We start from the raw sequence: 144,179 nt of genomic DNA, 5'->3' as shown, positions 1-144,179 counted from the left end.
TGTGATTACATTTTTACGCAATTTGGGTGCGTAGATCCTGATAAATCAATACTCAGAACAACCACCTCTGGCCGTAATAACGGCCTTCATACGCCTGGGCATTGAGTCAAAAAGAACTTGGATGGCGTGTACAGGTACAGCTGCCCATGCAGTTTCAACACGATACCACAGTTCATCAAGAGAAGTGACTGGCGTATTGTAACGAGCCAGTCGCTCGGCCACCATTGACCAGACGTTTTCAGTTGGTGAGAGATCTGGAGAATGTGCTGGCCAGGGCAGCAGTCGAACATTTACTGTATCCAGAAAGGAACGTACAGGACCTGCAACATGCGGTCGTGCATTATCCTGCTGAAATGTAGGGTTTCGCAGGGATAGTAGGAAGGGTAGAGCCACGGGTCGTAACACATCTGAAATGTAGCGTCCACTGTTCAAAGTGCCGTCAATGAGAACAAAAGGTGACCGAGACGTGTAACCAATGGCACCCCATACCATCACGCCGGGTGATACGCTATGACGAATACACGCTTCCAACGTGCGTTCACCGCGATGTCGCCAAACACGGATGCGACCATCATGATGCTGTGAACAGAACCTAGATTCATCCGAAAAAATAACGCTTTGCCATTCGTGCACCCAGGTTCGTCGTTGAGTACACCACCGCAGCCGCTCCTGTCTGTAATGCAGCGTCAAGGGTAACCGCAGCCATGGTCTCCGAGCTGACAGTCCATGCTACTGCAAAGGTCGTCGAACTGTTCGCGCAGATGGTTGTAGTCTTACAAACGTCCCCATGTGTTGACTCAGGGATCGAGACGTGGCTGCACGATCCGTTACAGCCATGCGGATAAGATGACTGTCATCTCGGCTGCTAGTGATACGAGGCCTTTGGGATCCAGTACGGCGTTGCGTATTACCCTCCTGAACCCACCGATTCCATATTCTGCTAACAGTTATTAGATCTCGACCAACGCGAGCAGCAATGTCGCGATACGATAAACCGCAATCGCGATAGGCTACAATCCGACCTTTATCAATGTCGGAAACGTGATGGTACGCATTTCTCCTCCTTACACGAGGCATCACAACAACGTTTCACCAGGCAACGCCGGTCAACTGCTGTTCGTGTACGAGAAATCGGTTGGAAACTTTCTTCATGTCAGCACGTTGTAGGTGTTGCCACCGGTGCCAACCTTGTGTGAATGGTCTGAAAAGCTAATCATTTGCATATCACAGCATCTTCTTTGTGTCGGTTAAATTTCGCGTCTGTAGCACGTCATCTTCATGGTGTAGCAATTTTAATGGCTAGTAGTGTATACGCCGTGTTCGTGGGAAGACCGTACGACGCAGAGAAAAAACAACCAACCCACTGATGTCAGTACATATTAAGGACCACATATAAAAATATCAGCACTTATACCCGTTACATCTGTATATCCAGCACAGTTGCAGCGTATGGGTAATCATTTAGGCCCATTTTCAATGACGTTTTGTTTCCATTTTCCTGGATTGTAGTGTGTAGAGAGGACCCTAGGACGGTGCCTTGAGGGACAGCGCAGCGCGCACAGTGGCTGCTGCGGCCCCACTCGCCAGCTGGCCGCTTCCCACGGCAGAGCAGAAACGAATCCCGCCGGCGCGGCGCGCACCGCGTCCACTCGCGCCCTAAGACGCTTACTGCAGCTCGCTCCGGGCGGGCGCTGATCATTTATTTATTGTGGCGTCGCGACGCCGGCTCCAGGGACGGAGCGCCGTCTCATGCCGCGTCTTCTGCGCACACTGCGCGAGCAGCTCTCGTGTCACATTTCCTTCTTTTGAAGGCTTCCACTGAATATTTATTCCATAGACCGCCGCGCATGGCTGACACGTTTCTACAGAGCGGTCCCTCACAGCGAAGCGAACTCAGATCGCTACTGAGGACAATGACGGAGAAAAACCACAGTGTGCCCGTTTCATAGTGCTCTAACTTTATTGTTGCCCAAAACAGTAACAGGACCCGATATATCTAAATCTACGAATATACTCCGCAAGCCACCCAGAACCCAACACAGAAAGCTGCTCACTTCATTCTACCGTCTACAGGGTTTACAGGATGGGATATCAGATCAGCTGGGAATTTGCGGCAAGAAGGCACCAGCCAAGGAGTCCAGTCCCTTACTACAGTGGCGAAATGTAAAACACCATACGTCTACATTCATGTCTGTACCCCAAAACCCAGCGTTTGCTGTGTGACGAAGGGTACTTTTGTATACTACGTTCAGTTTCTCGTTACCCGTTTCAGTATCGGCTAGTACGTGGCACAAACGGTTGCTGGTGATCATCCGCGTGAACTCGAATCTTTCCAATTTTACCTTTTCGTGAGATATACACGGTGGTCCATTGATCGTGACCGGGCCAAATATCTCACGAAATAAGCGTCAAACGAGAAAACTACAAAGAACGAAACTTGTATACCTTGAAGGGGGAAACCAGATGGTGCTAGGGTTGGCACACTAGATGACGCTGCCATAGGTCAAACGGATATGAGCTGCGTTTTTTAAAATAGGAACCCCCATTTATTATTACATTTTCGTGTAGTACGTAAAGAAATATGAATGTTTTAGTTGGACCACTTTTTTCGCCTTGTGACAGATGGCGCGGTAATAGTCACAAACGTTTAAGAACATGGTATCTTGTAACATTCCGCCAGTACGGACGGTATTTGCTTCGGCATACATTACCCGTGTTAAAATGGACCGTTTACCAATTGCGGAAAAGGTCGATATCGTGTTGATGTATGGGTATTGTGATCAAAATGCCAAACGGGCGTGTGCTATGTTTGCTACTCGGTATCCTGGACTACATCGTCCAAGTGTCCGGACCGTTCGCAGGATAGGTACGTTATTTAAGGAAACAGTAAGTGTTCAGCCACATGTGAAAGGTCAACCACGACCTGCAACAAATGATGATGCCCAAGTAGGTGTTTTAGATGCTGTCGCCGCTAATCCGCACATCAGTAGCAGACAAATTGCGCGAGAATCGGGAATCTCAAAAACGTCGGTGTTGCGAATGCTACACCAACATCGATTGCACCCGTACCATATTTCTATGCACCAGGAATTGCATGGCGACGTCTTTGAACGTCGCGTACAGTTCTGCCACTGGGCACAAGAGAAATTACGGGACGATGACGATGCACGCGTTCTGTTTAGCGACGAAGCGTCATTCACCAACAGCGGTAACGTAAACCGGCATAATATGCACTGTTGGGCAACGGAAAATCCACGATGGCTGCGACAAGTGGAACATCAGCGACCTTGGCGGGTTAATGTATGGTGTAGCATTATCGGAAGAAGGATAATTGGCCCCCATTTTATCGATGGCAATCTAAGTGGTGCAATGTATGCTGGTTTCCTACGTAATGTTCTACCGATATTACTATAAGATGTTTCACTGCATGACAGAATGGCGATGTACTTCCAACATGATGGATGTCCGGCACATAGCTCGCGTGCGGTTGAAGCGGTATTGAATAGCATATTTCATGACAGGTGGATTGGTCGTCGAAGCACGTTCACCGGATCTGACTTCCCCGGATTTCTTTCTGTGGGGAAAGTTGAAGGATATCTGCTATCGTGATCTACCGACAACGCCTGACAACATGCGTCAGCGCATTGTCAATGCATGTGCATACATTAAGGAAGGTGAACTACTCGCTGTTGAGAGGAATGTCGTTACACGTATTGCTAAACGCATTGTGATTGACGGACTTCATTTTGAGCATTTATTGCATTAATGTGGTATTGAGAGGTAATGATGCTGTAACAGCATGCGTTCTCAGAAATGATAAGTTCACAAAGGTACATGTATCACGTTGGAACAACCGAAACAAAATATTCAAACGAACCTACGTTCTGTATTTTAATTTAGAAAACCTACCTGTTACCAACTGTTCGTCTATAATTGTGAGCCATATGTTTGTGACTATTACAGCGCCATCTATCACAAAGCGAAAAAAGTGGTCCAACTAAAACATTCATATTTCTTTAAGTACTACACGAATATGTAATAAAAAATGAGGGTTCCTATTTAAAAAAAACGCAGTTGATATCCGTTTGACCTATGGCAGCGCCATCTAGCAGGTCAACCATAGCGCCATCTGGTTTCCCCCTTCAAGCTAGACAAGATTCGTTCTTTGTAGTTTTTCCGTTTGACCTATGGCAGCGCCATCTAACAGGTCAACCATAGTGCCATCTGGTTTCCCCCTTCAAGCTAGACAAGATTCCTTTGACGCTTATTTCGTGAGATATTTGTCCCGGTCACGATCAATGGACCACCCTGTATAAGGTATGCTCAACTGAAGAGGAGACCTTGGCTGTGGCAGCGTCGTATGTACTCACTAGTGGGTGAATGTTTTTACCGAGAAATCGTGTGGTAGTATTCCCAGCTGAACAAGCGGAATTAACGTTCATCAAAATTACGCTTATTTATGCTGTGGGGAAAACGGCCAATTTGTTCAACGGCCACTGATCATTTACAAGTCTCCTGCCACTCCCCTGCGCATTACTACGCTACCTCAGCAGCCCCATTACAATACCGTCAGGTGCGCCGTACGCTTATGGCGGATCGCTTCCAAAATATGAAATGGAAAAGCTTTCAATTTAATCAAATGTTCTTCAATGTACTCAGTCTTCGAGCGCCAAAATCAGTAATAATTATGCTCGGGTGGACCACATCTGTAAAGGGATTACATTAAAACAATCTTGGAATGCAAAATTTAGGTTACCAATATAAAAATATTAACTGGGGTCGTAGAATTCTCTTGTGATTGCCTTCAATAATATTCCGCCGCTTCGGTTGCCTCTAACAACCATAGACTGTCAAATGACATTACAGAGATTAAATAATCGCCTCAGCTTTACGAACACTATGCAAATTGATTTAGGATAAGATAATCTCACTTTCACTTCAGTTCATCTTGCAAAGAAAATGACTGACTGCTCACAGCGAAACAAAATGTATTTTCCTGATAAAACTGTAAGCACTGCGCCTCGTGTTAATAACTTCCTATCAGATTTTAAAAGGAATCATAAGTTCAATAGCTTTGGCGCAAATATACAGTGGGATTCTGTGACGATGTTACTAACCTTCAGGAATGATGAAGAATCTGAGGTAAGGGACCCTACTACGGAAACGACAGAGTCGAAATATGTAAGCGAAGAACTATCCAGCTTCCACCTTAGCCTCGTGAAGCATTTAAAGTAAGGTCACAGCTTCCGGACTCTGACCATGACATACCAAATTCCCGCTGAACACTTCCCAATACTCTCAGTAAATTTCCCTTGTTGGTGGACTAGTAACCTGACATCAGAGACAGCGAAAATCCTAAGTCTATGGTACAGTAATAATCTATTCCATTTGCCCGCCCTAGTTTCTAAACCTGCTACATTAGCAATAGCTGTCCAAAATAGCATCCTCCAGCATCAGTGAGGGCATGGCAACGTTGCGCAAAGTTCTCTCGTACCCGTTATAGTACCCTAAACAGTGTCACAGGCAGCGAATTCTTCCTAGGAAATCCTCTTGAGCATTGACAAATGTCTCGTGTACAAGACTTTTTACGTGGCTTCACAAAAAGAAATCAAGTGGGGCGAGATAAGGGGAACGTGCTGGCCATTAAGGGGAGTTAGAACGAAAATATTTTTGTCATATTTTCGAATTTTTATCTCATTATAAAATTTGCAATTTTCCGAATAAAGTGATATATATATATATATATATATATATATATATATATATATATATATATATATATATATATCACTTATAAACTCACAGGGGAAGTAATTTATTTTATTTTTTAAATATAATCTACATAGGTTGAAAATGTTAAAATTTTTACGTGCATTACTTCAAGATCTAAAAAATTGGTATTTTTTTTATATAGAAGGCTGTGGATTGCTGTGCTATAAAGGTTAAATTACGTGTTTGTATTGGTCATGTCCAGAAGAGGATGGGCATCAAGTTAAGGAAGTTGAAACAAACTTTGAGAGGCAAGAAACTTTCTGATGGTAAAACCATAAGAGGCAGGCTGACAGACAAAATGATTGATGAACTACAGCAGCATTATTGGATGGTCATTAGAAATAATACTGAGGATTTGTTGAAAATGAAGCAGTCAGTATGGGCCACCTTCTTCCACAGATTGTCAACTGCTGAAAAACCAGTACACCACCTTTGCCCTTCTGGACCTGATTCATGGTGCAATTACCGCAATGCCCAGTACTCAAACAGTTCATACAGCCATCCACATTCCATCCTACGAGCAGTCATGGATATCATAAAACCTATTAACAGAGATCTGGCAAATCGTGAAATACTGAAGAAGTGTCTGCATGGTCAGACTCACAATCCCAATGAGTCGTTCAATAATCTTATACGGACTCGCTTACCAAAAAATGTTTTTGTTGGAATGAAAACACTAAAGTGGGGGTCATTGGTGCTTTTACTGCTTTTAATGATGGCAACACTGGTAGGGTGAAAGTGCTACGGCATGTGGGGAATTAATTCTGGAGTAAACTGCATCAGAGAAGTTGAACGGATGGACAAGGTTCACATTGATAAAGCAGAGTATACAGCCCAGTTGGTCACTAAGGAGTCCAGAAATAAGAAAAGAAGAACAAAACTTGGAAAAGATCGAGAGGATGATATACAGTATGATGCAGGGTGTTTCTGAGTGACTAAAAATAAAAAATTAGGCATATATTAAGTGAGTTACAGTCTTTTGAAACTTTAGAAGCCGTTCCTGAAAATTTACATTTTCTGTTGCATTTTTCACTAAGTCTCAGAAATCACTTCGAGTAGAGTATTCAAATTTTCAGGGAGTAATAACATACATATCGTAAGTCAACTGAACTAAAAGAAGAACATAATGTTTTGTATAATTAAAATTATTTAGGGTAATTTAGAAAAAAGTACATAAAATTTTAACCATGTAATTAAAAAAATGTATTTCCGAAAGCAGTGGCTGAAATGCAATTATTGTAGTTCAGTAGAGTCAGAACGTACAGTTTAATGTCCTGTAAAAGTTTCATGTGAATGGCTACAGTGGTTCCTGAAATACAGGGAAGCCAAGTCACTAAATTTAACATTGTCGGGATAGGGCGTTCCAACTCCCCTTAAAAAGGACCTCATCTGCTTATCCACTTTCCAGGGAATGCCTGATCCAGGTGTTACCGAACCCTCAGTTCAAACTGAGGTAGGACTCCATCATGTTGTAACCATATTCGTTAAGGAATAAAAAGTGGGATATGTTCCAGGGATCTGGGTACTATGCCTCGAATAAACAATGTGTACGCTGGTGCATTTAAGCGGGATGAAGAAAAAAATGGCCTAGTACGTAATCATTGTCTAACCCCGCCCTCTCGTTAACAGATACTCTGTGTTGATGGCTCTTCACAACTGAGGCGTGGGGATTTTCATCGGCCCATACAAGCCTATTGCGACTAGTTAGCACTCCGTCTCTGGTCAAACAGGCGTCATCCGTAAAATGTACATGCTCGGGAAAGTGAGGATCTACTGTAAGGCGTTATAACAACCACTGCCTGAGGACGAGGTCAACAGGTCAAAGTATGCACTCCCTGTGAATGGTAGGGATTTAGCTTCATTTCCCGTAATAATCGCCACCCAGTACTCTGCGAAACATACATTTCACATGCAACTGATCACGTGCTGATTGCAGGCGCGTCATACAATCGAACAAGCAGTGCATCTTTTAAGTCGGGAGTGCGTGTAGTTCGTCATTCTCCTCGGTCGTTGTGCTGTGGTACCAATTGCCTGTTCCACCAGTCTTGTAAACATGGTGTGAACAGGATGTCTTCTACGTAGATATCTGCTGCTGTAAAACCTTATGTTTTCCCGTTGCTTCCGTTTGATTTCCCATACACGAAAATCATGCCTGCAAATTTCGTCACCGGGGACAATTCCACTTGTTCAGGGATGATATGCGTTAGTACTTCAGTTTGCAAACAAAGACTATGGTCTACTACAGTAAAGAAATTGCACAGCAAGACTGCTCTTGTCAGTACACAGAACACCATCTACATTGGTCAGCTGAGTTCTTGTCCCGAACTCTACATCTAAGTTCTCGTCGGGATTGACTTCCCTACAGTCTTAGCAACAACAGCATCGGTAGATGTATTTCACTGTCAGAGGTATCAGAATGATTTTCGCTTGTAGCTTTCGACTCTGTCGTTTCCGGACCAGGGTCCTTTATCTCAGAGATTAACATGTACCCTTCTCCATCATCCCTCAAAGTTGGTAACATCCCCACGAAATCACTTTGTATATTGGTCAGTCCAGAACAAGTACAAAATAATGGCTAACTAATACAGTGCCTCAATTTTCTTGCCTCTGCGAGACAATACGGATTCAATACGGATTCAGAAAATATTGTTCTTGTGCAACACAGCTACCTATTTATTCCCATGAAGTAATGAGTGCTGTTGACAAGGGATCTCAGATCGATTCCATATTCCTAGATTTCCATTTTGATACCGTTCCTCATAAGCGACTATTAATCAAATTGCGTGCATATGGAGTATCGTCTCAGTTGTGTTACTGGATTCGTGATTTCCTCTCAGAGATGTCACAGTTCGTAGTGATAGACGGTAAATCATCGAGTAGAACAGAAGTGATATCTGGCGTTCCGCAAGGTAGTGTCATAGGCTCTCTGCTTTTCCTGATTTACATAAATGATCTAGGGGATAATCTGAGCAGCCCCCTTAGGTTGTTTGCAAATGACGCTGTAATTTACCGTCTAGTAAAATCTTCAGACGATCAATTCCAATTACAAAATCGCACAAATCTAAGGGCTGTCAATTCGACTAAATACCTAGGAATTACAATTACGAGCTACTTAAATTGGAAATACCACATAGATAATATTTTGGGGAAGGCGAAACAAAGACTGTTGGCAGAAAACTTAGAAGATGCTACAAACCCACTAAAGAGACAGCCTGCATTACACTTGTCCGTCCTCTGCTGGAATATTACTGCGCGGTGAGGGATCCTTACCAGGTAGGATTGACAGAGGACATCGAAAAAGTGCAAAGAAGGGCAGCTCGTCTCGTGTTATCACGCAAATGGGGTGAGAGTGTCACTGATATGATACGCGAGTTGCGGTGGCAGTCACTGAAACAAAGGCAGTTTTCTTTGCGGCGAGATCTATTTACGAAATTGTAATCACCAAATTTCTCGTCCGAATTCGAAAATATTTTGTTGACACCCACCTACCTAGGGAGAAATGATCATCATAATAAAATAAGAGAAATTAGAGCTCGGACGGAAAGATTTAGGTGTTCCTTTTTCCCACGCGCCATTCGAGAGTGGAATGGTAGAGAAGTGGTATGAAAATGGTTCGATGAACCCTCTGCCAGGCACCTAAGTGTGAATTACAGAGTAACCATGTAGATGTAGATGTAGTTGTAGATGTAGAATTCCATGGAACTCGAACCTAGGTGGCGACTCAAAGGTTCTTAGACCTGATAATGGAACAAACTTGTTCCAAAATTATTAATAAAATATTTTCACCTTTTTTCGCCCGTCTCCCAATCATTCAGCAACAGTATGAAATAACTACTTTCCTAGCTTTTTATTTGAGATTAATATTTTAGCGTTCAATTGAAAAAAGCTGTATGTATCTCCACAGTTACACGCTACAGACTCTTTTGACGACATTTGTTCCCCGAAAGAAAACAGCTGCGCACTGGTTGAAGCGGAGTTACCCCCACCAAGTTCAAAATCTCATGGACGTGAATCCCACAGATCGAATACAAGCACGCCCACTCCTTTGGCAAGGCCCCAAAGAGAGGACAAACTTCTTCTCAAACCTCGAACAAAGGCTCAGATTAGAAAAAATGACCCTCGCAGAAGGATTACCCATTTTATGACAGGCCACGGTTCGTATGCCACGTACTTACACCGGATCAGAAAGAGGGAAACAAACAAGTGTGGCTGCAGAGAAGAAGGCACTCAAGAGCTCACCGCTCGGGAATGCCCTCTGTACGGCTGCTGCAATTCAGCGTGGAGTACCGTAAGCGAAGGAGATTATACTTGATGAGACCACATGGCTGATCGTTTAGAGCATCACTGACGCATTGCGCAAAAAGATATGCGAGGCACATCAGCATCTGGGAACAACAGCGTCGCTGAAGTACAGCTCTAAACACCCAGGGAGTCTGAGGTTGTCAAGCATCGAAGATCGAAATTGAACCTGTCAATGTACCCTAGCACCAGAGAGTTTTTTTCCTGGAACGACAAGGTACAGAAGAAAAGCATGTAGAGAAAGACTGCATTATAAACTTGAGACGGAGGAGGATTTCGGATTCTTTCACAGCGTCCTCTGTAATGCCCACGAAGCCAACAGAAAATTTGCGGGTGGCCTGCAATTGAGAGACTGTGAGGAATTTATGAAGCAAAAATTGTTAAACAGATGCACTGTCTTCTGTTGTTACATATCAAAACAACACCAGAGGTAATAATGTTGCATGTATGTGAAGTAGTATTAAAATTGATGATGGTGGTGGTGGTGGTGCAGGATTTGTGTGGGGGTGGAGTTTGGGTGAATGTTGTTCAAGCGAAAGCTTTTAGTTGGTCTTTGTTTTATTAAACAACTTACAATACCAGAGCGCATACGAATACAGAAAACCCTTGCTCTCAACCTCTTGCAGTAATTAACTTCAAATAATAAATGTAATAAGAAAAAAAAAACATAATGATTATTCGGTCAACACTAATACGATAATCTGATCTCCAAAGTGAGCAGCAATAATGTACAGTAAAAATATGTCACAAGATACAGGCATACGTGATATAGATAAGACAATATTGCTTCTGACTGCATAAGGCTTTATAAGACAGCAGCAAAATGAAAAAGCAACAAGCAGAATGGATCACTAGAACGATCTACCGCGGGCTAGTACCAACATATTTACCATATCCCAGAGCAACCACAGACAGGACAGCCGCATCAATAGGTAGGATCGTTAATTTGCAATGGTCTTACAACGGGCTCAGTGTATTTTCATATTCAAAAAAATAATGGTACCACCAACATGCTATTAAAATACGCTTAAATACAGTCACGGCCCACTGAAATTCGTCAGGGCCTCGCCATGCTTCTTCAAAACAATCAACAGTACCAGGCAGGTTTCACTGATCCCGGCGCATACCGCTACACTGTATTTTTGTCAGTCAAAACCCTGACAATTACTAATGTCCCCCAACAGCAATTATAGCACACGCAGAGCACACTTACTTTCTGCTCCGCACTGTATTACCGTAACTGATATTCTCTGCTATCCTTCCTCCCTGTCTATGAGCTACCGACTTCGGTTCTAGGCGCGCAGTCCGGAACCGCGCGACTGCTACGGTCGCAGGTTCGAATCCTGCCTCGGGCATGGATGTGTGTGATGTCCTTAGGTTAGTTAGGTTTAAGTAGTTCTAAGTTCTAGGGGAATGATGACCACAGATGTTAAGTCCCATAGTGCTCAGAGGCATTTCAGCTACCGACTTCCTCTGAACGCCAGAGAAAAGACTGGTACACAGATCGACGATGTCTACGTTAAGCCGTCGGCACACGGACCATGCATCCGGACGTTGAGCGTTGATCGTGCTGAGTATATGACGTCATAGTGTGGAATAGCACGTTGGGACGTCTTTCCGAACGTGCAGAGAAATATCTAGCATGTCAGATATTCTGAGCGTGCGTCTTAGCGTTGACCAATCAGATGGCACAACGCCACCTACGCCACATGCATGCCATCTCCCTTCAGCACAGAGTTGTGAGGCGCCATATTGACATTCAGTTCAAGTCTGTAGGTATATATGCCGTTTCTGAGCACCAGAAAATTGAGAATCACTCGAAAACGCGGGTTGTAACTGTATGATTCTTTGCAATAAAATAATGAGAAACATCTTATTATTGGCAAAATAATTATTGTAACTTGCGTATTACGAGAGATGCCATTTGAAGGAAGCAACACACTGAGGATACACCAAAAATGCATTGTTCTAGGTACAATTTGTTATAATTAAATTTCAATTAGTAACATAGCTACGATTAAAACGTTTAGTAAGCGCCAACATATTATGATTGGGCAGTAATGATCTTTTGTCTGTTTAGCGTAGTGAGTAGCGTCACTGATTCACAAGAAGATGCATGATATAGTGGTGGTTGGCGTCCTGCGACGTCTGAATACTTTTTTTCCTACTATTCGCGTTTTTAATAGGTTCTGATGCTTTATTATTACTTTAATGTAAATATATACTACAATATTTGATGTTATGCGAATATAATTTCACCTTTCTTTGAGGAGTGAGCTTCTTCGATTTGCTTAATCTACAGGACGGCTTGCGCTACTTGTATAAAGATATTTTGTTCCTTTTCTTTTAAGTTTCGTTATTCATATGTTGTACTGGGTAGGAACAGTGACCAAGTAAGAATAACCTTAGGGTTTTACTAAAATGTGACAATGATAAAATTATGTTTATCTTATGTGGAGAACTGTTGCAAATTTGTGTTGCACTGTTTGTAATGGAACTTTTGTAAGCTTGTGTCCTTATTGATTGGACATGGTACTTTCCTTTTTGTCTTAAAACATGTACATGGATATTGAAGTTTTTATTAGTGTATATTACATATAGAACAACGTCACTAGCATATGGACAGTGGAGGAGAAAATATGCGTTTTAAAAGAGCTAACGTGGAAGTTTTAAGCGATCCTGTTGAGTAAATAGTGTGAGTTACGAATAGCCCACAATCGCGTATACCACGTTGGGGCCCACGTACCGTGTGCACAAGTCGCATCGTTTCTGAGTGTTCAGCAGCACGTTGAACTCGGCACGCTCAACGTTGACGATCGGCAGCACGGTCCGTGTGCCGACGGCTTTACAGCCGGCTCGGCGCCACGTTGACCGTTGCTGTCTACTATTGCTGTTCTCGATTCTGCGGCACTCTGCTTCCCTAAGATCTGTTTCCCTGGATTGCCAGCCTGCTCTGCCGTGCTTCCTTACCCTGACCAGACCAGGTCTTGTGATGGTTTCCACACCCTGCTAGCGACCTCTTGTGTAGCGCGCCACTACAACATAACTCGAAAACGTGCCCCCAGCGACTAGACGTGCAAAGCAATAATACAGTCTGCTATATGTCTGATTGCAGAGTCGTTATTTTCAGACTCCCACAGGGCACAGAGGCTCCACGCCGTGCGGCAGAGTAATTTGGATTGCCTGCTGAGCAGGCATTATGCGGGGAGACGACGTACGGCAAAACCCGTAGTCCCAATCTGCCTGCAGAAGACACCTTCGCCGCCCTACTTCGCGTCACCTGTTACGTGGGCGGAAATACAACATTGCTCGATATCATTCTACAGGCCCGGTATTTATATGGGTTACACAGCTCGACAAATACGGCAGACTGCAGAGCCAATCGGAAAGTCTGCTTCCATAGCCAACACGTTGCGTTCTATTTATGATGAGCACCTGTGGACAACAACATGTAACCAGTTTGCGGTGACCGCTGCTCACACGAATTTATTTCGAGTATCTACCAACCGAGTTCGGACGTATATTCAGAGCGATCTTGTCCCGTCCAATGAGAGTTAAGTATTGTATGTGCATTTTCAACTTCTCGCGGCGTAATGAATCATCTGGGGATAGCCGGACTATACGCGGCTGAAATATCAGTGGAAGAAATTTTGTTTGCGGGGCTGCATTCCCGAAATTTAATGGACTAAATATGTATGTAATTTCCCCAAAATAAATAGTGACAATGTGTGTCATCACGTGGCTGTATCTCTTCTCGATTACACATAAAAAAGCACACCGTCTTCAGGCTACGTGTGGCCTACCGGGACCATCCGACTGCCGTGTCATCCTCAGTGGAGGATGCGGATAGGAGGGGCGTGGGGTCAGCACACCGCTCTCCCGGTCGCTATGATGGTATTCTTGATCGAAGCCGCTACTATTCGGTCTAGTAGCTCCTCAATTGGCATCACGAGCGCATGGCGGCCTGGATGGTCACCTACCCAAGTGCCGACCACGCCCGACAGCGCTTAACTTCGGTGATCTCAAGGGAACCGGTGTATCCACTGCGGCAAGGCCGTTGCCTCACTTCTCGATTACACAGCGTTTTAAAGAATCCTAGGGGATGACATAAACAGTCGAAAATATCTGTGTCAATATAAAGTTTTCAGTAGCTTTCTGGTGGCATACATGAAAATGTCTTTTATAAAAGCTATGAAGCACAATTTAAAGAACATTTTGGAAAAAAATATGTTAAAAGATCTACGCTACACACACACACACACACACACACACACACACACACACACACACACACACACACACACACACACAAAAAATGGTTCAAATGGCTCTGAGCACTATGGGACTCAACTGCTGAGGTCATAAGTCCCCTAGAACTTAGAACTAGTTAAACCTAACTAACCTAAGGACATCACAAACATCCATGCCCGAGGCAGGATTCGAACCTGCGACCGTAGCGGTCTCGCGGTTCCAGACTGCAGCGCCTTTAACCGCACGGCCACTTCGGCCGGCTCACACACACACATACACCAACTCGCGCATGCACTCATACGCTGCCCAGTCGCATTAATGTGACCATCTATCAAAAGCTTGAACAATTGCCTTTCGCAGTTCGGAACGCTGTGAGACGTGGAGGATGAGAGTCAGTGCGGTTCTGGAAGATATCGACAGGGACGTGGAGCCATGCCAGAGGAGTACAGTAAAATCATTGTAGGGCTCTTCGAGCCACGCACTTACACTGCGAACTATGTGGCATGTTGCTTTGTCCTTCTACACTCATGCTCATAAATTAAGGATAATGCTGATACATGGTGAAACAACGCTCTAGTTGGCGGTTTGTGGGTTTAAGTCACCTCGGGGCATGACCATGAGGTGCATTTGACCTGCGGTCGTCGCACGGTGGTGCTCGCAACAGTCCACATACGCAGAGGTGTGTTGGTGCATGTCAGAGTACGGTGCAGCGAGTAAGTGTGGAGAGGTTTTCAGGCGTACTAATGGTGACTGTGTGTTGAAAATGGCTCAAAGAACACATATTGAAGACGTTATGTGGGGTAGAATACTACGGCGACTGGAGGCTGGTAAAACACAGCAGGTCGTAGCAGGGGCCCTCCGTGTGCCACAGAGTGTGATCTCACGATTATGGCAACGATTCCAGCAGACAGGAAACGTGTCCAGGTGCTACAGTACAGGACGTCCACATTGTACAACACCACACGAAGACCGATATCTCACCATCGGTGCCCGCAGACGGCCACGGAGTACTGCAGGTAGCCTTGCTCGGGACCTTATCACAACAACTGGAACAGTTGTTTCCAGACACACAGTCTACAGACGACTGAACAGACACGGTTTATTGGCCTGGAGACCAGCAATGTGCATTCCACTAACCCCTGGTCAAAGTAGAGCCCGTAAGGCCTGGTGTCAAGAACACAGTACATGGTCATTGGAACAGTGGTCCCAGGTTACGTTCACGGCCGAGTCCAGGTATAATCTGAACAGTGATTCTCGCCGGTTTTTCATCTGGCGTTCAACAGGAACCAGATACCAACCCCTTAATGTCCTTGAAGGGGACTTGTATGGAGGTCATGGTTTGGCTCTGAGCACTATGGGACGCAACAGCTGAGGTCATTAGTCCCCTAGAACTTAGAACTAGTTAAACCTAACTAACCTAAGGACATCACAAACATCCATGCCCGAGGCAGGATTCGAACCTGCGACCGTATCGGTCTTGCGGTTCCAGACTGCAGCGCCTTTAACCGCACGGCCACTTCGGCCGGCAGGTCATGGTTTGATGATGTGGGGTGGGACTATGGTTGCTGCACGTACACCTCTGCATGTCTTTGACAGAGGAACTGTAACAGACCTGGTGTATCGGGACGTCATTTTTTCACCAGTATGTCAGCCTTTTCAGGGGTGCAGTGGGTCCCACCTTCCTCCAGATGGATGATAACACACGGCCCCACCGAGCTGCCATCGTGGAGGAGTACCTTGAAACAGAAGATATCAGGTGAATGGAGTGGCCTGCCTGTTCTCCAGACCTAAACCCCATCGAGCACGTCTGGGATGCTCTCGGTCGACGTATCGCTGTACGCATTCAAACCCCTACGACACTTCAGGATCTCCGACAGGCACTGGTGCAAGAATGGGAGGCTATACCACCTGATCCAGAGTATGCCCACCCGTTGAGCGGTCTGTGTATGTGTGCATGGTGATCATATCGCATATTGATGTCGGGGTACATACGCAGGAAACAGTGGCGTTTTGTACCACATGAGTTTCGGGACGGTTTTCTCAACTTATCACCAATACCGTGGACTTACATTTCTGTGTCGTGTGTGATCCCTATGTGCCTATGCTATTAGCGGCAGTTTTCTGCAATTATCCTTAATATATGAGCATGAGTGTAGTAGATGCCATCATGCCGAGGAAAAAGAAACAGTCTGATGATAGATAAAGACTTGTGTTGATCCATTCTGCCTTCAAGAATGAGAAGACCACCCAGGGAATGCCACGAAAACATTTCCCAGATCATAATGATCCTGTGGTCTGGATGCTTTGTTGTTGGACACTTTGTGGCATACACGCCAACGGCCATGTGTCCGATGGAGCATAATAGTGATCATCTATAAAGGCCACCTTTCGCAACTAGTGGTCGTCCAGTTGTGGTGGCATTCGAATCGCAGCCTTCATCGCAGATGAATGGCTGTCAGCATTGGTATGTGAACCAGGCACCTGCTGTAGAGGCCCATACGCAGCAAAGTTCGCTGAACGGTCATTGAGGAGTCACTGCTGGCAGCCCATTGGTTCATCTGGGTGGCCAGTTGCTCAAGAGCTGCACGTCTATTCGCCCGTAGACATCTCCGTAGCCGGTATTCACCCCTGTCATCTACGCTCTGTGGTGCACCGCAGTTACCTTAGCGCCGGTTATGAATACCGCCATTTTGCAATGGGCGCTATACTTCAATCACAGCGGCACGCGAACAGTTGAGAAACTTAGCCATTTAGGAAGCGCTACCACCCTTGGCCCGAAATCCACTGATACGCCCTTTTGGAATTCAGATAAACTGATCTGTTCCCGCATTACGACAACTTGCTGCACTGCTGTCCACATCTTGATCACCGAGCGATGACTCGAATTCGGGAGGACGACGGTTCAACCCCGCGTCCGGCCATCATGATATAGGTATTCCGTGATTTCCCTAAACCGCTCCAGGCAGATGCCGGGATGGTTCCTTTGAAAGGGCACGGCCGATTTCCTTCTCCTTCCTTCCTCAATCCGATGAGACCGATGACCTCGCTGTTTGGTCTCCTCCCCCTAACAACCCACCCCAACCCACATCTTGATCAACTGCTAGAGCTGCTACCTGCCGTCCATGAGTGGTTATTGCACGTTGTCATCGAACATAGGCGGTGGTCACGTTACTGGTGTGTGTATATACAGGGTGTAATTGGTATAAATACAAATATGGTTATATGTGATAACTTAATATGTACTCACATGAGTGTATTGATAGTTTTCTTCTCTGTGTCGAACACAAACACATTACAGACTTAATGTTTTCTGCGTGATTGTCAACTGTACCTCTATGTGGCCTACTTATGTCAGTAAAGACTATCCCTTTCCATCCACGTGCTCAACATCGTACCTGCTGTGCAGGGGAAAAACCTTTAGTGACTTGCTCTTGCCATACATTCTTGGAGGGATTTACCAACAAAAATCATACGGCTTGTAATGGCTATAATTATTGGTCTGCAAATAACGTAAATGTTGACGGGATGTTGTTGAGTACACCGACCTCAGCCACCAATAGAAATATCTTCATCTAAATCCATTCCACCCTGTGTATCTCCTAAGAGCCGCCAGGCATATTTTTTCTTGAATTTCGGCAGATATTTGCAGTTTAGTTTTTGCTACTTATAGGCGGAATCAGCCCAAACAATTCCTGCTCATCATGTGCCTCACGTGACGCCCAACGTTGATGGTAAGCGTCGGTGTATTTCCCATTACAAGCACAATTATTTTTAAGTGGAATTTTACGTGCTCATTCGGCAGAGATGTCCTAAATTAGTATCGCGTGATATTCGTTTTGTCGTTATATATAAGCAGGGAGAGCAAAAGACGAAAAATAAGTAGTACACCAGCAGCGAAAGCGCAGCGCTGCCCTGGCCCACGCTACTATCGCCATACAGAGTCGCTGTTAAGCCGCTCTTGGAGTGCTGATTATACTTCATGTTCTACTGTTCCTGTTAATAAACACAGATAAAACGAATAACGCACTAGACTAGTTTGCGATCGATCTATCGAATGAGCACATAAAATTCCGATTTAAAAATAATTTTGTTTATATCCTCGTGGTCTCGCGGTAGCGTTCTCGCTTTCCGAGCACGGGGTCCCGGGTTCGATTCCCGGCGGGGTCAGGAATTTTTCCTCCCTCGAGATGACTGGGTGTTATTGTGTCGTCTTCATCATCATCATTCATTCCCATTACGGTCGGAGGAAGGCAATGGCAAACCACCTCCACTAGAACCTTGCCTAGTAAGGCGGCGCGGTTCTCCCGCGTCGCTCCTCTACGCTCTATAAAGAAGTATGGGACTCATCATCATCATCATGGGAAACAAAACGAAGATTTCTGTCGGTGGCAGACGTCGTATAAAAGAAGTGATGAGCGGGATTCTTTTGGGTTGACTCCAACTACATGTTGCAAAAACGAAATTACGAATATCGTCGAAACAGCAGAGAAAATACGCCTGACGAGCCTAAGAGAGACACCCGATGTATACAGAATATTTCAGAGTCGTTCCATCAATCATCTGGCGGTGATGGATCACGTCCTGGGAAACAACTTTCGTAGAGACAAAATGTTTTCTGACGTATCCCAGCCTCTGGGATTCGCAAGCCCTGGGACGACGGGATTTCACCGAAATAACCAGATCTAGTAACCATAGGTGCTGCATACTACCTACCCAAGTGAACCGACAGAAAATCTTAAGAATGAACGCCTCTAAGTGGAGATTTTTTAGGAGCGAACAATTTTAATTTTGCTAGGCGTACCCTCTGTCATGAGGAGCGGATGGCTGGATTATAGGTAACAACAATGAATGTGCATGCCACAGAGTGCGTATGCCCTGCCGCCTCTCAGGGGCATAACCAGTACAAAAGTACGCCTAACGTCGCCGGGAAGCGCCAGTAAACATTTTGTCTCTAACAAAAGTTGTTCCCCATGACGTGATGTATCACTCCAAGACGTTTGGTGCTACGACTGTGAAACACGCTCTGTATAGGGTATTAAAATGTATTGCGTATTTTGTGACTATTAGTATGGATCAAAACAAGACAAAAATGTCCAGTGAGCATAGACTTTAAAACGCGAGCCCTTCAAGCTAAGAGCACTTGTTCATCTTTGCTACTGTGAAACACATTGAAAGGGGGGCACTCGTGCGCTCGCGCATGTGTGTGTGTGTGTGTGTGTGTGTGTGTGTGCATGAAGAAGCACAGACTTCTTATAGATAATGAGAAATAACCGCTGATACTTTGAATCTAGTCAGAACGTAAATTTTAATGCCCAAAAGGACAAATTCAGTAACGCGATTTGACGTTTGGTGCTACGACTGTGAAACACGCTCTGTATAGGGTATTAAAATGTATTGCGTATTTTGTGACTATTAGTATGGATCAAAACAAGACAAAAATGTCCAGTGAGCATAGACTTTAAAACGCGAGCCCTTCAAGCTAAGAGCACTTGTTCATCTTTGCTACTGTGAAACACATTGAAAGGGGGGCACTCGTGCGCTCGCGCATGTGTGTGTGTGTGTGTGTGTGTGTGTGTATGCATGAAGAAGCACAGACTTCTTATAGATAATGAGAAATAACCGCTGATACTTTGAATCTAGTCAGAACGTAAATTTTAATGCCCAAAAGGACAAATTCAGTAACGCGATTTGACGTTTGGTGCTACGACTGTGAAACACGCTCTGTATAGGGTATTAACATGTATTGCGTATTTTGTGACTATTAGTATGGATCAAAACAAGACAAAAATGTCCAGTGAGCATAGACTTTAAAACGCGAGCCCTTCAAGCTAAGAGCACTTGTTCATCTTTGCTACTGTGAAACACATTGAAAGGGGGGCACTCGTGCGCTCGCGCATGTGTGTGTGTGTGTGTGTGTGTGTGTGTGTATGCATGAAGAAGCACAGACTTCTTATAGATAATGAGAAATAACCGCTGATACTTTGAATCTAGTCAGAACGTAAATTTTAATGCCCAAAAGGACAAATTCAGTAACGCGATTTGACAGGAAAACAAATCGAAATTACCAGACAGAAAACACTTTCATAAATACAGTGTAACGAAAAGAAGTGAGAGCCTGCATATCTTGGATGCGTAAGTAGCACGTTAATGAATGGGTTCATGAATGAAATAGACTACTTTGAACATGCTTTCCGTTTATAGTGTTCAGAATACAATGGAGAAGTCTGCTCGATTGTGTACACAAAAATTCAGAATGCAGAAAATGGTTGGGTATCAGAATACGTGCTTGCAACCATAATTCTTTCCGTTCGTAACATGACATTACACGCCTCATTGCAGTAGCCAGGAGCAGAGCATACGATGTCCTCCATTATCAGCATCTGAAACGTAATTAGTAAGGACCTTCATAGCACGACAGGATGGCGGCCTACAAGCATGGAACATTCAAATAGATAAGAACAAAGAATGATGTGATTTTAACAAAGAATATACTCACTTTACAGGCAACAGGAAAACTGTACAACCCCATAGGGGCAGTCCATCCTACATTCAGCTTTATAGATCAAGGCAACATAATCTGAAATATGTAATCCTGATTCCTTTAAAAAATTGACCTAACACTCCATGAAGAGTTAACATAGGTGACTTTATAATAGCACGAAACTGAATAAAGCACTCAGTGACGCAATAATCAGCTTTCAAGCATTTAATGATCGGCTACATATGCGCATAGTAACGCAGACAAGCGCCCACAAGCTAATCTCGCCAGGCAAAGCTAAGCTTCATCACAAAAAGATAAATTGAGTTAGTCTCACATAATTTTTATGCATTTCAGTGTCTGTTCAATGTCGTGGACCTCGGCCAGACAAAAGTGACTCCCTTCTCATCATCGGAAACACAGCACAAAGTGCCTCTTCGTCTATACTTATTTTTCTGCACCTCACCATCTTCAGACAAGAAATGATCATGAATAACGGCTAACTACGTTAAAACAAGCAACACCACATGTTCCATACCTGTGAGCGAATGCTACTCATCGAGAGCAAAATCAGTTCGACAAAGACTTAAGTTTGTCACAGTGACCGAGCAAAGAGTTCGATAAAGAGCTCATACCGATGTAGCTATCTGGTTACACAGGATCTCAGAGGCTGCAGCAGATATAAGCATCGCGATACACAAAAAGGCAAAATAGGCCTATACTGCGAGAAACTGAAAATGCTGACCAAGAGGCAGATTTCAGCATCCCTTCTACTGTAAACTCTTTACTACTACGAACCACCTACAGAATGCAATAAACAAGTGAGGATACGTTCCTACGTTATTGTCCGTGGATACGGCATCCAGTAAACACTTGTTAGTGTTGTTACTGTGAACTGTATTGACAGTTCTGGGTAAGTGCAGCGCACACATTAGTTCTGATGGGATCAGATTGTGTTTTGATAAGTATGAAATGCCTTTAAACTGTAGTTGCCCTTACCAGCGCAACAGAAGGCCATTATCCATACGTGGACAAGCACACTTCACCTTATGTTGTGGTCTGGCAAATGTAAGCAACCAGCTAGGCCGTATCCTGTATGCTGAAAAATATGCAAAACGGAGACCAGCATGAGCACAGTCATTCAGCCGTCTTTTCCAGCGACCACCAGACTCGGACTCAATAGCTCCGACAGCGGCGTACTGTGGCAGACTTCGCCCCATTTGTACTATTTCTGTGCAGAAGCGAGTACTGCAGCGTGTGGAAGAACATGTCGAAACGATCGTACGTAGAATTTCAGCATCTGATGGTAGGTATCCTCCAGTTTGGGCGATCCTGAATGAGCAGTTGCTGTATCCGTATAATGTATAGCGTGTTCAAGCCATTCGGCCACAAGATTAACTCGCCAGAATGGGGTTCTGCCAATGACTGTTGTAAAGATGTGGTGAAGATTCATTTTTCACAACACAGATACTATTCACAGACGAGACTGGTTTCATGAGGGATGCCGGCCGCGGTGGCCGAGCGGTTCTAGGCGATTCAGTCCGGAACTGCGTGACCGCTACGGTCGCAGGTTCGAATCCTGCCTCGGGCATGGATGTGTGTCATGTCCTTAGGTTAGTTAGGTTTAAGTAGTTCTAAGTTATAGGGGACTGATGACCTCAGAAGTTAAGTCCCATAGTGCTCCGAGCCATTTGAACCATTTTGAACTGATGACCTCAGAAGTTAAGTCATTTGAACCATTTTTTCTGGAAAATGTGAGCAACCAGCTAGGCCGTGTACTGTATGCTGAAAAATATGCAGAACGGAGAGCAGCATGTCCACAATCATTCAGTCGTCTTTTCCAGCGACCACCAGACTCGGACTCACAAGGGAACCTCCCCATCGCACCCCCGTCAGATTTAGTTATAAGTTGGCACAGTGGATGGGCCTTGAAAAACTGAACACAGATCAATCGAGAAAACAAGAAGAAGTTGTGTGGAACTATGAAAAAAATAAGCAAAATATACAAACTGAGTAGTCCATGACAAGATAAGCAACATCAAGGACAGTCTGAGCTCAGGAGCGCCGTGGTCCCGTGGTTAGCGTGAGCAGCTGTGGAGCGAGTAATCCTTGGTTCAAGTCTTCCCTCGAGTGAAAAGTTTACTTTTTTATTGCCGCAACGTTATGATCTGTCCGTTCGTTCTTGACGTCTTTGTTCACTGTAATAAGTCTGGTGTCTGCGTTTTGCGACCGCACCGCAAAACCGTGCGATTAGTAGACGAAAGGACGTGTCTCTTCAATGGGAACTGAAAACATTTGATCGGAAGGCCGTAGGTCAACCGATTCCTCCACAGGTAAACACGTCTGATATATTCTATACGACACTGGAGGAGGCATGTGCGTCACATGACAGGAATATGTTGTCCATCCACCTAACTTGTACACTTGGCGAATGGGTAAAAAGATTCTTCTACCTTGCCCGATTTAGGTTTTCTTGTGGATGTGATAATCACTCCCAAAAAGTGATGAAAACATAAGAGTTTGTCTGATAATAACTGTCTGAAAATAAAAATTTAACTTTTCACTTGAGGGAAGACTTGAACCAAGGACCTCTCGCTCCGCATGTGCTCACGCTAACCACGGGACCACGGCGCTCGTGAGCTAATACTGTCCTTGATGTTGCTTATCTTGTCATGGACTACTCAGTTTGTATATTTTGCTTATTTTTTTCATAGTTCCACACAACTTCTTCCTGTTTTCTCGATTGATCTGTGTTCAGTTTTTCAAGGCCTATCCACTGTGCCAACTTATAACTAAATCTGAGGGGGGTGCGATGGGGAGGTTCCCTTGTCAGTAGCTCCAACAGCGGCGTACTGTGGCAGATTTCGCACCATTTGTACTATTTCTGTGCAGAAGCGAGTACTGCAGCGTGTGGAAGAACATGTCGAAACGATCGTACGTAGAATTTCAGCATCTGATGGTAGGTATCCTCCAGTTTGGGCGATCCTGAATGAGCAGTTGCTGTATCCGTATAATGTATAGCGTGTTCAAACCATTCGGCCACAAGATTAATCCGCCAGAATGGAGTTCTGCCAATGACTGTTGCAAAGATGTGGTGAAGATTCATTTTTCAGAACACAGATACTGTTCACAGACGAGACCGGTTTCATGATTGATGGAATTGTCGATTATCAATATCAACATCTGCGAGCTGGTGCAGAATCAAGGTATCAACGACGGTTTTCAATCAATTTGAGGGCAGAAATTATTGGCGATAGACTATTAGGAACTTGACACACAGGATGAGTGACACAAGGTGTCATCTGTTCCTATCAAACGATTTATATGAGGACGTGCTGGAAAGTGGTGCTTCCGAATTTTTTATGAGAATACTCTTAAAGCTTTTTAAACAAAACAAACAAATTCTGCGTATTTGTTACACACGTCCTCATATTTGCTGCCCTCTGCGCCTGAGGGCTCCGAAATGTAGCGTGGAAGTGTGTGACTTAAATATCTCGATGAGGGAGAAACAGCGTGCTGTAATCTACTTCCTAACCGCAGAAAGAGTTCGTCCACACATGGAGCACCCTCTCCTTTAGCATCAAAATTACAGGACCGCTGCGACAGCAGGAACAATACGACGTCTTGGGTTCACTGTCATCGGCAGTCGTATATACAGTTCCGACTTCCGCCCAGCTGATTTTCATCTGGAAGCATTGCTATTCACAATATACGTAAATGACCTTGTGGATAACATCGGAAGTTTACTGAGGCTTTTTGCGGATGATGCTGTAATATATTGAGAGGTTGTAACAATGGAAAATTGTACTGAAATGCAGGAGGATCTGCAACGAATTGACGCATGGTGCAAGGAATGGCAATTGAATCTCATTGTAGACAAGTGTAATGTGCTGCGAAAAAATAGAAAGAAAGATCATTTATCATCTAGCTACAATATAGCAGGTCAGCGACTGGAAGCAGTTAATTCCATAAATTATCTGGGAGCAGGCATTAGGAGTGATTTAAAATGAAATGACCACATAAAATTAATCGTCGGTGAAGCAGATGCCAGAATGAGATTCATTCGAAGAATCCTAAGGAAATGAATTTTTTAGGCGTACCCTCTGTCACGCGGAGCGGATGGCTGAATTATAGGCAACAACAAGACATGCGCTGGACGCAGAGTGCGTATGCCCTGCCGCCTCTCAGGGGCGTAACCAGTACAATAGTACGCCTAACGTCGCCGGGAAGCGCCATCGAACATTTTGTCTCTAACAAAAGTTGTTCCCCATGACGTGATGTATCACTCCAAGACGTTTGGTGCTACGACTGTGAAACACGCTCTGTATAGGGTGTTAAAATGTATTGCGTATTTTAAGACTACTAGTATGGATCAAAACAAGTCAAAAATGTCCAGTGAGCATATACTTTAAAACGCGAGCCCTTCAAGCTATGAGCACTTGTTCATCTTTGCTACTGTGAAACACATTGAAAGACGGGCACTCGCGCGCTCGCGCATATGTGTATGTGGTGTAGTGGTTAAAAAAAAAAAAAAAAAAAAAAAAAAAAAAAGGAAAGGTTGAAAATGTGGGGAAGAAATGGTGAATAAAAAGGGGGATTTAAAATCGTTAATGACCTTGAAAAAGGGAAAGAATGAAATGCAAATCGGACTTCGTACTACAGAAAAGCTATCGGACTTCGTGATTCGGAAAAGCTATTGTTGAGGTGGTCCTTGTGGCGTTTCTGAGCAAAAGTCAACCAATTTCCACTACAAAAATTATTTGAAAGAGAACAGAGAATAACAAAATGTGATTAACAGGGGGAAATGGCGTAGATAAGAGTTCATTCTTCACCATGTTAACATGTCTTCTCTCCTGCGGCGTCCAGGTCTTGTCCTCCAAAAATCTCCTGCTTCATTTCTGCGTGAAAAGTCGTAGCTGCTCCGAAATCTTGCAGTAAATTTCATCGTCCAGGCATTACTAATGTATACAAATTAAAACCATCTTGATATTGAATGCAATGTATTTTACGTTGCTGCTTCCATCCTCCAAATTTCATACAAACTTCCACAATACGTCTGCACATCAATAAGTTTTTTTGTCTTAATCAGATCAAGACTAACGAATAAGTGAAGTTAAGTTTCCGCTCTCAAGAGACAAGAGCGGGTAAAAAACAAAAAGAGTTACAATTTTTGTACCTTCAATTTCTTATATATTTTCTCTGCCGTCGAGCGTTCATACAGCTGCGACGGTATAATTTATATCTGAGGGAACGAGTGTAGCGCGGTGAAATTCAAAGTCCCGCTACAGTGTGTATGCGTGTGTATGTATGTGTGTGTGTGTGTGTGTGTGTGTGTGTGTGTGTGTGCGTGAAGCAGCACAGACCTCTCACAGATAGTGAGAAATAACCGCTGATACTTTGAATATAGTCAGAATGTAAATTTTAAAGTTCAAAAGGACAAACACAGTAACGCGATTTGACAGGAAAACAAATCGAAATTACCGGACAGAACACACTATCATAAATACAGTGTAACGAAAAGAAATGCGAGCCTGCATATCTAAGATGCATAAGTAGCACGTTAATGAATGGGTTCATGAATGAAATAGATTACTTTGAACATGCTTTCGGTTTATAGTGTTTAGAATATAATGGAGAAGTCTCCCCGGTTGTGTACACAAAAATTCAGAATACAGAAAATGATTAGTTATCAGAATATGTACTTGCAACCATAATTCTTTTCGTTCATAACATGACATAACACGCCTCACTGCAGTAGCCAGGAGCACAGCATGCGATGTCCTACCTCATCAGCATCTGAAACATAATTAGTAAGGACCTTCATAGCACGACAAAATGGCGGCCCAAAAAGCATGGCACATTCAAATAGATAAGTACAAAGAATGATGTGAGCTTGACAAAGAATATACTCTCTGTAAAGACAACAGGAAAACTGTACAACCCCATAGGGGCAGTCCATCCTACAATCAGCTTTATAGATCAAGGCAACATCGTCTGAAATATGTAATCCTCATTCCTTTAAAAAATTAACCTTACACTCCATGAAGAGTTGACATACGTGACTTCATAATAGCACGAAACTGAATACAGCACTCAGTGATGCAATAATCAGCTTTCAAGCATTTAATGATCGGCTCCATACGCGCGTAGTAACGTAGTCAAGCCCCCATAAACTAATCTCGCCAGGCAAAGCTAAGTTTCATCACAAGAAGATAAATTGAGATAGTCTCACCCAATTTTTATGCACTGCAGTGTCCGTTCAGCGTCGTGGACCTCGCCCAGACAATAGTGACTTCTTTCTCATCATCGGAAACACAGCAAAAAGTGCCTCTTCGTCGATACCTCTTCGTCTATACCACACCAGCTTCAGATAAGAAATGATCATGAATAACGGCTAACTACTTCAAAACAAGCAAGACCAAATGTTCCACACCTGCGGGCGAATGCTGCTCATCGAGAGCAAAATCAACTCGCTAATGACTTAAGTTTGTCACAGTGACCGAGCAAAGAGGTCGCTAAAGAGTTCACACCGATGTAGCTATCTGGTTACACAGGATCTCAGAGGCTGCAGCAGATCTAAACATCGGGATACGCAAAAAGACAAAATAGGCCTATACTGCGAGGAACTGAAAATGCTGACCAACAGGCAGATTTCAGCATCCCTTCTACTGTAAACTCTTTACTAGTACACTACTGGTCATTAAAATTGCTACACCAAGAAGAAATGCAAATGATAAACGGGTATTCATTGGACAAATATATTGTACTAGAACTGACATGTGATTACATTTTCACGCAATTTGGGTGCATAGATCCTGAGAAATCAGTACCCAGAACAACCACCTCTGGCCGTAATAACGGCCTTGACACGCCTGGGCATTGAATCAAACAGAGCTTGGATGCCGCGTACAGGTACAGCTGCCTATGCAGCTTCCACACGATACCACAGTTCATCAAGAGTAGTTAGTGGCGTATTGTGACGAGCCAGTTGCTCGGCCACCATTGAACAGACGTCTTCAATTGGTGAGAGATCTGGAGAATGTGCTGGCCAGGGCAGCAGTCGAACATTTTCTGTATCCAGAAAGGCCCGTACAGGACCTGCAACATGCGGTCGTGCATTATCCTGCTGAAATGTTGGGTTTCGCAGGGATCGAATGAAGGGTAAAGACACGGGTCGTAACACATCTGAAATGTCCAGTGTTCAAAGTGCCGTCAATGCGAACAAGAGGTGACCGAGGCGTGTAACCAATGGCACCCCATACCATCACGCCGGGTGATACGCCAGTATGGCAATGACGAATACACGCTTCCAATGTGCGTTCACCGTGATGTCGCCAAACGCGGATGCTACCATCTTGATGCTGTAAACATAACATGAATTCATCCGAAAAAATGACGTTTTGCCAATCGTGCACCCAGGTTCGTCCCTGAGTGCACCACCGCAGGCGCTCCTGTCTGTGATGCAGCGTCAAGGGTAACCGCAGCCATTGTCTCCGAGCTGACAGTCCATGTTGCTGCAAACGTCGTCGAACTGTTCGTGCAGATGGTTGTCTTGCAAACGTCCCCATGTGTTGACTCAGGGATCGAGACGTGGCTTCACGATCCGTTACAGCCATGCGGATAAGATGCCTGTCATCTCGACTGCTAGTGATACGAGGCCGTTGGGATCCAGCACGGCGTTCCGTATTACCCTCCTGAACCCACCGATTCCATATTCTGCTAACAGTCATTGGATCTCGACCAACCCCAGCAGCCATGTCACGATACGATAAACCGCAATCGCGATAGGCCACAATCCGGCCTCTATCAAAGTCGGAAACGTGATGGTACGCATTTCTCCTCCTTACACGAGGCATCACAACAACCTTTCACCAGGTAACGCCGGTCAACTGCTGTTTGTGTATGAGAAATCGGTTGGAAACTTTCGTCATGTCAGCACGTTGTAGGTATCGCCACCGGCGCCAACCTTGTGTGAAGGCTCTGAAAAGCTAATCATTTGCATATCACATCATCTTCTTCCTGTCGGTTAAATTTCGCCTCTGTATCACGTCATCTTCGTGGTGTAGCAATTTTAATGGCCAGTAGTGTAGTAACAACATACAGGATGCAATAAACAAGTAAGGATACGTTCCTACGTTCTTGTCCGTGGATACAGCATCCAGTAGACACTTGTTAGTGTTGTTATTGTAAACTGAATTGACAGTTCTGGGTAAGTGCAGCGCACACATTGGTTCTGATGGAAGCAGATCGTATTTTGTAAGTATGAAATACCTTTCAACTGTAGTTTTACCTTTGCTGTTACCAGCCCAATAGAAGGCCATTATCCGTACAAGGACAAGCACACTTGATCTTATGTTGTGGTCTGGCAAATGCAAGCAGCCAGCTAGACCGTGTCCTGTATGATGAAAAATATTCAGAACGAAGGGCAGCATGAGCATAGGGATGCTGGCCGCGGTGGCCGAGCGGTTCTAGGCGCTTCAGTCCGGAACCGCGTGACCGCTACGGTCGCAGGTTCGAATCCTGCCTCGGGCATGGATGTGTGTCATGTCCTTAGGTTAGTAAGGTTTAAGTAGTTCTAAGTTCTAGGCGACTGATGACCTCAGAAGTTAAGTCCCATAGTGCTCAGAGCCATTTGAACCATATAACTCCCTATCCAGCTTAGGAGCGCTGATTTTAGGAGTTTTCTTGACTTCCCTCACGATTATTCTCACGTGTGCATCGGTCAGTAAGCGAGGTCTTCCAGTCGGTGGTTGGTTTCTGAAAGTTTTGCTTACGCAAAAGCGATCTATTACCTTCTGAACCGTTGATGTAGGTCCACCGACTACTTTATCAATCTCGTAAGAGGATTTGCACTGATTATGCAAGGGTAGAAAAAGTTTTCGTTCAGTTAGGGCCATTTCACTATCCTTAGGCCCATGTTGCAAACTGCATTGTCATGACGCCGCTCTAAACAACAGATGGCAGACTGTCGTTTCGGACGGTTGACGCTAGTGTGTGTCATGGTGTGATATTTTCCCATAAAAATGATGTATGTAGTCAGAATGCTAGCTACGCTATTGTTCTGAGATGGGGAAAATCAAAAGGGCTGCAGCGGGGGTGAAAATGACTCTACTCAGCTTTCAATTAAGATATGATTTGAACAAGCTCCCTTTGAAGCTGACTCTGCGCATGTTACTATTATACTTTCTGTTGAGATGAAACCAGTGCAGAAATCGCTGTAGGAGAGCGATAAGTTGGGCGATGGTTGACCGTGTTAAAATATAGAACACCGGAATGAAATAGGTCGTAACGCGCAGAAAGAACAGTCGGACCTCGAATAACAAACAATTTGGACTGCAACTTCAAAGCCAAAGGATGCAAATATACATATGAAACCGTGCTGAAACATCACCAGACGTCCAATTCCCAGCAGAATTAGGCTGCTGAAACACATAAAAATCCTACAGTCAATTAGCGATATTTAATGTACATATTCAATAAATAGTAAGTCGTTCTAGCTGAAGAGTAAGAATGTTATTCACAATTAGCTGAAAGACGAAGCATGGCGTTCTTAGGTGTAGCTACACAGAAGGAGGGGTAGGAAGTAGGACTCGGAGCACTTCCTTTGTTCCATATAAGAAGAAAAACGAAAATAATCAGTGGACTCTAATACGTCGAGATCAAGATATACATCTACATCTACATCTGCATCTACATCTACATGGATACTCTGCAAATCACACTTAAGTGCATGGCAGAGGGTTCATCGAACAGTCTCCACAATAATTATCTATTATTGCATTCCCGAACAGCACGCGGAAAAAACGAACATCTGTATCTTTCCGTGCGATCTCTGATGTCTCTTATTTTATAATGATGACCGTTTGTCCATTTGTAAGCCGGCGTCAAGAAAATATTTTCGCATTCGGAGGAGAGCGGTGGCAATTAAAATTTCTTTCGTGAGATGATCCCACAGCAACGAGAGACGCCTTTGTTTTAATGATATCCGCCCCAAATCCTGTATCAAGTGCGTGACACTCTCTTTCTCATTTCTCGATGATACAAAACGTGCTACTTTTCCTTGAACTTTCTCGATGTACTCTGTTTACCCTATACAGTAAGGATCCCACATCGCGTAGCAGTACTCCAAAAGAGGACGGACAAGGGTGGTGTAGGCAGCCTCTTCAGTATATCTCTTGCATCTTGTGAGTGTTCTGCCAATACAACGCAGCCTTTGGTTCACTTTCTCCACAAATTTCCTATGCGTTCTTTGCAATTTAAATTGTTTGTAATTATAATTCCTAGGTGTAACAGAAATTTAACGGTTTCTTTTAAGCACTCATGTGGATGACCTCACACTTATTTACGGTGAACTGCCATCTTTTCTAAGTTGTTTTGCAATTTCTTTTGATTTTCCGATGACTAGACTACTGCGCCCGCATCTTGTGGTCGTGCGGTAGCGTTCTCGCTTCCCACGCCCGGGTTCCCGGGTTCGATTCCCGGCGGGGTCAGGGATTTTCTCTGCCTCGTGATGGCTGGGTGTTGTGTGCTGTCCTTAGGTTAGTTAGGTTTAAGTAGTTCTAAGTTCTAGGGGACTGATGACCATAGATGTTTAGTCCCATAGTGCTCAGAGCCATTTGAACCATTTGAACTACTGCTCAGATTGCCTCCTAAAAAGCTTGTATAGATAAGGAACAGCAGAGGGCCCATAACACTACGTTGGGGAACACCAGAAATAACTCGTGTTTTACTCAGTGACTTTCCGTCAATTACTACGAACTGAGAGCTCTGTAACTACAAATCACGAATCCAGTCACTGAGGCTATATTCCATAAGCAGGCAATTTGATTACAAGCCACTTGTGAGGTAATGTGTCGAAAGTGTCCTGGAAATCTAGAAACACGGAATCAATTTGAAATCCCTTGTCGATATCATTCAACACTCTGTGTTCAGGCGAGAAGAGTCATGGGATGGCGATATGCATATATGCAGAAGGAGGTACCATTTCGTACACAAGGTATAAAAGGGCAGATCATTGGTGGAGTTGTCATTTGTACTCAGGGATTCTTGTTAAAAGGTTTCCGAAGTGATTACGCCCGCACGACGTGAATTAACAGACTCTGAACTCTGAATGGTAGTTGGAGGTAGACGCATGGGACATTTCATTTCGGAAATCGCTAGGGAATTCAATATTTATAGGTACATAGTGTCAAGAGGGTGCCGAGAATACCACGGACAACACATTGGTCGACGGTCTTCACTTAACGACAGAGTGCAGTGGCGTTTGCGTAGATTAGTCAGTACTGAAAGACAAGCAAAATTGCCTGAAATAACGCAGAAATCAAGGAGGGATGTACGACGAAAGTATACGCTAGGACAGTGTGTCGAAATTTGGTGTTTGTGGTTTACGGTAGTAGACGAACAATGCGAGTGCCTTTGCTAAAAACGCGACATCGCCCGCCTACTGGACTCGTGACCCGGTTGGACCCTAAACGACTGGACAACCGTGGCTCGGTCAGATGAAGCCCGATTCCAGTTGGAAGGAGTTGGATGGTAGGGTTCGAGTATGGCGCAGACCCCACGAAGCCATGGACCCAAGCTGTCAACAAGGCACTATGCAAGCTGATGGTGGCTCCATAATGGTGTGGGACTATTGACTGGAGATGGTTTCGTTCGGCAACCTGGAGACCATTTGTAGTCACTCATGGACTTCAAGCTTCCAAACAACGATGTTATGTCATCGGGCTACAATGGCTAACGGCTGGTTCGGAGAACATTTTGGACAATTCGAGACACTGATTTGGCCACCCAGATCGCCTGACATGAATTCCGTTTAACATTGATGGGTCACTTCGTGCACAAAACCCTGCGCCGGCAACTCTTTCGTAAGTATGGACGGCTATAGAGACAGCATGACTCAGTACTTCTACAGGGAACATGCAACGACTTGCTGAGGACCTGCTGCACTACGCCGGGTAAAAGGAGATCAGATACGATATTAGGTGTCCCATGACGTTTGTCGTCCCAGTATGTCTCTGTATGGTACTCGATTAAACAACAAAAATTAATCTATTACAGTGGGGCAGCATTAAAGCTTCATTCCTACACGCGGATTTTGGTCATATTTAGATGGTATCCAAAAACTTTATGAAGTAGCTTTTGTAGGACTATTGTATTTTGTTAACCTTGTAATCGTTAAGAGTGTGTTTTGATCATTGTTTTTTTAATTAAAATGATTTGTTGAGGTATTTACCACAGGATTGGATCTTCAGATTTTTTATTTTCTTATTTTCACGTGTCACATACTTAATTTTTCAAAAAAAAAAAAATAATAAATATACAGCCAGACAAAATCTTTTAGGAATGACTGTAAGAAACAACGTAGGGGTTGTAGTGAAAAAGGTAAGGCAATGAACTATGTATCTGGATCGTCTCAGAGGGAGATACAATAGTGGAAATCATTACAAAAGCAGGGTTCTACGAAAGTTATAGTACAATGTCTGAAGCATACACGTATCGAATTTACCATGAAAGTAGTACAGAACTAAACAATCATGACGGAATTACAACGAGTGACAGGTGTGGTAACTGGTATAAAGCCACTCACTGTCTTGTTGTGTTATTGCATGTTAGTACGTTGTTCAACTTCCATTCTTCATAATTACCTCAAAAATTCTCTTTTGAATTAATTTTTTTAGGTTTTGTAATCATTGCAGTGAAACTGTCACCCACACTTCTCGTATCGCATTTTTCAGCTCACATACGTCTTCAAATTGCCTTTCTTTGCGATAAACACTCTTTAAAAGTATTCCTCAAAGGTTTGCCATGGGTTAAAATCCGGGCTCTGTGCAGGCCAGGGAAAGACATCGATACCCTTATCTTCGAACCACTTTTTGGTTCTAGTAGAAACATACGCAGATACAATATCCTGTTAAAGCATTAAACTTTCGTCCAGTAGGTCGTCATACATTCTTTCAATTCTGTTTCTAGCATCTCAGTGTACACAGAATTCCTTCTAGTGTTCAGTCAAGCAAAGTGTGGTTTACCTTTAGCACGGAAGACTGCCCAAATCGCAGCACTTCCACCAAAAAAATTTCTCCTCATTCTTATCTGCTGTGCTGTTCTTACATCACGCCATTAACACTGAAATCCATCCTGCCCATCTAAATTAAACTTCTCTTCACTGAAGATCATTTTATTCCATTCTGAAGTCCACGACATATGTTATTCAGCATACGCCAATCTAGTTTACGGTTGGGTGTTAATGCGGGTTTCTGAAGTCGTTTCTTAAATGCAAGATGCTTGTCACGTGACAAAATTTGTCGTACACTTCTGGCAGTTACTGGCAACTGTAAATCAGCAACAAATTGAGAAGAATAACTGTGGCCCTTGATTTTTGGGCAAAAGTAACCGTTTCTATGCCTCCGATAACTTTCTGCTTTGCCCATATTTTGCGTTCTGTCCACATCGTGCGTCCAGTCTAACGATGTTATCAGTCATTGTACTTCTTAGCAGTTTGACGATTAGAGAGTCCCACTTCCTTGTACATACGGATTTTTGCTTTTTCATGACATAATAATTGTTTTTTGTGTGGCACTGTCACAGACGTGGTTCATGTACACAACATTCACTGTAACTAATAGTGTCTCTTTCCTGTCTCCAACAAAGGCTCGTACACACACGCTAACACTGTACAGAGGCGACTGCCTCTATACCGAGTTCGTCCTCTACTACTTGAATCGTTGATGCCTTGTTATAGACTGTACTACTTGAGCCGAGGCGCCATTGAATTAGTAGACTGATCTGTCTGGCGTCACTGGCTCAGGTGTAGTATCGACTATCCCTATTGCGGCCCCATTGCCAGTATCTATGAGCAAGAGTTGGTATCACAGCGCCCATATAGTACTAGGGACGGAAAGTTGGCTGAAACCAGACGTAAACAGTAATGAAATCCTAAACTCAGATTGGAATGTATACCGCAGAGACAGGCTGGACAGTGAAGAGGGAGGCGTATTTATAGCGATAAGAAGTGCAATAGTATCGAAGGAAATTGACGGAGATCCGAAATGTGAAATGATTTGGGTGAAGGTCACGGTTAAACAGGCTCAGACATGGTAATTGGATGTCTCTATAGGCACCCTGGCTCAGCAGCTGTTGTGGCTGAGCACCTGAAGGATAATTTGGAAAATATTTCGAGTAGATTTCCCCACCATGTTATAGTTCTGGGTGGAGATTTTAATTTGCCGGATATAGACTGGGAGGCTCAAACGTTCATAACGGGTGGCAGGGACAAAGAATCCAGTGAAATTTTTTTAAGTGCTTTATCTGAAAACTACCTTGAGCAGTTAAACAGAGAACCGACTCGTGGCGATAACATATTAGACCTTCTGGTGACAAACAGTCCCGAACTATTTGGAACAGTTAACGCAGAACAGGGAATCAGCGATCATAAAGCGGTTACGGCATCGATGACTTCAGCCGTAAATAGAAATATTAAAAAAGGTAGGAAGATTTTTCTGTTTAGCAAAAGTGACAAAAAGCAGATTACAGAGTACCTGACGGCCCAACACAAAAGTTTTGTCTCAAGTACAGATAGTGTTGAGGATCAGTGGGCAAAGTTCAAAACCATCGTACAATATGCGTTAGATGAGTATGTGCCAAGCAAGATCGTAAGAGATGAAAAAGAGCCACCGTGGTAGAACAACCGAGTTAGAATACTGCTGCGGAAGCAAAGGGAACTTCACAGCAAACATAAACATAGCCAAAGCCTTGCAGACAAACAAAAATTACGCGAAGCGAAATGTAGTGTGAGGAGGGCTATGCGAGAGGCGTTCAATGAATTCGAAAGTAAAGTTCTATGTACTGACTTGGCAGAAAATCCTAAGAAATTTTGGTCTTATGTCAAAGCGGTAGGTGGATCAAAACAAAATGTCCAGATACTCTGTGACCAAAATGGTACTGAAACAGAGGATGACAGACTAAAGGCCGAAATACTAAATGTCTTTTTCCAAAGCTGTTTCACAGAGGAAGAGTGCACTGTAGTTCCTTCTCTAGATTGTCGCACAGATGACAAAATGGTAGATATCGAAATAGACGACAGAGGGATAGAGAAACAATTAAAATCGCTCAAAAGAGGAAAGGCCGCTGAACCTGATAGGATACCAGTTCGATTTTACACAGAGTACGCGAAGGAACAGTCGTTTAATGAACAAAGTAAGAGCATATGGACTATCAGACCAATTGTGTGATTGGATTGAGGAGTTCCTAGATAACAGAACGCAGCATGTCATTCTCAATGGAGAGAAGTCTTCCGAAGTAAGAGTGATTTCAGGTGTGCCGCAGGGTAGTGTCATAGGACCGTTGCTATTCACAATATACATAAATGACTTGGTGGATGACATCGGAAGTTCACTGAGGCTTTTTGCAGATGATGCTGTGGTGTATCGAGAGATTGTAACAATGGAAAATTGTACTGAAATGCAGGAGGATCTGCAGCGAATTGACGCATGGTGCAGGGAATGGCAATTGAATCTCAATGTAGACAAATGTAATGTGCTGCGAATACATAGAAAGATAGATCCCTTATCATTTAGCTACAAAATAGCAGGTCAGCAACTGGAAGCAGTTAATTCCATAAATTATCTGGGAGTATGCATTACGAGTGATTTAAAATGGAATGACCATATAAAGTTGATCGTCGGTAAAGCAGATGTCAGACTGAGATTCATTGGAAGAATCCTAAGGAAATGCAATCCGAAAACAAAGGAAGTAGGTTACAGTACGCTTGTTCGCCCACTGCTTGAATACTGCTCAGCAGTGTGGGATCCGTACCAGATAGGGTTGATAGGAGAGATAGAGAAGATCCAACGGAGGGCAGCGCGCTTCGTTACAGGATCATTTAGTAATCGCGAAAGCGTTACGGAGATGATAGATAAACTCCAGTGGAAGACTCTGCAGGAGAGACGCTCAGTAGCTCGGTACGGGCTTTTATTAAAGTTTCGAGAACATACCTTCACCGAAGAGTCAAGCAGTATATTGCTCCCTCCTTCGTATATCTCGCGAAGAGACCATGAGAATAAAATCAGAGAGATTAGAGCCCACACAGATGCATACCGACAATCCTTCTTTCCACGAACAATACGAGACTGGAATAGAAGGGAGAACCGATAGAGGTACTCAGGGTACCCTCCGCCACGCACCGTCAGGTGGCTTGCGGAGTATGGATGTAGATGTAGATATCTGTGGGTTGTGCCCTTAGAAGACCGAAAAAGGAGGCACGACGTTTGGGGATTGGCGGTAGCGTCGCTACAAGAGGTGGTCACGAGGTCCGAGCGGCCGATGTCACGAGCTGCGCAAGGAGGGCCTGCGCAGAGCGAAGATACCAGAGTACTTCACCAGGGTCAGCGTCGACTACAAGCAGCAGGCAGACATCCCATTGGTTGATTGGCAACATTAGTCTCGGACGACCGCTCGTGGCCTGGCTGCCCACTTCTATCTGGCTTTCATCGGCACAACCGTGGATCCATGGATCTGCTTGCTGATAAAGGGGAGCAACATTCCGTAATCCTCGAGGTCATTTGTTTCATTGTCTACCTGCCCTTACTATTTTCTGGTTTGTACCCGACCCTCAGAGTTTTACTCGGTCGGCTCTTTGGTCGTAAATATAGGCAGAAGTATTGTACTAAGTCACTAGTTGTCGTTTGAAAATTTGTCCCGCCATCATATTGCCTTTCCTTTCTGGTTTGCACCCGGTCATTAATGTTCTAATTAATCAGTTCTTGGTCCTAAATACAGCCGGAACAATTGTATTAAGGCATAGGTTGCCATTATACAAAAAAGGGACCTTGTGGTCAGGTTTAGCTGTTAACCGCTTCAATTCTTTGACTGTAATTGCATTTCTCAGTCGTTAGTTATAATCTGAACAACCTGTTGTACTAAGCTGTTCGTTTGAAATAAAAACTGGAGTGCGACAGGGGAATGGGCTCTCACCGTTGCTGTTCAAGTGTGAGCTTGAGAAAGTAGTCAGAGAACGGATCACAAATATTAAGAGTGTTAAAATACTGGATTGCAAAAAGAAAAACCTTAAAGTAAATTGCACTGCTTTTGCAGATGATATGGCCCTGTTTGCTGAAACAATGGAAGAAGCATGGGAGCAAATCCTTGAACTAAAGAAACAAACAGCTAAAATAGGTCTTCACATCTCCTCTGAAAAAACTAAGATATTGACAAACATCAAGCACTCATGTAAGTACAAGTTCAAGAACAAAAGATTGAAATAGTAAAGGAATTCAAACATCTCGGAGAATGGATTAGTTGGAATGCTGGGGAATGCAAAGCAATGGAATCCAGGAAAAATAAACTTGAATTACCCTTCCAACTAACAAAAATACATACAACAGAAAATACCTTTCATCGAGGTTCAAAATTACACATTAAAAGACAGTGATTACGCAAGAAGCACTGTATCCAGTAGAAACACTAAACACGAATTTCAAAGGCCAAATGGAGAACTTGAGCTAAAGGAAAGTAAAGTTTAAGAAAAATCATAGGACCAAAATTTCAAGACAATAAGATTATATATATCAAAAATGAAACTCTCTACAAGAAAATTGAAAAACTTTCAGAAACTATGCAAAAAAGGAGGATAAATTTTTATGGTCATCTTCTCAGAATGAATTCCAACAGATTAACCAAACAAATCTCTGCTTTTTTCCGTAACCGCAAAACGAAACCCAACTGGTTTAAAGAAACTGAGAAAGACCTAGTAGAATTAAAGATATCAGAAAATTCACTTTTCGATCGAACAGCTAAAGTAATTACTAAAGATGAGAACATAAGGTTCCAAGACATATCTACACAAAAGTCCAAACCCTTCATCTCGGTGAGAAGAGCTGAAAAGAATACCAGAAAGAATGAAGAAATATTGGGCCCTAAGAAAGAACAACGCACAAAGAAATGATTGATCCAGCGTACCCCAAAGAGGATGAAACGAAAGAAGAAGAAGAAGCTGTTGGTTTGTGTGTTTGAAAGACCGGGTCATTATTCGTGTATTTTAGCTGGATCTTGTGGTTCCGCTGAGTGAGTTCTCTTGTAAGAAGTGTTCACAAGTAATGTTTTAAGACGTTCCTTCAGGGCGGTCTTAATAACTGACAATCAGTTTAACTTTGATAATATTAACAGCCAACTGTCACCAGTGCTTCAGTCAAAATCAAATTGTCAGAAGGGACGGGTTGGTATCCAGTCGCACCTTGTTTGCCGACTGAAATTAAGAGGTTGGTTGCTTTGAAGTAAGCCTTATCATTGTCATATTGTTTGTTAATCTGTTTAACATTTAAGCACAGGTGCGCATCTTAACCTCGAACCTTCCGATATACAGCTTTCAAATTAAAAGTTAAATTATTTGCTTTGAGTAATTGAATCTTATATAGTTTTCATGTGTTGCAGAAGGGCATTTAATAACAGAGACTGTGTCCAGCGCGGTAGTAAACACCGCTGTTTCGCCCGATAACGGGCGGTCTGCAGGTCCGGCCGTCTTGTAATCATTGTTATATTGTTTGCTGTTTTGCAATACAGCACTTCACATTTCTTTTGCAAAAGCTTATTCAGCTTAAGGTTTAAGGTCACATAATTTTACAAATTTGTTAATTTTGATAAAGAAAATTTTATGGTTAAATGCTTCGATTATCTTTAAAACAAAGTTTATATATTGTTAAATAAACAGGTTCTGTGAAAAGAAAGTTATATTGGTGGGTCCTCCCTTCCGCATCTTCCTTAATTCCAGTAAGTACCACGTATCGCTTGTGACATCAAATGCTATACCATTTGACTGCATTTGTCGGCATACTGGATTTCATACTGTTGCATACACATTATGCACATTGAGCAACGGGCAATGTTAGTTTTCCTGCAAATGTCTGTGCCTTTAGACGGACTTCCACTACTGCAATGATTTCCTTTGAGATCGCTCCGTCCTTTTGCTTGTGTCTCTGCGCTTGTTATTCATAACCACGTCGGCAGCGATGCTCATCTGCTGTGGCCTTCCGCTCTGAGATCCCGTGTAGTGCAGTAGCCGGTGTAATGAGGACCATCGTCTCGCTGTACCGCCGTGACGTCACACGCCAGCGTCGACAGTCGCGCCGCGCCGCGGCGGAAGAAGCAAGCACGGCCAGTGGCGGCCTGCGAGGTTGCCGGTCCGGCATTTGCATCCAGTAATACATCACGTTTCTCAATTTCTCGCCCGCGGCTGGCGGTGCGCGACGCCACCTTCTGTAGCCGGTGCCTCTGGAGGACCCTGGCCGCGGGCTGGGACTCTCTTCCCCGTCCTCTTCTTTGCCTCACGCGCGAGGCCAGCCCGCCGCGGACAAGCACCAAAAACAGTCCTCAGCTGCCGCCGCCGCCATCGTATTCGCATTTCGCGGCGGCGGCGCTGGCAATAAGTCGGTGCGTTTTATATGCGCCGGGCTTATACATTTTTCATTAAAGTTGGGCGCCAAGTTCGCTGTTCTCGACGGAGGGAGATGGATCGCACCCGTCCGCGTCACGTCACGGAATCAATACGCCCGCCAGCGCCGCCGAGCCATGCATGTAAACGCCCCCGCCATCTTTTATTTATGTGTACGAATTTAGTTTGTCTTCCAGGATGAAGCACAAGCAGATCCCGGATTTAGGTATGCATTACGCCCGGAGGCGCACCGGAGCACCGATGTACGGATTTCGTAGAGAGCTGGAGAGAGAGAAAATAATTCTTCGTCTCGAATCTGAGAGATGGCGGGCCATCCCCCGCAGGATGCACAAGTAGCACGGGTGAATTATCCACCTACATTAATTTCTTACTTTTTGATCATCAACTTTGTGCAAAAAGTTTCGTAACATTGACTTCTTTTCTACTGGGTTGATGCATAATTTCAAAGCATGTTTCCCTAGGTTTAACAAACACAAACATAATATAAAAAGAGACTCCAGTCATCACTAGTATATTCTCATTCACCATGTACAATAGTCTGCCAACGCTGGGGTAACTTTTCGATTCCACGGTAGGAATCACGTGGCTTTGAGGCGCAGAACTCGTCGACCCATTTCGGAACGCATTTTCGTCTGGAAAGGAAGTTCCTTGAAGGTTGTTCGGTAGAGAGTGGGAAAGGGTGAAACTCTTAGGGCGTACGATCAGGTGAATAAGGTGGCTGCGGAATGACTTCCCAACCCCACTCATGTATAATTTTTTTTGTCAGTCTAGCAGAAGGCAGGCGGGCTTTATCTTGGTGTAGCATCACTTCACGCGGTTTTCCTGGTCGTTGTTCTTGGATTGAGTGTGCAAGATGTCTCACTTGCTGTCAAATGTCAACAGTGAGGGTTACATCGTCGCTGTTTCACCAAATGCATAACATTATCATTTTTGGAAGTGCGAAGCTTTTTGTAAGGGCAGTTGCTGCTTTGTTTGGGCTCAACCATTCCTTCCTTTTCCTTATGTTAGGCCGGCCGGAGTGGTCGAGCGGTTCTAGGCGCTACAGTCTGGAGCCGCGCGACCGCTACGGTCGCAGGTTCGAATCCTGCCTCGGGCATGGATGTGTGTGATGTCCTTAGGTTAGTTAGATTTAAGTAGTTCTAAGTTCTAGGGAACTGATGACCTCAGAAGTTAAGTCCCATAGTGCTCAGAGCCATTTGAACCATTTTGAACCTTATGTTAGGTGTAAAGACACCATTCTTGTCACCAGTAACAATATAGGACAGGAGTGGTCGCTGTTGTTTATGAGTCAACTGATGACGAGCAAGAAGAGATGATCATATGATCCCCCAGTGACTTTTGTGATTTTGGCTTAGAGCACGCGATACCACACACCCGCTTTTTGAACCTTCCCCATAGCTAATGTGACACGAGGCTGCAGCGATATCAGTTCACCACATTTTACAAATATCGAGTAAACTGACATGGAGAATTGTTGATTAACGCGTTTTAACGATCTTCATCAAACCCTGAAAGTCTTCCTGAAGGTGGAGAGTCACTAATGTCAAAACAATCATCCTTATTTTCTTGCCGTGATCTGTCTATTGGCATTATCCCCACACACGGTGCAATTGTCTCTAGCTCTCCGCTGCTGTCTCACCTATACTGACCTCAAACAGAATTGTTCACACTCCATTTTCTGGTATCCACAGCTCCACCCACTACCTCCAAGTGCAAAATGACGATATGTAAACTCCAATAGCAACAGTGAACTACTACCAAAAAAAATTGTAACTAAACCCATAGAGACAAGAATATCAACATACAAAACAAAAACGGTACTAAGTTATGCACCTACATAATAGTACTTATTTTGGACGTCACAATTTTTTAGTTTCCTCATGGTTGCGGTGTGCTTCATGTTTTTCACTAAACGAGGCCAAGCATTACGGGTATAGTGCAACAAAAGGTCTAAGTCAGGGTCTGCTTCTGTGGCCTGAGCAATTTTCCTTTGGCGGACGGGAAAAGTCTCTAAAAGTTCAGAGTCCTGCGCATCGGTCTGACAACAAGATGCAGAAATAGCATCGAATTCAGAATCAGGACCAGCAGGAAGACTAGAAAGGGCATCAGCATTTGCACGCCTGTGGGCGTGGGCCTGTAGAATATTTCGTACTGATACTGTGGAAATAGCAAAGTCCAAGGTTGCAGCTTTTGAGCCGTGCGCGGCGAAACAGGTTTGGGCGGATGAAACAAAGACTGAAGTGGCTTATGGTTCGTCACTAGGTAAAACTTCCGACCAAATATGTAATGGTGAAACTTTGTTACGCCATAGATAATAGCGAGAGATTCCTTCTCGATTTGGGAATAATTCCACTGATTCCTGGTAAATAATTTCGAAGCGAAAGCAATCGGCCTGAACTGTGAACCACATGTGTGGGAGAGCATAGCTCCGATTCCATACGAAGAAGCATCCAATGCCAAGACGACAGGCTTAGCGGGATCGAAATGATGAAGTATCATCTGTCACTCAACAAGGCATTATTAAGTTTCTCGAATTCCTTCTGACACTCTTTGGTCCAAAGAAAAAGCACTTTCTTCCGGTGCAAACGATGCAACTGAGCCGCGATCTGGGCGACGTTGGGTATAAACCGGATATAATATGTCATCTTCCCGAAAACTGACTGCAGTTCCGTCAGGGCAGGGAGATCTCTGATGGCCAGCAAATGAGAGTGAAGAGGATGAAGACCTTGGCTACTAACAAGGGAACCTCCCCATCGCACCCCCCTCAGATTTAGTTATAAGTTGGCACAGTGGGTAGGCCTTGAAAAACTGAACACACATCAATAGAGAAAACAGGAAGAAGTTGTGTGGAACTATGAAAAAAATAAGCAAAATATACGAACTGAATAGTCCATGCGCAAGATAGGCAAAATCAAGTATAATATGAGCCGAGGAGCACCGTGGTCCTGTGGTTAGCGTGAGCAACTGCGGAATGAGAGGTCCTTGGTTCAAGTGTTCCCCCGTGTGAAAAATTTATTTTTTTATTTTCAGACAATTATCAAAGTTCAAGCACTCACACATAATCAACTTCGCTCTCCAAAATTCCAGGACATGTTCAGATTTGCTTGGACATATGCAGTATTTGACGGTCTGCACACGGAAAAATTTGAAAACGTTAAAAACGTTTTGACAGAGCACAGAGAAAACTGCGACTGTGAAACTGTTGCATTCATTTGTTGCAGTTTATGTGACAAACTCTTATGTTTTCATCACTTCTTTGGGAGTGATTATCACATCCACGAGGAAACCTAAATCGGGCAAGGTAGAAGAATCTTTTTACCCATTCGCGAAGTGTACAAGTTAGGTAGGTCGACAACAAATTCTTGTCATGTGACGCACATGCCGTCACCAGTGTCGTATAGAATATATCAGACGTGTTTTCCTGTGGAGGAATCGGTTGACCTATGACCTTTCGATCAAATGTTTTCGGTTCCCATTAGAGAGTCACGTCCTTTCGTCTACTAATCGCACGGTTTTGCGGTTTTCGCAAAACACAGACACTAAACTTATTACAGTGAACAGAGACGTCAATTAACGAACGACAGATCATAACTTTGCGAAAATAAAGAAAGTAAAATTTACACTTGCAGGAAGGCTTGAACCAAGGAACTCTCGTTCCGCAGCTGCTCACGCTAACCACGGGACCACCGCACTTCTGACCGCATGTGATCAATAATGTTCCTATATTCCACATGGACTACTCAGTTTCTATATTTTGTTTATTTTTTTCATAGTTCCACACAACTTCTTCCTGTTTTCTCGATTGATGTGTGTTCAGTTTTTGAAGGCCTATCCACTGTGCCAACTTATAACTAAATCTGAGGGGGGTGCGATGGGGAGGTTCCCTTGTAAGAACATGACCAAGTACTGAATTTCAGTCTAAAAAAAGACACATTTGTCCAGGCGACACTTCAAATCTGCAGTTGAAAGTACCTGAGAAAGTGTACGAAGGTTACTGATATGTTCCTCCGCTAAACGTCCTGACACCAAAATATCATCCAAGTATTTTGAACAGAAGGGAACTTGTGCAAGTAAGCTGTTCTAAGTAGCGTTGGAATATGGCAGGCGCGGAAGCGCTGGCAAAGAGTAAGCACAAAAATTTGAACAACCCTAAATGTATGTTGGCAAGTATAGAGCTTACAAAGAGAGGTGATGGATGAAAAGATAGATACAGTTACCATGATTTAAAAGTCAGCTTCGTGGCTCGTGTACACATTATATGGAAGGCCTGTGAATCTCTCTACAAGATGGCGGCGCAGTGGAAGAAGAGTTTTTATTTGTTAGAATATGCGAAGTGTTCGCCGGTTACGAGCGTTCAGCGTGCATTCGTCAGCAAATACGGAAAAGCTGCACCTAGTCAGCAGAGTATTTTGCATTGGTTTCGCCAAGTTAGTGATTCCGGTTTTTCTGTCTAAAGGGAAAAGCACGGGACGACCGTGTGTCACAGAGGAGCGCGTGAGACAGAGCTTTTGTGCAGCCCACCAAATCGACCGTTGCTGCAGGCTACGAACTGGGCATTCCGCAGAAAGGAGTGTGAAATGTTTTTCAGTGGTGCTTGCACTTCAAGCTCCGTTGTTTGTAACTATTAAATCTGACTCCAGATAATTGTGCCCATCGATTGTAGTTTTGTACCTGAATGAAGCAAGTTATAGAAGATGATGAAGAGTTTGTGAGAACTTTGATATCCAGCGATGAGACGACTTTCGGTCTGCCCGAAAATGTAGGTCGACACTTCGTGAGAGTCTGGGGTACTGAATTGCGGCATGTCCATGTGGAGTTGGAAAGGGATTCGTCGAAAGTGAATGTGATCTGTGCCGTATCGAAGACAAAGGTATATGGGCCCTTTTTCTTCATTGAGCAGATTATTACACGTTCCCTGTACATTTACCAAACGGACGGGGCTTCAGTCATTGGAGGACTACGGTCGCAGGTTCGAATCCTGCCGGATGTGTGTGATGTCCTGATGACCACAGATGTTGAGTCCCATAGTGATCAGAGCCATTTGAACCATTTCATTGGAGGACAACTGTTTGCATCTTCCTCAACAGCGAACTCCACGTCTCTGAATAGGGTGAACTGGTTTGGGTGATGTTCCTCTGTCGCTATGGCTCCCAAGGTCACCAGATCTCACTCCATTTCATTTCTTCCTGTGCTGTTAAAGACAAAGTTTATTTACCGCCAACGCAAACAACGCTAAAAGAACTGCAAGAATGTATCACTGCTGCTGTGACGGACATCGAGGGAAACATGGTGGCGAACGTATGGGGAGCACTGGATTGCCGTTTGGATGAGCGCCGGGTGACCAAGGGCGCACACGTTGAACATTTGTAGAGTGCACCAAAAACTAGGTGAGTTTATCTATCTTTTCAGGCACCCCCCAACTTTGCACGTCGTATACTTGTATATGAAAGCGATTTGAAACGGGATGAATCATTTAGGTTAACCCTGTACTAATTCTTTACCAGGAGAGTTGGCGTTATCTTCAAGCGTGCGAAATTTCAAAATTTTTCAGAAATGCCGTGACACTCTGCTGAAAATCAGACAAACCTATGACGATACATACTGCCCTTGTTTATACACATTGACTGTTTGGAATGGGCCCAAGACACTTGGGTAATATTCTAGGATGAGTCACATAAGTGTTTCATTCTCCTCCGTGGACTGATTGCATTCCTCCAGTATCCAACCAATGAATCGAAGTCTCCCACTTACTTGACCTACGATGAGCCTATGCGATCATTCCATTCCACATCCCTACAAATTGCTACATCCAAATATTTGTGTGAGTCGACTGATTCTAGTTGTGACTAACTGTTGTAGCAATCATAGCATACCACAGTAGCATACCACAGTTCTGCTTAGCGTACCACAGTTCTGCTTAGCATACCACAATTCTGCGTTTTGTTAAGTGCCCAGTTTTATATTTATGAACATTAAAAACAAATTGTCAATCTGTGTACTATTTTAAATAACTGAATCATTTGCAAATACTCATAGTATGATGTTACGATTAATATTATCTGCCCAATCAATAATTTACATGAGCAGCAGTGGTCCCAATACACTTCTCTGGAACCCCACACGAATTTAGTTCTATTCTGGGTTCTAGTTACCAAGAAATCCCCAATCCAGTCAGAAATTTCGATTTATTCCCCATAAATTTGATCGTAGTTCAAGTGTATCGTCTCCTAAAGAGTAGAAAGATGTCATATGATTGAAGCACATCTTCTAAGTTCTCAATAACGCCCATGTAAAGAAGTTCGACCTATCATACAGATAATATCTGGATCAAAACACAACGGGAGCATGTTTTTGTCAGGGAATATATTAAAATACACTGTAATCTTTTGCTCCCATTTCACCGAATATGGAAATCGATTGACTACGCTCCTGAGCCTCTCCATATTTTAAAGGCAACAAACATTTTGCAGTTTTAATATCGTAATTCTTCAGGCTTTCCCGGTCAACGGCTGGTAGTCCATTCCTCAATCCCAGGGCTCCCCAAATGATATACCACATCTTTGAATGCACTGAAAAATGGCTTAGAAACTTCCTTTTTTGTTTGGAATACTATCTTTGAATGTCTGCACTCCTGGAAACCTTTAAATCTACCAATCTGCTCCTGTACAGACTCAAGACATGTGTGGATGAGCATTGTCATATAGAAAAATGGCACCACGATGTTGTTGCATGAGAGACATCATATGTGTATGCAAGATGTCCGTGACACACAGTTGTGTATTCCGAGTTCTCTCAATCACTACCGGCAGTAACTTGAAGTCATACCCGATGGTTTGGCCACGACAGCATGAGTAACACTGTTGTGCCTCTCCAAAACTTTGAAAGAATGGATTTTATCACTAGCCCACCGCCGTACTAACCAACGATGGTCAACCGGGATAGTGCAGAACCTGAATAGAAAGCGATGCCATTCATCATCAGTCGATGCTTCCTGGTCACAGAGCCCTCCAACCGCAGCTGACTGCGTTGTGATCTTTACGGCACCCTGTGTACTAGACGGCAATTCCTTGTCCTGTTAGTCTCCAATCTATGATGGAGGATGACACAGAAACAGTTGAAAATGTGTGCTCCGACTGGGACTCGAACCCGGGATCTCCTGCTTACAGGGTAGACGCTCTATCCATCTGAGCCACCGAGGGCACAGAGAGTAGTGCGACTGCAGGCATTTATCCCTTGCATGCTGCCACTGAGACCCACATTCCCAACGTAATGTCCACACACTACATTCGTAGTGCCCCTGCCCATTACACTCATTACTCGCGGCAGACAATCTTACCGAGTCCCGTAAGAGTTCGGGCAATGAATGTGCATCAAGCACAGAAGAAGAAGGTCAATGGCCGGTTACCCTTAACTATATGAAGACTTCATATATTCATAAAGGACGATGCATCTCTGTGTCCTTCACAGTGACCACAGAAGGTTCGAAATTGTTCAGGTCCCTTGTACGCCGTGCCAGGCCTGGTCACAAGTCACAGAGAATTGCAACTAATCGTTCATGTACTTTCCAATGATGTATACGTGTATGAAGTTACACTGACTGTTCTTCACTTTTTTTGTCAGGCTATGGAATGGAGCCTCTGTTGTCCTGTTGTCCCGTGCACCATACTGGCAAGCACTACGGCGCTCGGTAGAAATTTTGACAACTGTTTCGAGCTTTCACATGATCCTCGTGTGATAAATTTTGGGCATGTCGTCGACACGAGAACCAGTGGTGCGTGAGATATAGGATAAAGGTATAGCGAAAGACTACAATGCAGTGTTACATATACAGGCTGTTACAAAACAGTACCCACAAACTTCGAGGGGTTGTGGAGGTCATCGTGAGGAACAAACTGAGCCTAGTGTCTGGAAACGTCATCCAACGATGCTGCATGGCCCGAACGTTATAGACTCTGGCGCCTGTTTCTAGGCCAACCCGACAGATCGTAGACGAAACATTTGGCGATAGACCTGTACTGTTTATTATTCAGTGATCGCGACTGATTGCCACGATTGTCAGTGGAGAAGATGGAGCCAGCTGCTGCATGGACTGGCCTTGTCTCCCAGGACGGGCCTGCCCTGTTTCCTTGTTCGATGATGGTTTCGAACACATGTTTCCATCCGCTGTTTATTTTTCTCCTGGAACCCTCTAAACTCACCAGTGTTTTTCAGTATACAGGAGGAAAATGAAGTGCAGATGTAAACACAAGTCTGAAACCATTATCCACCAAGGCAACAGAGCGCCGCATTCATGGGGTCTACCGACAGATGTTCCGCCAACAGTCTGTCGGTGTACAAAGGCACATTTGCTGCCGGAAGAGCGGCCAGTTGGCAGGCGCCAGCAACTATAGCGTCGACGATCTGTAGCGTCGTTGGATGACGGTTCCGGACACAGGTTTCTGTCCTCAATTTGTTTCTCACGATAGCCTCTATAGCCTCTCGACGTTTGTCGGTATCATTTTGTAACAACCTGTAAGCTATACATGAACATTAGTTTTTCCGACTTTTTGTAATTAAATTTGTAACTAAATAGGTATCTTAACTCAGCAGTGAACCGTAATTTGCATGGGAATGAATTGGACCTATTTTGTGAATTAAATTTGATAAAAATATTTTTAAATGTCATATATCATTATTTTTTGTAAACCAGATTGACTGATCCGAGTGTAAGAGTGATCGATAGGGGAAAAATTTATGTAAGTTAGATAGGATAAGCAGGGGGAAAATACTTTTCAAACAAAAATTTGCTGACGAACAAGAGGAAAAGGCAGAAGTAGCTAAGAATCCCACCCACTGATGAGTAGCTAGTTTAGCAGAAACGCTATTGGACGCTGGTTAGTCTAGCTAAAATACGTGGAAAGAATAGCCTCAGATGACGGACTTTATTTTACCCGTAAGCATACTGGAAAAGCTACAGGCAGGGCTCTACGGCATAGTACTGTAAATTGAAGCGGAAAGAAGGGCCATGTGTAGAGAGGCTGTATGGCAACGAGAACTCTTATATCGTTGCCGTCGATGGGAGAAGGCGCGTCGATGATCGAGGCCAGGGATATTGTTGGTTTAGTGGTTTCGCCGCAAGTGGCAATTATTATGTCACGTGACCAGTGGCTCCGAGCTGGCCTCCTGCGAAACTAAGCATTTGCCGATATACACAGTGTGATCAAAAGTACCCGGAAACACCAAAAAGCATACGTTTTTCATATTAGGTGCAATGTGCTGCCACCTACTGCCAGGTACACCATGTCAGCGACCTCAGTAGTCGTTAGACATCGTGAGAGAGTAGAATGGAGCGCTCCGTGGAACTTATGGATTTCGAACGTGGTCAGGTGATTGGGTGTCACTTGTGTCATACGTCTGTACGCGAGATTTCCACACTCCTAAACATCCCTGGATCCATTGTTTCCAATGTCATAGTGAAGCGCAAACGTGAAGGGACACGAACAGCATAAAGGCGTGCAGGCCGACCTCCTCTGTTGACTGACAGAGGCGGCGGACAGTTGAAGAGGGTCGTAATGTGTAATAGGCAGACATCTATCCAGACCATCACACAGGAATTCCAAGCTGCATCAGAATCCACTGCAAGTACTGTGACAGTTAGGCGGGAAGTGAGAATACTTTGATTTCATGGTCGAGCGGCTGCTCAGAGACCGTACATCACCCCGGTAAATTCCAAACAACGCCTCACTTCGTGTAAGGAGCCTAAACATTGGACGATTGAAAAGTGGAAAAACATTGTGTGGAGTGACGAATCTCGGTACACAATGTGGCAATTCGACGGCAGGATGTGGGTATGGCGAATTCCCGGTGAACGTCATTTGCCAGCGTGTGTAGTGACAACAGTAAACTTCGGAGGCGGTTGTGTTATGGTGTGGTCGTGTTTTTATGGATTGGGCTTGCACGCCTTGTTGTTTTACGTGGTACTATCACAGCACAGGCCTACATTGATGTTTTAAGTACATTCTCGCTTTCCACTATTGAAGAGCAATTCGGGGGAGGCGATTGCATCTTTCAACACTGTCGAGCACCTGTTCATAATGCACGGCCTGTGGCGGAGTGGTTACACGGCAATAATATCCCTGTGATGGACTGTCCTGCACACATACCTTACCTGAATCTTATAGAACACCTTTGGAATGTTTTGGAACGCCGACTTCGTGCCAGGCCTCAGCGATCGACATCGATACCTCAGTGCAGCACTCCGTGAAGAATAGGCGGCCATTCCCCAAAAGACGTTCCAGCACCTGATTGAACGTATGCCTGCGAGAGTGGAAGCTGTCATCAAGGCTAAGGGTGGGCCAACACGGACGGAGGGCGCCACGAACTTGTAAGTCATTTTCAGACAGGTGTCGGGATACTTAAATCAAACAGTGTAAACAGGCACAGAGCAGGCGGAAGTCAGCTTCTTTTTCGGTCAGTCATGACAAGCAGATCATCGACAGTTGAGCTACGCCACAGTCTTCCCACGACTCTGCTCTGTCGGACTGTGATGAATTCGTCCTGTCGCCCTGCTGAACTGCCACGGGTCTTTGACTGTGTCCGTAGAGCTCTACTTCATGCGATAGACTCGAGAATACTTCCTCTGGATATCTATGCTACCGTGGCCTACGTCGTGTGGAAAACGTTTTACTTGCTTTCTTTATTTTCAAGTGTCATTGACTCCACCTTGACCATCGAACAAACCTCTGTATGGAGGACATAAAAATAGGCCTCCCTGGCGTCGAGAGGCAATTAGTTAAAAACAAATAATCCAACAGGGCCGGATGCAATCCCAGTTTGGTCCTACACTGACAAGGGAACCTCCCCATCGCACCCTCCTCAGATTTAGTTATAAGTTGGCACAGTGGATAGGCCTTGAAAAACTGAACACAGATCAATCGAGAAAACAGGAAGAAGTTGTGTGGAACTATGAAAAAAATAAGAAAAATATACAAACTGTGATGATGTGCATGATAAGAAACTTCATTGAGAGCGTAGTCTCAGGAGCGCCGTGGTTAGCGTGAGCAGCTGTGGAATGAGAGGTCCTAAGTTCAAGTCTTCCCTCGAGTGAAAAATTTACTTCTTTTTTTTCGCAAAGTTATGATCTGTCCGTTCGTTCATTGATGTCTCTGTTCACTGTAATAAGTTTAGTGTCTGTGTTTTGCGACCGCACCGCAAAACCGTGCGATTAGTAGACGAAAGGACGTGCCTCTCCAAAGGGAACCGATAAAATTTGGTAGCAAGGTCATAAGTCAACCGATTCCTCCACAGGAAAACACGTCTGATATATTCTATACGACACTGGTGACGGCATGTGCGTCACATAATTGTCTGAAAATAAAAAATTGAAATTTTCACTCAAAGGAAGATTCGAACTAAGGACCTCTCGTTCTGCAGCTGTTCACACTAACCACGAGACCACGGCGCTCGTTAGCTTATACTATCCTTGATGTTGCCTATCTTGCACATGGACTACTCAGTTTGTATATTTTGCTTATTTTTTTCATAGTTCCACACAACTTCTTCCTGTTTTCTCGATTGATCTGTGTTCAGTTTTTCAAGGCCTATCCACTGTGCCAATTTATAACTAAATCTGAGGGGGGTGCGATGGGGAGGTTCCCTTGTGAGTACTCTTTGCTATAGGCCACTTACTTAGGTTGCGTTTATCACTAATCTCTCATTCAGCACAAAGTCCCGAACTAGTGGAAAAAAGCGCAGATGGCTGCTATGTATGAGAAGGGTAAAAGAAGGGAACCGCAAAATTATAGACCAATATCCTTAACACGGTTTCCTGCAGAATTCTTGTGCATATTCTAAGTTCGGATATAATAAATTTTCTTGAGGCAGAAAAGGGTTCTGTCCACAGATCAGCACGGGTTTGGAAAGCATCGCTAGTGCGGAACTCAGCTTGACCTTTCCTCACAGGATATTCTACGAACTATGGATGAGAGGTAACAGGCCAATTACATATTCCTAGATTTCCGGAAAGCGTTTGATGCAGTGCCGCACTGCAGACTTTTAACGAAGCTGCGAGCATACGGAATAGGTTCACAGTGTGGTTCGAAGGCTTCTGAAGTAATAGAACCGAGTGCGTTCGATAGCGAGGGTTCATCGAAGACGGATGCTATCTGGAGTGAGTCAGGGGAGTGTGATAGGATCACTCTTGTTCTATGGGCACACAAACGATTTGACGGACAGGATGGGCAGCAACGTGTGACTGCTGATGATACTGTGGGCTACAGGTAAGTGTTGCCGTAGAGTGACTATAGGAGGATACAGGATGACTTAGACAAAATACCTATTTAGTGTGATGAGTTACAGCTTCCTGTAAATTTAGAAAAATGTAAGTTTATGTGGAGGAGTAGGAAAGACAACCCTATAATGTTTGAATACAGTATTACTGAAGCGCTGCTTGACACAGTTACGTCGAGTACATACCTAAGCGTAACGTGGCAAGGCGTTATGAAATGGTATGAATACTTAATATCGGTAGCAGGGAAGGCGGTAGATCCAATTCAGTTTACAGGGAGAATAATGGGAAATTTTGCTCATCTATAAAGGAGACTGCGCAAAGAATATGGTGCGATCCATTCTCGAATACTCCTCTAGCGCCTGCGTACAGCGCCAATTTGGATTAAGGAAAGACATCGAAGCAATTGAGAGGCATGTTGGTAGATTTTTTGCCGGTGGGTTCGATTAACAAGCAGGTTTTACTGTTATGTTTTGTGAATTCAAATGGTTCTCTGGAAGGAAGGCAACGTTCTTTTCGCGAAGTGCTGTTCAGAAGGTTTAGAGAACTGCAATTTACGTGAACGATTCTTCTGTCGTCAACCAATACTTCGCATACGGATCACGAAGACAAGAGAAATTAAGGCTAATACGGAGACACATAGTTGTTCCTGCGGCGCTCGAATTGTGAGTTGCACAGGAAAGAAAATTACTAATAGTGGTACAAGATACCCTCAGTCATTCACCATTGTGACTTTTGGAGTATATGTGTGGACGTATGTGTGTGTAGACGTTGAATTTCTCTGTCTTCAGGCGTCAGTTTCTTCTACTTCGATTATTTTGTTGTGTACCTTAATTTTTACTGGAAATAGGGATCCAACGATTTAAGTGGTATTAACGCTTGATGGCCAATAAATGCTGTGAAGCTAATTGTTCTAGATTACGGAAACAGCAGCAATGTAAATCCACGGATCAGCGCTTGCTTTTCTAACTGAGCGTTTCGAAAGTGAATTTTTATTTACTGTATGTGGCCAATCATTGTACGCTTCATGTTACTTGGCATAGGCTTATTTTCCACATGATATTACAGTACCGCGATGTCGTAAGACTGATAAAGATTTTGAATCACACATTGAAACTTACAGTTTATGTTTAAAGTAATAATATCTTGTTGCTTACGTGTGACCCTTATTCCTGACTCAGCGTAGCTCCGTCTACGTTTTTCTTATTGCTTTTTGTGTTGACAGACATAACCTTATGATTATGCGTCTTTATTCTGTATTAGTTTTATTCTGTGACATGGCCAACGTTTGGCCCTCAAAATAATTTAATTTTTGTAAGTATAACGATTTTCCTAATTATGAAATCATTAGATTGATGACGTATTTCAATGTTTAATACATGTCCGTATGGGTTAATTTATAGGTTCTGAAGAAGATGCCATTATTGACAACGAAACCTAGGTAAACTAAAAAAATAATAAAAAAGTAAAAAAAATTATATTGCAACTGAAGGCTGAATTTCTTAATGTCTGAATTTCTTAATGTCACGGTTGCTGAAGCGCTGCATTATGTTAAAGATTTGTAAATATCTGTTTGGTATTCAACAGATTCTTTCAATTTTCAGCATGAACGTAGCTATTTTTCAAAGTTTGTCTATTCAGGTTAGTTTTTCACTTCAATTTTAAACGTAATATTTAAGCTTGCGAAGCTCTTGTCAATAATACTGCAATGAAACAAAATAACTTTTAAGAAGGAACTATATCTAAATTAGTATTATGTGTTACTCCTTATTGCTGTTGTTTATGTATACGTCTTTACCAACAGTGTGTCACCGTTGTTGTAGGTCTGTTGTAATCACGAGTACATAGTCGGAGTGCACTTAAGAATTGTATTAAGTTTTCTTATAAGTGCATGTCACTCTGACAAAGTAATTAATGTTTCCAGTATCACTCAGAATTGTCCGTTAGTGTTAGAAGAAATTCATTCAAGTCAGATACAACTCTTTCTGACTGGTGGTGTTCAGTGGTAAATTTAAAACAATGTCTCATTTTGCCTCTAATTACGAAACGGTTAATAATCAGCTGTTTACCTGGTTTAAATTGGACTGGTGACAGTTCGTTTTTTTGCCATAATTTCTATGGACGGCTTGCGTTTACCGGGTTTGATTGTACTACTCATCTTATTTTGCAATTGCGTTACATCATATTTTTTCGTTAGACGGGGGAAGTTAATAAAACATGCTGTAGCGTAGCTACTCTGATAATATCCAAACATAAGTTCGATACATTCTCAAATGTTAATTCACAGTCAAAGATAAGGGGTATTGAGTTCGGAAAGTGAGAGAGAGATGTATCCTACTATACATTCATTACAGCAAACCTTGTTACATGTGACTACCTTGTGTCATTTCAGAGTATTAACATAGTACGGCTATATTACAGTAAGAATTTCAATTTTTGAAATTATTTATGTTCTCTTGTTATGGGTTCATGTTGATTAATGATTAATTTTACTTCACACACCAAAAATACGAGAAGACGTTGAATCTGTATCTAATCTTAATTTGACGAGAATTTTTATAAGTATTGCAAGGACCTAGTTGATATTGTGAGTGGTGTGTCCTTCATTTTCTAGCTGTAATTGTAACAGTTGACAGACAGATTATGGTGCAGCAATATGTCCATCTACTCAATGCTGGATAATAACATGCTGGTAGCCGCAGTATTGAGAAATATCCCCGCGCTTTGAGGTGAAAAAGCAAACGTTCCAATACGCACCTCTGCTAACGATACGTTGCAAAGCTTACAGATTACCACAGATGCTGGAATAATGACACTGAGTGCTCAAAGCATTGAAAAGGTCGGCTGGAGTGATTAGTCGCGCTCTATGTTCGTGTTACACAGCTGATGAATCTTTTACCACAGGTGTTCGTTCCGTAGTGCTCGTTACCACAGAAATGGAGCAGCCATTCAGAAAGCAGTGACCGCAAGTACACTCCACTTAAAAACTTTGTTGACACAGGCTGAACTATCATTCAGCATACTCTATATCTGTATCTTCTATGATCAAAGTACTATCTATCGGAATTCCTCTAACTGGTCACCACATGCAACCTTAAATTCTATAGAATTTGCTAACACAGCTACCGTGTCCGGGTTCGTTTGTTGCAGCCATGAGCTATATTTAAAAAAAAATTAAGTCTAATTATTAATATTGCTGTAGTTTTGTAACTGCAACTGAATGTCGAATATTAGTACTGGTAACTTGAAGTAGGTATGTGTGCTCTTGACAAATCATCGATACTGAATTCTATTTCATAAATGACTTCTAAATATCGATTCCCGATAACAATCGACTCCAAAACATCAGTGTTACGCGACGAATTTTTAGACTGACGTAAAAAGCAACGTAAAAGCTATTAATGAAATAACTCAAGTATACTGTATGGTCTGCGCAGATATATTTTTTACTTCTCCCTGAATCGAATTTGTGTTATGTTATTCAGATTCCTCATGTGTTAAACTACTCACTATAAAAGAGTTAGGGACTGAAGGGTGGGGAAGGAAATCAGACTAGGCATTTGCCTGGAGCAATTTAGGGAACTCACAGAAAATCCAAATCAGGACGGCCGGAGTCGGAGTTGGACCGTCGTCCTTGCGAATGGGAGTCCAGTGTGCTAACCACTGCGCCACCTCACTCGGTAGGATTGTGCGTAACCCATTACCAGCGATGTCGAAGTCGCAGGGTATCCTCACGAGCACCAGTTCTGTTAATAGCTCGAAAGGAGAGAACTATTGACAGACGAATCTTTGTAACCGTTCTGAACCGAATGTCATGATGTGCATTCTTCATCTTGGGAATCAAGGTGAAGTCACAATGGCTGACGTCCGGGGAGTGTGGTGGGTCGTACAGCTCTTCCCAGCCCCATCAACTGCACCAACGGGTCACCATTTGCACCATATGCGCCCTGGCATTTTCCTGCAAAATGATGGGCGGGTCCTCCAGAAAGTGTCGCCGCCTCTTTCTGTAAGTCCGCCGCAGGCTGTGTTCCAAAAATGCACAGATTAGAGCAAGAAGCGGCGACACTTTCCGCAGGACCCGCCCATTATTTTGCAGGACAATGCCCGGGCACATATGGCACAAGTGGTGACTGATTTGATCGATCGATGGGGCTGGGAAGTGCTGTGTCACCCATTGCACTCTCCGGATTTTAGTTCGTGTGACTTCAACTTGACAACTAAGATGAAGAAATCGCATCATGGCATTCGTTTCAAAAAGATTATAGAGATAGTCCGGCAATAGAGCGTTCCAGTCGAACACAACTGACGCTGGTGAGGGTATTCTTCGAGTTCCACATCACTGGTTGGTGACTATCCTGAAGAACAGTAAATCTTTCAAACATATATCTATTTTGTGCAACTTGTAAATAAACAGTTGTCACTATAACGAGTAAAGTTCCACTCCTCGTATTTCACTTATTTCGTGTCTGCAGACAATATCTTTGCTAACGTATAGATGAGAAGAATGCTGTTACTTTCAGTCATTTTCGCCTATATTCTGCAAAGAGGGGGTTGGGGGGGGGGCGTTTCCCATTTCTGTCTTCCTTTACTCATCTTCGGTTTTCCTGTCCTACCTCTAGATTGTCAGACCGTTCGATTACGCTGTAGGCAGGAGGTATAGTCAGCGAGTGACTGGGAGCATTTTCATGGATGGAACGTTTTATGCAAGCCATCAGCACTTAAGCCCATCCACGTGTGGAAGCAGCTGAAAAACATCCTTTGATAGACAGAGTTTGTAATTTACTAAATTTCTTTGCCTTTTTCTTGACTTAGTTTTCATGCTACTTTATTCTCCAAAACAGGCTCAGAAATTTGGAAACTGATATATAGGAAACTCCTGATTATTTGAGCTAATGCAGCCCGAACCTCATGGCTAACCGAAAAACACATTTAATCGAAAGTACATATTTTTTACCGCAAACTGCTATTTACTATATGTACAAAATATGCTACTTGTCACATGTGGAAGCCCACTGTACGAGGTGCGACAGTAAAGTAATGAGACTGATATGAAAAAAAATGTTGCTTACCGTTTTAGTCAAGTTTAGTGATGTCTCCTTCAAAGTAGTTCCCTTCTGATTGCACACACTTTTTTCAGCGTTTATGCTATTGATGATAACACTTCTGGAACTCATTTTCTGTAATATCCTCCAAGACCCTCGTCACAGCTTTTTAGTCATCTTATGTTGTTTGAAAATGGTGTCTCCTGACCGCCGTTTTGACTCTTTGAAATAGAAAAAAGTCGCACGGAGCGACATCTGGTGAATAAGGTAGCTGTGATAGTACTGAAATTTGTTTTGAGGTTAAAAATTGCTGTACCGATGTTGGCACGGACACAAAGAACTCTTACGAAGTCTTTTTAAAATTTCGTTGTAGTAATATTGGTTAACTGTTTTTGTAGGAGGCACCCACTCTTTATGAACAATTCCCATGGAATCAAAGAAGCACACAAGCATGCATTTCGCTTTTGACTTTGACATGCGAGTTTTTTTTCGTCTGGGTGATCCCTTCGAGCACCATTGCGAACTTTGGCGTTTTGTCTCTGGATCGTACTGAAAAAACCAACTTTCATCACCAGTGATAACACGGCTCAACAATTCTGGATTGATTTGCGTTTACTCTAATAGATCGGCTGCCACATTTTTCCGTGTTTCTCACTTTTGTGATGTGAGATTTTTTGCACAAATCTTTCTCATACCAAGATCTTCAGTCATTATTAGACGAACCGTTTCTCGATTGATGTTCAGTTCCTCTGCAATAATTTTCACGGATAATCTTCGATCAGATCGTACGAGTTCACGCACCCTGGCCAAGTTGACATTCGTTCATGAGGTTGATGGTCGTCCACTGCAGTCTTCGTTCTGCCTTCACTATGCCAACGAAAACCTTGAGCCCTTGACATGACCTCCGCTCCAAAAGCCTTGTGAAGCTTACTGTCGTCGCGTTTCCACCCAATTTAACGCAAAAAGAAATGGCATACCGTTGCGCAATATTATGCGGTTCCATTTTCGTGACGAGAGACACAAACATGTGTTAACTTATTACACCACAACTCGTGACTGAGCTGTTGCATCGATGTGCAGCTTGGACTAGAAGCAGCTTATACACCAAGGTCAAAGAAATTGTGCCTACGCAAGCCTGCAGGGTTGCCACATCTAGCAAAGAAAATCAGTCTCATTGCTTTATTGTCGCACCTAGTAGAACGAAGAGATTTCAAAAAGTAAGTTACACATTACACTGAGATGGGAGAAGTCATGGGATAGTGACATGCACATATACAGATGACTATAATATCGCATACACTTTGAGTGCGGAATGGAAGTTGGGGCTAGACTCAAGGCACATTCCATTTCGGAAATCGTTAGGGAATTCAATATTCCGAGATCCACAGTGCCAAGAGTGTGCCGAGAATACCAAACTTCAGAGATTACCTCCCACCATGGACAACGCAGTGGCCGACGACCTCCAGTTAATGACAGAATCACCGGCGTTTGCGTAGAATTGTCTGCGATAAAAGACATTCAACACTGTATGAAATAACAGCAGAAATCAACGTGCGACGTACGACGCACATGTCCGCTAGGACAATTATGCGAAATTTGATGTTAATGGACTATGGCAGCAGACGATCGAGGCGACTGCCTTCGCTAACTGCACGACATCGCCTGCAGCGCCTCTGCTGATCTCTTGACCATATCGGTTGGAGCCTAGACGACTGGAAAACCGTGGCCTGGTCAGATGAGTCGCGATTTCAGTTGCTAACAGCTGATGACAGGGTTCTAGTGTGGCGCAGACTCTACGGTGTCATGACCCAGGTTGTCGACAAGGCATTGTGCTAGCTGATGGTGGCTCAATAACGGTGTGGCCAGTGTCTGCAACGAATGGACTGGGTCCTCCGGTCAAAGTGAACTGATCATTGACTGAAAATTGTTATGTTCGGCTACTTGTAGACCATTTGCAGAGATTCATGGACTTCATGTTCTCAAACAACGATGAAATTTTTATGGCTGAGAATGCGCCATGTCACCGAGTGACAGTTCTTCGCAGTTTGTTTGCAAGGACATTCCAGACAATTCGAGCGAATGGTTTGGTCACTCAAAGCGCCTTACATGAATGTTTATGGGACACAAAATCTTGCAACGGCAACAATTTCGCAGCTATGGAAGGCTAAGACGGTTCAGTATTTTTGCAGACTATTTCCAACGGCTTGTTGAGTTTATGCCGTGTCGAGCTGCTGCACTATGCCGGGGTTAGGGGGTATCCCATGACTCACCTCAGTGTACAGGGTGTCCCAAAAACAATAATCCGGTTTCAAATAGAATTATTTATTAGGAAGAAGGGCTTAACGCCAACGAATTGCATAATAAATCAATCAGAAAAGACAGAAGTTTATAAAAATCCGCCATAAATGTTCAGTATGTCCTCCATTGGCTGCCGATAGAAGAATTCATCCCAAACTGAGCGTAAGGTGTCTTCTGTCACTGAAGCTACAGCAGCTGTTACTCTGGTTTTCAGTTCATCAATGTCACGAGGTAAGGGAGGAATGTAAACACATTGTTTAACATATCCCCACAGAAAGAAATCACATAGCGTTAAGTCAGGGGACCTAGGAGGCCAAGAGTGTAAAGCCTGTTCTCACGGTCCTGCACGCCCTATCCAACGTTGAAGCCGTTGGCATTGAGGAAACTGCGCTCGTAGCGACATCTAGCGGATTTTTTCTGAAACACTAGACCATGCCGATTACATATAGCGCTGTTTCAGTTACCTAGTGACATTTGTCTCAATATTACACTACTGGCCATTAAAATTGCTACACCAAGAAGAAATGCAGATGATAAACGGGAACTCATTGGACAAATATATTACATTAGAACTGACATGTTATTACATTTTCACGCAGTTTGGGTGCATAGATCCTGATAAATCAGTACCCAGAACAACCATCTCTGGCCGTAATAACGGCCTTCATACGTCTGGGCATTGAGTCAAAAAGAACTTGCACGGCGTGTACAGGTACAGATGCCCATGCAGCTTCTACACGATACCACAGTTCATCAAGAGTAGTGACTGGCGTATTGTGACGAGCCAGTTGCTCGGCCACCATTGACCAGACGTTTTCAATTGGTGAGAGATCTGGAGAATGTGCTGGCCAGGGCAGCAGTCGAACATTTTCTGTATCCAGAAAGTCCCGTACAGGACCTGCAACATGCGGTCGTGCATTATCCTGCTGAAATGGTTTCACAGGCGTTGAATGAAGGGTAGAGCCACGGGTCGTAACACATCTGAAATGTAACGTCCACTGTTCAAAGTGCCGTCAATGCTAACAAGAGGTGACCGAGACGTGTAACCAATGGCACCCCATACCATCACGCCAGGTGATAACGCCATTATGACGATGACGAATACACGCTTCCAATGTGCGTTCACCACGATGTCGCCAAACACGGATGCGAACCGAGCGAGGTGGCGCAGTGGTTAGACACTGGACTCGCATTCGGGAGGACGACGGTTCAATCCCGCGTCCGACCATCCTGATTTAGGTTTTCCGTGATTTCCCTAAATCACTCCAGGCAAATGCCGGGATGGTTCCTCTGAAAGGGCGCGGCCGACTTCCTTCCCCATCCTTCCCTACTCCGATGAGACCGATTACCACGCTGTCTGGTCTCCTTCCCCAAGCAAGCAACCAACCAACCACGGATGCGACCATCATGATGCTGTAAACAGAACCTGGATTCATCCGAAAAAATTACGTTTTGTCATTCGTGGACCCAGGTTCGTCATTGAGTACATCATCGCAGGCGCTTCTGTCTGTGATTCAGCGTCAAGGGTAACCGCAGCCATGGTCTCTGAGCTGATAGTCCATGCTGCTGCAAACGTTGTCGAGCTGTTCGTGCAGATGGTTGTTGTCTTGCAAACGTCCCCATCTGTTGACTCAGGGATCGAGACGTGGCTTCACGATCCGTTACAGTCATGCGGATAAGATGCCTGTCATCTCGACTGCTAGTGATACAAGGCCGTTGGAATCCAGCACGGCGTTCCGTATTACCGTCCTGAACCCACCGATTCCATATTCTGCTAACAGTCATTGGATCTCGACCAACGCTAGCAGCAATGTCGCGATACGATAAACTGCAATCGCGATAGGCTACAATCCGACCTATATCAAAGTCGGAAACGTGATGGTACGCATTTCTCCTTCTTACACGAGGCATGACAACAACGTTTCACCAGGCAACACCGGTCAACTGCTGTTTGTGTATGAGAAATCGGTTGGAAGCTTTCCTCTTGTCAGCACGTTGTAGTTGTCGCCACCGGCGCCAACCTTGTGTGAACACTCTGAAAGGCTAATCGTTTGCATATCACAGCATCTTCTTCCTGTCGGTTAAATTGCGCGTTTGTAGCACGTCATCTTCGTGGTGCATTAACTTTAATGGATAATAGTGTATAACAAGTTAAAATCGGGTCATTCTTTTTGGGGCACCCTGTATAATCATAGGTCAAGTAACTTTTATTGAATGCTGGACTTCACTTCAAAGTGAAAGATGCATGACGCTATTTCTCAGCATTGTTACAAAGTCTGTGTAAACAGCGGTCGGGACTTGCTACCGATTGTCCAGTTCCTCGACAACAGAAATTCGCTCCTTGGTCACGGAGCCATACGAGAACGCCTGTGTGGATCTCTTCATCGTCGGAAAATCTGCGACTGCCGCGATTCAGTTCCTCTATATCCTTGACTTGTCATCTGTGCTCGATATCGATGGTTTAGCTTCCTGATCGGTATTACCCACGTCTGTGCCGTCTTGGTCAAGTTGGTGGCACCATTTCACTACTGCTGAACACGAAAATTGCATTTGGTCCATACACCGGCCGAATTTCACGGTGACTGTGAGTGAAATGTAAACGTTTTGCCTACAATATTCGCACTGATATGCTTACTTCAACTTTGGAGTAAATTTCCAGTGGAAAAACTACTAAGCCTCAGATATGGAAACAACTGGAGAGAAAACAAAACACTAGAATTTTTCACTACTCAGACTGTCAGCCTTCCATTTAACGAACTTATTGCCCAAGATTGTGATTTGCCCAAGATTTGTGATTGTTTAGCAGAGGAGCCCGTTTTGGGAAAATATTGTGAACTTTGTTATTGTAAATGAAGCACATTTTCGTTCTTGTTCCTACTTCTGGCGTTAAAATGTTTTACTGAATGCTAAAAAATGCATTTTCAAACAGTAAAAAGTATTTTTTGCCAGTTATATGTCACTAAAAACTAATCAAAACGCATATGTCCAAAATAGCTTACATCAGAAGGCAGATTGCCCAACAGAACCCAACAAAACGCATTTTGTCCATCACTAAAATGCTCATAGCTTGAAAGTATAGAGCGGTATAGGCGCTTCAGTCTGGAACCGCGCAACCGCTACGGTCGCAGGTTCGAATCCTGCCTCGGGCATGGATGTGTGCGCTGTCCTTAGGTTTAAGCAGTTCTAAGTTCTATGGGACTGATGAACTCAGATGTTGTCCTATAGTGCTCAGAGCCATTTGTTTTTTTTTTTTTTTTTGAAAGTATAAAAAGCAATTTCTTTGTATTACACACAGTTGGATCAACAGCCTACCTGAGTATGTGGTATAAAATTCGTAAAAATTAATCAAAAATTTTTTTGCGGTATACGTTTGTCGCTTCTCCTGAAAAATTTACTTTTTGTGACATAGTGCGTTTTGAAAAGTAGCTCCTCATTTGATTTCCTTAAACCGAAAAAGAAAGCGATACAAAAATCGGACATGAGGCGGCAGTAACCATCGAACCCGAGTCAAAGCCTGAACAACGTCGAGCGCTGTCATCTACGATATGAGAACAACTGATCCTAATTGGCCGCTTGAATTTGCGCGCGCAACAACCTGACTGCCTAACTTCAATGCTGATTAACTGGGGAACGGCGCAACACATCGATTTTTGCCGTAACTATCATTTCTCAGCATAACCTACTCTGCAACATCCTTACAACCTTTTCGGATTGTTCCGACTACCCAGCATAATCTTGTGAAATGAGTCGGCAACTCAAGAGACGAGTAGTAGAGAAAATGTAGACGAAGTACAGATACTTACTCCCAACAGAATTACGTCAAAGTGATAGCAAAATGGAACAATACTATTGACGAGAACTACCGGTCCTGCTTTGCTAATGATACCCTCCTTCCGTTTTCTCCAGATAAATAATAACTTACCTGAAAGATATTCCTGTCACCTTGACCATCCCAGCATCGGACAACGGAACCTGCAGCAGGTGCTTCAGTTGAAAAGAGTTGCAGAATTAGGGTTAAGGGAAAGGCCACAAACAAGTAATAGAGAGGCAGAAAGCTAATTAATTTTTGAATGTACTCAAACATAAACACAAATGAGACACGATGCAGCCTTTGTAGAATGGAGCGCACCAATCCACAATGCTGGATTGTCCATAGTAATCATTTGTCCCACACAGTATTATGAACTCATAAAAGAAGAGTCTAAAAGATGAATAAAAAGTTCGTTCAGTCTCAAGAGAGCTGTAATTGGTAAAAAGCGTGGGAAGCCGTTGTGAGAGAAAGACCGGAGAAACTATTTGACTCTTGAGGGTAAATGTGATTGGGCTGCAAAATGCGGCGTGTGTGGCAGCGCTTACCAAAGTACCATTGGCGTATGGTATGCGGACAGTTCACGGAGCAGACTGCGTGCGCGCGCAGTTTCGGCGATTTCGGTAAACGTGTGTATCCTCTCGCGACAGGACTGGATCCCTCCTGTGATTGCTCTGACTCCAAGTCGATAGGCTCCTAACTAAAGTGGTGGGAAACTTCCGTGCCAGTTTTCACGAACGATCCAAAACCAAACGGCATCGACGAGAGCCTGTGTCGTAGGAGAGCTTGTCTTAATTATACAGATTAGTTGGTGTGCCTCCACCAGAAAAAAACATAGTCTCTTCAGCCAACTTTACAGGGGAGCCTACACTGACCTCTCCCACTACTGGTTGCGCCTTCTCAAGTGATGCCACTCAAGTACACGGAGAAAAAAGATCTTACTCTGCTCCAACGTGGCTACGAAGCCAATTTGTGTTAAATGACCCTTTTCCCTTTAACAGTGCACGTCATCTTTTTTTTGTCAATAATACGATTGGCGGGTGTCAAAATTATTTTGACTTTATCATCCGGTGGTCCTATACTTCCGAAACACATCGTCTAATTAATTATTTCGCTCTGCGAAGATAAAATTGTATAATACCACTGCCATATTTGTACAGACATCGTTGCTGTTATTTTCGATGTTCATCTTACAAAATGACTGCTTCACGAATCGCCTTCTATTTGCTGTCTGTCCTCTTCTGCTTTCCTGAGTGTAAGCATCTCATGTTATTTGTTCGTAGTATATTAGAAATAATAACTGGAAATTCTGATTTAATCTACGTTTTATTGATCAGAAATGATACTACTACCTTTCAGTAATAACAAAATGAGTTTTTATGTTTCGATGTTAATTACTTTGTAGGAGATCAGTTTGGTAACGTGATGGCGTGCCATTACGTGCAGATTTGTGCAATACGAAAAAAGTCGAACCCTGCAGTCTATTAGGGAAGTCCGCTTCATATTATCTAGTGTGGCGTAAGTTATTTTGTTGGATTATATTTCATACATCACCCAACTTTTCTACTAGCTAACAAGTATTCTGAGCTTGACGACTATTGAAGCAGATAACAAATTGATCATCCGCAGTAGAGGTCATTCAGCATTGATATTATTACTTTCTAATTCTGCTTTCCACATTGTGTCCTGCAGCGATCATTGTGATGTCTCCCGACTTCCGAGCAATTAGACTTCGAAAGAATGCACCATCAGCATGTCAGTCTAAATTTCAAAACCATTCTTTTCTGATCGGGATTCATTACTACAGGTGCGTCCAGAAGCCCGAGTAAAATTGATTTTATGGGCGGAGTTTTCATATTACGTTTTCCAACTCATTTAATATGCACGCAATCGAAGCACGATTGCGGTCGTTGGATTCGTAATTACTCTTTCTTGTACGTATCTGTTATTGGATTCTGTACCAATTCGGTACTCTCTATTTGTTTGTGGTGGACGAAAAGTTCACTACGGGTACCACACGCGTGTGTAAAAGAACTAAGGAAAGTCTCAGATTTATGAAACAATGTGTTTACAAAATAACTTTTAAAACTCACTGTACCAGCACTTGTGATCAACTCTCTTTCGGGAAATAATTCTCCAGTTTATGTTTCGTTTTTCTTAAGACCAGTGAAAATATATAGTTAAACGAAGATTGTCATACACGGTCTGATGAAAGATCAACGCATTTCTGTGCCGATGTCGACGGGACGTTAAACCCAATCTTCCTTCTTTCCTTCATTTATGTGCCTCGGTGTGCGTGCTTACGAGTTACTCAATCGCCTCGTCTGCGCTCTCTGCCTCTATCATACTTGCTTTATCTCTGTCAGGTAGCTGCTTCAGACACACAGCTATTTAAGCACTAACGAATGTTTTTATCATTTACGTCCTCACAAGCAGAACTTTGCATCCTAAACAAAAATATTCGTTCTAATATAATAGAAATAGCGACCTGGCCCAGCTTCGTACGGATAGCATTAAATATATGCGGCCGTACGACTTGCCTGGCGTAGCAGCATTATATCTGCGGATCACTGCGTAGAGTTATGAATATAATCCAGACAACAGCGGTAGGTAACTAAATATCATCACTTTCATAGTAACTTCAGCGATGAAAGCAACGCACTGTAGGAAAGTTGTCTGGAGGCATGAGTGCTACACGTGTCCAATTGCCGTTTGTAGTGACTTCTCATGGCAGTGATGGGAGTACATCGTGATGCGAATAATATGTAAATACACTGCTGGCCAGTAAAACTGCTACACCAAGAAGAAATGCAGATGATAAACGGGTATTCATTGGACAAATATATTATACTAGAACTGACATGTGATTACATTTTCACGCAATTTGGGTGCACAGATCCTGAGAAATCAGTACTCAGAACAACCACCTCTGGCCGTAATAACGGCCTTGATACGCCTGGGCATTGAGTCAAACAGAGCTTGGATGGCGTGTACAGTTACAGCTGCCCATGCAGTTTCAACACGATACCACAGTTCATCAAGAGAAGTGACTGGCGTATTGTAACGAGCCAGTTGCTCGGCCACCATTGACCAGACGTTTTCAGTTGGTGGGAGATCTGGAGAATGTGCTGGCCAGGGCAGCAGTCGAACATTTACTGTATCCAGAAAGGACCGTACAGGACCTGCAACATGTGGTCGTGCATTGTCCTGCTGAAATGTAGGCTTTCGCAGGGAAGGGTAAAGCCACGGGTCGTAACACATCTGAAATGTAGCGTCGACTGTTCAAAGTTCCGTCAGTGCGAACAAGAGGTGACCGAGACGTGTAACGAATGGCACCCCATACCATCACGCCGGCTAATACGCCAGTATGGCGATGACGAATACACGCTTCCAATGTGCGTTCACCGCGATGTCGCCAAACACGGATGCGACCATCATGATGCTGTGAACAGAACCTAGATTCATCCGAAAAAATAACGATTTGCCATTCGTGCACCCAGGTTCGTCGTTGAGTACACCATCGCAGGCGCTCCTGTCTGTGATGCAGCGTCAAGGGTAACCGCAGCCATGGTCTCCGAGCTGACAGTCCATGCTACTGCAAAGGTCGTCGAACTGTTCGCGCAGATGGTTGTAGTCTTACAAACGTCCCCATGTGTTGACTCAGGGATCGAGACGTGGCTGCACGATTCGTTACAGCCACGCGGATAAGATGCCTGTCATCTCGACTGCTAGTGATAGGAGGCCGTTGGGATCCAGCACGGCGTTCCGTATTACCCTCCTGAATCCACCGATTCCATATTCTGCTAACAGTCATTGGGTCTCGACCAACGCGAGCAGCAATGTCGCGATACAATGAACCGCAATCGCGATAGGCTACAATCCGACCTTTATCAAAATCGGAAACGTGATGGTACGCATTTCTCCTCCTTACACGAGGCATGACAACAACGTTTCACCAGGCAACGCCGGTCAACTGCTGTTTGTGTATGAGAAATTGGTTGGAAACCTTCCTCATGTCAGCACTTTGTAGGTGTCGCCACCGGCGCCAACCTTGTGTGAATGCTCTGAAAAACTAATCATTTGCATAACACAGCATCTTCTTCCTGTCGGTTAAATTTCGCGTCTGTAGCACGTCATCTTCGTGGTGTAGCAATTTTAATGGCCAGTAGTGTACAATCGTGCTCAAAAGTATCCGAATGACCTGAACTGCATTTCGCCTGCTTCACATGCAAGCAGCATAACGCAGCTGTCTAGCAGGTCCTCTAATCGCTCCTTCGTACAGTCGATTGACTATTGAAAATGGTTCCAACAAGTCACCACTAGAAAACACTGCTCTGTATCGCAATAACTCAAGATGTAAAGTAATACCACGATACTACAAATATCAGGGAACACCTTATCACAGATAAGACTGTCCTTAAGGCTTGTAAGCTCACATTTACTGCAATAAATGATATACCTGAAATTTTACCACTCTCATTATTACGTCAGATAGGTAATGCACGTAGTAAGTTCGTCCTATTCATGATTTCCTCTTCAAAGTAACATACCGTACTTGTTATTTAACACAAAATGACATTAAACATTTAAGTTATTCACGAACAGCTAGTTGAGAATATGTATGAGCTTCAAATGTCACGACGAACCGTCTCGTTCTGCATATGGATTCAAACCCAGGTCATTCAGACTAAGATTTCGTGACTGACCGAAACTACCAGTCATACCTGACTAGGCATACAGAGAGTGATATACCTCGATTTTAGACAGTATCAGTTAGCGAATATCAACTTTAAATTACATAACATAAACATTTTTAACGGACGCGAATTCCTACCCAGCAACTATTGTCCCTCTTAACGAACTACGAGAGATATTAAGTATTGCTTCTTCACAAGTAACTTACTTGAAATGCCGTGACGTAAAGCTTTGTGTAGGACAGGGATTCGAACCCAGAACCTAATCGGATTGTTATCGAAGGATAATCAACTGTGACATATCGGATTCTCTCGGCAGTAGCTAGATGTTTTAACTGAAATGACGAGACGAAACATTAATTTTTTCCTTCCCACAACTGCAATACGGCACCTATCGCTGTTATATTCTAGGGAAATCGAACGTTAAATATGGGTTTGTTACACCAGCAGCGACATGTGAGCATGTTTGAACTAGAAATAATATGACGAAGAGTTCAGTGCTGACTGGGAATCGAACCCCACACATATCGTTGTTGACTACACACAAAGAGATGTCAGCTACCGAATTTTTCTCCAACAGCAGCTCGGAATAACATGCTTGAACTTACAGTGATCTCTCAAATAGTTCTGTGTCTCACTGGGAGGCAAAAATGTCAGATATCGTTAGTGTTGACAACGAATGAAAATGAATTAATGATCAAAATTATTATCCACCAGCAGATAGGTGCTCTCATGTTAGAGCCTGATAATACATAATGAAAACTTTAGTGCCGGGCCAGGATTCTAACCCATTCACGAGCAATATGTGGACATGTTGAGGATTCTGCAGTTTTGAACAAACAAGAAATTGTAGTCGAGCTGTATTGTCGCGAAGGGATCAAATTCCGCGTTAAGGGTGGTCTGAGTTGCATTCCAAGCTCAGAACCAATTTTATCGACATACAGAAGCTCAAATAAAAGATGGAATAAGTGTCCTGTGACCCTACATAGCGTTTGTTTCGTCACTAGAAATAAATAACTAGTATAAGAAAGGTTACTGGTGATAGAGTTCCCACATTTCGCCACTCCTGACTTTATTGTGGTCCAGCGTAACGTCTACTTGGTAGAGAAGGAAAATCATGTTTAATGTGAATTTCATACTACAATGCCATTATACTTTCTTCACTTGGCGTAGCCAGAAGAGAATGGAAACTGTCTCTCCCTATTAAAAATCATCGGCAGAAGCTGGAATCGAACCCACACCACCATCATAGGAACCTATCTTCAAGCCAACAGACCACCAAATGTTCTTCTCTGAGCCTCATTTTTCTATCATAACACTGTTGCGGCACACTCGATGAGAATTCTGACACATAGGCTGCCTCTGGTGGTTTGCAGGATGTTCAGTACATTCATTTACTTGGTTGACCGAATCGCCATGAACTAGCTGCCTTGGCTACCCAGTGCATAAGTTCGACTCTATTTTGTATTCATCGAAATAAAATCACGTAACTGCCACCTACACAGAACTGCCAACAGCGTAGGATGCAGAAATTTAAGTAGGAAGAGTTCCTTTCCATTTGTTGAAAACATCGTGCAGTGCAAAAGAAAAGCTGTAACTGTCTGTCTCTCAGAAGTCTAGATCCGGCCATATGCATCATCTCACAGCACTGTGGAATGCAGAAGTTCTGGAGGAACTGTTCTTGACTTCTGGAGACGCTACATTTTAAAAACGCAATTCTGCTGTCTTCTGAAGTTATCAATTTAATGGAACTTTGAACATAATTCCCTTCACTTCTCAACCCAAAATAGCCGCATGTGGAAAAAGGGCTAACTTCTGCGACATTTTGTTCTTTTCAGGTTTAATAGACGGCCAGGCAACAGATGCATCTCGAAGCTTTTGTATTATGTATGGGGCAAGCGCATAGTGCCAAAATAGTCATAAAAGTATTTTCTACATTAGCTGTCGTCTGGTAGTGGCATTTTATTCTTCTTCAAATCTTGTTCGACTGCTTCAACTCAGAACAAGTTTTCTACATGCTTGTAATCAATAAACTGCATATGCATTGTCAGACTGTTATAGATAATATCAGAGAATTCGCATATTAATTTCTCTCTCATGTTTAGTATTGTTTCAACAACACTAAAAGAAGCTTTATGAAAGCTATGAACTTTATTATAAGAAATGAAATAAAACTACCCACAATAACCTTATGACGAAAGTGTTTTTTAATAAGACTGAGTATCTGTACACAAGCGTGCTTCTGTCGGCAGGAATTAGTAAAATACTACTCACTTATATTTCGATTGGGTCTGTGTTTAATTGGTATGCTGTGTCATACTCAACAGGTATGTTAATGTGGCATTTCATAAATAAAGTTATGTATTTATAGAAATCTAAAATTTGCTTGTCAGCAGCGGAAAGAAGCGTTACCTGTTTTGCAGCATTGTAAGTTTTTCACCATTGTACTATGAGCTGAAAGTATTTTCTTGCGATTTCCCTATCGATGTTTGATCTGACTTCATATAGCTCTTTCACAGAAGGGATAAAAAAAAGTCACAATCAGCAATAATGGAACCACGAACCCTAACAGACGCTATTTCACAGGTCAGCACGTCCCCACAGACCTAGCGAAGAGGAGTGTGTTGCGCATTCCTCTTACGGGGCCAATAGTGACTAGAACTCGTAAACCGCTATTTAAAGGACGATATTAGTTGCGATTTCCACGTGCAATGGCTTTCCTGGGCTGAAATCCGTAAATTTACAATCTTTTGTTACACTACAAGCGATAATAACTCAGATTATTCAATGGAAATAACAGGAAAAATCAAGTGAACTCTGAGGCTTAATTCCGTGCACACCAGGAAGTAACTCGTCGATCACAGAGTTGCCAAATATACCTTGCAGTGTTGCCAAATCTCAGTTACAGTACCAGCAGGAAGAAGACGAACTGACGTGAGCCTTCAGCGGGCTGGGAAGTGACCATAGCTGGCCTCTCAAAGACGCGGCTGCTACCGCCTGGAATGCGTCTGATTCGCTTTTCTGTAACTAGGTTTAGGGACTGGAGCGTAGTTACTAATAATACTCAGAACTGACTGCAAAGCAGTAACTCTCATAGTTGTTTTTATATTTCTTCCGTAACTGTACTCAAAACTAAGAAACTTTTTCACGGACGTTTTCGTGCCTCGCTGATATTCGAGCACACCACACAAATAAAAATAATAAAAGAATATGTGTGTGTGTGAGACAGAGAGAGAGAGAGAGAAGAGAGAAGAGAGATAAAAATAAAAAAGAGTGAGAGAGAGGGTAAAAATTGTTGTAAAGAAATTGAATACCGGTATTTAAGGAAATCTTTCATTAAAATGACACATTCCACATCATTACGAAATGTCGTATTCATGATCTATGTAACAAGTATTAATCTAATCTAATCTAATGTAATCATATTGCTGACTAGCTGTGAAGAGTCATGAATTACCGAAATTTTCGCCAATTCAGTAACCAAATCTAAACTTGAAAATAAAAGACGGCAGTTTTTGTAATAAACCGGGACTCCTATCAAGATCCTTTCATCACTGTGAACTAACCACGAAAGATGTCTGATATACCTCCATTCAGCAGTAACAAAGTGTGTATGCATTTAAAGATGAAGTGCATGATATGAGGTTCTGTGACGGAGATACGAACCCAACACGTAATAGGATTGTTAACTAAGTAAAATCAAATGTTACGTATTGGTTTTTCTTACCAGCTGCTAGGTGTTTGAATCTAAAGAAAGGATACAAATTTTTGTGCCTGAGCGACAATCGAACCGCACTCCTATCGTTCTTCTATATCGTCCACGAATATAGCTTAAGTATCAGTTGCTTACTCACCAACAGTACGATGTATGCGTGTTTGACCAGAAATTGTTGGCAACACATGAACAGATATTAAAAATGCACTTTAATTTTCACTAGCAGGCCGGTGTGCACGTGATAGGACTTGAAATAAAATTATGAATATTTTTGTACTGGAACAGGAATCGGACCCACATACTTACCTTTCGACGAGACCTAGAGAAGATTGCAGGCTTGGAAAAAGGAACGAAATGATCGAACTATACTGTTCCGAGAGATTCAGATCCTCGAAAGAGGAGATACGAATTGGAATCATAGTCCAGCACCAAATTTTTCAACGTCTCTAGTTCAATCAAGTACAAGTAAAATAAGAGTCCTGTTCCTTTAAATGGCTATCGGTTCATCAAATAAAATAAAATTTTCTAATGTAAGTTTACTGGCGACAGCATTTCTGTATACCATGACCTCTACCTATGCCATTTCGTAATGTAAACTGGCTCTGACCAGTTGGGAATGAAGGAACGTGGCCGGCCGGTGTGGCCGTGCGGTTAAAGGCGCTTCAGTCTGGAACCGCGTGACCGCTACGGTCGCAGGTTCGAATCCTGCCTCGGGCATGGATGTGTGTGATGTCCTTAGGTTGGTTAGGTTTAATTAGTTCTAAGTTCTAGGCGACTGATGACCTCAGAAGTTAAGTCGCATAGTGCTCAGAGCCATTTTTGAAGGAACGTGATGTTTAATGCGGATTCTGGATTATAACATCTTTCTCTTGAAGTTACGAGAGGTAAAGTAAATATGTTTGTGCCTCTTAAAGTAAATGTCTGAATCCACGCATTGCCCTTGTGATAGTTCGTTCCACCAGATCATTGTGGCCACATTTCCCAGCCCCAGCAGTGTGCTGTAACAGATGATGTGCTTAGCTTACAAAATTAGTCACGGTGGAAAAAATGCGAGTCTATTAAATGGATAAGAAGAAGCAAGCTTCTGAAGCGGAAATTATGCTATTCTCATGTCAGCAGGATGTAAAGACTCTTCTAGGCAACATAGTCTCGTTTTGAAGCCACTTTGAAATTTTCACTAATTCAGTAAATTTCTTAGTTCGAGAAAATCCACTGTGAAGTGTGAAGTTACCGGATAATTCGATTATTACCGTCATTATTACTATCATTTTCTTCATACCGCTGCTGGAACACATGTGCTTGAAGATCTTTGGTCATTATAGAAGTAGTTGCACAAGAAGAGGTTCTTTTCCTGTCTACGGAATCCTTTTCATTTTAATACCAAACATCAGCAATTACTCGTAGATTACAATAAAACTAAATTAATTGATGAAGACGTTACTTGATAACAAAAACGCGCTGCCTTTATTCATTTACTTGCGCCTAGAAATGGCTGTCGAATACTGCCAAACCAAAAGCCAAGGGATCTTACTGCCTTCCGATATACTTCGTACACATATTGCTCGTGAATGGATTAGAATCCTGGCACAGCACTAAAGTTTTCATTATGTATTATCAGGCTCTAGCATGAGAGCACCTATCTGCTGGTGGATAATAATTTTGATCATTAATTCATTTTCATTCGTTGTCAACACTAACGATATCTGACATTTTTGCCTCCCAGTGAGACAAAGAACTATTTGAGCGATCACTGTAAGTTCAAGGATGTTATTCCGAGCTGCTGGTGGAGAAAAATTCGTTAGCTGACGTCTCTTTGTGTAGTTCGTTAACAGGGACAATAGTTGCTGGGTAGGAATTCGCGTCCGTTAAAAATGTTTACGTTATGTAATTTAAAGTTGATATTCGCTAACTGATACTCTCTAAAATCGAGGTATATCACTCTCTGTATGCCTAGTCAGGTATGACTGGTAGTTTCCGTCAGTCACGAAATCTTAGTCTGAATGACCTGGGTTTGAATCCATATGCAGAACGAGATGGTTCGTCGTGACATTTGAAGCTCATACATATTCTCAACTAGCTGCTCGTAAATAACTTAAATGTTTAATGTCATTTTGTGTTAAATAACAAGTACGGTATGTTACTTTGAAGAGGAAATCATGAATAAGACGAACTTACTACGTGCATTACCTATCTGACGTAATAATGAGAGTGGTAACATTTCAGGTATGTCATTTATTGCAATAAATGTGAGCTTACAAGCCTTAAGGACAGTCTTGTCTGTGAGAAGGTATTCCCTGATATTTGTATTATCGTGGTATTACTTTAGATCTTGAGTTGTTGCGATACAGAGGAGAGTTTTCTAGCGGTGACTTGTTGGAACCATTTTCAATAGTCAATCGACTGTACGAAGGAGCGATTAGAGGACCTGCTAGACAGCTGCGTTATGTGGGTTGCATGCGTATCAAGCGAAATGCAATTCAGGTTGTTCGGATACTTTTGAGCATGACTGTGCTTTGTGCGAATCGTGGGTATACGTGTGTGTGACTGATTCAATGTGTATCGTTGGCTAACTGAGGTAGCACAAATAAAAGAAAAAAAGACGAAAGAAACATGTATAATCTAGATGTGTAGCTAGTGTGACAGTAGTTATTTTGAATATTAGTGCAGATTATTACACATTGTTGATATTCATTCTCTCAGATCTTTGTCGTGGACTCTTTATGACAGACTTTTTCTCCGTGCCACACGAATAATCGTGCCAATATGTAGGTATGATTCAGAGAAAGCAGAAGGCTGAAAAATGGATCTCCTGCTGCGCTGCTGAAAGAAGCAAAGTTGCAGCTTTTCGAAAAAAAAACTGATTTTTGATTCGCATATTTTTCGCTGTGTAATTGTTCTCAAACGAATGCAGGAAAACTTGATTCCTTCACATTTCAAATCTCACGTCACCTTCTGATAATTTGGCGGTTGTTTTCTCGTTATTTGTCATACTTATTACTTCAGTGCTCAGTAACTCACAGCCCGTTATTCGAAGACCTTGCAGTGAATTATGGGGGTGAATTCCGATTACTAATGTAAAGGAAGCAGAAATTGACAGTCTGAAATTGTCGTCATATTTCCAAATGCGTCCATCAAGTCATCTGTAGAAGAATTTCGAAATCCGCAAGTAATTTCTGATTTCCTTCAAGAAGGTGGTGCCCATATCTTTATTAACTATTTCTCGCCAGTGAAGATTCCTTTACTAATCTTCTGTTTGACTGACAAGTGTGTTAACATATAATATGAGGCGCGTGCGTACTGAGCGTGCTCCACGAAACACTTCCCGGTCCATGAAAGAAAGACTCGCGCTACGCAGAGCTATGGGTCGAAGAAGTTCTCCCAGTCACCGATAGATACTGATCGCATCGTTTTCACAGTGGAGATTGGCTAATTCTTCATAGTTCAGTCAATTTACCACGTAATATTTATAAATTATATGCAGAAACCTTCCCTGTAAATCAATGCACTTATTAGTAAAAACCATACGAAAAGATCTACATCATTCCTGAGATTATCCAGAACATACAAAAATACGTGTGCACGTGATGTCAGTTTATATATGTAGAGAAGAAAGGCTTCGCTTTTTTGTTTTTTCAAAAATCCCGGAAAACTATATGGATGATGAAGCAAGCTTGACAAACTGCACGTGTATAATTGGGAGTTTGCTTGATAGCCAGGTCTCTGGAACAATAGCCTCAGGCTGGCTCTAAAGTAACTGGAAAACTTGGGCATTGATTGATCTTTGATTTTTTTCTATTTATTTAAGTGTCTGTTCATGATTTATTTTGCCGGGCGAGGTGGCCGGTTCGCAAGTTCGAATCCTGCCTCGGGCATGTATGTGTATGATGTCCTTAGGTTAGTTAGGTTTAAGTAGTTCTAAGTTCTAGGGGACTGATAACCTCACATGTTAAGTCCCATAGTACTCAGAGCCATGTAATTTATTTGTCTGTGACTGTACTTACGATTACGCAGCGGAAAATTCTGCAACCAGCCAAAAGTTCTTTTTTAAATATTTTTGTTGTACCGTTACTAGTTTCGGAGCTTCGTTGACTTCTTTGTAAGTTTTACATTTTTATCATTTTTGTGATTGCATGAGTTACAACAGGTTTCAGATGTGCGCCCTGATACATAAAAATATTTTTGTGATTATCTAGTTTTACATTTATGTATGCTCTATAATTCTGCACTTATTTCATGAAAAGAACTCCTTTACATATTATAAGACGGAGGTTTGATTTTCTTTTACGATAATTGCTGTTCAATGAACTAAACTAAATACATCGACCGCTTGTTTAATGTGCGAAAGAGCGTGATACGGGTACAGATATGGGACACTTATTTAGTTATTGCAAAGATATTTTTTCGCAATGCAGATAATTTTATACTGTTAGAAATTTTATTATTTAGATTTGAAATATTCTGGTAGTGGACAATGAAAAATTTTCTCCCTGTCAATTAATTTTTATCTCTATCTTTTCAAAGTATAGGAGTTTTGGTTGGTTGCAGTGTTTCCTACAGTGTATCTTACGAAGGCAGCTGCGGTGTTGTCTAAGCATAATGAATAAAATAACGTATTTGCGATTGTTTTAAGTGCACGTATGTTACTAAATGGTTAAAATGGTGCACCGTTCCAGCTGCAGATTGTCTGTCTAATGAATTCTAGGGGCAACAAATATTTGAGTTTCAGCATTTCGTATATTTATTGACAGAATTAAAAAATTTTAAATGCTGTTATTATCTACTCGCTAAGAGGTATAAACTTACGTTACATGTTTACCACAATAACACAAGTACTGAAGTTAGAAACTGTGTATATGTCTTGAGACAGGGGCTCTCACAACGCACAAGTTACCCAGGTATATTCATCCGGCATTTGAGAAGAACAGCACATAGCGACTTCCAACGAACTTGGCACATAATCTCAAATCTCTTCTAAAATTTTTCTTGGGACATTACCCACAAAATAAGGGAAGAGAAAAAGTTTAGGCATACTAAATCGACGCTGTTCATGCATTAAAACTTCAGACTCAGGCACGAAGATTTAATTTATTACTTCTTTACTTTGCAGACAATATCCATATATTTCACTGAATGTTGCTTTAAAATTCTATCATTGGACGTCACATAGTTCAGGGGATATGACGTCAGTAACATTGAGATGCGTGAAAAATTAGCTTTCCTTAGAACTGAGTGGAAATCACCAAGTGTTTGATAAGGAGAGAATTTAGCGATTTCCAGCAGTTCCAATTTGAAACCTTTTCGGAACTTTCTCATTGGTCTGAAGGTGAATAATGTGAAACTAATAAAAGCAATAGAATTAGCCTCCGTAAGTCCATTAGATGGTTGTAGGACCTCGGCTGTTCTTTACAAAATGTCGAATCAAGACACCTTCAGTCGTCTAAATTTCCAGTTGTTATTTTATTTGGGCAACCAGTTTCAGCACTGCAGTACGCCATCTTCAGGCACCCTGACCAATGTGTAGGAAAGATCCTGTGTTGTCCCAGGTACAGACTACCAAATGGAAAGTCGGAATTAATTACAACTTAGCAGATTTATTCTGAAAACAATGTGAAACATAACTCAGCATAATCACTCGTGTCCAGGGTCTTAGCCAAAGTTCATCTGCGTAAACACTATCATAGTAACAGAGTCTTGACTGAGAGGAGACCTGCTCCGTAGTCCAGGAGGACCACCAGACGAGTCCCCTTTTGGGCCGCGACGTAGGGCTCCATCCTGATTGGCTCCGTCGATTCCAGCGGTATGTCTGCTGCATTTCTCGTGGCGCCCCCACTGTGTGCACTTTGAAGTATGCCGCGCTGCTGCCAGTGGAACGTTGGCACACGGTGCTCGAGACGGCGGTGGCCGCGACTTACGAGCGGCGACCACTCTTTATGAAAGCGTTGCACAACAAATGCTACCTCTGGTCCAGTCAAAATAGGGCCAATCAAAATAGGGGTCAGCATTCAGTGACTCGTATCTGTAGGGCGGTGCGATGCCGATCACTTGTCGGCAAGTGATGGGTAAAGGGATCGTTGTGTTAAGAAGAAATCTGCGGATGCCAGTCACTGAATGCTTGCCCGTGTTTCGACTGGAACAGAGGCGGGATTCTTCCTACGTTTCGTTCAGGGGGCCTGAAAATAGCGTAATGTAGCGCTGAAACTGGCTGTTCCATTAAAATAACAACTGGAAACTTAGACGGCTGAAGGTGTTTTGATTCGACATTCATTAGGGTTTGGCCTCTCCAGCCACAAAGGTTTTAAATGCTTAAGGGGGGTAGTACGTCAAACGGGCCGACTTGGAGCAAGAGAGGCACCACAGGACATTTTATTTTCTACTGTCTATACTTTTACAAAGAAATTCATAAAACTTTGTCAGCATGACCAGGAAGGATTCGGGATTGACACTCATAGCAGTGGAAGTTCAAAACATAACAAAATAATTTTTTTTACATGTGAAATTGCATAATTTTTTCGCTTACTATTGGCTGCATTTGTTGCTATAGGTACATCTTTCTTCACATGTAAGAGAGATTTTTTGATGAATTTTGCACAGTATACAAACCATACTTACAGGTGTATGAAACTCTAGAATTTTCCAAATATATTAAAAACTGTGGTAAAAATTGAGATAATTAACTAGAAAATTTGATTTTTTTTCTAAACATAAAGTTTAAAACGTAACAGATCATTCATTTTTTCGTAAATTAAATAGATTCTAGAGTTTCAGACACCTGTAAGTATGGTTTATATGCTGTGCAAAATTTATTGAACAGTCTCTCTTACTTATGAAGAAAAGTATACCTATAGCAACAAATGCAGCCAATAGTAAGTGAAAAAACGATGAAGTTTCACAGGTAAAAAAAAGATTTTGTTATGTTTTTGAATTCCGCTGCTACGAGTGTGAATCCTGAATCGTTCCTGGTCATGCTGAGAAAGTTTTATACATTTACTTGTAAAAATATAGATAGTGGAAATTAAAATGTCCTGTGGTGCCTCTCATGCTCCAAGTCGGCCCGTTTGACGTCCTACCCCCCTTAACGTCAAATGTTTAATGCCATATTCTTAACACATTAACTGATTTGTAAAGTAATCAGATGTTTGAAGCGCTTTTATAGATGGGTGTTCGATTCTTTAAAAAATCGGGGGTGGAGGTTAATAAATAATTACTGCATTTAGCCTTCAGAAGAGGGAAAAGGCTCGGGGTGGGGGGAGGGGGCGGGGGTGTAGAGAGCCAGCAGGGAAGATACAAAATCCGCTTAGAGCCGCAGAATGTACTCTAAACTGAATCGACTAGCTGACGCCCGTCTCAGCGTACATAACGCTGCCGCTGCTATGCAGCGAGAGGGGCCACAGTGCTGCGTCAGCCAGCGAGGCGTGGGCACCGAACGAGTGTGCGGCGCGATGCCGGCGCCACTGTGCGCGCGTCACTTGTCGCCAGGGCTCGTGGCTGGCCGCGTAATTGACGTCACTACGTGGAGGCAAGCCGAGAGAGCCATTAACGCGACCGACTGCGCCTCCGATTTTTAACACGCCGGCACGCCCCCACACAGTGGCCGCACGCATGGGCGTGACACGGGTAAGTGTTTCAGCAGCAGTGGCTTTAATAATATTTCTGGCTCCCCTCTGAGGTGGATTTTTCAGGGCTCTGACACAAAATCAGTACCTATAGCAACTCCTGTACCTTTTGGTGTGTTGCCGGCCGCGGTGGCCGTGCGGTTCTAGGCGCTTCAGTCCGGAACCGCGGGACTGCTACGGTCGCAGGTTCGAATCCTGCCTCGGGCATGGCTGTGTGCGATGTTCTTAGGTTAGTTAGGTTTAAGTAGTTCTAGGTTCTAGGGGACTGATGACCTAAGATGTTAAGTCCCATAGTGCTCAGAGCCATTTGAACCATTTTTTTTTTTTTTTTTGTGTGTTGAGGAGGCTACTATAACTGTACTTTTATTGACTCCTCCTGCAGCTAACCTTCGTTATTGAGGTCTGAAGCAAGTACGATGTAGCTCTTCATTCTGATCTATCCTCTTCATTTTTGCATAATTACTATAACCTACGAGGGTCACTCCAAAAGAAATGCACACTATTTTTGTAAAAATACAGTTTTCATTCTGCATGTGTGGAAGTTTCACAGTGTGTAGATACATCCTTCCCACTTGTTTTCAAAGCCCACATCTCGTGGTCGTGCGGTAGTGTTCTCGCTTCCCACGCCCGGGTTCCCGGGTTCGATTCCCGGCGGGGTCAGGGATTTTCTCTGCCTCGTGATGGCTGGGTGTTGTGTGCTGTCCTTAGGTTAGTTAGGTTTAAGTAGTTCTAAGTTCTAGGGGACTGATGACCTTAGCTGTTAAGTCCCATAGTGCTCAGAGCCATTTGAACTTGTTTTCAAACTTAGTTCAACCTGTTCCCGTGAGTGGTGCCATCACAGTATGTCTTCAAGATGGCCGGACGCGGTGGCCGTGCGGTTCTGGCGCTGCAGTCCGGAACCGCGGGACTGCTACGGTCGCAGGTTCGAATCCTGCCTCGGGCATGGCTGTGTGTGATGTCCTTAGGTTAGTTAGGTTTAAGTAGTTCTAAGTTCTAGGGGACTTATGACCTAAGATGTTGAGTCCCATAGTGCTCAGAGCCATTTGAACCATCTTCAAGATGGCTGCTACACTTGACGTTCGAGTCCCCCATGCGGATCCTCTATGACCTCATTCCTTTCCCCATCTGCTCCTATTCCTCGAACATATCCACATCCTCTACAGCTCCCGCCGCCTTGATCCCCCTCACCTCCTGGTTGCTCCTCTCCTCTCCCATCCCCGCCCCCTGCCATGTCTTCACTGTTGTGTCCCCCCCTACCCTCCATCTCTACACCCTTCATCTCCTTTCCCAAGGTGGTTTCCATCAACCCCCTCCCGGATGATGCCCTCTCTCCCTCCATTTACCCCTCCTATCAACTCTGATCCTCACTCCCCCTCTTCTGTCCTTTTCCCGAGCTCCCTCTCCCCCCCTTCCATCCTCTTCTTTCCCCACCTCCCCTCTCTCTGCCCCCTTCTCTCTCCTGAGTCCTTTTGCATTTCCCTCCTCTGACTTTTCTCATTCCCTCTTGCGTCTACCCTGCCGCCTCTCCCCCCTTATGAGTCCTCTCCCTCCTTGGTTCCCCCCCCTTTTCGTTTTATCCTCTCCTTCCTCCTTGGTTTTCCCCCTCCTCCAGGTCCTCCCACCCCCATCTGCCCTTGGCTCGGGAGTGTCATCTTTGTGCCGCCATTTTCGTGCGTTGTTTTACAGTGAGTGTTTTACAGTGACTGTTCCGTGTTGTGTGTCTTTTGGGGAGTGTTGCGAACGGCCATCATACTGTCGCTGGATGTGATTTTTTATCTCTTGTGAACAGAAACCAGACTGTCGCCATGTTTTTTTAATTGTGTGTCTACTATGTTACTTGTCTGATTCCTGTGTATTTTATTAACATTGCCAACCCCTTTCCTTTCTGTTTTAACTTTCCGCATTTTTCCGCCATTTTACACTTTAAGTCACCGTTTTATCGCCTGTTTCTTGTTTCTTTTCTTCTTCCGTTTTTAAAAAAGTCTGTAGGCTGTAGAGCAGCGTACTAAGCTGCTGCCAGCCCGCCCCCTTCAGGGGGAATTGAAAATCAATAAAGGAAACAAAAAAAAATTACGTTCGTCAGAAGCAACGTGCTGTCATAGAATTCCTGTGCGGTGAAAACGAGACAGTGGGAAACATGCACAAGAGTTTGAAAAAGGTGTATGGAGATGCTGCCGTCGATCGCAGTACAGTTAGCCGGTGGGCAAGCAGGTTACGTGATGAAAGCGGGCACGGCAATATTGAGGATTGTCCTCGCAGCGGCAGGCCTCGTACTGCACACATTCCAGACAATGTGCAGAGAGTTAACGAATTGGTGACTGCTGACAGACGCATCACAGTGAACGAATTGTCACGCTACGTTGGGATAGGGAAAGGAAGTGTTTGCAGAATATTGGAAGTGTTGGCGTTAAAAAAGGTTTGTGCCAGGTGGGTTCCCAGGATGTTGACAAAGGCTCACAAAGAAACAAGAAAAACGGTATGCAGCGAACTTTTGGAACAGTACGAGAGGGTGGAGATGAATTTCTTGGAAGAATTGTGACAGGTGATGAAACATGACTCCATCATTTTTCACCAAAGACGAAGAGGCAATCAATGGAGTGGCATTCACCCAAGAAAAAAAAAAATTCAAAACCACACCTTCTGCTGGAAAAGTTATGGCTACGGTGTTTTTCGACTCCGAAGGACTCTTGCTTGTGGATATCATGCCAAGTGGGACCACTATAAATTCTGCTGCCTATGTAATGACACTGAAGAAACTTCAAACTCGAGCACATCGGCAAAAGCAGGATGTTTTGCTGTTGCACGACAATGCACGGCCACATGTCAGTCAAAAAACCATGGAAGCTATCAAAAAACTCAGATGGACAACACTGAAACACCCGCCTGTCCTGACCTGACCTGGCTCCATGCGACTATCATCTCTTTGGGAAACTGAAAGACTCTCTTCGTGGAACAAGATTTGTAGGTGATGACTCCATTGTTCACGCTGCCAAACAGTGGCTCCAACAGATTGGTCCAGAATTTTGTCGTGCGGATACATAGACGCTGGTTCCAAGATGGCGTAAGGCAGTTGAGAGGGATGGAAATTATGTGGAGAAATGAGAATATTGTTCCTAAAGGATGTATCTACACACTGTAAAACTTTCAAATGTATAGAATAAAAGATGGATTTAAAAAAATAGTGTGCATTTCATTTGGAGTGACCCTCGTACATCCGTCTGGACCTGCTTACTTTATTAGAGCTTTGCTAACCTTCCACAATCTTTGCAGCACCGCCCTCCCCCTCACACCACCATTACCAGTTCTCTCCATTACCAAACGGACTATTCCTTGAGGACTCAGGAAATGTCATATCAACCGATCCTGCCTTCAGTGAGATTGTGCCATGAGTTTTAGGCGCCACCAGATGCCAGCTGTTTTTTATAACATTAGACAACGTCTCCGAAATTCAATGATTATGTGCCTGGGTTTGCAAATATATTCGTTAAAAATTATCACAAAATATTATTACTGTATATTACTACTATATCTTATATCAGTGTTATGGTCATTGTTAGCAGACAAGCTATTAAGGTTACAGTAATAAATTCTTGTTGTATAGAAATAAAAATATGAAAACGGTGTTGTGTGACTTTACTACATGCGACTGCAGAGTCTCATATAATAATGCATGTTCAATGATCAGCTGATATGTCCTGAGGAGCTCGAGGTGTAGGTTATGGTCCACTGTACTGAGACTGTTATCTGAGTCATGATCTAAGTTACTATAACAGTTACATATTGATTAATTATACAGAATTTTCTGATCAAACTCCATCTCTAAAATTAAGAAAGAGGGACATGGGCTGCAAGATCCAACAATAAAAACACTAATGGTGGCAAGTCGTTATCATATATAAAACACTCTGGTGAGCTCTGTTTTAATCTATTGCAGCACTTCCCACTGTAATAACACGTACAATTATGTAACAGAAAAAATATATTAAAAAATATCAATGCAGTACATAAAAAAGTACAAAGCTTACAGTAATAGGCATCATACTGCTTTGTTATCAATAAAAGTACCAACTTCATAGACAATGCCAAGTAATGAAAGTTACAGTACTAGGTATCATATTGTATTAATATCAATAAAAGTACAAACTTCATAGAATATACCAAGTAATAAAAGTTACAAGTGGTGTTACCATTGTGCCAAGGTAGCAATAAAGTAGGCCTCTGAATACAGCATAGCTCGAGGTATAGGTGTAACTTGACACAATGAGCACCTGTATAGGTGAGTGTTAAGGTTCTATAATGGCTGTACGTAACAGTCCTTGATGTAAGCACAAGTACCACTAACAGCTTAACTTGCCCGTCGATCGCGTTACGTCTTTATTTTTAGTTTTGAGCACACAGGGAGCACATAAAGATAGCTAGAACAATAGTGTCTATCGCCAAGTACGAGGGCCTAGAGAGAAATTTCGCCTGAAGCTATGCAGCCAACAATACATAACTGTCATGCGTTTTCTTCTTCAAGACAATTCTCAGCCACATTCTGCAGGGGCAATGAAGATGCTCCTGCATCGTTTTCAATTGAAAATGTTTGATTACCGACAATACAGCCCGTAATTGTCTCCCTCTGTGTTTCATCTCTGCTCACATGAACCACTGGTTATGAAGACAACGTTTTGGCACAGACAACGAACTGTAGGCCAGCGTAGATAACTGGCGGAAAGCACTGGCGGCTGCCTTCTATAACGAGGATATTGGAAAGTTAGTACAACGCCACGACAGACGTCTAAGTCGGATCGGTGACTATGGAGACAAGTAGCTGGAAGTTTTAGCTAACTGTTGCAGATAAAACAGTTTTGATTTTCACTGTGGTTTCCATTTCGCACCCTATCGTTCCTTACTTTCCGAATAGCCCTCGTATATGACGAACATGTACCCTTAAAGACCGAAAAAGTAAGAAGAAAACCTGCACTTAGACTAACTGGAGAACTAAAGTAGCTCATGAATCTCAGAGGCGCTGCACATCACGCATATTAAACTACGCCCCGTGCCCGATAACTTCATTAATTACAAGCAGAAGAAGAAAAAATTCAATCAATCTGTGAGAACTGCAAAACCCAGGCATGCCCAATGCCCATACCTTAACCAACAACAGAAGTAGACCAGCTACCCTACAGAAAAACATGCGTGGTCTTGGTATGGGTAAAGTAAAAGCTGCCGCTGATAGCATTTTCCCAGCCGATGAACTGAAATGCTACTTCACATTAGCTACTGCCACAATTGAACCATAAATGAAACAGGGATTGATTACTTCATGGAGGTAAACGACTGTAGCCATGAAGAATTCTGCATACAGCATGTCACTTGTAATACCGTCAAAAAAGCTATCCTGCATATCAGATGAGCATCTATGGGACACGATGGCATTACAGGCCAGATGATGAAGCTTATTAATGACCCACTACTGCCCACTGTAACAGATATCTTCAACCTCTCCTTAACCGCAGTTGTATTCCCTTAATACTTGAAACAGGGACTAGTTGAGCCATCACCTAAAAAGTATGTTGCCACAGAACCTCTGATAACCGACCTGTTTGCATTCTTCCTGCACTGTCAAAGGCCTTAAAGTACATAGTCCACGACCAGCTAACAAACCACCTAACAACAAACAACTTATTAGGCGGAAACCAATGAGGTTTCCATAAACATCGGAGCACAACATCTGCCTGAATGAAGGTAACACGTGATCTGAAGCTTGCCATGGATGCACAAGAGGCAACTAGCATGTGCTTCTTAGACTTCAGCAAAGCATTTGACACAGTCGACGCCGAAATTTTACTTTCCAAAATTAGCAGCCTAAATTTCTCCCCAAAGCGCAGTGCAATGGTTTCACTCATACCTGGTATCTCGCCGGGAATGCGTCATGTCTTGAATCATAAAGTCACAGTGGAGGCAGATAGAATCAGGCGTCCGCCAGGATTCGGAATTAAGCCCTATACATTTTTCACTGTACATAAAAATGTGTCATCGTTTTTGTCCTATTGCAATTTCCACATGTACGATGATGGCTTCTATCTGAGTATGTAAGTGCAAAAACAATAAATCTGAAGACAGCTGTCGAAAATCTCAGTAGCTATCAGTGTGCGTTATCAAAATGGACGCAGGATTTAGGGTTAAAGCTCAACCTATCCAAAACCCGAGCGGTACTTGTTGGTCATTCTAGGCTCGTTAGCCCAAAATATCGGGTATGGCTACCATCTTTAACCTAAGTGGGTCAAATAACGATTTCTCTCCTTCAATGAGGAGTCTAGGAGTTATAATAGAAAATAGTCTAAATTGGACTGAGCACGTAACTGCGATGTGCAACAAGACATCAAACTCTCTCCATGTCCTACAAAAACGCATAAAGCTCTTCCCTCTTGACGTGTACAAACAGTTATACCGGGTGATCAAAAAGTCAGTATAAATTTGAAAACTGAATAAATCACGGAATAATGTAGATAGAGAGTTGCAAATTGACACACATGCTTGGAATGACATGGGGTTTTATTAGAACAAAAAAGAAAAAAATACAAAAGTTCAAAAAATGTCCTACAGATGGCGCTTCATCTAATCAGAATAGCAATAATTAGCATAACAAAGTAAGACAAAGACCTGGCAGGCCAAGCATGACGAAAGTGGCGGCTGAGCACACGATCATCACCAAACGACGCGCGCATGAGATCTTTCACGCGTCTTGTAATATGGGGTGGAGCGCCATCCTGCATAAACATCGTACGTTCCAGCAGGTGTTTATCAGCCAGGCTGGGGATGATGCGATTCTGTAACATATCAGCGTACCTCTCACCCATCACGGTAGCAGTTACAAAACCAGAATCACGCATTTCCTCGAAGAAAAAGGGCCCGATAACGGTAGATGTGGTAAATCCAACCCATACCGTGACTTTCTCGTCGTGCAATGGAGTTTCCACGACAGTTCTAGGATTTTCGGTAGACCAAATTCTGCAGCTGTGGGCGTTGACAGACCCTCTAAGTTCATTTGCTTCGTCGGTCCACAACACGTTACTCAACCAATCGTCATCTTCCGCCATCTTTTGAAACGTCCACACCGCAAATGCCCTCCGCTTCACTAAATCGCCAGGTAACGGTTCATGATGCCGATGGATTTTGTACGGATAGCATTGGAGGGTACGACTCAGTGCCAACTAAGCAGTAGTGTATGGAATGCCGGTGCGGCGTGCGACTGCACGAGCGCTGACTTCCCCGTGCATAGACGGACCCGCTACAGTCTCCATTTCTTCCTGAACTGTCTCAGCAGCCACTACAGGGTCTAACGTCTAAACAATCAGTGGCTTCGAACTTCGAAATCATTCTCGCCACAGCTGCATTTGTCTACGGACCTTTACCCGTTCGAATCCCCTTCCTATAGCGATAGGATCGTAACGCTGAACTAGCACATTCCCCATTCTGATAATACAGCTTCACTAAAAGCGCCTTTTCAGGTAACGTCAACACGCTGCGACTGCTGGCGCATCTGATTCTCTCTCTCTCTCCCTCTCATTACAGTTCCTTTCATACACGATTGTCATGCGCAGTCACTGACGTTTTCAAGTGGTTCAAATGGCTCTGAGCACTATGGGACTTAACTTCTAAGGTCATCAGTCCCCTTGAACTTAGAACTACTTAAACCTAACTAACCTAAGGACATCACACACATCCATGCCCGAGGCAGAATTCGAACCTGCGACCGTAGCGGTCGCGCGGTTCCAGACTGTAGCGCCTTTAACCGCTTGGCCACCACGGCCGGCCACTGACGTTTTGCTCTCCAGCGCCATCTGTCGGACATTTTGAGTACTTTTTTTTGGTTATAATAAAACCTCATGTCATTCCAAGCATGTGTGTCACTTTTTACCTATCTACATTATTCGGTGGTTTATTAAGTTTTTAAATGTATACTGACTTTTTGATCACCCGGTACTTTGAATTATTGACAACAGCGATGTTATCCTTCAAGGCCTTTCTAAGGAAATTTCATGGTGCCAATAACTGGTTATGAATTCCTGTGTTTTATATCTTTGATGTTTGATTCTATGATCATACTTCACCATCCGTTGCTCAGCTATGGCTACGTGCAGAGTAGCGCAGGGATTTCCATACTCTCCGTCTGTTCTACTGCCTTATCAATGAACACTGTCCCTCATATCTCACCTCGACCTTGAAGTTCTTGCTGAACGACATGGCAAAACCACCCGCTTCCATCAGAGCACACCCTTTCTGCCCAATCCATCGTTCAGCCACTTTCTCGAATTCCTTTTCAGTAGCAGGAACCTGACTTTGGAATAACACCTCGCGTTATACTATGATGCGCCTAAGAAACTGGTATACGCATACGTATTCAAATACAGAGATATGCAAACAGCAGAATACGACGCTGTGTTCGGATACGCCTATAAGAGACAACAAGTGTCTGGTGCAGTTGTTAGATCGGTTTCTGCTGCTACGGTGGCAGATTATCAAGATTTAAGTGAGTTTGAACGTGGTGTTATAGTCGGCGCTCGAGCGATGGGATCAGTATCTCCAAGGTAACGATGAAGTGGGGATGACCACGTACGACCATTTCTCGAGTGTACCGTGAATGTCAGAAATCCGGTAAAACATCAAATCTCCGACATCGCTGCGGCCGGAAAAAACATCTTGCAACAACGGGACCTACGAAGACTGAAAAGAATCGTTCAACGTGACAGAAGTGCAACCCTTCCGCATACTGCTGCAGATTTCAATGCTGGGCCATCAACAAGTGTCAGCGTGCGAACCATTCAACGAAACATCATCGATATGGGCTTTCGAAGCCGAAGGCCCACTCGTGTACCCCTGATGACTACATGACACACAAAGCTTTACGCCTCGCCTGGGTCCGTCAATATCGACATTTGACTGTTGGTGACTGGAAACATGTTGCCTCGTCGAACTAGTCTCGTTTCAAATTCTGCGGAGCGGATATACGTGTACGGGTATGGAGATAACCTCATGAATCCATGGATCCTGCACGTCATTAGGCGTCTGTTCAAGCTCTTTAGGCGTGTTCAGTTGGAGTGATATGGGACCTCCGATACGTCTAGATACGATTCTGACAGATGACACGTACTTACGCATCCTGTCTGATCCCCTGCATCCATTCACGTCCACTGTGCATTCCGTCGGACTTGGTCCCTTCCAGCAGGACAATGCGACACTCCACAAGTCCAGAATCGCTACAGAGTGGCTTCAGGAATACTCTTCTGAATTTAAACACATCCGCTGGCCACCATACTCTCCAGACATGAACATTACTGAGCATAATTGGGATGCCTTGCAACGTGCTGTTCTGAAGAGATCTCCAACCCTCGTACTCTTACGGATTTATGGACAGCCCTGCAGGATTCATGGTGTCAGAGTTCCCTCAGCACTGCTTCAGACATTAGTCGAGTCCATGCCACGTGGTGTTGCGGCACTTCTGCGTGCTCTCGGGGGCCCTACATCGTATTAGGTAGATGTACCAGATTCTTTGGCTCTTTAGTCTATTATGGAATTGAATAAAACCTCCAGTTAATGAATTATCCACTAAAGCAGCTATAAAGATTACCAGTGTGCCTTTACGCACAGGTTACCCTGTACGCTCCTTTCTCCAACCTGATCTTCATCATTTACCGGTATTCTTAGCCGATGCCGTCTCCTTAACTTTCATTTCCCCGGAATTCGTTACCCCAGACAACATCTATATGGCTGAAGTATAAATTCTTCTTCTACCTGCCGTTGATTTTTATTATTATTCGTTTTAGTGGAAGCAGCTACTGTAGTACAAGTACTGTCATTATTAACTTTATTAGTTCATAGTATAATATACTCACACTGCCACTTCAGACATTCAGATCATTTTAATAGTACTTCGCATATTAAAACTGTTATTTGTGAAGGAAATATGCGTGAGACCCTCGACCGATATTAGAGAGGGCATGATGGCTCTTATCAGATCAGGTTAAAAACTAAATAAATCATAATGTTTATTCCACTCTATGTATGACGACGAGGACTTCCTAGACTGCAAGTTTCTTCCCAATAAAGTCATTGCCTAACTTCTTCAGGATGGCTTGTGGAAATGTCCCCAAACCACCAGCTCCTGTAAATGGTATCATAGGGTTCTCGTAGACTGCTCTTGCATGGCTTTCACAATTTCAATGTATAAGAAAGTTTGCAAGCACTGTCACGTGTTTCCCTTGTTTACAGAGACATGTAAACTGTTGTAGTATCAAATTGGTTGATACAAAACTCAGTCATAACATTAAATTAAGTCATTCTCGCCATTTTGAAAACCCGAAACAGAAAGCGAACTGCAGAATTTATGTAACTTCTGATACTTCTCACCACAATTTTGGACACGTTTGTCGACGTGTTCAAACGTCACTGCCAGAACTGAAGAGAAGTCAGTTCTTTCGCTCGCCATGCTTCGTCACTGGACTGAACGTGGGAGTGGCCCACGCGCGGTTGCTTACATATAGTAAACCATAGATTTTTCAGTCAGAGGAAACCGTAATAAACTGCTTTTTCTCACGGAATAAGAAAAATTCGATTTTTGACATTTTCACGTTGGGTTTCAAATGGCTCTAAGCATTACGGGACTTAACATCTGAGGTCACAGTTCCATAGACTTAGAACTACTTAAACATAACTAATCTTAGGACATCACACACACCCATGCCTGAGGCAGGATTCGAACCTGCGACGGTAGCAACAGCGCTGTTCCGCTCTGAAGCGGCTAGAACCGCTCGGCTACAGCGGCCGACCACGTTCAGGTTCTCTTTATTGTAGTTAGAAGATGTTCGCTCTATGTGGTGATCTATACTTCCAGATTACTTTGTGCATCAGTTCTGTTACCTTACAGGTACCGGTACCTACTTGTTCTGACATTCTGTATATTCTTGTCATTCGTTATTGAGTGACAATGTCTCGTATTCCGTTTTTCCAACTTTCTTCATTTTGTATATCAATTCCAAAATCGTCAAATATTTCGTCACATACTTATTCTAGTCATTCTTGTATGAATTTCAAACTATTTTTCGTAGGTGTATTTACGTCCTCTGTTATTCACATTACATTTGCGAAGAAGTCTTTCTGCTAATGCCTGTTCTGATTGATTACTCGTTGGGATACAGCTTGCGAACCTATTTCGCAGATATAATTTTAAAATTGCATTCCTCCACTCTACCAATTCCAAATCTTCTGAAGAAACTACTTTTGCCTCGTGTATATTATTGTCTTTCATTATTCGATGTTAATTCCTATAGCTATGAGATTTTTTCAATTTTTTTTCTGTTCTCTGTGTTTCTTCGTGTATTACGCGTCGTGCAAAAAGCGACATTTCCGGCTAGAGAGGAGGAGCGTGGCGTTTAGCAGTGAGCTGGGGCCGCCCGCGGTCTGCGGAATGCCCACTAATTGTGGCCTCGTGTATCCGCTCATTAAACTGTTTGTCCTGCGGCCCGCGAGTGACACCTCGTTATGAATTCGTAATTGTGGCCACCGCAAAACGCGTCCGCGCTCGGCCGAGTGGCGCTGCCGGCCGGGCCACCTCAGAGGCAGTCTGCTCCCTCCTTGACTCAAACGTCCAGCTCTTCTGCTTCCACCACTCGTATACTGACCTCTACCTACCTCCAACTTCTACAGTTATATGAAATACCATAGCCTTAATAGTTTCTTATGATGCTTCGTGGCAGAACAATTTTAAATTTAGTGTGAATACTGCATTTCATTCCGGTAGCGTTTATTTATTACAAAACATTTTTCAGATATTAGATTTCAGACTGTAACAACTGACAAGTGCACGCAAAGAATTACGTTCCTACCTTATTCTGACACGTAAATACACCGCTGGCCACTAAAACTCCAACACCATGAAGACGACATACAGCAACTATCAAACTAGTGGAACCGCACGAAAGTGGGCACCAGAAACCGATACCACAGACACTGTCAAGGGCTCGCAGGAATCCGCAACGACGTATGTGAGACGCTTCTGAAGACCATATCTCCCCTGTCAGCTCTGTAGCGCCCTCACGTTGAGGTCAATATAGTGTAGATCTAGCAAGAGTTTTGCCCAGTTCGAGACCTCAACTAGAGCAGTCGGCCTCATCGTCTAGGACCAAAGAGTAGTTGTTCCAGATGAACCTGTAGTGTTATTAATGTTGAATATTATTCATAAAGAGAACAGTTCTTTAATTAGTTGATCAAATGATGCTTTGTTAATCCATGACAGTTGTGAATTTTTCAGCACTCCTTTAGGAAATAACAGTGTAAAAGTTAACTAAATCGTTTGTTTATTTATGAAATAAAATGAACTAATATTTCATGTGTTATAGTATGGTGAGCCTTCTCCCAGAGCAATCGAAGAGCCCACAGTTGTGGCCAGACGAAAGTAGCTTCACTGTCCACAACACTTGTGTCAAATGTGGTATAAGAGGCGATAGAGAAGTTTAGGTTTGAGGGCGCTTCTGCCGCGTATATGCAACGTAGCGCGACTCAGTTGCTGGTATACAAGCACCGACATGTAGGTAAGGGATTGGTGTAACATTTCTATCTTTCCGACTTGCGTGCGGTACTCGCGGAAACGTGAAATTCGGCGACGCTATTACCAAATGCAGCCAAAAAGGACCGACATGCTCTTATTCCTTTCTTGGCTGCCGAAGGGCAAACACCAGTAGAGATCCACTGGAAAATGAAGAATGTGCATGGGACAGCACATCTGTCGAAAACCTCTGTTGTGGAATGGTGCCCCAAGTTCCGTGCTCGTCGTGATTCGACACAAGACGCCACTCGCATCTTCCCATACAGCAAATGCTGTAACTCAGAGGTTGCACCAGCTCAAGTGGGAGACACTCGAGCACCCACCCTATAGTGCTGATCTTTCCCCATGCGATTACCACACCTTCAGTCCTTTAAAAAAGATCTTGAAAGGTGGAAGTTTCATGTCAGGCGAGGATGTGCAGCAGGCAGTTATGGGCTTCTTCGTTTAGGAGGACACGATGTTTTACCAAATAGCTATCTTCAACCTGGTCTGTTGGTGGGCTGATTGCCTCAGTGCTCATGGCAATCTCCCCTGATTGTCATTCCGATTCTGGGCTGTACGGCCTTTGAACAGAAACTTTTTGATCACCCCTTATAGATGCTTGAGTATGAAAATGATATCTTTTCAGCGTTGTCTCACAAAGTACGAAGGAGTAAAACCATCTATATTTTGCACATAAGAAAAGATCATGCAGCAGTTTGCTTGTTCAAGAAATGCATCTGAAGATCTGAAAAAGACTGTGTTACGCTGTGTGTCAGATGTTGTGGTATCAGACGCCAAATGTGGCGTGAAGACACCAAATGTAGTGGGTGGGTGCCAGGAGGTGCCGTATTAAAACTCGGCAAGAACTTTCCAAATGATTTATTTGCTTCTACTACAGTGCTCCGTTCACCTCGGTCTGCGTCACAAGGCCCCACAATGCTGAGGAAGCACCCCAGCGGCCTGTGCGATGCAACGCTGTGTTGTGCCAGCCTTTTACGCCAGCAAGGTTGGCCGTCGTCAGGATGTCGCAGTTGACTCGGTGGTCTGCCGATTCAGCGCCGCTCAGTGTGAGCTGCAGGCGGCCAGCTGTGTCCTTCTCACCGGCGTGGCTGAGATCGCGGTGACGAACAAGCGCCGGCTATCTGGCGTCTGCATCTGTGGCCCTCGCCTCAGAAGTCTCCGGCGTATGTCGGGAGCTGAGACGACTGCCTGTGGTAGCGAGCCGAAGAGTGCCCCGCTGCTGGCTGGCTGCAGACCCCACGTCGGCCTCAGAGGGTCGAACAAACGACCCGCCGTGGACTGGGACGTCGTCGCCCCATGTGTTTGCTGTGTGTAGCCCAGCAGCATGACACGCCCCACCGTCCAGGAGAGCTGCCACACTTGAATGAATCTCGTTAGAAAACAGCACCTATTTATACTCAGCTGCACGCCTCTGTTTTGATAACACACTGCTTCGTGTCACGTAGGCATAAAACGTAGGATGGGCAGTGGCCCTCTTCTGCCTGTGACTTGCGCCATGGAAACTGCTGTGTGCTCCCTCTCCGGCAGTTCTACACCACTGTGGCTTCTATTTGCCTTCACAACTGCTGGTATGTATAACTTACTGCAATCCAGCCTGCAACTGGCTGTAACTCATGCTCCGAATATTGCACAAAACTAACATTCCTTATCCTAAATGGTGGTGCCATTACAGAGATTTCGGCAACAGCGAGTTTGCTGTTTATCGTTCCATGATATTTATGTTTGCATTGGTTGTAATCCACGACTGTCATGCGAAAGTTGGATAGATAGGTTCAGGAAAGCCATTGTGAACCCCATGCAGCTCAACAAATGGCTAATGGTTCAAATGGCTCTGAGCACTATGGGACTCAACTGCTGAGGTCATTAGTCCCCTACAACTTAGAACTAGTTAAACCTAACTAACCTAAGGACATCACAAACATCCATGCCCGAGGCAGGATTCGAACCTGCGACCGTAGCGGTCTTGCGGTTCCAGACTGCAACGCCTTTAACCGCACGGCCACTTCGGCCGGCGCAGCTCAACAGCTCCACGTGAATAGCGCCCGAGAGCCTTTGGCTCGGGCTTACAAAATCATGCAGCCACGACACGTAGCTCGAACCAGGCTAATTCGCAGCAACACAGCCATCCACCCAGATAATGCGACAACGTTTGGAGCACCATGGACTGCTGTCAACTTGGCGACCATTGTAATGGCTTACCTTGACGTGGCAGTATAGAAAGGGGCGCTGACATTGGTGTACCCAACTACAAAACGAGACAGACATAGGAGTAGCACCACATCATTGTTTCACGCGAGTCCCAGTTCTGCATACAGCATAACGATGGTCGTATCTGTACGGGAAGACTGGGGAGGACGAACGTTGACTTTTTATCGTATGGACAGAGCATTTGGAATGATCTTATACTGTGTTTCTGAGTACACAACAGGATAGATGTCGCCGATAATTCGGACAAGCCGTTACATTTCTGACGTACAAGGGCTATTTGGAAAGTAAGGTGCGATCTGGCGCGAAATGGAAACCACAGTGAAAATCAGATGAAGCTTCGCACAGATGTGTTGGGCAGTGTCTCTAGTAGGCCTCTCGATCCCGTCAAGTCGCTCTTTTCAGTTCTCAACACAGCGAGCACGTAAAGTTGCCTACAAACCAATCTCTCCCTCCAAGTATATGGGCAAAGTATTTCGCCTGATATCATGCAGACCACATAACGTAACTGTCATGCGTTTTCTTCTTTATGACAATTCTCGGCCGTACGTTGCAGGCGTAATGAAGATGTTTCTGCAGCGTTTTCGATGGGGAGTGTTCGATCACCGACATTACAGCACGTAATTGGCTCCCCCTTAGTTTCCTCTCTGCTGACGTGAACCGATGGCTATGAAGACAACATTCTGTCACAGACAACGGGCTATAGACCAGCGTAGAGAATTGGCGGAAAGCAGACGCGGCTGTCTTCTCTGAGGAAGGTACTGCACTGTTGGTACAACGGTACGACAAATGTCTGTGTCGAAGCGGCGTCTGTGTAGTGAAGTTAGTGAGGTAGTTGGAAGGTGAAGCTAACTGTTGCAAATACAACCTTTTTTATTTTCACTGCGGTTTCCATTTCGCAACCAGTCGGGCCTTACTTTTCATATAGCCCTCGTATTAAGGCGTTAGCCCCCTTTGGAGACAAGAAAAGTATATGATTTGCTGATGCTTTATTTTCATTTCTTAACTTGCACTTTTGTCCTTAAAAAATCATTTTTATGTCCATATTGAATGTTACCTGTAACCGCTACACCAGGCGGAAGGATCATTTTCAGGCAAAACGCCGGTCATCGGTGGGAATTTCCGAAAACCTCCTGTTGCACCTGTAACAAAATCATTATGTATAAATTGTTTTCAATATATTTACTATCAGAGCCATAGGATAACTACAAAAAATATTAAGTTCCAACAAAATGGGGACGTTTTGAAGCAAATGCACTTCCTTCGTCCGAAACATCGCGACAAAACATGTACCGAAAACAAACTTTTGAAGATACCGCAAAACGGTTCGATTTAAAATTCCAGCGTCAAATTCCTATCAAAAGCGCATCTACCGTTCTCAAGTTATGTTTACCTCTAATCTGAAAAATAGTTTTGAGAAAGAAGGATTAAAAAAAAAAAAAGGTTCAAATGGCTCTGAGCACTATGGGACTTAACATCTATGGTCATCAGTCCCCTAGAACTTAGAACTAATTAAACCTAACTAACCTAAGGACATCACACAACACCCAGCCATCACGAGGCAGAGAAAATCCCTGACCCCGCCGGGAATCGAACCCGGGAACCCGGGCGTGGGAAGCGAGAACGCTACCGCACGACCACGAGATGCGGGCTTAGGATTACATTTTTTAATATAGTTCATTGGTTAGTTCATTAAAAATATTCTTTATTATTATAAATAAATATTCTCATTGTACGCTTTTATTTTAATTATTAGTTTAGATATTGGTTTTAGTTGCTTTAGCTTACTTCCTTATTTCCTTTTACCCTTACTCTCCTGAAAACCTGGAAAATTTTAAATACCACAGGAGAGCAAGAAGTATTCTGCAGCGGCGAACTCGTGGAAATTCCTCGTCGGTATCTGCTACATCTGAAATCTCTAAGACCTTTACTCGCTACGCAGATCGTTCGGCACAACTGTGTGGTATGTTGTTTAATGAGTCTGGACGATAGATCCAACAATTCAGCAAGTTAAAGTGTATAAATTCGGAGATAATCTCTCGACGAATTATGACTGGAAAATGTAGGTTCGCACTATCGTTCCAAACTTCACCTCCGAGCGATCTACATCTCGTAAATCTGTACCGTGATAACTAACTAATTTCGATATGGAGATATACACACCTTTTATTCTTGATGTTAGTTCTTGGATTTCATTTTGTACAAAAAATTATTTGAACGTTTACTATATACCGTACTGGAGTCTCACAGCAATACAATCTCTCTCCTCCTCTCACACGTCCCATCTCTCCATTTCCTTCACAAAGAGTACATGAAACAACTCCCTGGTTCGGTAAGACACAGAGATGCATTCGTAGCACGAAACGTCCGATTCTCGCAGTCTGTATGTGCCGTTCACGAGAATGTTAATTCGTCGCATCTAACTTAGGCTGTTTATTCTATACCTCGCAGTACTCTGTTCGTTCAAAACTTTCAATTGACACAATGCTCGTTAGTCTGTCGTTGGATTTATGTGCCACCACACTGGTTTCGGTGTTGATTAGTTTATCCCAGCAACGAAAGGATTTCGGTTGCATTTCACAAATCGGCTTGTAGCTCGATAACGTCATTTGAGAAGTTGGGTTGAACCCCATACTGGACATCTCGGAAGACATTTTACGAAAACAAATCAATTTTTTGAAATTTTCGAAGTGGACTATCCCCTGAAGGCCAATGGCTGAGCCATATTTTTGAGGTCTTTATAATTTATTTATTTATTCAGCTTATAAAAATGGTTCAAATGGCTCTGAGCACTATGGGACTTAACATCTGTGGTCATCAGTCTCCTAGAACTTAGAACTACTTAAACCTAACTAATCTAAGGACATCACACACATCCATGCCCGAGGCAGGATTCGAACCTGCGACCGTAGCAGTCGCGCGGTTCCGGACTGAGCGCCTAGAACCGCTAGACCACCGCGGCCGGCTATTCAGTTTATAGTTACATTACAAACGAATAATACTAGCACTATCTCAAACTACGAACATGTGGTGTGCACTCTTCCAACAGGGCCGCATGAACCGTAGTGATTCGCCACCTTGGTTTTTATTTTATTTTTTCATAAGGGCCTGAGGGAAGGGTCGGGGGCAAAGAGAGCAGGGGTCGTCTTCCGAGGCCTGACCTCAATGTCCCGTTCCCGCCTTCCCAGCGCCAAGGAAAGGAAACGGGTTCGATAGGTTCTAGAGAACTTTATTGGATCAAATTCACCTACACACACACACACACACACACACACACACACACACACACATATATATATATATATATATATATATATATATATATATATATATATATATATATATATATAACGGGATCCTACTACCGCCACCAGAAGCTTCCGAGACGTCTTCGCGTAGTGAATGTAAGGGGGACTCCCTCTAAACCGTTTGCTCTGGCGATCAATCGTGTGCCGTGAATCATTTTTAAGTGTGCCTTCTAGTACTCGGAACGCCCCAATGGGCAGGAGGATCCGCGAATAATGCGCCTAAATAGTTTGATAGTCATGTGCGTTGTCAGGTGGACCCACAAGTCCAGAGCGTTTTCGGGAGTGGCTTGCAAGATGTAATACAGCACCACGTCAGTTGACGGCGTGAGTTCTTGTGGGAAAGTATGTGGTGTCTGGGTGTAGGAGTTCGTCCGACGTGACAGACTCTGGCTGTCGTCGCAAATGGAGCGCCAGCATACGTTGTACAAGATCACAGCAGCTGCCTGTCACAGCACATGTCAGGTGGTGCGCATCCGAATCGACGACGGCACAGTGTGGGCACAAAGGGTCGTCGGTGAGATGGATGGAATGGAGGCGCTGCTCTGTGGCTAATTTGCCGTTCAGCACCATATACCACAGGGAAAGAGCGTACGTGGGAAGGTATGGCGTGTGGACGGCTCGCCACACTCTGGTCTAGCGGATGGTTGGATGTTGTTGTTCGACGTTGTTACGGGGTTGTCGTGCCTGATAGATGCTGTAGTGATCTCTCGTGCTCGGCGTCCTCGTCGCCGGTAGATACTTGCTCATGTAACGCAGTTCGACCAGAAAATCGCGGATGTGGGCAAGAGACGGAGCTATGTGGCCCACTGCGACCGGTGGACGAAGATCTCACGGCGCAACGATCTGTAGCAGCATCGTCCGTGGGTACAATGCCCGCGTGCTGGTGCCGATGTGAGTCAACCCCAGGCCCCCTGCCAGTGGAGGCTTCATTAAAGTAGTGTAGCGAACTTTGAATATATGACCTGCACTCACAAATTGTCCGTACGCCGCATGGAAAGTGCGGGAAATGGCGGCTGTTAGCGGTAAAATGTGCGCAAAATAATTAAGTTTTGACGACAGGTAGGTGTTGACGTAACGCGTTCGGAGAATCATATCCATACTGCGGTATCTGCTATCACAGAGCAGTGCCCTTGTCCTTTGTAGTAGCTGACGATAAGTGGCTGTCGCAGTTCGGCGAACTGTACTGGAGAACTGCACCCCCAGTGCTTTCAGTGAGGGAACCTTTTGGAAGGGGATCGCTGTTTGGCGGAGGTTCGAGTCATCCCTCGGGCATGGGTGTGTGTGTATGTCCTTAGGATAATTTAGGTTAAATAGTGTGTAAGCTTAGGGACTGATGACCTTAGCAATTAAGTCCCATAATATTTCACACACATTTGAACATTTTTGGATCGCTGTTGGCTATAGAAGACCTCTCTCGACATCCCTGTATGTCGTCTTGCGCATGTTGACGACGCTGCCCGATACCGCGCCGTAGCGGCACAACCACTGAAGCGTCGCTTCGATTTCGTCGCTCGGCCGCACCAAAAGCATTATGTCGTCTGCAAAGGCAGTACATCGGAAGGTCACGTCTCGAATTCTGATGCCTTCCAGTCGTTGGCCGTGCAGTGCAGGTTCGAGGGCCGCCGCGAATAAAACTCCTGATAATGGACATCCCTGTCGCACCGACCGTCCAAGAGTGATGTGTTCAGGCCGGTGTCTGTCGATCATAATCTGGGAGTGTGCCCCGTGGATTAAGCGTAAGATCACCCTTGCTGACGCCTGCGAGAGGCCCATGTGTTCGACCACGGCGCGAAGGAAACTGTGGTCGACACGATCAAAGGAGTGATGAAAATCGACGGCGACAAGAGCGCCTCGGAGGCGGCAGGCCGCCGCCAGCGCCGTGACGTCGCGGTAGGCGCCAAGTGCCCTGTGGATGTTGTTGTCTCCGTCTAAACATGTCTGGTCAGGATGGATCATGTGTCCGATGGTGGTCTGAAGATGAGTGCGGAGGATACGGGTGAAGAGTTTATAATCCGCGATCAGTAGTGTAAGAAGACAATAGTCGTGACATCGGTGAGAACCGCACGGTTTGGGAACTGGTGTCATGATGCCTTCGAGGAAATCTGTGGGGACGGTAAAATCGTCGCAGAGGAGGTCTTGAAACATCTGAATCCACTGAGCGCCCATCAGGGGATAGAAGGCGCGCTAGAATTCGTTCGGTATGCCGTCTGGGCCCGGTGACTTGTTGGGGGCGCCGCATGCCAAGGCCGCTGTTTTCATCAGTTATGGGAGCCCGCAGGGCGTCGTCCTGGGCAACTACTCTGGGGTCAGGCAGACCGCGCAGGATGACTTCATACTGGCGAACAGTCTGTGGGTCCTCGGTGTAAAACGACCTGTAATGCTGGATGAATGCCACAGCGGTGGCACACTGCGAACTGACGCACCCACCCTCTACTGTCTCTACTGATGTTATAAGATGGTGCTTGCAGTGGCGCCTCTCTTTGATAACGTGATATACGGATGCCATTTCGGTGGGGATGGTATCGTGCACCCTTGCCCGGACTCAGGCTCCATCAAGCTGTTCTGCGGTGAGACAGAGTAGGCGAGCTTTGAGATGATTAACCACTGTCTGCCGTTCACATGATGGCGGCTGAGTCATGAGTTGTCTCAGCGCAGTGTAATAAAATTCCGACCTCGCCCGGCGCCAGCACGCTCTGCCACGGCCATATCCCATGAGTGCCCGTCGGAGGGCCAGCTTGGCGCGGTCGAGCCACCAACGTAAGGTGGAAGGATATGCATGCAAACTCCGGAGGCAGCGATACCACGTAGGAGCGACATGCGTCCTCGTACAGATAGGAAATGCTGATCATCCATGGACCACGGCTGCAGTATGTGAGCTGTCAGGGAGTGTCACCGAGCAGATGTATGCTGTCGTCTACAGTTCCGCATCCCTTGTCGTGGCGTGGAGTCCTCGTGAGAAGTATATCCAGTCGAGGTGGTTGGCAGAGTGGTCAGTGAAATACGTATAGCAACGGCGATCCCCGTGAAGAAGACGTCACTTGTCGTGTAGTGCCAGGTCTCGCACGAGAGCCTGTAGTACTGGGTATGTAGAGTAGTACGGTGTTTGGTCTGCTGGATCTAAGACGCTATTAAAATTGCCGCCTATGATGTAGTGTTCCGGATTCCCATCCAGCAGTGGAGCTCAAAATGGTTCAAATGGCTCTGAGCACTATGAGACTTAACATCTGAGGTCATCAGGCCCCTAGAACTTAGAAGTACTTAAACCTAACTAACCTAAGGAAATCGCACACATGCATACCTGAGGCAGGATTCGAACCTGCGACCGTAGCGGTCGCGCGGTTTCAGACTGAAGAGCCTAGAACCGCTCAGCCACAACGGCCAGCCAGCAGTGGAGCAATTTCGTTGGAATAAAAGGTGACCCTTTCTCTGCGACGAGATGACCTGGAGGGCGCGTAAACATTGACAACGTGGAATGTTCCCACCGTGACGGCAACACCTCGTGCAGATGGCAGGTACGTAACTTCTGATGCCTCGATGCCGGTTGGGCTCCGTTGTTTGATATGATTTTGTAGGCTGTGTATCCATAAATGTTCAGTTGCGGCTCTGTATGGACTTCGTGAAGGAGGATGATATTCAGGTCCGCCGCCTGGAGCATATCATGGAACATGCGCGTTTTGATGACAGAGTGTATGCCGCTAATGTTGACTGTGCCCACACGGTAGGATTGGGACATCTAAATGCGGAGTAAGTAGAGGCAAATGGCGGCCTCTCGGTGATAATGGGCCCATTTGGCTACTCTTTCTTTGCGGCAGGTATCTTTAACGCGGTCCTTCTACGGGTGTTAGGCTCTCCCAGTGTGGGTCGCCAGTCCCGTGCGACGAAGGAGTGTCAAGGGTGTCTTGTGTGTCTTCTGCCTCCAATTCAGCAGCCCAGTCACCGAGCGGTGATGTAGTTGGTAATGGTGCATCGTCATGGGCGTTGAATTTTTCAAACGTTCACCTTTGTATTTTGTTTGTACATTCACCACTGACCACCAATTTTCAATTAAAGTAATAAAATCTGCAGTACTTTGATATTCATACAGGTTGTGTTCGTCACCTAAAATGAGAAGCCCCTGTACAGCATATGGATTGAAAACGTTTAAAGCATATTTTACATTCTGCCTTTCAAAATTTGATGGACAGAGAGATTTCATACACAAGCCATAGGAGTTCTTAATGATTGTTTTACTTTCCAAGGAATGGAGTTTCTTCAGAGTAGAAAACGAAGCAACTTTTAATCTCAAAGTTTTGTCCGTGTTTTAAAAATGTGAATATGTGAGGACCTGTTGGGCAATTTTCTGGTTGATCCAATTGTTCCGAATGCATTTCAACACATGCACACTATCAATGATAAAAATATGGTGAACCAGGGTCTGAAGGATGGGGATGAACCACACTATTTTTTGGTGGTGTTGAGAAATATGCCATACATTTTCTGTTTATGGAACTGTTATCAGTCACAACACAAATCACTTTAAAACCAATACTGTGCAAGCCTGTTATAACATTTTTAACCTATGTAAAAAGATCACATGCCTGAGGAGTGCTTACAGGCAGAATATGTACAACTTCTTTAAATGAAGACAAAAGGCTCTGGATCATAAAAACATATACAGAGCTAGCTACAGTGGCACCACTGAATTCAGTCCCTAGAATATTGCCTCCGTTATAGTCAAGTATGGTTTGAGGTGCATCTCATCTATCATTGAGACAACATGGTCCTCTGTCTTTAAATAACTAAACTTCGGTTTAACATAAGCAAGAAAGTTATCTTCCACCTTTTCCTTCTGAGGGCTTGCCCCAAACTTTAAAGATATCTTTTGAAGAGTACGAGGATGTGGCACAAACATGTAATGAGACTTTCTCATAAACCTATAAGCATGTGGGGAAATTGAAAATAATATGGCACAGAAAACTATAAATTGAAGAGAATACCTCAACCGTTCTTGGGCTACAGTCAACAGCCTAACTTGTTCCATTAGAAATTCTATATTTCTCTCTTTTTCTTCTGTTACTTTACTAATGTTTTGCAACACATCACAGATTATATTAATGTTGTCCTGTGTGCTTATGGACAGAAGTAGTTCCAAAATATCATTCACTTGACCAATATCCTGAATCTTTTTCGGGAAAATGTGACTTGCTACAGTTTTTAAGGCTGTTTGTTCTTTAAAAACATTTATCTCTGTATCATAAGTTATACAAGCGGACACTGGTATAAATGGCACAAAATCTGAAGTGTCAATAAAAACAAATAATACACATTCCTTTTTCTTCACCACAGTCCAACATACACTAAATGTTTCCCGTTCCAAACAGTCCATAAATTAGCTAAATGTTGTGGTTCTTCTCCTTTCCTCAAACATTTTATATGTACAAAGGGTTCAGATATTGCAGCAGACACAGCGCTATTGTCCAATCTTGCCCTTCTTGCCTCTGGGTCTTCTCGTTTATTCTGTATCATTGTCAGGTATTGGGGACAGTTGGGAAAAACTGATGGCACAGATTGATCTCTAAGTGGCGGTGTGTAGAGTGGAGCCACTATTTTCCGTCCAGTTTTCTGATCAACGCACTCAGTATTTTTCAGAACATCCTCTTTTGGAAAATGTAGTTCACATACCTGAAAATAATTTCGAAAATAATGACTGAAGTTGAACACTATTTCGATTGTATTAGAGGTCATAACTTCGAATCTACACATCTTACTATTATTTTCAATGGAAATCTTTGCTAAAACCTGACTTGTCACAACACAGCTAACTGTATGATTTTTTACTCTGAAAAGCAGTCTTTGCCTAATGCAGGTCAAATAAATCGTGACTTCGAGTAAATAAAAAATAATTTAGAAAACGCGATTTCGTCTGTTCATGTGTGCATACTAGTTGATGAACTGACCGGTCAAAATTCGTTTACTACGTAAGACTGACGACACAAAACCGGTAGTGGTGCCTGGGTACAATATCGTACAGGTCTTCAAAAGGTATAAACAAGGAATAAAGAACTATAAAAACTGAAAACATGGAACACTATCGGATTTACTTACTTTGGAATGTTTGGTTGGTGAAAATGCATCTCTGTGAATGGCGGCAATCCACTTGCGACGAAGGTTTTCGTCGTTAGGAAACGAAAACACATGGACCTTAGGTCCATTTGGATAATTCCCGTTACAGCGAGGAACACAACACTTGTACACCATGGTGAAAACTCTCACTATAACTGCTGTAGTCGAAAACACACAATAAGTAACACAAAAGGAACGGCACTGCACAACCAGCACTCACGATCATACGCCATGTGGCATGCCTAGGCGTTGTGACGGCAGTAAGGAGTGATGACGTAGCTCCAGGGCCTTCTGTAGAGTCGGTGTTGGGTTGGCACAGCAGTCTGTACTGGTTCCGCACGTGCCACCTGGACGAGGCGGCGATGGAGGCAGTTGGATCGCACTTGGCCCTCCACAGCCGGCACACGCCCGCGGTTGTCCGTCATAAATAATGATGGATCGGCAACCTCCGATAAACATGTACGACGGCACGTGTTTGCAGAGTTCGATGCGTACCTGTCGGACGCCATTGAGCACGTGATAGGTTTCAAAGGTGTTCCACTTCTCTTCCGTGTAGCTTAGGACCGTTCCACATGGCCGCAGCGCGTCAGTAACGAGCGCTGCCGGGTCCTGGAACGGCAGTTCGAATATGCGCACCGTGCGCACACCCATACCCGCGTTGTCCACGCTTACCGTGCTTCGTTACCGTCAGAGTGGCGAAAGCGGTAGCCGTTGATGGAACGTCGCACTAAGTTGTCACACTTCGTTTTTCATCTTGAGATAGACAAAACTGGCAGTGATAGACAAATGTATACCCATCAGCTCGTGGGGATCGACATGCATGTCGTCTCTCAGAAACCGTTCAATTTGATAAGCCTTTGGACACGCGTTGGAATCGTCGAACGTGAGTTTCACCGTTGCCTGGCGGTAAGAGAACGCCATATCTATCGAGAGCTCTAAATCACAACAGCGAACGCAGTGCCTCGCGTGGCATGTAAACAAACACGTGCGGAGCACTGCTCAGAGCACCGCGCGACCGAGCCGCGTCGCGGCTAAATGTCCACCATACTACGCCGACTGCGCTACTCTGCTTCTTCTGCGACAATATTTACTGTGACAATAACAAAGCCCAGCACTGCAGCTTCTGAGCCGAGGTTGTAGGAACAGTTTTGGACGGATCAAACAAAGACTGAAGTGGCTTGTGGTTCGTCATTACGTAAAACTTCCGACCAAACAGATAATTTTGAAACTTTGTCATGCCACAGCTAATAACGAGCGCTTTCCTCTGTATTTGGGAATAGCTACATTGAGTGTTTGTCAATAACTTGGAAGCGAAAACAATCGACCTGTCCTGTGAACCAAATCTGTGCGGGAGCACAGCTTCGATTCCGTACGAAGAAACGGCTACTGGCGTAACCAAACAATCTGACACACTTCGGTCCAAACAAAATTTGCAGTAAGCTGTTCGAAGTAACGTTGGAGTATGACAGGCACAGAAATGCTGCCAAAGGGTAGCGCAAAAAGTTGAACAACGCTAAATGTATGTTGACCACAAACACTGAGACCACTCATCCAGCGGAATTTGCAAATGTTCAAATGTGTGTGAATTCCTAAGGGACGAAACTGCTGAGGTCATCGGTAACTAGACTTACACACTAGTTAAACTAACCTAACGTAAATTATTCTAAGAACAACACACACATCCATGCCCTAGGGAGGAATCGAACCTCCGGCGGGAGGGGTCGGGCAATCCGTGTCATGGCGCCTCAAACCGCGCGGCCACTCCGCACGGCGAATTTGCAAATCCGCATCATCGGGTAATTCAACTTTTTAAAAAATGGTTCAAATGGCTCTGAGCACTATGGGACTTAACATCTGAGGTCATCAGTCCCCTAGACTTAGAACTACTAAAACCTAACGACATCACAAACATCCATGCCCGAGGCAGGATTAGAACCTGCGACCGTAGCATCCGCGCAGTTCCAGACTGAAGCGCCTAGAACCGCTCGGTCACAACAGGCTGGCAATTTTTTTTTTAAATAACGACCTGCGCCGAGCCTGGCCATTAATTCGTTAATTATTGTTTGTGGATTCACATTGGATTTAAAGTCAACTCAAAAATGAAATCTTTCAGAAAGCTTTGGTAAGATTACTAAGAGAGAAGCTCATTGACCAGCCTCGATAGGAGCAATAACACCATGTCTTGCCATTCTTTAAGTTCACTTGAAAAATTGTCTCTAATAGCATGAGGGACGGGTCTTGCCCGGAAAAACTTAGGTTGTCCTTCGCTGTAACGTGCGCCACAAAATTATTCTCTCTGCCAAATCCCTCAGAAAATAAATCAGGGAACTACAGAATTAATTGAGTAACACTGTCTTTTGGGTTGGAAGTAGAAACAGAAAGTACATTGTCCTGGATACAAAGACCAAACAGATCAATCTAACCGAAAAATATTTTCACAGTCTCACGAACGCAAAATTGTAAATGTCACAGTTCTGGTGTGAGCCTGGAATGTGGCAGGAAAACTACATGTACCATGCACTGGAATGTCCTGACCACCATACGCAGTAAATAACGTGCAAGATTTTGTCAACTGTGACGAGCCCGACTGGTCACAAGTGGCACGATTAAGCAATGTAACGGAAGCGTCAGTGTCTAGTTGAAGTCGCACACAGCGACCGGCAGTGACCAAGTTCTCATTGAGTTGAAACTTCCTGGCAGATTAAAACTGTGTGCCGGACCTAGACTCGAACTCGGGGCCTTTGCATTTCGCGGGCATGTGCTCTACCATCGGAGCTACTCAAGCACAAATCACGACCCGCCCCCACAGATCCAATTCTGCCAGTACCTCGTCTCCTGCTTTCCAAACTTCACAGAAGAACTTCTGCGATCCTTGCAGGAGACGAGCTCCTGGCAGAATTGGAGCTGTGGAAGTAAGAGCCTACGGAATATCAGACCAGCTGTGTGGCTGGATTGAAGAGTTTTTAGCAAACAGAACACAGCATGTTGTTATCAATGGAGAGACGTCTATAGACGTTAAAGTAACCTCTGGCGTGCCACAGGGGAGTGTTATGGGACCATTGCTTTTCACAATATATATAAATGACCTAGTAGATAGTGTCGGAAGTTCCATGCGGCTTTTCACGGATGATGCTGTAGTATACAGAGAAGTTGCAGCATTAGAAAATTGTAGCGAAATGCAGGAAGATCTGCAGCGGATAGGTACTTGGTGCAGGGAGTGGCAACTGTCCCTTAACATAGACAAATGTAATGTATTGCGAATACATAGAAAGAAGGATCCTTTATTGTATGATTATACACTCCTGGAAATTGAAATAAGAACACCGTGAATTCATTGTCCCAGGAAGGGGAAACTTTATTGACACATTCCTGGGGTCAGATACATCACATGATCACACTGACAGAACCACAGGCACATAGACACAGGCAACAGAGCATGCACAATGTCGGCACTAGTACAGTGTATATCTACCTTTCGCAGCAATGCAGGCTGCTATTCTCCCATGGAGACGATCGTAGAGATGCTGGATGTAGTCCTGTGGAACGGCTTGCCATGCCATTTCCACCTGGCGCCTCAGTTGGACCAACGTTCGTGCTGGACGTGCAGACCGCGTGAGACGACGCTTCATCCAGTCCCAAACATGCTCAATGGGGGACAGATCCGGAGATCTTGCTGGCCAGGGTAGTTGACTTACACCTTCTAGAGCACGTTGGGTGGCACGGGATACATGCGGACGTGCATTGTCCTGTTGGAACAGCAAGTTCCCTTGCCGGTCTAGGAATGGTAGAACGATGGGTTCGATGACGGTTTGGATGTACCGTGCACTATTCAGTGTCCCCTCGACGATCACCAGTGGTGTACGGCCAGTGTAGGAGATCGCTCCCCACACCATGATGCCGGGTGTTGGCCCTGTGTGCCTCGGTCGTATGCAGTCCTGATTGTGGCGCTCACCTGCACGGCGCCAAACACGCATACGACCATTATTGGCACCAAGGCAGAAGCGACTCTCATCGCTGAAGACGACTCGTCTCCATTCGTCCCTCCATTCACGCCTGTCGCGACACCACTGGAGGCGGGCTGCACGATGTTGGGGCGTGAGCGGAAGACGGCCTAACGGTGTGCGGGACCGTAGCCCAGCTTCATGGAGACGGTTGCGAATGGTCCTCGCCGATACCCCAGGAGCAACAGTGTCCCTAATTTGCTGGGAAGTGGCGGTGCGGTCCCCTACGGCACTGCGTAGCATCCTACGGTCTTGGCGTGCATCCGTGCGTCGCTGCGGTCCGGTCCCAGGTCGACGGGCACGTGCACCTTCCGCCGACCACTGGCGACAACATCGATGTACTGTGGAGACCTCACGCCCCACGTGTTGAGCAATTCGGCGGTACGTCCACCCGGCCTCCCGCATGCCCACTATACGCCCTCGCTCAAAGTCCGTCAACTGCACATACGGTTCACGTCCACGCTGTCGCGGCATGCTACCAGTGTTAAAGACTGCGATGGAGCTCCGTATGCCACGGCAAACTGGCTGACACTGACGGCGGCGGTGCACAAATGCTGCGCAGCTAGCGCCATTCGACGGCCAACACCGCGGTTCCTGGTGTGTCCGCTGTGCCGTGCGTGTGATCATTGCTTGTACAGCCCTCTCGCAGTGTCCGGAGCAAGTATGGTGGGTCTGACACACCGGTGTCAATGTGTTCTTTTTTCCATTTCCAGGAGTGTATGATAGCGGAACAAACACTGGTAGCAGTTACTTCTGTAAAATATCTGGGAGTATGCGTGCGGAACGATTTGAAGTGGAATGATCATATAAAATTAATTGTTAGTAAGGTGGGAGAGTGCTTAGAAAATGTAGTCCATCAACAAAGGAGGTGGCTTACAAAACACTCGTTCGACCTATACTTGAGTATTGCTCATCAGTGTGGGATCCGTACCAGATCGGGTTGACGGGGGAGATAGAGAAGATCCAAAGAAGAGCGGCGCGTTTCGTCACAGGGTTATTTGGTAACCGTGATAGCGTTACAGAGATGTTTAATAAACTCAAGTGGCAGACTCTGCAAGAGAGGCGCTCTGCATCGCGGTGTAGCTTGCTCGCCAGGTTTCGAGAGGGTGCGTTTCTGGATGAGGTATCGAGTATATTGCTTCCCCCTACTTATACCTCCCGAGGAGATCACGAATGTAAAATTAGAGAGATTAGAGCGCGCACGGAGGCTTTCAGACAGTCGTTCTTCCCGCGAACCATACGCGACTGGAACAGGAAAGGGAGGTAATGACAGTGGCACGTAAAGTGCCCTCCGCCACACACCGTTGGGTGGCTTGCGGAGTATGAATGTAGATGTAGATGTAGATGTGGGGACGGGTCGTGAGTCGTGCTTGGGTAGCTCAGATGGTAGAGCACTTGCCCGCGAAAGGCAAAGCTCCAGAGTTCGAGTCTCGGTCCGGCACACAGTTTTAATCTGCCAGGAAGTTTCATATCAGCGCACACTCCGCTACAGAGTGAAAATCTCATTCTCTCAATGAGTTGTTTGACTATCATTGCCGGCCGCGGTGGTCTCGCGGTTCTAGGCGCGCAGTCCGGAACCGCGTGACTGCTACGGTCGCAGGTTCGAATCCTGCCTCGGGCATGGATGTGTGTGATGTCCTTAGGTTAGTTAGGTTTAAGTAGTTCTAAGTTCTAGGGGACTGATGACCTAAGATGTTAAGTCCCATAGTGCTCAGAGCCATTTGAACCATTTGACTATCATTGCATAGTATTTGGGTGGGGTGAAAGCAGATCCTTAATTTGTTATTAGTAGTATCGGCAGATGCTTTACAAAAAACTAGGTTCACTGAGTGAGTGGTGCTCCATGCTTACGTGAGCAAACAAGGGTAGAGCTCTTTTTATGTTACAAGCACACATAGTGTACAAGACCTGGCTTTCCACAAGGACAGCAAGTCGCATTTCGCCAAGGGCAGCGTTGTCTTTTATTCATTGAGAAGCAGCGGGGACATGATTTCAAAGTAGACACGGCGCGGTGGCCTGTTCGCACTTGGTGGTCAGTCGCAACGCCGTACCTGCTTATGACTTTGCACTACACTGCAGACGGAAGCTATCTCAAAGTTTTCCACGGCACTATCACATGAGTGCTGATGTTCAATAATTTGTGACAATTGTTTCAAAGTAGGGCAGAACGTCTGAGAATATGTTCAGGAGTCCTACTGTTTGGTACATTGTACGTAATTACACCACGAATCATTTCGTCACTATAGTACTGTCCATTGACATTGTAATTCTGTCAGAGACAGCAAAGGACTTGGAAGAGCAGTTGAACGGAATGGACAGCGTCTCGAAAGGAGGATATAAGATGAACATCAACAAAAGCAAAACGAGGATAATGGAATGTAGTCAAATTAAATCGGGTGATGCTGAGGGGATTAGATTAGGAAATGAGACACTTAAAGTAGTAAAGGAGTTTTGCTATTTGGGGAGCAAAATAACTGATGATGGTCGAAGTAGAGATGATATAAAATGTAGACTGGCAATGGCAAGGAAATCGTTTCTGAAGAAGAGAAATTTGTTAACATCGAGTATAGATTTAAGTGTCAGGAAGTCGTTTCTGAAAGTATTTGTATGGAGTGTAGCCATGTATGGAAGTGAAACATGGACGATAACCAGTTTGGACAAGAAGAGAATAGAAGCTTTCGAAATGTGGTGCTACAGAAGAATGCTGAAGATAAGGTGGGTAGATCACGTAACTAATGAGGAGGTATTGAATAGGATTGGGGAGAAAAGAAGTTTGTGGCACAACTTGACTAGAAGAAGGGATCGGTTGGTAGGACATGTTTTAAGGCATCAAGGGATCACAAATTTAGCATTGGAGGGCAGCGTGGAGGGTAAAAATCGTAGAGGGAGACCAAGAGATGAATACACTAAGCAGATTCAGAAGGATGTAGGTTGCAGTAGGTACTGGGAGATGAAGCAGCTTGCACAGGATAGAGTAGCATGGAGAGCTGCATCACACCAGTCTCAGGACTGAAGACCACAACAAGAACAACAACAGTACTGTCCACAGCCGCATTGAAAACGACATTGTCCTGTTAGACCCCAATGTTCAGTGACCCACTGACGGTATGTCTGTACTGGCGTTTTCAGCACTCGAAAGAACTTGTAATGAGTTGCAGCAATCTGTGCCTGATGCTCGTAATATTTAGTGAGGACGGAAACTAAATCTTCAAAAACTAGCAACTCCAGCCTGCTAGTCGGGAGTAATTTCTGAACGAGGTGGTAAATTCTTGTGCCGGTCGTCGACAAGAAATAAGAAAGTTTCACATTAACTCGCACTTGACGTGTAGCACAGTGAGCGTAGAAATGGGCGTAGTATTCGTTTCATTCCCCTTGTTGCTCATGGAAAGCTTGGAACGGTGGAGCGCACGAACGTGATGCCGGGGATGTGGCTGACTATTATGGTGGAGTCGATGCATCATCGGCTTGTGCATTAATGAGCTGCTGGACTGCCGTCACCAACTGCGACGTTATTGGCTCTGAAACTAAATAAACAACAAGAGCCATAGGCGCACGCGGTGTAGGCGGAGGGTTAGATGCTAGCTATTTTATGAGAGGAGCGTCGTAGGAAAATTATTATATTCAAATAGTAACAGTGCGCCTCTGAAAGAAATGTTAGTGACATGCTGTGACGGATCGGCGAAGAGCGTTATTGGATCTGTAATCCGCGGCGTCAGATGTGTCGGCTACTGTGGGAATTAGCACCGACACAAACAAGGAAGGAGAGAAGTTGCGATGGCTGGTGGCAGGAATTCAAAATCATCTGTACAAAACACTTTCTAATTAATAGGAAACTTTACTTCTAAAAAGAAAATAAACATAATTTAACTTGATTTCAGTGCTTCCTGTGCCTACCACACACAAGTACTTTACTCTCTATTATTACTCGCGGAACGCAGGCTAAGTAATGTCTTCCTATTACGTAGTACTGATGCTCTCGAAGTCTGCAACAGAACTGGGCCGAGCAGCGATGGGCAGCTGGTTAAGTCAGCGCTGACAGGGGGCACCGAACTCTGTCTTCCTGGACGTGTCACTCTACCCGCTCATTCCATTGGCGCAAGGGTCAGCGCCTTCTTAATGCCATGTCACGGCCCTTCCCTGTCGGTGTGCAAATCGATGTTTTAGAACTGCACAGAATGAGTTGGTTTGAAAAGAGATACAGTTTTAATGACAGATTTGATTAAGGAATAAATATAGTGGAAAGCATTAGTTAGTATCTCTAGTTCTCTAAACAGTATTTTGCAAGATGTTCTTGAGTTCATGCAGTAAATAATTCTTAACACGTTTTTGGACCTCGAGAAATTTATCTTGATGAGTTAGCCGGCCGCTGTGACCGAGCCGTTCTAGGCGCTTCAGTCCGGAACCGCAGGTTCGAATCCTGCCTCGGGCATGGATGTGTGTGATGTCCTTCGGTTGGTTAGGTTGAAGTAGTTCTAAGTCTAGCGGACTGATGACCTCAGATGTTAAGTCCCGTAGTGCTTACAGCCATTTGAACCATTTTTGATAAGTTACCCCTAAAAATAGTCCTGTATGACATTATGGAATGAAAAGCTGTTTTATTTTTGTATCACCTATGTATGTCAACGTTTGCATTGTAAATAGAGATTTGTTTAGGTGCTTCAGCTGTTCTGTGGTGTGTGCTTCCAGTCAAATTAATTATGAAGCTGTAACCCCAAGAATTACACACTGTCAACTTCTTCTATCTCTTTGTCATCATAATACGAATATTATAATTAACTATATTTATATTTAATAAACAGATCACTGCAATCTGTTTGTTGTACAAGTATTATCGAAATGTGATTGTAAGTTACTGGTTCCACATGTCGCAAATGTAGAAAAGATGTGAATGTAGGCTAATTGTTTTAGATATAGAAAATATCTAAACTAAGAATGTGAGCTACATGTTATGAAACTGAAATTGTAATCTGTATGCTGTATAAGTACAGGGTGTTTCAAAAATGACCGGTATATTTGAAACGGCAATAAAAACTAAACGAGCAGCGATAGAAATACACCGTTTGTTGCAATATGCTTGGGACAACAGTACATTTTCAGGCAGACAAACTTTCGAAATTACAGTAGTTACAATTTTCAACAACAGATGGCGCTGCGGTCTGGGAAACTCTATAGTACGATATTTTCCACATATCCACCATGCGTAGCAATAATATGGCGTAGTCTCTGAATGAAATTACCCGAAACCTTTGACAACGTGTCTGGCGGAATGGCTTCACATGCAGATGAGATGTACTGCTTCAGCTGTTCAATTGTTTCTGGATTCTGGCGGTACACCTGGTCTTTCAAGTGTCCCCACAGAAAGAAGTCACAGGGGTTCATGTCTGGCGAATAGGGAGGCCAATCCACGCCGCCTCCTGTATGTTTCGGATAGCCCAAAGCAATCACACGATCATCGAAATATTCATTCAGGAAATTAAAGACGTCGGCCGTGCGATGTGGCCGGGCACCATCTTGCATAAACCACGAGGTGTTCGCAGTGTCGTCTAAGGCAGTTTGTACCGCCACAAATTCACGAAGAATGTCCAGATAGCGTGATGCAGTAATCGTTTCGGATCTGAAAAATGGGTCAATGATTCCTTTGGAAGAAATGGCGGCCCAGACCAGTACTTTTTGAGGATGCAGGGACGATGGGACTGCAACATGGGGCTTTTCGGTTCCCCATATGCGCCAGTTCTGTTTATTGACGAAGCCGTCCAGGTAAAAATAAGCTTCGTCAGTAAACCAAATGCTGCCCACATGCATATCGCCGTCATCAATCCTGTGCACTATATCGTTAGCGAATGTCTCTCGTGCAGCAATGGTAGCGGCGCTGAGGGGTTGCCGCGTTTGAATTTTGTATGGATAGAGGTGTAAACTTTGGCGCATGAGACGATACGTGGACGTTGGCGTCATTTGGACCGCAGCTGCAACACGGCGAACGGAAACCCGAGGCCGCTGTCGGATCACCTGCTGCACTAGCTGCCCGTTGCCCTCTGTGGTTGCCGTACGCGGTCGCCCTACCTTTCCAGCACGTTCATCCGTCACGTTCCCAGTCCGTTGAAATTTTTCAAACAGATCCTTTATTGTATCGCTTTTCGGTCCTTTGGTTACATTAAACCTCCGTTGAAAACTTCGTCTTGTTGCAGCAACACTGTGTTCTAGGCGGTGGAATTCCAACACCAGAAAAATCCTCTGTTCTAAGGAATAAACCATGTTGTCTACAGCACACGTGCACGTTGTGAACAGCACACGCTTACAGCAGAAAGACGACGTACAGAATGGCGCACCCACAGACTGCGTTGTCTTCTATATCTTTCACATCACTTGCAGCGCCATCTGTTGTTGAAAATTGTAACTACTGTCATTTCGAAAGTTTGTCCGCCTGAAAATGTACTGTTGTCCCAAGCATATTGCAACAAACGGTGTATTTCTATCGCTGCTCGTTTAGTTTTTATTGCCGTTTCAAATATACCGGTCATTTTTGAAACACCCTGTATTATAAAAATGTCGTTGCAACATACTGGTTGTACACGTATGTACTATGACAGTGTAATGTTTCATAATATATTGAACTACGTATTCAGTGTTTTTTTATGTTCTATATCTATCACGGCTGTTTGACGAGAGTTTTTGCACAGATTGTTCCATGTCCTGCTTCCATTGCCTAGATTATATCATGTAATGGCTTTCCGAGAAAGGGTTGTGGTGGTTGCACACAAAACATGCAAATGGTTTTCAGTATATGAGTCAGGTATCAGCAAAGTTGGACAAGTCTAGATTTGACAAAGTAAGTGAGAAAGTGTCACACTCATCTCCTCGCCTCCATCCGCGACAAGTAGTTTCTGACAGTCATGTGCAGATGTTACTGACTGGTTTTGAACATGGAACTACTTTATTCAGATCGTTTAGATACTTTTGAACACGGTAAAAAACTCAGATTGTTTGGGTACATTTGAACATGACGTGAATTTACGCAAAATTCAGATCATTCGGATTTTTTTGAATGCGATATAGATTTCCTCAAAACTCAAATTTTTCCACTACTTTTAAACATGGCGCCAGTTTATGTAGATTCCACGTCGTTCAGATACTTCTGAATGTAGCACAAATTTTCGCTGAATCTGGATCGTTCGGGCTCTTTTAAATATGTCGTCAACTTACACAAAGTACAGATCGTAGGAATTGTTTTGAACATGACGCCTTTTTATGCAAAGTGCAGGTCGTCTGGGTACTTTTGAACATGGCACAAATTTACGCAAAATTCAGATTGTTCAGATACTTTTGATCATGGCCACGTTCACCGTGACTGACTGTTTCATTTTAATGGCCAATAAAACAGTACTCTGAGATTGGATACTTCGTTTTAATGACCAATGAAACAGTTTTCTGCTATTGGCTGTTTCTGTTTAGTCGCCTGCAAAATACTCTTAAGTGTTTGTGTGTCTGAAAATGGCGCAAAATTTAAGTCTTTCGGAGACTTTCGAACATGACACAAAATTCAGATCGTTGATGTACTGCGAAGTTATACCCCTTTACGTAAATTTGATAAATAATGTAGATCATTCGGATACTTTTGAGCATGGCAATATACACGATGATTCAAAAAAACGTTTACAAACTGTTATGGCACATCTGATATACAGCAGGGATCAGTAATCACATAGGAGCTGTTGGTTGCAAACACCACGAGAGGGCGCTAGGTCACGTGTGGGCTGGCATCGTCGGAGACTGTTTAATTGGGCCGTATCTTCTCAGGGACCAACTTGACGGTCGCACGTAACTGGTATTCCTGCGAGAGGTTCTGCCGGACATTCTGATCGATGTTCCCATGCCTATTCCTCGCGGCATTCGATTTCATCACCACGGAGCAGCAGCGCATTTCAACAGACAAGTGAGGGCACATCCGAAGGCAACCTTTCCCGGCCGCTGGATTGGTAACTCGCCAATCGATTTTCTGATGCAGGGGTATTTGAAGGGCCTTGTGGAAAAAACACCTGTTACATTGCCTAAGGACCTAGTGGGCATGACTGTTGAGGCAGCACGATGTCTACGAGATACGCCAGGTATCTTTGAGAGCGTGCGTCGTTCAATGCAGCGTCAATTTTAGGCGTGTCTCGATGCTTCTGGACAAAATTTTGAGCATTTCCTGTCGTGGGCATGTAGCATGTGACTAAATAACGGCAACGCCATCTGGTAAGAAGAAAATGAAAAAAGGAATGTCGACATCGAGGTCATTAGAGACGGAGCACAAACTAGGATTGGGTCAAGGATGCGTAAGGAATTCGTCCGTACCCTCTCAAAAGAACTACTCCAGCATTTGTCTCGAGCGATTTAGGGAAATATCAGAGAACCTAGTGTACTAACCACAGCCCCAACTAGCTCTGTTGCCATTTAGAAGCCCGTGATTGCTTCTACGACCCCTCGTTTCTATATGATTACTGAGCCTTGTTGTATGTCGGATGTGCTATGTCAGTCTATAAACTCTTTTTTAGTCAGTCTGTAATGGTTGGCTGTTTCATTTTAATGACTGATAGAATATTAGGCTGTGAGTAGCTGTTTCATTTGAGTGGCTAGTAAAATTTTTAAATTTCGTCCCACTGTCATCTTGCATGTTTTTAAATTTATCACCTGCGCCTTCTTTCATTCCGCCATCTTGGAATTTGACATTACTGACTTGCCTTTACGTCTAGATGCTTTACAAAACTGCCCTCACTAGTTCCTGAGACAGGGGACTTCTAGATCCAAACCAACGCTGTGGTGTTGGCTGAATGCTACTCATTTGTATCAACAGCACAGGAGTGCAACGTTGTAAGAGGTCCATGACTAAGGAATTTATCGCTAGCGCACTCGAGCAGATGTAATTTCGATGGATTGCTCACGCGCTGCCTGCGATATGTAAGCTATAATAGAATCGCAGGCCAGAGAGCAATGTCGGCTGCAGGAGGAGCAGTGTCGGCAGTAGTGGTGGTAGCTCCCAGTCTGGCGGTGGGGCTGGTCGTGCCTGAGCGATGTAAGCAGCCGCGCACATATCTAATTTGTCACAACTAAATTTGCACTATGGTCATATCAAGTCTCATGTAAATGTTTTTTTAAATCTTTTATTAATAATCTTTCTTATAAAATAAACTTTCGACAATCATTCATCTGCATTTAAAGAATTTACTAATTTCTCCAATCCATGGTCATCCCGATTATCGTAAAGAAAAATCAGTTGTTTCTTTTTATACGTAACAAAACTAGCGGCCAGCATTGTACTGGGCTGTGCCAGAAAAATTTCTTATAGGAGCGGATATATACGCGTTATCCGGCAACTTCATTGAGGTAAGAATTTTAAATTTATTCAGAATGATCTTTCAGGGCCATGACGCAGCATTGCTGCTGACGTCCAAATTTACCAGTGTAGATTCACAGTCAGTCAATTATTGAAAGGTTATATATGAGTCACATTTTTTATTGGGAGGTTATTCACGTTATTATTGCGAGGTTACGGAATAATAAACTGTTGGGAGGTTACACTAAATGTGAATGTTTAAAACATAATTTATATATTTTTTCTGTTGGGAGGTTACAACTTGTGCCAACTGGCGCTTTGCGTCTATGTCACTTTTTTTCGAGTTGTTGTGTGCTAACATCCGCCGACACTTGAGATTGACTGTCACGCTGTTGTTTTTAATGTTGGATTCAAAAAATGGTTCAAATGGCTCTGAGCACTATGGGACTTAACATCTGAGGTCATCAGTCCCCTAGAACTTAGAACTACTTAAACCTAACTAACCTAAGGACATCACACACATCCATGCCCGAGGCAGGATTCGAACTTGCGACCGTAGCGGTCGCGCGGTTCCAGACTGAAGCGCCTAGAACCGCTCGGCCACAACGGCCGCCAATGTTGGATTCATTCTATGTGGTGTACTCTTTGTGAATGTTCCAAAAAAAATTACTTTGGTCTCGAGTAGTTGTTTAGTGGCATATGATATGAAATTGTGTGACGAATAAGAGTTAATAAAAATAACACGTCAAGCTGTATCGCATTGTTTCTGTTTTTAACCAAACGATCAGTCCACAGAATGCCAGTGATAAATGCTACAAATGATCTCGCTGCGAGGTTCTCTAAACGTGCTCTATGTATTTGGGGCGGTAAAGGGGTGTTACAAGTTGTTTAATTGGTATATACTCGTAATTTAGTTATCTGGAGTAATGAGAAGTTAAGCCCCTTCTCGCGTGTCAAAGCGAAGGTGGTTACCCTTATCATACTAATGTAATAGTGTATCAGGGCAGAGAAATAATCTGGGAAGCCAATAACCGCTTCCGATTAAACCTGCGGAGCAGTACGACGCGGGATTTGTGTCGAGTGCGACGCATTTCCAAGAGTTCGTGGATACTGGCTACTACTGCGAATGACATTTCGCGCGATGTCAGACCACCATTACACGAGCAACCTTCTTGTGTCAACTGGGTACTAGGGGGACGTGCGTCTACTGCAGCGCCCTTGGCGTTTTATTCCCATGCTGAGTCACGTCTGTCACGAGCGGTCGTTTCCATCAGCAAGTCATTCCCAAAACTGTGTGGATTGTGTCAGCTGTCCGCTGCGCAGCTTGGCACCTGAATGGTGAAAGTGAAACTGTGAGAGACTATCCTTTTTACAAAAAAATCGAAGTGCAGTAACAAAATGTACAAAGAAGCAACGCTAATATATTTTACTTTTGACCAAAGCAAAACTCATGATTGATGTTATTACTAAAGGTCGTAAGGTCAATTTTTTCCTGATTAGTGGGAGAATAGGAAACGTGCCACCCAGATATTGAAGACATCTGCATTTATCTGCTCGAGAAAATATATTCATACAAATACGTCAAACAGCTACTTTTTTGTAATTCTTCAGGCTTTCCCGGTGATCTAATGACATCTTGGGTTGTCGGGTGTTCTGCTGGATATCAGCGTCGTACTTGCACGATATTTCGGTAGCGTAACTCGTTACCTTCTTCAGGTGCGACCTGAGACTACTCTTCGAGTGGACCTGGTCCAGTATTTATGCCCGTGGCCTCCCCCTTCGCCAGGCGCTCCCTCTGCGGTCAGCGCCCGCTCGCTGCGGTCTTCTGGAGCATTGCCGTTCCCTTGCCTTGTGTATAAACTACTTACACAAGGCCTACCGGTGTCGCACGCCCGCCTGCTCAAATCCTACCTGACTGGGCGCACCTTCCACGTGCGCGCCGACGACGGGACGTCGACAGCACGCCCCATAGCAGCTGGAGTACCGCAAGGGTCCGTCATCGGCACCTTGCTCTACTCACTATACACCGCCGACGTTGCGAGGAGGCAGGGCGTGCACGTTGCGCTCTACGCGGACGATACGGCGCTCTACGGCAGAAGCATCAACGCCAGGCTGATGCGTCACCACCTGCAATCGGCTTGCGACGTCCTTGGGGCTTGGGCCACCAAATGTCGGCTCAAGTTCAACGCAGCCAAAAGTCACCAGAAAGAAGATTCCTGCCGACCTCCAGCCACTCAGCATCATGGGAGGCCCCATCCCGTGGTCGAACACCGGACGCTACCTAGGCGTCACTCTGGACCAGCGCCTGACGTGGAAGGCGCACATCAGGGAAGTAAGGGGTAAAGCTCTTGGCAGATTGCGCTTGTTGTGCCCCTTACTCAACCCAGCGACGACCCTGCCCCCACACTGTGGCATAACCCTGTACCTGACACTCATGTGGGGCAACGCTGCCGACTCGTCCACCGCCAGGCTGCAGACGGTCCAGAACAAGGCGCTTAGGTTAGCGCTTCACCTGCCACGAGACTTCAGCACCGGAGAACTCCACTGAGTAGCAGGAGTCCCGCTGCTCAAGCACCGATTCCGGCAGGCGGCGCATCGTTTTTACGCGGCCGCCCGGATGTCGGAGAACGAGCAACGCAACTTGGGACACCAAGTGCACTGGCACTCGACCACCAGGTGGCCAGACCTGTTGCTGGAGTGAAGGCACGCCGCAACATGAGAAAGATGAACAAAAGGACAAACGCAACGTGAGGAAGATTCCGCCGAGAGGACTACTACAAACTCCCCCAGGCAGAAGTAGGAAAGGCGTGTTCCGCTCACCCTACAACACACCGGAGTACGAAGCTCCGTGCATTTGCGTAGCGTAGCGTAGCCGTTCCCATTTCCGTCCGCTGCAGTCCTGGGTGTTCTCTTTGCGGTCCGCGCCCGCCAGACACGCTGGTCTGGTGCGTTTGGAATCCAGTCTGTGGTACCAGGCATTGCCCCTGTGGTCCTCTCCCGCTCACTGTGATCTGCTGGAGCGTTGCCGTTCCATTTTCAGTCCGTTGCGGTTCTAGATACTCCCTCTGCGGTCTGCGCCCGTCAGTCCCGGCCCTGGGAGTTCCATCTTCGGTCTGGTGCGCCTGGAACTCTGTATGGGGATCGTTCTCCATGTCCATGCCTCCAGAAGATCGCAGCGAGCGGGCGTGGACAGCATAGGGAGCGCCTGGTGAAGGGGGAAGGCCACAGGCGTAAATACTGGACCAGGTCCACTCGAAGAGTAGTCTCAGGTCACACCTGATGAAGGTAACGCTACCGAAATATCGCGCAAGTATGACGCTGATATCCGGCAGAACACCCGACAACCCAAGATGTCAGCTACTTTTTTCTTTACCCCTTGTAACTTGATTTGTAGTTAAGTGCCAGGTAACATCGACAGTTGTTTTTGTATATGTGGTGTCCGTTTTTCTGACATGTCCGAAAGAACCGACACCATTTTGATCCTGCAGTCATTATAATCAAGACACAAAGGAGTTAATGACATTTATCTGCTAGTGGGCATTGATTTAAGTCAGTGGGGAAAGTTGAAAATTTGTGCCACACCGGGATTGGAAGCCGGGCCTGCTGCTCATAAGACAGACACTGTCATCACTAATCCATCCGGACATAGTGGTCACACTAACTTCACGAAATATTCTAGCACGCCTCCCGTCAGACCATATTCTCCACTTGTCCACACGCTACTGTCGTAGTGCCCCTGCCCATTATCCTCATAGCTCGTGGCGTTTCGCAGATACCCGCAAGAATTAGAGCGTGATGTGCATGTCCAAAAGAACCGACACCACGTGTATAAAAGAAATTAATATGAGGCTGGCCAATAATCCCCTCCGTGCAGATGCACAACACGCTCGACTCTTACGGGAATCGAGGAAACGCCGTGAGAAATGAGGATAATGGTCAGGAGCACGTCAGTAGTTTGTGGGTAAGTTGAGAAATTGGTTTGGCGGGAGGCGTGCTAGGATAGTCCGGGCAGTTGTGATTGTGTGTTAACGGCATAGTGGTCAGCGCACCCGACTACTGAGCAGGAGACCCGCGTTCGAATTACAGTCTTCCTCAACTTTTTCAGTTACCCCATTCATACAAATCCGTGCCCCCTAGCAACTAAATGTCATTGATTCCTTTGTGTACAAAAATGGTTCAAATGGCTCTAAGCACTATGGGACTTAACATCTGAGCTCATCAGTCCCCTAGACTTAGAACTACTTAAACCTACCGACATCACACACATCCATGCCTGAGGCAGGATTCGAGTCTGCGACCGTAGCAGGAGTACGGTTCCGGACTGAAGCGCCTAGAACCGCTCGGCCACAGCAGCCGGCTTCCTTTGTGTCTTAACTACTTTTCTCACTAATTATTTGTGATTTTTTGACTGTGCAATCTATTTTTACTAAAAATTTTTATATCTAGTTGCATTTCTGTTTACGCATAATGTAGGCCTTTTCTTTTGTCTAAGCACCGGAATTGTAAAACGTAAATACCAATAGCTTTTTGCTTTCATACATTTCGTCTCTCTTATGGGAAAGCATTAGTAGGAAAAATATCAGGTTCTTATGGATCGTTTGGAGTACGTCGCGGAAAGGAAGTAAATAACAAAATAAAGATTAAGAAGAAACAAAATCAGGAAGCCCATTACTGTGTTTAGGAGTGAACCTGGTGAGAATAGGTTAATTTTGCAATTTAGCCAACGACTACACAGTCCACGTGAACAGGTCATTGACATCACTGATCCACTCGCGACGTCATTGGCGGTTAATTTACAGACCAGCGAGTAGCTCGTGTGAAACAAGCTTCACGGGAAATTCGGGGACAGATGAAACCAACGTTTCATACCGATGTAAAGAAATTACGCTCCCAGAAAGAAATACAACAACCTCTAGGGCTGCGTTCAGTGGCATCAAGGTGTAATACGAGCATAATGAGGTGCTGCAGTGTTAGCGAGTCATTTGTCACGCTCATTGATGATCAAATGGCGTTGAAGAGGCTTGTCTGTGGGCCTTTTGTTTTTCTCAGCAGACAGGAAATGTGCTGATTTTAGAGGTGACTGGAACACTCAGTCTAATGTACAAAGATGCCCACCGACAAGTACAGACTGTTGAAAAACTGCAGTCATTTGAAGGGGGTCGCATTGTGCTCCTGTGGGGAACTGGATGTAACCGTCGACAGACTGCAGCACATGCTGCTCGATATGGCGTGTGGTGTAATTGCTTGTGTGCTGTGTTGTACAATTTCAGCAAGATTACAATTAAACTAGTTACTCATTATGAATGTAACATGAGGTTTTATTTAATCACTGATTTTCCCGGCTAATGATCGTTATTTTGTTAAAGACATCTCCACCTGGGTACGTGTAGCAATGTTCTTTGTCAAGGAGTGTAAATGTCACTAAGCTCATACACAAAAGTAATCATTTATAACCAGCAAACAAGCTAAATGTATGATAAGTAATTTGAACTAAACAAAAGTAATGATTCAATGCTGTTCTATAAAAGACTTTTTGCTAGTTGCAGATCGTTTATATAATTTAATGCTACTGTTAGTCGAGGTGGTAACACTTTTCTTCAAGCAAAACGAACAGTTTTGTCACAATACCACACGAACACAACACTAATGTATTTTCCTGTCAAAATATTTAATAAAAGTTGTTACGAAACCACCAGGCTTCATGCATCAGCAGCTAAGAATTTCTATGTAAGATGCTGTTTGCATTCACAGAAGTTCAGTGTATTCACAGTCTACTGGAATTTATTACCTCATAGTCGGTCTTCGGCCACCAATACACAATTATTATCGCAATTATGACCAGTAACATTTATATCTGTATAGAAAATCAATTTAAAACTGCCGCTGCAATATTTCACTAACATGGCGGCTAACACAAGACAATCACTTACCGATTCTGGTTCAGGCTGTGTTTTACTGCTAATAAATAATACGAGGCCTGTTCAGAAAGTAAGCTCCGATTGATTGCCAAATTGAAACCACAGTGCACATCAGAAATGTTTTACTTGTAACAATTAGCTACACCTTTCAGCTACTTCTCTACGTAGTCGCCGTTCTGACTTAGACTTTTGTCATAGCGTTGTACCAACTTTTCAATAGCCTCATCATAGAAGGCAGCCGCCAGTGCTTTCCGCCAATTCTCCACGCTGGCCTACACCTCGTTGTCTGTGTCAAAATGTTGTCTTCAAAGACAGCGGTTCATGTGACCAGAGATGAAACTCAGGGGGAGACAATTGCGGACTGTATTGTGGGTAATCTCACATTTCCATTTGAAAACGATGCAGGAGCATCTTCATTGCCCCTGCAGAATGCGGCTGAGAATTGTCTTGAAGAAGAAACAGCACGACAGTTATGTAATGTTAGCTGCATAGCTTCAGGCGAAATTTCTCACCAGGCCCTCGTACTTGGCGGCAGACACTATTTTCTAGACATCTTTACGCACTCACTGCGAGCTCAGAAATGAGAAGAGCGACGTGATGCTAACTGGGGTTATACACATCTGTGCAAAGCTTTATCGGATTTTCATAGTCGTTTCCATTTCGCGACCGATCGGAGCTTACTTTCTGAACGCCCCTCGTATATACAGGGTGTAAATTTTAAGTTGACAAACCAGAATAATTCGAAAAATAAGCTTCACACGAAAAAATGTGTAGAATCCAAAGATGATTATTTCCGAGGGGGACAGCTGCTGGTGCTAAAATCAGCCAGCCACCCCACCCCCGTGCGGAGTGAGGCGGGAAGCAACTTTAAAATTTGAAATGGGAACTCCCACTTTTTATTGCAGAATCAGATTCTATATAAAAAACTACGTACATTTTTTCTTAAACATTTGTTTTGATTCTTGGTAGTTGGCGCTGTAATTCAAGAAAATCCATGTTGTCATTATTACGGACAAATAAAAAATAGTTATTTACTTCGTAAATTTTGATTCGCTAAAACTAAAACTCTGCCTCTCTCCCCATTAAAAGTTGCGCGGCCTCATGACCACGAAACAAACAAAAATTATCCGAATCTGAGGAAATAAATAATATTTGGATCAACATTTGTAAAACTCTAAATCCTCTTTCTCAAACCCCACGCAGCCTGCATAAGAGGCAGCGTGGCTTATTAGGTATTGTTCTGGAATGGTAAATTGATAACCTGTGGATCGCTGGTTGAGATCCAGGTGAGGTTTTCCTTTTTTTTCGTTTTGGTATCTTTAACCATTTAGGAAATACGACAGGTGTTACGAATAATACATTAGAGCTATAGTGTTGTGGGCACGGGCGGAGGTGAGTGTGGTATATACCATCAATTTTATCAAGATCAGAGGAAGATATAGACTTCCTTCCAAGTCAAAATAAAAATTCAAAATGTTAGCTACATTTGACACACAGCAATATATGACCTTACGTGCACCAAACACAAGCTCATAGCGATCTTTATTTTTCATTGCAAACTATTCAAATTCCTTGTTGTGCCCTACATATCCCAAAACATCACAAGAGCTATGACTATTAACGAAAAGATGGCAGTTCATTATGAAGCTGATATATGTTGTTGTTGTTGTCTTCAGTCCTGAGACTGGTTTGATGCAGCTCTCCATGCTACTCTATCCTGTGCAAGCTTCTTCATCTCCCAGTACCTACTGCAACCTACATCCTTCTGAATCTGCTAAGTGTATTCATCTCTTGGTCTCCCTCTACGATTTTTACCCTCCACGCTGCCCTCCAATGCTAAATTTGTGATCCCTTGATGCCTCAAAACATGTCCTACCGACCGATCCCTTCTTCTAGTGAAGTTGTGCCACAAACCTGTCTTCTCCCCAATCCTATTCAATACTTCCTCATTAGTTATGTGATCTACCCATCTAATCTTCAGCATTCTTCTGTAGCACCACATTTCGAAAGCTTCTATTCTCTTCTTGTCCAAACTATTTATCGTCCATGTTTCACTTCCATACATGGCTACACTCCATACAAATACTTTCAGAAACGACTTCCCGACGCTAAAATCTATATTCGATGTTAACAAATTTCACTTCTTCAGAAACGCTTTCCTTCCCATTGCCAGTCTACAGTTTATATCCTCTCTACTTCGACCATCATCAGTTATTTTGCTCCCCAAATAGCAAAACTTCTTTACTACTTTAAGTGTCTCATTTCCTAATCTAATTCCCTCAACATCACCCGACTTAATTCGACTACATTCCATTATCCTCGTTTTGCTTTTGTTGATGTTCATCTTATATCCTTCCCCCATGAACCATGGACCTTGCCGTTGGTGGGGAGGCTTGCGTGCCTCAGCGATACAGATGGCCGTACCGTAGGTGCAACCACAACGGAGGGGTATCTGTTGAGAGGCCAGACAAACATGTGGTTCCTGAAGAGGGGCAGCAGCCTTTTCAGTAGTTGCAGGGGCAACAGTCTGGATGATTGACTGATCTGGCCTTGTAACATTAACCAAAACGGTCTGGCTGTGCTGGTACTGCGAACGGCTGAAAGCAATGGGAAACTACAGCCGTAATTTTTCCCGAGGGCATGCAGCTTTACTGTATGGTTAAATGATGATGGCGTCCTCTTGGGTAAAATATTCCGCAGGTAAAATAGTCCTCCATTCGGATCTCCGGGCGGGGACTACTCAAGAGGACGTCCTTATCAGGAGAAAGAAAACTGGCATTCTACGGATCGGGGCGTGGAATGTCAGATCCCTTGATCGGGCAGGTAGGTTAGAAAATTTAAAAAGGGAAATGGATAGGTTAAAGTTAGATATAGTGGGAATTAGTGAAGTTCGGTGGCAGGAGGAACAAGACTTTTGGTCAGGTGATTACAGGGTTATAAATACAAAATCAAATAGGGGTAATGCAGGAGTAGGTTTAATAATGAATAAAAAAATAGGAGTGCGGGTTAGCTACTACAAACAGCATAGTGAACGCATTATTGTGGCCAAGATAGACACAAAGCCCATGCCTACTACAGTAGTACAAGTTTATATGCCAACTAGCTCTGCAGATGATGAAGAAATTGATGAAATGTATGACGAGATAAAAGAAATTATTCAGGTAGTGAAGGGAGACGAAAATTTAATAGTCATTGGTGACTGGAATTCGTCAGTAGGAAAAGGGAGAGAAGGAAACATAGTAGGTGAATATGGATTGGGGGGAAGAAATGAAAGAGGAAGCCGCCTTGTAGAATTTTGCACAGAGCATAACTTAATCATAGCTAACACTTGGTTCAAGAATCATAAAAGAAGGTTGTATACCTGGAAGAATCCTGGAGATACTAAAAGGTATCAGATAGATAGATTCCGTTCAACTGCTCTTCTAAGTCCTTTGCTGTCTCTGACAGAATTACAATGTCATCGGCGAACCTCAAAGTTTTTATTTCTTCTCTATGGATTTTAATACCTACTCCGAACTTTTCTTTTGTTACCTTTACTGCTTGCTCAATATAAAGATTGAATAACGTCGGGGATAGGCTACAACCGTTTCACTCCCTTCCCAACCACTGCTTCCCTTTCATGCCCCTCGATTCGTATAACTGCCATCTGGTTTCTGTACAAATTGTAAATAGCCTTTCGCTCCCTGTATTTTAGCCATGCCACCTTCAGAATTTGAAAGAGAGTATTCCAGTCAACATTGTCAAAACCTTTCTCCTAGCCTATAAACGATAGAAACATAGGTTTGTCTTTCCTTAATCTATCTTGTAAGAAAAGTCGTAGGGTCAGTATTGTCTCTCGTGTTAAAGTATTTCTACGGAACCCAAACTGATCTTCCCTGAGTTCGGTTTTCACCAGTTTTCCCATTCGTCTGTAAACAATTCGAGTTAGTATTTTGCAGCCGTGACTTATTAAGCTGATAGTTGGGTAATTTTCACATCTGTCAACACCTGCTTTCTTTGGGATTGGAATTATTAAATTCTTCTTGAAGTCTGAGGGTATTTCGCCTGTCTCATACATCTTGCTCACCGGATGGTAGAGTTATGTCAGCATTGCCTCTCCCAAAGCTGTCAGTAGTTCTGATGGAATGCTGTCTACTCCTGGGGCCTTGTTTAGACTTAGGTCTTTCAGTGATCTGTCAAATTCTTCACGCAGTATCATATCTCCCATTTCATCTTCAGCTACATCCTCTTCCATTTCCATAATATTGTCCTCAAGTACATCGCCCTTGTATAGACACTCTATATACTCCTTCCACCTACCTGATTTCCCTTCTTTGCTTAGAACTGATTTCCCTTCTTTGCTTAGAACTGGGTTTCCATCTGAGCTCTTGACATTCATACAAGTGGTTCTCATTTCTCCAAAGGTCTCTTTCATTTTCCTGTATGTGGTATCTATCTTACCCCTAGTGAGACAAGCCTCTACAATCTACATCCTTACATTTGTTCTCTAGCCATCCCTGCTTAGCCATTTTGCACTTCCTGTCAATCTCATTTTTGAGACGTTTGTATTCCTTTTTGCCTGCTTCATTTACTGCATTTTTATATGTTCTCCTTTCATCAATTAAATTCAATATATCTTCTGTTACCCAAGGATTTCTACTAGCCCTCGTCTTTTTACCTACTTAATCCTCTGCTGCCTTCACTACTTCATCCCTCAGGGCTACCCATTCTTCTTCTACTGTATTTCTTTCCCCCATTCCTGTCAATTGTTCCCTTATGCTCTCCCTGAAACTCTGTACAACCTCTGGTTTAGTCAGTTCATCCAGGTCACATCTCCTTAAATTCCCACCTTTTTGCAGTTTCTTCAGTTTTAATCTACAGTTCGTAACCAATAGATTGTGGTCAGAGTCCACATTGCCCCTGGAAATGTCTTACAATTTAAAACCTGGTTCCTAAATCTCTGTCTTACCATTATATAACCTATCTGATAACTTCTATTATCTCCAGGCTTCTTCAATGTATACAACCTTCCTTCATGATTCTTGAACCAAGTGTTAGCTATGTTCAAGTTATGCTCTGTGCAAAATTCTACCAGGCGGCTTCCTCTTTCATTTCTTACCCCCAATGCATATTCACCTACTGCGTTTCCTTCTCTTCCTTTCCCAATTATCGAATTCCAGTCACCCATGACTATTAAATTTTCGTCTCCCTTCACTACCTGAAAAATTTCTTTTATCTCATCATACATTCATCAATTTCTTCGTCATCTGCAGAGCTAGTTGGCATTTAAACTTGTACTGCTGTAGTAGACGTGGGCTTCGTGTCTATCTTAGCCACAATAATGCGTTCACTATGCTGTTTGTGGTAGCTTACCCGCACTCCTATTTTTTTTATTCATTATTAAACCTACTCCTGCATTACCCTTATTTGATTTTGAATTTATAACCCTGTATTAACCTGACCAAAAGTCCTGTTCCTCCTGCCACCGAACTTCACTAATTCCCACTATATCTAACTTTAAATGGCATTACAGTGTGATAAATCATAACGTGTGTTCATTCAATAAAGGGTTTGATGTTCGAGACATGGTGATTGCCTTTGGTTTTTTTGGTTCTCAGAGTTTCGACGTGTACTACATTGGTGTGAGGAATGCTGCGAATTCGATATGGACCTGCATATAGAAGCTCAAATTTACTACATCTACTTTTTCCTCTATTAGATAAATAATGTGTGCGTACTAATATCTTCTGTCCAATGTGAAAGTCACGGCGTGTACAAACCTGTTTTTGCTGTCTTCTCCGGCGCTCTGCGGCACGTTTGATGTTGTTCAGTGCAATGTCAATTATTTCATGGTGTCGTAGTCGACGAGATGTAGGAAAGGTTACTAATTCTTTAATTTTGTTAGGTGGTTCAACATTTTTCAATATAACTGTCGGAGACAGCATAGTAGATTCATTTGGTATGGAATTAATTACATCTTGGAATGAGAGTATTTGTATGTCCCAATCAATATGTTTTTTATGGCAGTATATTCTACACAGATTACCAATTTCTTTCATTAGTCGTTCACAAGGGTTCGAAGAAGCATGGTACCTGGATATATAGATCGGAGAAATGTTTCTAGCTCGTAACATACGTGTCCATATAGCAGATCGAAACTGTGGTCCATTGTCGGAAATTACTTTCAATACATGCCCTACTTGAAATAGAAAATGTTTTACAAATGCTTTCGAAACAGTTTTAGCAGTAGCTTTGCGTAACGGAGTGAAGGTAGTAAATTTCGAAGTGAGTTCAACAGCGACAAAGATGTAGCAAAAACCTCTATTAGTTCTGGGAATCGGACCAAAAATGTCTACAGCGGCCAAGTGTCTCAATTTAACAGGTACAATGGGATGTAATGGAGGACTTAGCTTTCTGGCAGATTTTACATGACGCTAAAACTTGTCGAATACGTTTCTCCATGTTGGTAAAATAACAGTTCTGTCTCAGTATAAGAAAACATTTTCTGGCTCCGTAATGTGCGTAACTTAAATGAATATACCAGATTAATTTGTTAACAAGTTCGTCAGGAATGCATAATAACCAATTGTTGCTGTCAGGGTGAGAGCGGCGAAACAGAATGTTATTGCGTACAGTGAAATGGTTTCTAATGGTAACATTATTCCTATCTTGCTAAAGGTGTTTAATTTCTTTCCATACGTTGTCTTTACTCCGCTCTTGCGCTATGTCTTGTAATGACGACGAAATGAAATTCTCAAATGCAACTTGTTGAATGTACATGACGCTTAAATTTGCTTTGCAGAAGTTGGTTGCGATGTCTTGCTGACTGTTGCTGAGAGAACGGGATAGTGCGTCTGCTACAATATTTTGTGTACCGGGAATGTGAACAATTGTAAAATAAAATTCCTGCAAATAAAGTTTCCATCTACTTAATCTGTCGTGTGTAAATTTAGCGGAAAGTAAAAACTGTATCGCTCTATGATCTGTGTAAACGGTCGTATGTCTTCCATAAAGAAAATGCCGAAATCTCGTAAATGCCCATACAACGCATAATGTTTCAAGTTCTGTAACAGAATAATTGCGTTCAGCAGGTGACAGAATGCGACTTGCAAAGGCGATGTTTTTAATTACAATACAACCATCTTCTTCTGTTTCCTGAAAAATGTGTACGCCTAAAGCGGTGTTAGAACTGTCGGTGGCAATGGAAAAATTTCTAATAAGATCTGGATGTGATAAAAGTGGTGCATTCAGGAAAGCTTCTTTCAGGTTCACAAATTCAGAATGTGCTTGGCTATCCCAGGACCAAATAGTGTTTTTACCTGTCAATTGACATAATCTAGGGGTGTCTAAAGCAGAGTAATGAATAAATTTACGAAAAAAGTTAATTAAACCCAAAAAGCTGCGTAGTTGTTTCGTCGTCGTAGGAACAGTAATGTCACGTAAAGCTTGAAGTTTTTCCGGGTCAGGCGCAATGCCTTCTGCTGAAATTACATGTCCAAGAAATTTTATAGAAGTTTTGCCAAAGTGCGATTTACTGAGATTAACTGTGAGTCCTTGTGCACGAAAAGTTCGTAACAGTTGTTCAAGAATCAGATTGTGTTCAGACCAGTTAGCTTCTGCAATAAGAATGTCGTCTACATACGTTGTGATTCTGTCTTTGAGTTCTGTCGGAAGTATTGTATTCAAACTGCGAATAAATGCTGCTGAAGAAATAGTTAAACCGAACGGTAATTTACAAAATTGATAACACTCACCAAAACAAAGAAAACCCGTGTACTTTCTGCAGTCCGGATGGAGTTGAATTTGCCAAAATCCCGATTTCAAATCTAATGTGGAATAAATAGCAGTACCATGAAATTTCTGTAGAAGTTCTTCTAGTGTATGTGGGCGATCTGTTTCATTAATAATAATGTCATTGATGTGCCGCGAATCAAGTACGAGGCGAAGTGAACCATCCTTTTTCTTAACAATATGGAGAGGGTTTATGTACGGACTAACTGCCGGTTCAATAATTCCTTGGTCAAGCATAGCTTGCAATTCTTTCTTAACTTGTTCTCTGTGAATATACGGAATGGGATAATGTTTGGCTTTAAATGTGTCGTGCTGTTTAACTTGAAATTCATACATAAAACCGGACATAGTACCAGGAACGTTGTCAAAAACTGGAGCTTGCTGTAAAAGAATTTTGCGTAGTTGCGCGCGTTCGTCATCTGTATTTGCACTGCTCTGTTTAACTTTATCAGAAATCATCTGTATAACGTCATAGTCGGCTTCGTCTGGAGTATTATAGTTGTGTACGTACGTATCTGTTAACAATGTGGAATGGCAGTCTATGTTACGTGATGCGGAAATGACCTCTGTACGATTAATTGTTTGTTCTTCTTCAGATAAAGAGTGCTGAAATTCTAAAGCCAGTTGTACATTTTCATCCTTTAACATTAAATAGGAGTTTTGAAAGTCAATAATTGCGTCGTGTTGTACCAGAAAATTCGTACCTAAAATAACGTCTGTCGTCAATAAGGGAACAATCCAAAAATTTGAGTGAAATGTATGACCTGCAATACAAAATGATAAATGTGTCTGTAATTTTACATCTACTCCCTTACTAGATACTGCTCCTTTTACTTTAGTTTTGCCTAATGGTAACGTAGGATAGGTATTCTCTTAGTTACATTCGTTGAAAGTTTCGTCATTTATGACTGACATAGGAGATCCAGAATCGATTACTGCTGAAAATTTGGATGATCCAATCTTTATCTCAATGACAGGGTGTGAAATGGTTTTTTGAATAACTGGTCTTTCCTGCAAAATAGTGTCTCGGATGTCGTCAAAAGTAATAACATTTTCGTGAACAAGACTCTGCGTGTCAAAAGTACTGCTTGCGTTACTGGAAGATGCAACCTGTACAGTATCTAGTCAAATTCTATCTGACGTGCTATCACTTGCGGGAGGATGCTGTGGCATTTCGACTATTTGAACTGTTCTGTTATTTCTTCCTGACGTATTACGTTCGGGATGATATCCACTGTCTGGTTCATTCATGATAATATCTTGTTGCGGATATTTTGCTGCTGATAAGACCGACTGTTATTAAACGTACGCTGAAAATTGTGCTCATTACTTTTACCTCTGTCATGATAGTCATTTCTATACGGTGCATTGCGATAGGAATTGAAATGATGTTTTCTGTACGTACTGATTTCCTTGTTGCTGTGCGTTACTATTTGTTGGAGCTGACGCTATACGTGTAGGCGGCGAAACATAAAGCTTGGTTGACCTTGTAGACTACATTGTTTGTTGGTTAGGTATGCTAACCGGCTGGTTTTGATGCTGTTGCGGTGAAAACCTCTATTGTTACCAAAATGCGTTCGCTGTTGCTGATAATTTTACACATACTGATGATTAAATTTTTGTCTGGTATTAAAGTTCTCGTGGTTGTCATTTCTGGAGCATCTAATAAAAACTGTCACTTTCGGTAAAACGTGTCTTATCAGGTTTTCTTTACTCATTCTTAATCCTAGATAGATCGATAGTTGAAGAGCTGTTTTGATAGATATAAAGGATAGTAGAAGAGAAGGCAGCAGTGCAGAAAACTAAAGATGAAATAGCACTACTACGGCTCGGGGCCCTGTGCACGCTACGGCACATATTCATCGTAGCGTAATGAATCCCCTGAGGTCAATTACGCGCTACAAATAAATTTTAGTTTCTGCACTACAGGTAATGCCGGTGAAAATTCAAAAGCAATTCTAGTTTCTGCATTACAGGCAACGGCGGTGAAAGTACAAAAATAAATTGTCGTATACAGTTCAAAGCGTGTACCTGTGCTCTGTCATTTTTAAATACCTTAGATTTTTTTACGGATAAAAATTGCTCGTAATCAACGTTATCGTCTCTGAATGTGTGAACAGATTCAGGATTGTATGAGAATCTGTTTGCCTGTGTCTTTTCGGATTCTAAATCGCGTACTCTCTGTAAATTACCTAAATTATACTGGCTGTGTGAGTCTGACAAATGTTCGCAAAGTGGGGTATGCTGTGATGTGTTAAAGGCCGAAACATTTTTCATCTCTGTTACCTCTTGCTGTAAAGTTGACAATTTTCTACGTAATGTATTATTGGACGAATCTATCTCATTGATCGTCTGCTGTAAATTTTGGAATTCAGGTGTTTGATTAAATGAAATCGGTGAAGTATCGTCTGATTTGGTGTCATTATTATTTTCGATAACGTCAATACGACTGGCCAATTCATCATATTTTTCAGTCAGTATTTTTACCTGATCATAGTTTTTAGTGTCACAAGCATTAATTTGTTTTTGTATTTTACGTGTGGTTTCGTTCAATTTTTTCAAGTCTGCTTGGATGGCATCGGGATCCTGAATTATTTCTAATTGTTCAAGTCTGTCGGTCACTGTCTGAAAGTCTACTGTGTGTGTATCTGTTTTTGATTTAAGATCGGAAATTTCATCACGCAATTCGGTGTTCAACTGTTTGATAGTATTAATTTCGTCTGATACTGTAGCAATATTGTTGTCTACGTATGTTTTTGCTTTCGTAAACAATTTACGTTTATCTTCCTGTGTCTGTGCGGTAATTGTTTCCATGACTTGTCGCTTTACTTTATTCTGTTCCTGTATAAATTTACGGTAACTCGTTTCACTGTTTTGTAGGTGGTGATTAAAGCGTTCGTCAATTTGGCTGTTCTGTTGGTCAAATTTCGCGTCTACCTTTGCATCCAGTGTGCGCGAAAGTTCTGCTGACATTAATTTAAACTCGTCGCATAACTGTGTTGCGTTTTCAGAGCATTGTTTAGCGACTGCACTAATTTCGTCTCTAAGTGATTCTGTTGTGGCTGCATGTGTATTACTTAATTCTTGTGCCACAGATCTAATTTCTTCACTTCTGCTCCTAGCACAAGCCTTTATTTCCTCACGTAATTGTTCCTTAGTATCATGACATTGCACGGCAACGGCTGTAATCTGTTCACTAAGCTGTTTGGAATTGTTATCTAGTTTTTCATTAAGTTGTTTGTTCTGTTCACTAAGTTGTTTGAAATTTTCATTAAGGTTGTCTTGTTTTTCATTAAGTTGTTTGAAATTGTTGTCTTGCTTATCATTGTTTTTATTGATTTGTTGTTTGAGATTTTCACTAAGCTGTTTGTGATTGTTGTCATGTTCTTTTTTAAACTGTAGCAATACTGCCATAATTTGATCCAAGCCAAAATTAGCGACTCTATTTTCTATGCTGTGTGTTGGTGTATCTGCATTTGTCACGTTTTCTGTAACCATTTGGTCATTCTGTAATTCTTGAAAAGGTTTGTTAATCGGATGTGCACTGTTGGTCACTAATCCGGAATTAAATAAATCTGACGTATTTTGACTACATTGTTCATCTTCATCAGAAACATTTATCTGTTTACTGTGCAAATTTTGCAAACCGGGTGTGTTAAACTGGGCAGCGTTCATTGTAAAAGAACGTGCCACGTCATCAATTGTCGTTAAATTAACAGACGACACAATTGAATTTATTTGCTCATCATTAGGATCAAAATCATTACTAGTGGTCGGTAGGCACTGATTGTCTGCAAATGGAGGATTATCATTAAGACACTGAATGTTGCAAGTATTATCGGTCAAGCTATTCGAGTCGGCTATTTCATTCATTACACATCGCGATGTACTGTTAACAGTTTTTCGCGGCATTTTTACACATCAAAATTAAACACAAAATGAAACAAAGACAAAGCAAAATGAAACAAACAATTACAACAAAGAGCAATAAATTGCCGATGATCTGTGAAAGAAAGAGTGACAAATTAGTAAATGCGTTGCGCCAGACGCAAACTACGTTTAAATAAATAAGAGCAGATATATGACTACTTCTCAGAAGATTCACAAAGAAATACGATCCTGGCCGGTTGTCGCCAAGTGTAACCTCCCCACAAAATAATAAAATTATGAATAATGAATGCGATTCTAATTTAATGTAAAAATATGAATAAATGTGATTCTAATTTAAATGTAACCTCTGAACAAAATTGGTTCCCATTTATAATCTCTGTGCAGAAATGCATTCACATTTAATGTACCCACAAAATTCTTTTCTCATTGAATGTTAAGTTCGAAACAGAAAAATTCCTAAATCCCGAAATAATAAAAAAAAAATCAGTAACCTGGTAAATTTTAGGACGACAGCAGCACTGCGCCACGGCCCTGCATTCTGAATAAAAAAAGCAAAAAATTCTTACCTCAGTAATAACTCCGAATATATCTGCTCTTACCTAAAACATTTTCGGCACAGCTCCGTGCAATGCTGGCCTATACTTTGTGATTCGTGAAAGGAATGATCATGCATTGGATAAATTCTTTAAATTGAAATGAATACTTTTTTTAAAAAAATTACTTTATATTATAAAAATTATTATTACGGCATTTTTTTAAAAAATTGGATGGCAGTTCACATACATTACTAGATATGCGCAAGGCTGCTTCTTTACCTTATACAATAATACTCATCCTCCAGAGTCCCGACTAGAGCAGACTGCACACAAGCGCAGACACGCGCAGACTACTGCCGACTAGTGCAGACTACTGTCGACTACTGCCGACTAGCGACAACTAACTACATACTGCTCTCTGGTCAGAGACTCTCCTATGCTTTGCCTATTGCAGGCAGCGCATACAGCGCATACCCCTTACAAGCTGCATGCCCTCGGGAAAAATTACGGCTGTAGTTTCCCCTTGTTTTCAGCCGTTCACAGTACCAGTACAGCAAGGCCGTATTGGCTAGTGTTACAAGGCCAGGTCAGTCAATCATCAAGGCTGCTGCCCCTCTTCAGGAACCACACGTTTGTCTGGCTTCTCAACACACACCCCTCCGTTGTGATTGCACCCACGGTACGACCGTCTGTATCGCTGAGGCACGCAAGCCTCCCCACCAACGGCCAGGTCCGTGGTTCATGTGGGGAGGAAGCTGATAGATAAGGCTATAAATAAATGAAGAACCAAATTTTTCTGCCAATAGTTTCCGTAATATCGTTTGAAAAAGACTTTATTCTAGCTGATGTGACCACGCCATCGTTCTGTCAGAGTATCGCGCCGACACGATCACAGCGTCTAGCTGTGACTGGGATCACGCGTGCGCACAAGCTGAAGAAGAGACAGGAGCCTATGCCCTTGCGTCTACTTCCGTATGGGATAGCACAGCCGCATGGCGACAAACTGCAAGGCGCACAGGTGTAAATGCACCTTAAGATAATCCTTTTCTACGTACACAAATGGCCCAAGCCTAAGGGCTATCCAAAACACTTTACCCTGTTTTTCTACACTCCCGGAAAAAAAATTGTACACCTGGAAAGGCGACGTCGATTTTGATCCGATGACGGCATATGCCACATGTTTTGAGCGTTGTCCGCCAACAGATAAAGTAGTGGCATAGCTACCAGAGAGCCATCTGCGTCTATCCTTTAATAGGAAATGCTCGCAGTCAGAAGACTGAGCTTGATGCAATGGTATGAAGCGAGTTCTCGTGCTTCCCACAACCAAGTGAACGACTTTGGGAGGGGGGTCAATTTGTGGCCCTCCGAGTGGCAGGATGGCCTTCCGGACGATTACTATAGAAGTTGGACGATGCTGGTATTAGTGGTCACGTGAATTTTCTCATTACCATAGACGAGGTTCTCGACGTCCAACAACACAAACTTCCCCCAGGATTGTGGTTTTGTAAGGACGGCAGTCACAGATCGTACAGCTATCACAGCCCAGCCGCGACGTATCAGCAGGAACTATTGTGAACCAGTTACTAGCGGTGGGACTAATGGCAAGCACACGTCTAACCCAGCTTTCACTCACGCCACAGCATCGATGTATGGCTTGACTGGTGCCTTCAGAGGATCAGTTGGAAGATGGAATGGCGCACCTTGGTCATCAGCCATTAAAATAGTTTCTACTTGCACGCAAGTGATATCTTTTGTATGTACAGCACAGACCTGGTGAGCGCTCTTTCGTAGAGTGCCTTCGCCCAAGACACACTGGTCCCATCCCAGGCGTTACGGTCTAGGGTGCGATAAACTGCCGGTCGTTGTGGCCGAGCGGTTCTAGGCGCCTCAGTCCGGAACCCTGTTGCTGCTACGGTCGCAGTTTCGAATCCTGCCTCGGATATAGATGTGAGTGATGTCCTTAGGTTAGTCAGGTTTAAGTAGTTCTAACTCTAGAGAACGGACGACCTCAGATGTTAAGTCCCATAGTGCTTAGTCATCTTGCGATAAGCTACAACTCTCGTTCACTTTTTGTGTTTCTGGAGGGGACAGTAACAAGCACTTCATACATGCAGAATGTTGTTAGATCTGTTCTTTTATCGCTCTTACAACAGGAGGGTGATGTGTTTTTCCTACAGGATAACGCTCACCCACGCAATGCCTGTGGAACTCAACACGGTCTTAAAGACGCGCAGCAGCTTCTGGGACCTAAACGATCTTCGGATTCGTCTCCACTGGAGCACATGTGGGATACGATGAGACAAGAAGTGACTCGTGCGACTCCTCCAGAACTACGTAAATACTGATCAGAATAGCAATAATTAGCATAACAAAGTAAGACAAAGCAAAGACTATGTTCTTTACATGAAATGCTCAATATGTCCATCATCATTCCTCAACAATAGCTGTAGTCGAGGAATAATGTTGTGAACAGCACTGTAATGCATGTCCGGAGTTATGGTGAGGCATTGGCATCGGATGTTGTCTTTCAGCATCCATAGAGATGTCTCTCGATCACGATACACTTGCGACTTCAGGTAACTCCAAAGCCAATAATCGCACGGACTGAGGTCTGGGGACCTGGGAGGCCAAGTATGACGAAAGTGCCGGCTGAGCACACGATCATCACCAAACGACACGCGCATGAGATCTTTCACGCGTCTTGTAATATGGGGTGGAGCGCCATCCTGCATAAACATCGTACGTCCCAGCAGGTGTTTATCAGCCAGGCTGGGGATGATGCGATTCTTTAACATATCGGCGTACCTCTCACCCGTCACCGTAGCAGTTACAAAACCAGAATCACGCATTTCCTCGAAGAAAAAAAGGCCCGATAACGGTAGATGTGGTAAATCCAACCGATACCGTGACTTTCTCGATGTGCAATGGAGTTTCAACGACAGTTCTAGGATTTTCGGTAGCCCAAATTCTGCAGTTGTGGGCGTTGACAGACCCTCGGAGCATGAAATGAGCTTCGTCGGTCCACAACACGTTACACAACCAATCATCATCATTCGCCATCTTTTGAAACGCCCACACCGAAAATGCCCTCCGCTTCACTAAACCGTCAGGTAACAGTTCCTGATGCCGATGGATTTTGCACGGATAGCATCGGAGGGTACGCCTCATTGCCAACCAAACAGTAGTGTATGGAATGCCGGTGCGGTGTGCGACTGCACGAGCGCTGACTTCACCGTGCATACCTGTAGACGAACCCGCTACAGTCTCCATTTCTTCCTGAACCGTCTCAGCAGCATTACGCGTCGTGCTCTGTCGGCCACTACGGGGCCTATCGTCTAAACAACCCGTGGCTTCGAACTTCGAAATCATTCTCGCCACAGCTGCATTTGTCAACGGACCTTTACCCGTTCGAATCCCCTTCCTATGGCGATAGGATCGTAACGCTGATCTAGTACATTCCCCATTCTGATAATACAGCTTCACTAAAAGCGCCTTTTCAGGTAACGTCAACATGCTGCGACTGCTGGCGCATCTGATTTTCTTCTCTCATTACAGCTCCTTTTATACACGATTGTCATGCACAGTCCAGCGCCATCTGTCGGACATTTTGTGAACTTCTTTTTTGTTCTAATAAAACCCCATGACATTCCAAGCATGTGTGTCAATTTTTACCTCTCTATCTACATTATTTTGTGGTTTATTAAGTTTTCAAATTTATACTGACTTTTTGATCACCCGGTAGATGAAGCAAGTGTAGGATAACGCATCCTAGTCCCGCGTCCGACGGCCGTTGTAATTTAATTTATTATTTACTACAGAAATTGATTGCTAATGGTGATTGTTTCCGACTTACGTGGTGGGCCTTAATCATAATGATATTTCATTCAATTTCGATTTACAATTAAATGCTATTGTGAAGTTGTCTCTTTATTAACAATATTAATCTTCAGTGGAAATGATTTGTTACGATAATGAACGTTAGACTCTCTGAATCTTAAAACATGAGCATATAAGTTGAACAACGGAATAAACTTTTCATATTAATTTCGTCGGCTAGTCAGTTCACTTTAAGGCCAAAAAATCTTTAGTTACCAATTACAATTGCGCCCACACACGCGCGAGAGTATTTTTTCTTGCTTCCGTTAACCATTGCATTGTAGTCGGAGACCTGGCTCTGGCTCTCGGATGTTGTACTGAAAATAAGAATCTTAAAGCTACTTATTTTCTGCAACGTCGGGTGGCTGTGGAGAAAAATTTATCTTATATTAACAGCGGGCGAGTTTTTCGCTTCTGCTAATTTTTATAAGTTAATATCGCCACGTAATGGCGTCGTTGGCTGCAGCGGCCGCTGCGATTGTTGCTCTGTAAATTACTCGAATGCAGGTTAATTCAAGGAAGGTGTACATGAAATCGGGATCGCCCCTTACAAATTAAAAGGGAACAATAATATTAAATCAATGTATTATATGCTTAATTAGTACAAATATGCTTACATTTGCCAGCACTCGCAAGATGTCCGTCTTACACGCAACCGAGACAAGAGAAGAAGTGAAGACGACTAAAAAATTAACAAAAGAGCGCATCTTGTCGTCTCTTTAGATCATTTTGTTTCGAGTGCATCTTTATATTTCTTTGCCCTCGAAACTTACACAGAGAAACTATTATAATACGGATGTTGTTGTTGTTGTGGTCTTCAGTCCTGAGACTGGTTTGATGCAGATCTCCAAGCTACTCTATCCTATGCAAGCTTCTTCATCTACCAATACCTACTGCAACCTACATCCTTCTGAATCTGTTTAATGTATTCATCTCTTGGTCTTCCTCTATGATTTTTACCCTCCACGCTGCCCTCCACTACTAAATTGGTGATCCCTTTATGCCTCAGAACATGTCCTACCAACAGATCCCTTCTTCTGGTCAAGTTGTGCCACAAACTTCTCTTCTCCCCAATCCTATTCAATACCTCCTCATTAGTTACGTGAACTACCCACCTTATCTTCAGCATTCTTCTGTAGCACCACATTTCGAAAGCTTCTATTCTCTTCTTGTCAAAACTGGTTATCGTCCATGTTTCACTTCCATGCATGGCAACACTACATACAAATACTTTCAGAAACGTCTTCCTTACACTTAAATCTATACTAGATGTTAACAAATTTCTCTTCTTCAGAAACGATTTCCTTGCCATTGTCAGTCTACATTTTATATCCTCTCTACTTCGACCATCATCAGTTATTTTACTCCCTAAATAGCAAAACTCCTTTACTACTTTAAGTGACTCATTTCCTAATCTAATTCCCTCAGCATCACCCGGCTTAATTCGACTACATTCCATTATCCTCGTTTTGCTTTTGTTGATGTTCGTCTTACATCCTCCTTTCAAGACACTGTTCATTCCGTTCAATTGCTCTGCTCTTCCATGTCCTTTGCTGTCTTTGACAGAATTACAATGTCATCGGCGAACCTCAAAGTTTTTATTTCTTCTCCATCGACTGTAATACCTGCTCCGAATTTTCTTTTGTTTCCTTTACTGCTTGCTCAATATACAGATTGAATAACATCGGGGAGAAGCAACTACCCTGTTTCACTCCCTCCCCAACCACTGCTTCCCTTTCATGTCCCTCGATTCTTATAACTGCCATCTGGCTTCTGTACAAATTGTAAATAGCCTTTCGCTCCCTGTATTTTACCCCTGCCACCTTCAGAGTTTGAAAGAGAGTATTCCAGTCAACATTGTCAAAAGCTTTCTCTAAGTCTACAAATGCTAGAAACGTAGATTTGCCTTTCCTTAATCTAGCTTCTAAGATAAGTCGTAGGGTCAGTATTGCCTCACGTGTTCCAATATTTCTACGGAATCCAAACTGATCTTCCCAGAGGTCGGCTTCTACCAGTTTTTCCATTCGTCTGTGAAGAATTCGCATTAGTATTTTGCAGCTGTGACTTATTAAACTGATTGTTCGGTAATTTTCACATCTGTCAGCACCTGCTTTCTTTTGGATTGGAACTGTTATATTCTTCTTGAATTCTGAGGGTATTTCGCCTTGCTCACCAGATGGTAGAGTTTTGTCAGGACTGGCTCTGCCAAGGCCGTCAGAAGTTCTAATAGAATGTTGTCTACTCCCGGGGCCTTGTTTCGACTCAGGTCTTTCAGTGCTCTGTCAAACTCTTCACGCAGTATCGTATCTCCCATTTCATCTTCATCTACATCCTCTTCCATTTCCATTTTATTTTGTAAGATGTGGAGGCAGCAATACAGATACATGAGAAAAATACATGTTCGCCTGAGCGACTAGTGTCCACTTATTATTCAAATTTTAAATGTCTCTTCTTTATAAATACTGTTTTTGAGTCTTTTCTTAGTATTTCACTGGGGACGGTGTACCAGGACAGTATTAGCCATCTGCAGAGTCGACAGGATATCAGTCAGCTCCTGCATTGCCGCCTGTGGAGGCTACACCACGCACGACTATGGATGTTTCAGCATGGATCGATGCCTGGTATCTCAGAATTGCTTGTGCTAATTGTTGTATTCTCCATCAGTTTATTGAACGTAACTTCTTCTACAATACAATAGCTGGCTGTACAATAGATGTAGACGTCCGTCGATCAAGCCGGAGATGTGGTTCCTCTCGGTCGGCTGGTACTTCGATCGGCGGTGCAGTACAGCGGCTTCGGTGATATCTTCTCGGAGACTCTGCTATAGCGGTTGCCATTAGCAGCGGACGAAGACTGGTCTGCCTTCGACCGGCCGGGCCTATATAGTGAGCTGGAGCCAATAGAAACCCGGCGTAGGAATCCGTGGCCGGATATGTCAAGGCGACCTCTGCAAGGAAAGGTTCCTATTAATCGACTGGAGTCTTCGGCGTGTTTACCTGATGTCTTCGCCTGTTTGGCTGTTGGTTTGTTTCCCTCAGAGCGTGGCTGTTATGCGGTGCTGCCTGCCATTTAGGGGAACCCGATGGCCGACAGTACACTAACGAACTGTCAATGTAATCATTTCATGTGCAGTGTTGCAACAATACATCTTGAGTGAGCTGGAAACCTCTAAAAGGGCTTAAAAACTTTTCCGGCAGTATATCATCAGTGGAACCTGAGGTACCCCTTTTTATGCGCGGCGTTTTGGAATATATTAGTTTTACAAAAATCCGATTGCCGAGCTTCTCGGACCGCGGGATGTGTACGGTTGCAGGTCAGGCAGCGCGCGCATCAGTCCGCCAGTCTGCCGCGTCCCCAGGGGGTGCAGAGCAAACATTAGAGGGAGGGCCGCGCGGCCCAGGGCAGCGGCTTTAAATTGTCCCGTCTGCGTCTGTGCCGTGCTGCCCCTCAAAGAGCGCCGTCCGCGGCTTATTGAGAGCAGGCGGACTCGCCGGCCGCGGCTGGAGTCCCCAGGGAAGACGCAGCCCCTGCTGCAGGACGCGCATAACCGCGCCGGCTTGCCCCTGTCCTGTCCCATGTCGGCCTCTCTCTGCCCGCAGGTTTTCCCACTAAAGACGCCGAATAAAATGCCGTGACATTTCAGCACGGCACTTTAGCATATCACTCCTATTACCCTCCACGTCAGGATTCCACCCCTCCCCCCACTCCTTCCTCCGCGACCACTTCCTTCCTCTCAACCCTTTCCAAAGCTTGGTTTGCAGTCCTCCTCTACATCTACATCTATATACATACTCCGCAATCCACCATATGGTGCGTGGCGGAGGGTATAGTCTGTCTGTAAACTCAAGAGCGAGCAGCGCTTTTGGTGGGGGAAGTGGTCTTTCCCGGAAGAACCCTGCCACTGGCCTACGGGGCAACCCAAAATCAATTATATATACGAAGACAGTAACTTGTTCTCGAAAGAACAGTTACTGTTGATGACTGTGCGGCTTTGCCTGGAATAATTGATGACCAACTGAAAACCTCAGGTGCCGACAGGTGTTGTTGATATACCTCGGTGTGGACAGCTGAAAATGTGTGCCCCGACCGAGACTCGAACCCGGGATCTCCTGCTTACATGGCAGACGCTCTATCCATCTGAGCCACCGAGGACACAGACGAATAGCGCGACTGCAGGGACTTATCCCTTGCACGCTTCCCGTGAGACTCACATTCCCAACTGTCCACAATTCTACATATGTATTGTACCTTATAGACATTTGCCCACCCACTCATTACCTGCGCACGCTTTGGCGATTCCCGTAAGAGTTTGGGCAACCTGTGCGCATTCGCACAGACGAAGGTCAATGGCTAGGTAGCCTTTAACTATATGTACGAAGACAGTAACTTGTTCTCGAAAGAACTGTTACTGTTGATGACCGTTGCCTGGAATAATGTCTATAAGGTACAATACATATGTAGAATTGTGGACAGTTGGGAATGTGAGTCTCACGGGAAGCGTGCAAGGGATAAGTCCCTGCAGTCGCGCTATTCATCTGTGTCCTCGGTGGCTCAGATGGATAGAGCGTCTGCCATGTAAGCAGGAGATTCCGGGTTCGAGTCCCGGTCGGGGCACACATTTTCAGCTGTCCACATCGAGGTATATCAACAACACCTGTCGGCAGTTGAGGTTTTCAGTCGGTCATCAATTATTCCAAAATCAATTGCCCGTTACCTATCTAGCGGTATAGTTCGGCGTGCAGTGATATACGTCGTTTCTGTTCGTGGGATCTTAGTGGCCAATCTCAGTCAGTTGACTTTGTGTACTCACTGATATACTTCAGTATCCGGAAGTGATGGATAATCGCCCTGCATTGCAAGAAAATGTGCAGAATACGAAGGAGATATTTGCGCAGAACGAGCGTTCGATCGTCTCTAACGTTATTACAGCTTGCGTTAAGGAGGCTACACAAAAAGAACTGTTGGCTAATATTACCAGTCCCAATCATAGGGGT

The sequence above is a fragment of the Schistocerca nitens genome, chromosome 8, assembly GCF_023898315.1.
Source record: "Schistocerca nitens isolate TAMUIC-IGC-003100 chromosome 8, iqSchNite1.1, whole genome shotgun sequence".
NCBI classification, from domain to species: Eukaryota; Metazoa; Arthropoda; class Insecta; order Orthoptera; family Acrididae; genus Schistocerca; species Schistocerca nitens.
Note: the sequence above shows the minus strand (reverse complement) of the source record.